This window comes from Xenopus laevis, chromosome 6S, assembly GCF_017654675.1.
Source record: "Xenopus laevis strain J_2021 chromosome 6S, Xenopus_laevis_v10.1, whole genome shotgun sequence".
Classification (NCBI taxonomy): domain Eukaryota; kingdom Metazoa; phylum Chordata; class Amphibia; order Anura; family Pipidae; genus Xenopus; species Xenopus laevis.
This window is the reverse complement of record NC_054382.1, coordinates 19647369-19768068: the sequence shown is the minus strand read 5'-3', so window position 1 is coordinate 19768068 and position 120700 is coordinate 19647369. Positions and strand designations below refer to the sequence as shown.

The window sequence follows — 120700 nt, the reverse complement described above, 5'->3', positions numbered from 1 at the left end:
GCCGCCCCTGAGCTGCAGCTTCTGCTCATCCGCTGAGCGACCCCCCGGGCACCGTATTGTCCTCCCGACCCCCCCAGCAACAGCAACGAACGGTAAGTGATCAACTGAACACGGGGTGGGGGTGGGGAGTCCGTGATCAGAGGGAGGAGGAGGGGCCTGGCTGCTGCTGCTGCACAAATACATGGGAGGGGGTGGGGAGTAAATAGAGGAGACTGGAAAGGGGGTACACACAGGTGGTTGAGGGGCTGCAGTAGGAGGCATGGGGAACACGTGAGAAAATCAACATGGCATCTTGTCTGTTTGCCCATGCGCTGCCCCTGACTGATCAATCTGTGTGTCATCTAGTTACTATTGTATGTGCGGCTTGTGTATTCTGCTACTTCATTGCTCGGCGCCTGGCTCACTGTACCCTCTCTATATACCCTCTCTATATACCCTCTCTATATACCCTCTCCCTCACTATATACCCTCTCCCTCACTATATACCCTCACCTTCTATATACCCACACTGTATATACCCTCACTATATACCCTCACTATATAGTATATATATATATATATATATATATATATATATATATATACACCCTCACTATTAACCCTCCCTCTATATACCCTCTCTATATACCCTCTCTATATACCATCTCCTCACTATATACCATCTCCCTCAGTATATACCCTCACCTTCTATATACCCACACTATATACCCTCTCTATATACCATGTCCCTCACTATATATTATATACCCTCACTATTAACCCTCCCTCTATATACCCTCTCTATATACCATGCAGTGCCTTTACTGCGCCTCTTTCTTCCAAGTTAACCCTGTGCTGCCTCCCTGACTGGGCCCCTGGATATCCCTGTACCAGCTCACCGGCCCCAACACTGTAACACTATTTATGACGCAGAGCTGCTGTGTGTTGTTATATGTCTCTTCCAACCTCCCATACAATAAGCCCGTGTTTATATAATTCCTGGGCTATAAATCCGCCCGCCAGACAGCTGGGATCATGGGGAATATAATGTGCTACGCGGGGCCTGGCTTTGTCATTCCTGCAACAGGGGGAAGAGCTGAGAATTGATTTAAAGCCTGTGTGTCTGTTTGTTGCTTGTCAGTTTGTTGCGCTGTGTAGTTGAGCAATGTGACAGCGACTCTGTGCGTCTATCTCTGTGCGTCTATCTCTGTGCGTCTAACTCTGTGCGTCTAACTCTTGCGTCTAACTCTGTGCGTCTAACTGTGCCAGTGTGTGTGTGTTGCCTGGAGTCAGTAATAACTATCCTGTTCGGCCATGAATGTGCTGAATTTGGAAACATATCTTGGGGCTGAAATGTAAAAGGGCAAACAAATAATGTATGAGTTCGCTGCTTAATAAGCCCATAACGTGCCTGGCATTGAAAAGAAATCAGGTTACTAAAATCTGTTTGTACCTAAAGGCGAACAAAAATCAAAGCTGAGAATTGTATATGTTTTGTGTATCGCTCAGTGCGATTATTCGGGCGGTGAGATCAGGAATACGCTTGTGCGAATTGAGAATAAATAGCAAATAAAAGGAATGTAGGAAGTGTCTTACTGGTTTCATACAGTCCCTGGGGCCAGGTCTTTGCCTAACAAGCGCTAATTGTACATACAAATTAGCGCCTTGTGCTGCTCAGCCCCATCTAGGCGCTAAAGTGATACATCTCATAGTCTTGCTGCTTAACCCTCTCTCATTGGCTGAATGCACAAAATCCTGACCTGTTTTCCCTGACATGTAACTCCCTCACTTGTTTGTCAGCCTCCTAACCAAATACTTGTGTGTGATCCAGTAACCGGCTCAAAGTGTCCCTTATACATACACCTCCACCTATGTGCTTGGTCTGCTCTTATCTGTTAGGATTGTGCCAGGAAATAGTTAACGTAGATGCCAGTGAGTATAATGAAGTATAATGAAGGTGAATGTGATGTGTAAAGTTAAATCAAACACCAACGAGCGATTCATTTCGCTTCCTTGAAAGGGATTGAGTTGTAATATTGAAGGGAATAAAATGGAATAAAGCGGCACATCAGAAGAGGTCAAACACGTGCAGTAGTTTTGGCTAAACGGAAACCCCCTTCTTTATTTACAGTTGTCGCATTTGTTGGGTCAGAACCTAAAGGGCCGATACGCGGGTTTCTGCTGTGAGAAGCCTTCCACTGGGTGACCAGGGAGACAGTGGAATTTTCTATATCGTCCCGTTTGTTCCTTAGGGAAATTCCAGGCTATAAGATTGGTAGGGATGATATAGAAATACAGTTTATCTCTCTTATCAATTAAGAAATGGAGGTGATTCTGCTGGACGTGATGTTTGCGAGTGCGACCATTGCTCTATTCTTGCGCCCGGTAATTGCACTTTCCTGGCACCCAGTCCAGTGTCACCGTTTCATTATATTTCCTATAATACATTGGATTGGGAACGTTGCGCACACACGGACAGTCCCTCTCCCGAATAAAGAAATCGCATTAGGGCATTTAACCAATACGCACAGAAATTCCCCCATTTGTAGAGTCACATTTATTGGCAAATGCCTAGTTCCCCGAAGGGTCCATGTTCCCTCTCGCTGCCCTGCCAAACTGTCATGTACACCCATATATATCACCCTATATATCCCCTATACACCCCTATATATCACAATATATCCCCCATATATCCCCACACACCCCATATATCACAATATATCCCCATACACCCAATATATATCACCTATACACCCCTATATATCCCCACACACCCCATATATCACAATATATCCCCCATACACCCCATATCACCTATACACCCCTATATATCCCCATACACCCCTATATATCCCATATATCCCCATACACCCCTATATATCCCATATACACCCCATATATCACAATATATCCCCATACACCCCTATATATCCCCATACACCCCATATATCACCTATACACCCCCATATACCCGTGCCCTAGAGGTTCCTGTAACATTTCACCCTGTATGTTGCGCTGAGCGCTATTCTTGCCCTGGCGCATAGCGGAGATTTAGCCCTAGACATGTCACGGAGCTGACACTTTTGCATCCGATTTATTTATTTTTCGTTCTCATCGAAGAGAAAGCAGAGCCCATGCCAACAACCTGCCGTGCGCTCCGGCGCAATTCTCGTGCAGTGAGAAGGACTCTAGTGTGAATAATGTGTAAGTGTCCGGCGGGTCCCACGCACGAGCAGCTTGTGCCGGGTGCTACAGGGTTAAGTCCCTGCGGTTTGTGAGGTCACGCGGGGGGTAAGAGAGACCGGGAGGAGGGGCTACCAGTGGGACGCCGAGCTTTCTGATTGGACGCTGCACGAAAGTGTATTGTTTGCTGCGAGTAACCGGCCGTGCTGATATTCCTGCTCCTCTTGTACCTGAGTGGGAACCTGTGTGTGCGGAGAAATGCTTGTCGCTTGTGCCGAGGCCACCTGTATGTAAGTAGGACTAGTAAATGGCGTGTGTATTTCATGTGTAATTGCTATTGGCCCTCCCCCCCGCCTGCAGTTACTATGTGTTTGCTTCCCGGGCGGCCAGTGCCTTCCCCTGTGTCTGTGCTGGATCTCCTCTCCCCGGTACAGCCGAATGCAGCCTCCCCCACGCCTGGGCCCTGTCCGTTTTCATTGCCGCTCTCTCCTAGTCAGGCCTTTGTGTCTCTCCTCCCTTATTACTTTCTCTCTCTCTCTCCTGTCTGTTCTCTCTCCCCTCCCCCTGCTGGAAGCCCCTGCATCTTGCTGCCTCTGCTCTCCCTGTCTCGTTCTTTTACCCCAGCAACCCCCCCCCCTTTAGTGGTTTTCCCAGTCGTCCCTTGGTACCCCCCCCAAGCCCTTAGTATCTCCCCCGACTATTCCTTAGTTTATTGTGTGTGTGTGTGTATATATATATATATATATATATATATATATATACACACACACATTGTCTCTCCTTTGCTTCTATTTGTTCCGATACTTCTCTAAAACCCCAGAGAATTCTGAAATCCCCTCCAGCTTTGGGGCCTGGGATAATTGCTGCCCGACGCCCAGTAAAGTTCCCGATGTCCCTCCTGCTATGAGCGGCCCTTAAATTGTACAGGGGCCTCTGTCTAATTCACCCACTGCTCGTGGTTAGATCTGCCTGGATACAAGGTGGATGAATTGATTAACCCTCCTTTTGACAAATCCTTCCTACAACATTGCACTACTAGAGAGAGAGAGAAGAGAGAGGGTTCATTCTTGGAGACCCCCGGCAGTCAGTGTAACGTCGGGTCTCCCTCTGATCTCCAGGCGGTAAGTGTAAGTGCAGGTTGCTATGGTAACCGGGGGATTGAAGCTCTGGCACCGGCACAACGCAAAGCTTTTCCTTTCACCAATAAAGAAGGAGACTTTCTCCTGGACTGGGAGCTACTGGTGATCTCTCCCTGGACCATGTCCGTCTCCTGCCTTGACTTTGACTCGCTGCCCTCGCCTTTCTTCTGTTTCAGCCCACCCCTTCCTTTTATAGTAGAATCGCCCTGCAACTTTACAGCCCCTCCCCTTCAGCCCTCCGCTAATCCGCCAGTCCCGTGGGGTGTCTGTGTCGTCCCACGGGTGGGAGTGTAGGACACATTATCTGTGCGCCCTAATAATGGTACAACTATTGCTGCTCAGCTGGAATTTCTCTGACTCTTTACTCCCACAACTGGGGCACAATCTCCATGTCATTTAGGAACAGCCGCAGATAATTGACACATAACTAGGCCTTTTCCCTTACACCAGATTATTACAATTCATGTGCAGGGGTTCCCTGATGTCTCCCTCCTGTGCTCTCCCACATGCCACTGACTGTGCCCCATTCCCCTGGTTATTGGGACCTTTGTTTCTTCCTTCCAGACACCCCCCTGCCACAGCCAAAATGCATCGGACCACCAGGATTAAAATCACTGAGCTCAACCCGCACCTCATGTGTGTTCTGTGCGGCGGATACTTCATAGATGCGACAACCATCATCGAATGTCTCCATTCCTGTAAGTATCCCCATAGATTCCTAAACGTATTCTGCTGTGATACATTGATTTGCTATAATGTGCATTTTGGAAAGTGAACCCCCAATCAGTCCTGAGATCTACTTCTAATAAAGGCTATTTCTGTGCTAATTTATCTCTGGTTCAATTAAACAGTCTGCAAAACCTGCATCGTTCGATATCTGGAGACGAGCAAGTACTGTCCGATCTGCGATGTTCAAGTGCACAAAACCAGACCCCTCCTCAACATCAGGTGTGTAAAGAGGGGCGTCCATAAAGCAGATTGTTCCTACAGGCTCGGGGACTTCTTTTTAAAGAATATTTGTGCAATAATTTCATTGTTCAGGAATTCAGTCCCTTTCCTTTTTAATATTTGTCGGGATTGATTCAATTGTTTGTTTCTGCCAAGTATGACATTTATTTCATAGTCTGCTACAAGCATATTGTTATATATTTTAAATAAATGAAAAGCATAAATCCAGTCCAAGGAAGGTGCTTTACATTACTGCTAGCTAAAATAGCTAAAATAGAGTGATCCATGGTCTATTCATTGATTAAAGCTGGTGTAGGTGAGGAGACTTCACGATGGCCCATGAAGGGTCACAGGTTACTGTCATGAAATGTTTTTTGCCATCATTAATATAGTTATAATTATGTTCTGACCACTGTTTCACACCAGACATCTTATTAGTTTAAAAGTCGGGCAAATGTTAATTACACCAACCCCAAAAGGTGCAAATCAGTCATTTTGCCACTGCTCATTGCATTCTTTATTGTCATTTAGGGCAGACAAAACCCTGCAGGATATTGTGTATAAGCTGGTCCCAGGACTTTTCAAAGGTGAGTATCACTTTACTGTCCCTGGGGGCACTAGTTGTTTAGTGAGCGTCTCCCTAAAGCGTCTGTCTCTCTTGCAGGTGAAATGAAGAGGAGAAGAGACTTTTATGCTGCTCATCCTTCTGCTGATGGTAACTCCTCATCTTGCCTTACTTACACTCAACTTACACTCAACTTACACTCAACTTACACTCAACAACGTTAAAGGGGTTGTTCACCTTCAAACACTTTTTTTTCCAGTTTAATTGGTTGCAGATGGTTCACCAGAGATAAAGACTTTTCCAATGACTTTCTATTTTCTGTTTGTGGCTGTTTTTAAATATTAAAGTTTCATTTTACACCTTCTAAAGCAGCTCTGGGGGGGTCGCCGACTCTTTAACTGTTCTAAACGGATACGTTTACTTGATACATTTGTTATCTTTAGCCCTGCTGAGCAGAATCCTATGGCTTTATTAAAAGCAACTGGTAGAATTGATCTGATGTTCAACAGATACTGCAGAGAAATGTATCGACTAAATGTTGCAACTAAATGTTGCGACTAAATGTAGCAAATTGTAACGTTCAGATGCCCTTGGCGATCACTGAGCTGCCAGACTGAGAAACTAGAGACAGGAACATTGATCTTTAAATTTAAATTTTGGGAAAACCGTAAAAAATAAAAAAAACAATTGGAAAAAAAAATCTTTGTTTTATGTTGAGCAATCTGGAAGCAACTGAACTGAAGAAAGTGTTTGGAAGGTGAACAATCCTTCATTTAATTTTTAGTATGTTATAGAATGGCCAGTTCTAAGCAACTTTTCAATCTGTCTTCATTATTTAATTTTTATAGTTTTTAAATTATTTTGCCTTTTTTTTTTTTCTCCGATTCTCTCTAGATTTCAAATGGGGGTCACTGACCCCATTGAAAAACGAATACACTATAAAGCTACAAATGTACTGTTATGGCTTCTTTTTATTACTTGTCTTTCTATTCAGGCCCTGTCCTATTCATATTCCAGTCTCTTATTCAAATCAGTGCATGATTGCTAGGGTCATTTGAGCCCTAGCAACCAGATTGCTGCAATAGCAAACTGGAGAGTTGCTGAATAAAAAGCTAAATAACTAAAAAAAAAAAAAAAAACACACACAAATAATAAAAAATTAAAACCAATTGCAAATTGTCTCAGAATATCAATCTCTACATCATACTAACTGTTAATTTAAAGGTGAACAACCCCTTTAAGTGTAATGGCAGGTCCATCTCTAGAACAGGTTCTTCTTGCCTTTTAAAAAGCAGAGCTCAGGCTAGTAAGAATTTATACAGTCCTGTAGGTTAGAATAATAGTAAGGCAGGAGGTTCCAATGAAATGTAGGTCCCACAAGAATAGTTCTGCATTGTTCAGCTCCAGTTACTTTTTTTGGGCTGTGGCTTCTGCATTATCATGGATGGAGTTGACCTTAGATGGGTGCAAGATGGGTCCCTGAAGAGCAGCTGATTCATGCCTTGCAAAGAGAGAATAGAAACCCCATTATGCCCCACTGATGTACCATCTGTCATTGGAAGACTGTGTATAATATCAGTTCCCTACATCTAAACTACTCCCAGCCTCCACTGAGAGCCCAAGGGTTGGGCATGTGGAGTCTATGGTGGAATAAATATATTGTGATGGAGCCTCACACTGAGCATTTCATTGAGGGATGCCAGCCCTTTGGGGTATGTCATGGCAACAGAGATATTATAATGAATCAGGTAACCAAGGGAATTCATATCAATTCCGTGTATTGCAGTTGCCAATGGCTCCAACGAAGACAGGGGAGAGGTCGCAGATGAAGACAAGAGGATCATCACAGATGATGAGATCATTAGCTTGTCCATCGAGTTCTTCGACCAAAATAAGTAAGATCTCGTGTCTCTTCCCCAGAGGTTATTTTTGTGGGAACACTGGGGGGTCGGGAGTCAAGTAGAGTAATATCTTTCCTCTTTGACCAGGGCCGATCGTAAGGGAAGCAAAGACAAGGATAAAGAGAAATCCAAGGACGAGGTAAAAAATACCTTCATTCCTAGTTGGGTGTCTGTCTGTTTCAATGATGCAGTGGTGGCACCCGAGTGGGTGATCAGGCTTTAGTGGTCGCCTGGTAAGTTGACTGTTAATAGAAAACAGTCGGTATGGGGGCCTTTAACTTGGAAAGATGATTTAATTCACAAGAACTGTCTCTGATTTACTAGGGGGCAATGCACAGGGTGTGTGTGTGTGTGGGGGGTGCTCTTATCAACTACACATTCTGGAGCCTGAGCAGGGAAGGGAAAACTAATGCTGGGGGAGGGGAATGTAATTCCCGCTAATGTGTACTTACTGTATACTTCCTACTTCAGTGTTATTCCCATTACTGTGTACTTCCCATACTTCCTACAACGGAGTACTTCCCATTACTGTGTACTTCCCATATTTCCTACTACCGTGTACTTCCCACTACAGTGTACTTCCCATACTTCCCATTACTGTGTACTTCCCATACTTCCTACAACGGAGTACTTCCCATTACTGTGTACTTCCCATATTTCCTACTACCGTGTACTTCCCACTACAGTGTACTTCCCATACTTCCCATTACTGTGTACTTCCCATACTTCCTACAACGGAGTACTTCCCATTACTGTGTGCTTCCCATATTTCCTACTACCGTGTACTTCCCACTACAGTGTACTTCCCATACTTCCCATTACTGTGTACTTCCCATACTTCCTACAACGGAGTACTTCCCATTACTGTGTACTTCCCATATTTCCTACTACCGTGTACTTCCCACTACAGTGTACTTCCTATACTTCCCATTACTGTGTACTTCCCATACTTCCTACAACGGAGTACTTCCCATTACTGTGTACTTCCCATATTTCCTACTACAGTGTACTTCCCATTACACTGTAATTCCCATTACTGTGTGTCCCACTGCTCACAGCTGTGTCCCCATTGCAGATCAATGACAAGCGCTACTTGCGCTGCCCCGCGGCGCTAACAATCATGCATCTAAGGAAGTTCTTGCGAAGTAAGATGGACATCCCCAGTAATTTCCAGGTAAGCAACTGGCGCGAGTGATTTCCAGGGTACAGGGTTGGTCCAGTCTCTGCTGGTGCCGGGGCAGGATTCTCCCAGCTAAACTGCTGCGCGTGTCGGCGCTAATACCTTGCCGGATATGAGGTCTTGCAGCCATCTGTAATGTACAATGAGACGCTGAGACTCTGTCTTTCCTCAGATCGATGTGATGTACGAAGAGGAGGCGCTGAAGGACTATTACACGTTAATGGACATTGCTTATATCTACACCTGGAGAAGGGTGAGTAGCTCTGCTTGAGAGCACTTGCTGTTGCCATACCGATTGCCTCTTTATAACGATTCCCTTTTCCACTCGCAGAACGGACCCCTTCCGCTGAAGTACAGAGTGAGACCGACCTGTAAACGGGTAAAGATCAACCCACACACCGACAGGATCAATCACACCAGCGGCGACATGGAAAGTGACTCTGGCAGCGACAAAGCGGGAAGCCTGGGTGTTGTCATTCCTTCCACCTCCTCTTGTATCCCCAGCCCCCCTGTGCAGTCCCCGCACCCACACTTCCCCCACATCTCCAGCACCATCAATGGAACCAGCAGCAGCTCCAGCAGCCACCAGAACCCATTCACCAACAGGGCAAGGAAAATATCCTTAAACGGAGTCTCCGCCATCTCTTCAGGATGAACAGCGCCCCCCTGGGGATGGGAGGACTGGGCACCACCTCGATCTCTCCAAACCATTGCAGTTTTATATGCTGATATGTGTGGCGTTTTGTCCAAATCGCTTTCTTTGTAGTGAAACCATATATCGCCCGGGAGTGAATCCAGAGGATTATTTGGGGGTTCCAGTTACAGTGAAAGACTCTTGAAAGTGTTATTCAAATGGCTTAACAATAGTATGGGGGGGATGTGAGAGCCGCGTTGGATGCCGGGAGGAAACTATTGGATGTGGTTTTTATGGAGGGCATTTTTGGGCCAAGGTGGATGTACAAAACAGAAGCTTCACCATTGGGTTGGCAATTTGGAATGGCCTTGTTGGATGTACAAGTTAAGCAGCTCCAGTGGATATCTTTGTTATTGAATGGATCTCACCATGTTGGATATGTTGTTTTACTTCTTTGCTTGTTGGTTTGCCCCACCCTGGGCTTGTGTTTTGGGAGGATCTAAGACCAGACACGCTGGATTAAGCCATTAGGCGTATAATGGGAATCTCTTGGGAACAGAACCACCACCAGCTCTTGTATGATTGTGTGTGGACTAATTGAAAGCGATCATCATCATCATCTTATCCCATCCAGCCGAGAGATACATAGAGACGCATCTGTGTAGCCATTTCACTGTGAATAGCGTTAGCCATTGCTGATTTCTTTCTTTTTTTTTTTGGTCCTGACACCCAAACTTATTTACTACCAGTGCACCCAGCACCCTAGTTGGCCGACCTGGAAGCAGTTTTCCCTGTACAGAATTGGTCAAGTCATGAGAATTCATTAATTCCCCCCCCCCAGTTTTACAATCTCTCTGCCTAAAGAAAAGCGGGTATTGCCGTTCATTTTAGTGACTTGTATAAATGATTCGCTTTTGTAAGAATCCGTTGGCATTCTGTGTGTTGAACAATGCCATATTGGTATATATGACGTAACAGGAGACAGTATTGTATGATATATTTATAAATACTATAATGAAAATAGTGTGTTTCACGCACTCACAAATTTCCTTCTTTTTTTAATTACTTGTTCCCCAAAACTCTCTCCGGATTGTCCGTTTGATAATACAGCTTTGAGGAGTCCCAACTGTGCCAATCAGCATCCAATCAGTGTGGTTCCCAGCAATAAAGTCCTCCTCCCTTGTGTTTGTTTGTTTTTAAAGGGACTGTTCACCTTTAAGTTAACTGTTCGTATTCTGTAGAGAGTAATATTCCATTTCCAAGATACAGGATTAAAGGGGTAGGTCACCTTTAAGTTAAAAGTATGATCCAAAATGGCCAATTCTAAGCAACTTTTAAATAGGTTGCCATTATTTATTTATTTTTATGTTTTTTAAATAATTTGTCTTTTTCTGACTCTTTCCAGCTTTCAAATGGGGGTCACTGACCCCATATTAAAAAAAACAACAACAAATGCTCTTGTTAGGCTACACATGTATTCTTATTGCTACTTTTTGTTGTTTCTCTTTCTGTTCAGGCCTCTCCTATTCAGATGCCAGTTTTTTTTTCCAAACCAATGCATGGTTGCTAAGATAATTAATTTTGACCATAGCAACCAGATTGCTGAAATTGCAAACTGAAGCTAGGCCAAATAAAATGTTAAATAATAAAAAAAAAACACAAATAGTAAAAGAAATGAATAAGGGCAATAAGTAATAAGGGCCTACCTTGTGTTTGTTTGTTTTTTAAATTGTTCACCTTTGAGTTAACTGTTGTAGAGAATGATATTCTGAGACAATTTGCAACTGGTTTTAATTTTTTCTTATTTGTAGTTTTTGATTTATTTAGCTTTTTATTCAGCAGCTTTCCTGTTTGCCATTGCAGCCATCTGGTTGCTATGGTCCAAATCACCCTAGGAACCATGCACTGATTTTAATATAGAATAGGAAAGATAAAAAGTAGCGATACCAGTACATTTTTTAGCCTTACGTTTGTTTGTTTAGATCATTTGAAAGATGGAAAGTGTCACAAGAAGGCAAATCATTGAAAAAAATTTTAGAAAATAAATAATGAAGAACAATTGAGAAGTTGCTTAGAATTGGCCATTTTCTAACATACTAGAAAAGGTGAACCACCCCCTTTAACTCTCTAGATACAGTGTAAAATCCCCATCTTACCAACCAACTGTTTGCAGTGTTTAAAAAGAAAACAACAATTCTAGTATCTGGTATAATAATAATAAACCCTCGGTTAATAAAGAGTTTTCCTTCAAGGGCCATTTCCATAATTATCTGAAAGGTTGTTGATTCGATCCCCACACAGCTATGGCAGAATTACATCTCCTAATATACCTCCGTAGGCAATTAGTCAGGGGTAGTGGGAGTTGTAGTTTAGCTCCTTGTTGCTGTGGGATCGGTCGTTTGATTAGATCGGCGCAGGGAGTTGCCAATAGACTGGCTCCAGCCTGGTGTCTACTGATCTTTACAGAGGAATTGTGTGGGTTCTGTTCGTGGCTCATCGTTTCATTGTCTCCAGTCTGCAAATGAAAGAAGCACAAATCTCTTGCTTTATCTTCTCGCTTATAGCCATTAAAACCGTTACTTTTACATATTCCTGGTATCCGTTTCATTCCTCTCCTGGGAAATCGTTCAAATCTGCTGAAAGGCCACACAGCAGCGATGTGTTCAGTGTTACAAACAAACCAGTTTTTGCAACGGTCACTGTGTTCCTGGAAATGTACAAATCACATATATGCTTAATATGGATAAAACTGGGCTGAAACGAGTTCAAAACCGATTTATTATTTACCGATTTGGCCAGTTTTGAAGTCACTGGAAAGGAAGGGGTTAATGCTCTTCTGAATTGTAGCCAAATCCCTAATCAATATTCCACTTTAAAGTGCCAGCACACATTATAGGCGATCAATCACTGTCTGTGTTATATGTCCAACACACAATAGCCCTTGTGCCTTAAAGGAGAACTAAACCCTAAAAATGTATATGGTTAAAAATGGCATATTTTATATACTGAACTTATTGCAGGAGGCTAAAGTTTCAGCTTGTCAATAGCAGCAATGATCCAGGACTTCAAACTTGTCACAGGGGGTCACCATCTTGGAAAGTGTCTGTGACACTCACATGCTCAGTGGGCTCTGAGCAGCTGTTGAGAAGCTAAGCTTAGGGCTCGTCACTAATTATCCAGCAGAAAATGAGGTTGTCCTGTAATATAAGCTGATGCTACAGGGCTGATTATTAAATTCTGATGCTAATTGCACTGGTTTCTGTGCTGCCATGTAGTAATTCTGTATTAATTACTAATCAGCCTTATATTGTGACATTTCTATTCTATGTGTACTGTATATTGTGAGTGGGTCCCTAAGCTCAGTAAGTGACAGCAGCACAGAGCATGTGCAGTGAATCAGCAGAAAAGAAGATGGGGAGCTACTGGGGCATCTTTGGAGACAGATCTTTACTGCTAAAGGGCTGTGGTTGCCTTGGCCTGGTACAGAAGCACAAAACATAATGTACAACATTTCTAGTTACTTCTTTAGTTCTGATTCCCTTGTTTCTCAGCCTAAGTGAGATTGATCATTGGCCCTTATGTATATAGCTGGCAGTTGTTTCTCATCTCATTATAAATACACACACTCACCTACTGCTCAAGGTAATAGAAGGCACCTGTTCACTTTTTTTTTTATTTCCGTGCTCAAGTTTGTGATTTAATAAATGAGATTTAATGTTTATGCAGATAATGCAATACTGACTTTGCTTTGTGCGCTTATTAGTTCAATATTGATTTGCTATTGTTTGAGGTACAGATCAAAAAAAGAGATCGAAGTTAGAAAAAAAGCCAATATCTATGGAAGGCAGATCATTTATTTGCTATGTACACACCACCCATCATTATTGAGCAGAGGATGCGACTTTTACTGCTTTTGTTGGAAGGAATACAGAGATTGATGCTGTTTCTTTGTGAAAGCTCCTGCACATCCACATTCTGGGGTTTCACTTTATAGAATTATGGCACAAACAGACCCAGACATTCAAACCCACTCACTTTCTACTCATTATTGTGTCAATTTTAGAAGTGTATTCATCAACTGGATGAAAGAGTTCGTCCATTGATAAATAAGATTATTTAATCCAATGGGAAAGAATAGAATAGAGATCGCCTGTGCCTGACAATGTTTGACTGCAGATATTTGCTACTAAAATAACATAGAAAACAGGGATTTCTCCAGCCTTTTGTAGCTTTTGCAAGATGCTGGGAGTTATGGATTCAATTTAGAGCTCAGCACAGAAAAAAACTCACCCATATCTCACCCACCAAGTCAAGTCACCCTAAAAAGTTTTCCAGAACATCTGCTGAAATGTCGCAAAAAATGTTATTTAAAAATAATAATGCATAAAATAATCGCTGCACTCTTATTGCTCCTATGTAATAATCTAGAATGTATATATTGTAGGCTGCGTATGTTTATAGTTGTTTAGCGAACAAAGAATTAGCGCAGGGTGAGCATCGCCCGCAGAGAGAGCTGAGTATATCGCGCTTCGCTTGCGCGCAGACATTTGGGGAATCCCGGTTGGATGAGGCGTTTGTATTTGGGGTTCCCTTTCCCCAGAGGATGAGCTCAGTAAGTGGCTCTGCAAACCCGGACATTCCCAGTTCTGTTTGTGTTATTTGTGGATTTGTTCCTTCCTAATCCCAGGAAACGCAGCTCCCTGCCAGGCGCTTGTAGCGATTTAACCCTTCCCCTGCTGCCCAGGCTATAAGGTTACACCGGCTGCAGCTTCCGGTTTCCGCCTGAAACGCAGAGCAAGAAAAGCAGCGGCGGATTTTCTCCACAATCCCCGCTCCCGTGTAGATTCCAGACAACTACCGGCGCTGGGCAGCGTGCTATTCTCCGCCTCACTATCCATTAGCGCCCATTCCTCTTTGAACTCCAGTTAAATACCGGATTCGCTGCCCAAGAGAGAGAGGCAGGACACATTGGAGGCTTGGCTGGAAGGGTGTCACACATGGTTTGGGGAACATGAATGAAAGCCGCAATGATTTGATACAGAAATGGTTTAGGCTGTTTACACCCCCGCCCCGTGCTGTGGTACATTCCGGTAAAGCCAAACGAGCTATAAGCAAAGCTTCTGCAGCACAAAGCTGAGGATTCCGCGCAGGTTGCGGTCTTTTCCGCAGCCATCTTGCGCCTGCGCATTGTGCTTCCCCTTTACCCGCCATGGGATGAAGAGTCTATTATCCGTTGCCTGGGAAATCTCAGCTCGGGTCCGTTCCCGGGATTTCTTTTCAGTAAAACGAGATGTGGTCGACTGTGGTCTGAGTGTCTGGGTTAACCCTATAGCAGCCATCGGGGTGGCACTGTCTTTGTGTTCATTAACCCCGTGCGTTCTGTTGCACATACACATCAACCGAATTCCTGTGCGATCTACAAGGCCAGGCGCATCCACTCCACGTGTCCTTATAATAATCCCACTCCCCCGGGGAATAAGTGACCCAGAGGCACGTGATCATCATCGAGTTGGGATTTGCGCTTTAAGGGGTGGTTCACCTTTAAATTAACTTTTAGCATGTTATAGAATGGCCAATTCCAATCAAGTTTTCATTTTTTTTTATTTTTATGTAAAAAAGTTTTTTTTAAATTTATCTGCTTTATTCTTCTGACTCTTTCCACCTTTTTACATATAGGGGGTCATTGACCCCATCTAAAAAAAAAATTCTCTGTAAGGCTACACATTGTTATTGCTACTTTTTATTCCTCATCTTTTTATTCAGGCCTCTCCTATTCATGTTCGTTTCTTTTTCTAATTAATGCATGGTTGCTAGGGTAAGTAGGACCCTAGCAACCGCCTTGCTGAAACTGCAGAGCTGCTGAATAAAAAGTTAACTCAAAAAACCCCAAATAATAAAAAAAATGAAAACCAATTGCAAATTGGCTCAGAATATCACTCTCTACTAAAAATACAAAAAATTAACCAAAAGTGAACAACCCCTGTAATGGGGAAAACATGCACAAGCGATCCATGGTTAGATTCGGTTCTGTGCCATTGTCTTTGCTTTTGTTGGATCCGGAGTTATAAACAATTAACGGTGTTTAATATGCGGAATGTCTGCAATGAGCACAATTAAAGCAGCGCTGGATATAAATGCCCTGCCCCCTGCATTATAAATAACACTAGTAACAGGTACTGCTCCACAATCACTCGCTTCACTTTCCCTCTTCTGTTCTTTACATCAGCGCCGGTTCAGGTGACCCAGAGATGCTGGTGCCGAACAGGTAAGGAGAAAAATCCGGAGGGGGAGGGGCTATACTAGAGCTACCGGGTCAAGTATCTGCCCAATTAGAAAATCGCCACAATTATAACACCATTAGTAAAAGACTGAGTCCAAATGACCCTAGCAAACATGCACTGATTTGAATAAGAGACTGGAATATAAATAGGAGAGGCCTGAAGAGAAGATGAAAAATAACAAGTAGGAATAGCAATACATTTGTAGCCTCACATAACATTTCTTTGGGATGGGTCAGTGACCCCCATTTGAAAGCTGGAACAGAAAAAAAAGCAAATAATTAAAAAAAAAACCTATTTAAAAACGATGAAGACCAAAGAATTGAATTAGCCATTCAAAGTTTACTTAAAGGCGAACCAGCCCTTTAAAATGGGGGTATCTAGAAAAAAATATTTTAAAAACTACTTTTTAAAATATGAATGTGCATTAAAAGTTACCTATAGGTCATGTTGATCTTTTTTTTTTTTTTTTTGCTGAGAGGGTTGTTTTTGTAAATTATTATTAGTTGAAGTTCCTACATCTGACAGTTTTGCCAACCTGACTGTCAGTTAGAGTTTCTAATGCTAATGGACTCCTGCTGCACAAATATGGCAACTCCCTCATACAGGAACATGGGGAAGACAGGTAATGTAAAAGCATTAGGGGGGGTAGCATGGAAGGCCAATATTAAGATAGATGTAAAAAAGTTATACTTTCAGGTGTCAGTATCTCTTTAAAGGAGAACTAAAGCTCAACTAAAGAAGTAACTAGAAATGTTTTACATTATGTTTTTGGCTTCTGTACCAGCCCAAGGCAACCACAGCCCTTTAGCAGTAAAGATCTGTGTCTCCAAAGATGCCCCAGTAGCTCCCCATCTTCTTTTCTGCTGATTCACTGCACATGCTCTGTGCTGTTGTCACTTACTGAGCTTAGGGACCCACTCACAATATACAGTACACATAGAATAGAAATGTCACAATATAAGGCTGATTAGTAATTAATACAGATAATTACTACATGGCAGCACCGAAACCAGTGCAATTAGCATCAAAATTTAATAATCAGCCCTGTAGCATCATCTTATATTACAGGACAACCTCATTTTCTGCTTGATAATTTGCAACAATAAACTTTTGCAATAAATTTAGTATATACAATGTCATTTGTAGCCACATTTATTTTTAGGGTTTAGTTCTCCTTTAACTGCGAATTTCACAAGTGCTTGGAAATGCCTTATTAGAATATACCAATTCCATATGATTAACTACTACAGGTAAAATATTCAATGTATTATGGGTTTGCTATATGTCCCTGGCTGTTGGCCTCCAGGCTTCCATTCGGAACAATTTTCTGATTTTAAATGGAAAAAACATTGTTCCATTACTTAGGGAAGTGCAGATAAGTGTGCAAATCCTGTGCATATTTACTCTGGTGAGTGGGATTAAGAAATATAAGTGTCCCAGGTGATTGCGACGTAAGGCGCTAAGAAATTGCCTAAACCCACCTAAACAGCTGCAGCTAAGGGTGCTGGGGCTTCCCCACTTCTGTATTTAGCGATAGGCGCAACGATTTCTCCCTTTCCTCTACTGATGTTGGAACACTAAACGCAGTCCCATGGGCATGTAAAGAGGCAAAATGTGAATTGTTAGGTGGGTTACAGGCCCATCGTGATGAAAAGCGAGTTCTATTTATTCATCCCTGGGAAGAGTAGCGCTTCATAACTAGTCTAAGCGCAAATATATCGTATAAAACTACAAAACGCTTTTGTTTGCACAATGAAACTCCTGTGCCCCCTGGACTCACTGTAATGACATCTCCTGCAGGATTGACACAGAAACCTAAATACAATCAGGTCCCGCTGAGCCACATTACACGCGTGTGCCCTTCCCGGATCCGACTGCTCGTTACATATAGAGCAACACACACACAGAACAATAATCGCGCAACTTTAACTTGTCTGCTTTCAGAAATTCTCAGCATTTCAGTGATTCCTCTAAATATGCTTTTCAACGACACCAACCGAACACTCATTTGAACTTCAGTCCCCGATGAACACGCTAAATAATTGCAGCAGGATTCCGACTTTTCTAGAGGAAGTGGGGAGGGGATACAGATAGCGCTGCACCAAGTAGCGCCGTGTCTCCTGAACAGAAGCCGCTGTCACAGAGAGCAATGTATGTGTCACGTGCCCAGTCCTGCTGACAACGACTCACACCGACCCCACATTCCCATCCCTTTGCTCCCCATTTTCAGCCCCCGACCCCGAATCCCACTCGCACAGACTCGAAAAATACTATTCGCCTTCTCGGTGCAGTTGTGCCCCAGTGTGTCAGTGCCAGTCAGTGTCCCATGCCAGTCTTTTCAGTAACGTTTCCCTCTCCCACCAGGAACCTCGCAGACTCGCAGCCAGTTTGCGCCGCGAGCGCAAAACACTGTGCTCGCGGCGCAAACCTGGAAACCACTGGAGTACTTTGCGGAGCCCCATGATTTCTGGGCCCATGCAAAGTAGGGACCCTAGGGAAAATGTGGTTATGTTGGTAGCCATTGAAGCAAGACTTTGCCCCATACCCCTGCTGGGGGGTCGGTGCTTGGACTCTTGTCTGCAGTTATAAGGAGCCCTGACATCCGACTGTTCAGTTAATCGGCAGGAACGAGACAGCGCTCAGGGGTCGGCGCCATAGTCTACAAATATGGGAACCTGCACTGATGTGCAAACTGGCAGCGCAAGACGACGTAGGCAATACGTTTCCTTAGCGGAGGGACAAGGCAAACAACTCTACTCTCCGCAGGGAATGGGGGAGCAATGGGAGACATGCTGCACTGCAGAGGGAAGCGCTAATGAACCAGCGCAAATGTGAAGAGGAGGGGCGGGGCGTCCACTGCATGTACAGCACAGAACACTGACACCGCACTGCATGATGGGGGAAACGACACACACTGGGACTGGGAAAGGCAACAAGAACACCCGCTGCGCAGCGTTATAAATACATTACGTTATTATTTTATAGCGGCCAATGAACCGGCAAATAGACACATAGGAGACTGCACTGGGGCTCTCCAAATGAGATTCCAAATGTACAGTATTATAAGGAGAAAAACTATCTATTGCTCGTGCAGAGAGACATTCCTGCAAGGAATACTAATTCCTGCACAGATACTTTCTACTGCTGCACCTGGAGAAACCACTGCCCGTGCGCTAAACTCTACGGTGCACAGAGCTAACACTTCATACATAGCAGCACATTCATTTGGGACATTTGTTACACAGCAAAGCCCGTACTCTGTATTAAACGTTGTTTTATAGAGAGAATCCAGTGCGTGCCCATTGTGCTACAGACAATCAATATTTCATTTACACTGACTGCTCCAAAACACAGTTACTCATAGGCCCTGTCTTATTAATATACTGTATAAACCCTGTACTAACCTTTCATGGACAGAAAGAATATACTGTATAAACCCTGTACTAACCTTTCATGCACAGAAAGAATATACTGTATAAACCCTGTACTAACCTTTCATGAACAGAAAGAATATACTGTATAAACCCTGTACTAACCTTTCATGTACAGAAAGAATATACTGTATAAACCCTGTGCTAACCTTTCATGCACAGAAAGAATATACTGTATAAACCCTGTGCTAACCTTTCATGTACAGAAAGAATATACTGTATAAACCCTGTGCTAAACTTTCATGTACAGAAAGAATATACTGTATATACCCTGTACTAACCTTTCATGTACAGAAAGAATATACTGTATAAACCCTGTGCTAACCTTTCATGCACAGAAAGAATATACTGTATAAACCTTGTACTAAACTTTCATGTACAGAAAGAATATACTGTATAAACCCTGTACTAAACTTTCATGTACAGAAAGAATATGCTGTATATACCCTGTACTAACCCTTGTATGTACAGAAAGTATATACTGTATATACCCTGTACTAACCTTTCATGTATAGAAAGTATACTCTCTGTTCCCTGTACTTCATTGTACAGTGGAAATACAGTATGGACCATTATACACGTTATAGTACAGAGATAGAAAACTGCGAGTGTCCACACTGTACTATTATTATACAGAATGGAAAAGACTGCATTTACCTTGTACTAAACTATATTGTATAGTAGGACAATACTGTGTGCACCCTGTACTAAACTATATTGCACAATGTGAAAACACTGTACCCCTTAATCAGAAATCGAAATGCAATAATGTGGTAGGCTGTTTGCGCACTGGGTGGAGACAGCAGTATTCTTTTGCGCACAGAATAGAGAATTCTCATCCCTTGCAAACCTCCTTTGCTTTAGTAGAAACACACTGACTATGGCAGCCAACCTGATTGCTCCATAGAAGGATCACTAGGAGTCATATAAATGGAATAATCCGAGAGATTACAGATCCCTGAGACTGGCTGCGCTATACACCGCCTGCAAATTGAGCAAAGGGCAAACCATTGGCAATGAATTGACGCCCACAATCCTGAAATATTGCTCCCTCGCTACAATCGATTTTAAAGCCATTCAGGGGCACGTTTATCTTTGTGAACACAGAGCTCTTTGTATCCGTTGATAAACCCCTAAACATCCAAGACAAGCGAATAAAGAGCTTGTCAGTTGCCCTTTTGGGGAGTCTATTTTTTTATTTTTTAATAAACATGCCCCTTGGTGGAAAAGGTACACAAGCTATCTCGGCAATATACGTTATTGCGATTATTTTTGAAGTGCAAAGTAGAAAGGAGATGCGCTACTAGCACTAGGGTTGCGCTGCGCCTAATGTCACCCTTGAATTTACTTCCCCAGACCCAAGAGTAATCCTATACCACTACTGTTACATCAGTAGCCCCGCGAGTGTCTGCTCCACGCTCTCTATATAACTATATAACAGGCTTTAGCGCTGCGCGTGTATTAGCACGATAGACTACAGGACGCTATGCTGTTGCGTATAACAGATCCTATGACTGCACCACTAATAAAGGTGCTTTGTCACAGACACACGTTTGTTTCGTGTTGCCTCATTTGGCCCAACACAAATTTCAAAGGAAACTGGAGACGTGTAACCGGAAAATCAATGAACACGGCGCAAAGTGATTAGCGTGGGTTACTAATTGCAGGGAGATTATTATCATGGGTGTATTTATGTCCTATTAATAAATATCTACATCCGAGGGATCAATTTCGCGCACACTGCGCCCATTCACAAGAACTGGAGCCGCTGTTGGGTCACCGACCCGCTGTTCTGCTGTACAAGTTACTGTTCCGAATCCAGTCCTGCCAGGAGTAATAAGGCTTCGCCCAGGTTTGAAGACCGACTTTCAAATTACAGTAATATAATATATATACATATTCCTATATATATATATATATATATATATATATATATATATATATATATATATATATATATATATATATATATATATATATATCAAAAATACTGTAGCCATACAGTCACTGTATTATGGAGATAATGAAGAGGAAATTCAAGTATAAATGGCCACCGGTATTCAATAGTTTTGTTACTTTTTAAATTCCTTTTCTCTTTAGTTTGGAAATGCAGTTGCTCCTTAGTCGCCAGCATTTGTCAAAAGGGACAGAGAAATAAATAATAACAATTCCTCTGCACACAAGCTTGTTTTCTGCACCTGTCCCTGTGTCTGTCAATCAGTTTGAGTTTCACCACGGGGAGAGGAAACATAGAAAAGACAAAAAAAAAAAAAAAAAACCCAAATGAATAAATAAATTGTACATTAAAAATGAAGGTATCAGTCCACAATTGCATCGATTACACGCTTTTAGGCAATTTTAATGGTTAACTTCCCCTTTAATCGAAAGGTCTCCTGTGCCTGTTCTTTCTAAATAGGGAAACTGAGATCAGCTGAAAATAAACTGTAAAACAACTATTGGCAAAGAGTGAGGACAGGGCAGGAGAAAGTGACCTCCTTTAACTAGGCCTACTCAGCACTAGCACAGGCCTGAAGCAGCACATGCAGATTAAGGGGCATGTTTACTAACATTGGAGATAAATATCTGGAGAGATTTCTGGAGATGTTGCCCATAGCAACCAATCAGATCTTTGCTTTTGTTTTCTAACTTGGCTGTGGCTGTTTAAATCTAATTGCTGATTGGTTGCCATGGGCAACATCTCCAGAAATCTCTCCAGATATTTATCTCCAATGTTAGTAAACATGCCCCTATATATTAAATAAAGTACCCCCTATTGTAAAATATAAGGATATTATAAATCATGACCATATAAAAGCATGAGGCAAAACCACATACAGTACTACAACTCTCACTCACTTAATTCTGATCCTGCCCACTCCCACACCTTGTGTCTTATTCCCTTCCCTTTAGATTGTAAGCTTTTTTGTACAGGGTCTTTCTCACCTCTTGTACCGGTATTGGTTGTGATGTATGTAACTCCATGTTTTATGTATGTAATTAATGTGATTTGGTTGTATAAACACATTTACTTTACAGTGCTGCAAAATATGCTGGCGCTATATAAATAAATGTTATTAATAATAATAATAATAATAATAATGAGGCTGAAGGCTGAGTGCTTTTATACAGGTCATGGAACTTACTTCTAATATCCTCATATTTTCCAACAAGGGGTACTTCATTTATAATAATACACAAGTTTTAGGCGTCATGTGACAAAAATGACATCACTACTCACCATTTATAACTGATGACATCACTAGTCACCGTTTATTAGGATATAATTTACAGGATATTCATGGCTCTATTACAGAATTATTATATCAAAGCCCCCAGCTGATTATTTGTTAGATGGAACCGTTGTCACAATATTGTACAGAATAAAATCGCTATATCAGGTGCATTTATGGTGCAAATCTGCACAACAGATAGTTTAGAATCAAGAAATGTAGACCCCAAGTAACCACAATTCTACACAATAGTGAATTAACTAACGTGTGTGTAAAGCACTAACACTAACAAAGTTACAAAGCACTAACATAGCTACAAAGCTACTAGGCCCAGATCCCTATACATTGGAAAACTGTTTGTTCTGACTAAGTACAGTTTATTAGTAAATTTATTTTATTTGAGAGAAAAGTGAATGAAGAGTCCAGGCCCAATCATTACCCAGGTCTGGATGTGCATGGAATCAGTTAAAAGTGTTGATCGCCTATAAATAAACTTTTTCAATTTGTAGAGACAAATCTGAAACAATTTGCAATTGGCCTTCATTTTTTTATATATTAAATTATTTAGCTTGTTTTTTGAATATCAGCAGCTATCTGGTTATATGGTTCCAGCAAGTCAGGCAGTGGATTGAAAGAGAGACAGGAATACAAATAGAGGAAGGCCTAAATATAAAGATAAGTGATAAAAAACAAAGTAACAGTAGCAATACAATTGTAGCCTCACAGAAGAATGTTTTTTTGGCTGCTGGGGTCAGTGACTCCTATTTGAAAGCTTACAAAGTAAAAGGAGAACGGCAAATAATTAAAAAAAAACTATCCAAAATTAAATAAAAAAGGGGACTAATTGAAAAGCTGCAAAGAACAGGCCTTTCTATAAGATAGGAAAAGGTGCACTACCCCTTTAATCAGCATTCTTTAAATGGTACAAATACTAGAGTTTGCTCTGTGATTGTATCTGAACACCTCTAATTTGAATTTTGTGGCATTTTAATGATAATATTGTGCATTCTCTTTGCTGTGTTATCTCATTCCCAGATCTCAGCCAGTCCTTCAGGTCTCTGTATGTCTGTGATGATCATGTCACATAGTAATATTACTAATAATAGTAGTACAACTGCACTTGGGAGGGATTCAGTAATGTCCTACTTACCATGATGGTGATACAATCCAAACTGGCTCTTCTGTACAACACACTATACAATACACTGGCAGGTTACATCTCCTGTATTCTCACTGTACATTGGAAAGGATTAATTATAGTAAAGCATGTTGATGGCTAAATAACCTATTTAACATTGAGATCAGATTGTAAGATAACCAGTAGAAACATCCTTGATAATAGGGTGCAAGCCAGAACTATATACAAGACTTCCAGGCAAAAACAATTCAAGTAAAGATCATAAACTACACATAGGGGCAAAATTATCAAAGTGGGAAATTAGAGCTCAGCACAGATAAATCGCATCCACTTAATTCTATTGATTTCTATGGGATTTTTAGAAGCGTCTTTACCAACGGGTGAACTGTACTCTAATAAATATAAGGATTAGTTCATGTAAATGAACTCTGATTAGCATCTGGGTGAGTGAATGTAGCGCAAACTAAATACTGGCAAAACAACTACCCTTACCCCTAAATGTAAAAATGTAAAAGTAGCTGAAAGCGTTTAAGCGCCCCCCAGCTCCACAAGAGCCCATGAGAGGGCCAGTGGGACCAGTGAAAGGGGCCAGTGGGACCATTGAGGGGGCCAGTGGGACCAGTGAGAGGGGCCAGTGGGACCAGTGGGACCAATGAGAGGGACCAGTGAGAGGGGCCAGTGGGACCAGTGAGAGGGGCCAGTGAGAGAACCAGTGAGACCAATGGGACCAGTGAGAGGGACCAGTGCGAGGGACCAGTGAGAGGAGCCAGTAGGACCAGTGAGAGGGGGTCAGTGAGAGGGACCAGTGAGAGGGGCCAGTGGGACCAGTGAGAGGGGCCAGTGCGAGGGACTAGTGAGAGGGGCCAGTAGGACCATTGAGAGGTGCCAGTGAGAGGGGCCAGTAGGACCAGTGAGAGGGGCCAGTGATCCGGGACCAGTGAGAGGCACTAGTGAGAGGAACCAGTAATCGGGACTAGTGAGAGGGGCCAGTGCAATTGCCGACTCACTGGAAGGTTTCCCATAAAAGCTGTATCTATAGCTTCATACAATAGATTGTACTGGAGATGGACCGGCCGCTCCTAACACTTATCATTTCCATTTGTCAGAGTGTAACCTACTAGAGGACAATGTGTAACGACTTTCCCAGCAACAACTAGACCTGCCCGCCCGGCACCGCGGACAAAAGACAATGGCCCCGCAGCCGCAGCTCCGCTCACAGCTAATTGTAACTGGGATTGGGGGGAGATACCCACAGGCTTTATAATACCAACCCCACACCCTTAGGAGCCGGTACGTACTACACATCAAGAGGATTAAACGCTGCAGCCCGCCCAGACCGCAGCGTTTTGTGCCTGATGGGAAACCCTGAGCTGCTCATGCGCACAAGTGCACCAGTCTTACAGCCGTTTCCTGCATTCGTTTTATGTCAGCAGTAATGTTATCCAGGGCATGAGCCGGGTCACGTGTGCTTAGCGCTGCGCTCCACTGTCAGTTTGGTATGATCTTATATACCCTACACTTCTTGCATCTCTCTCTCTCCCTGTCTCTCTCTCTCTCTCTCTCACCTGTATTATTGCATTTCATTTAATTTTTCTTTCTTTTCTACATATATATCTTTATTATAAGGATCTATCTATCTATCTATCTATCTATCTATCTATCTATCTATCATCTATCTATTTATCTATTTATCATCTATCTATCTATCTATCATCTATCTATCTATCTATCTATCTATCTATCTATCTATCTATCTATCTATCTATCTATCTATCTATCATCTATCTATCTATAATCAATAGATATATCTTTCCCTCTCTATATCCCTATATATCTCCATGTCTATCAATCATCTTTCTTTCTTTCTTTCTTTCTTTCTTTCTTTCTTTCTTTCTTTCTTTCTTTCTTTCTTTCTTTCTTTCTTTCTTTCTTTCTTTCTTCTCTCTTCATATCTATCTATTTATTTCTCTACCTATATATATGTCTATATATATCAGTCTATCATCTTTATTTCTATCTATATGTATCTCTCTCTATCTTTAGGTCTATCTATCTATCTATCTATCTATCTATCTATCTATCTATCTATCTATCTATCTATCTATCTATCTATAGATATCTCTTTCCCTCTCTATATCCCTATATATCTCCATATCTATCACTTTCTTTCTTTCTTTCTTTCTTTCTTTCTTTCTTTCTTTCTTTCTTTCTTTCTTTCTTTCTTTCTTTCTTTATGTCTTTCGCATGTATTGTCCCTATCTCACACACACACCACATATACTAATAATGCCCGTGCTGAATTAAATGTAAATCTGAACATTCTGTATTGCGGAATGTAGATAAGTCAGGCGCTACTCGAGCTGATAGTACTTGGGTAATGCCTGAGAAGGGCGGCTTGTGTGTATAGACCAGCGGGGAAGCTACACAAAAATATAGATTGCAATGAAGTACATAAATAAAAATAATAATATCCTGAATCCGAGTTTAGGGGATACAGGACAGAATTATAGAGCAAGGGGAACAGGCCTGTACAGCACAGGCACAAAGCTCACTCATTGTACAGAGGCGCAGTGCAGAGATGAGCGCAAAGCTTATACCGCCCAGGCCGAGTCCCGAGTAACAAGGAGCACAAGTCACTGCCACTGACAATCGGCGCACAAGGAGTTCGCTCCCCGCTTCCCTCTCACACTGCAGCTGCCCCAGGGGAAGTGATTGTTCTGCCGGAGTCTGTTCCCTCCCGAACCGCCCTCTTCCTGTCCCTCTAGTGCTACTTACTTGCCTCCCGCACCCCAGCTCCTTCCTGGGCCCTGCAAGGCTGCAACAATAACTTCAGGGTGCTTTCTACTGCTCCCCTTTAACCAGGCTGGTTGCTATGCCCTGGCCTTAGCCAAAAAGGACCCTGTTGTTATGAACCTGAAGAAAGGCCCCCAGCCAGGAAAGGGGCCCATCAAGAACAAGAATGAATGGATTCCATGAGTAGAAGAACTCTAGTACAACAGCAGCCACCCAGGCCCTCACTACTCCAGACACAAGGACTCCCCCCAATTATTTATTTGTTTCATTATGACAGTTTCATTATATATATATATATAGATAGATAGATAGATATATATATAATATATATATATATTTATATATATATAATATATATATCTATATATCTATATATCTATATATATATATATATATCTCTCTCTCTCTCTCTCTCTCTCTCTCTCTCTCTCTCTCTCTCTCTCTCTCTCTCTATATATATAATCTGTAACTGTTGTAAATTGCTTTATTGAACTGAATATACTCCCATTCGTCTGGGTGTAAATTGTTATATTAGTTGATACATTTGTTATATTTGTCTCTGCTGATCACAATCCCTGAGTTTCATGAAAGGGGTTGTTCACCTTTAAATTAGCTTTTATTATGATGTAGAGAGTGATATTCTAAGATAATTTGCAATTGGTTTTCATTTGTTATTATTTGTGGTTTTGGGGTTATTTCACTTTTTATTCAGCAGCTCTCCAGCTTGCAATTTAAGCAATCTGGTTGCTAGGGTCCAAATGATAAAACTCTTTAAAAACTAACTTTTAAAGACACTTATATTTAAAGGGGTCGTTCACCTTTGAGTTACCTTTTAGTATGATGTAGAGAGTGACATTCTGAGACAATTTACAATTGGTTTTCATTTTTCATTATTTGTAGTTTTTGAGTTATTTAGCTTTTTTGTTCAGCAAGTCTCCAGTTTGCAGTTTCCATTATCCAGTTGCTAGGATCCAAATTACCCTAGCAGCCATACATTGATTTGAATAACAAACTGGAATATTGAAAGGAGAGGCCTGAATATAAATACGATGAATAAACAAAACATTTGTAGAGAATTTGGATTTAGAAGGGATCAGCAATGCCCATTTGAAAGCTGCTAAGAGTCAGAAAAAAAGCAAATAATTCTAAAACTACTAAAAAAAATAATGAAGGCCAATTGAAAAGTTGCTTAGAATTAGCCATTATTCAATTAACTTAAATGTGAACCGGCAGCTGTTAGAATTGATACAAAAGTTACTAATATTCCACAATTACTGCAAAGAAATGTATTTATTCATTGTATCAACTAAATGTAGCAAATTGTAACAGTTCAGATCCTCCTGGATCACTGAGCTGCCAGACTGAGAAACTAACATTAAACTTCATACTTACATTTTAGGAAACGGTTATTTCTGTAGTATCTGAAAACAACTGAACTGAAGTGTGGGGATAACAGCAGGTATGTGGGTACTTAGGGTAATGGCAGAAGTCAGTTGGACCGAGTAGCAGTCTAAAGCAGGGGGAAATCTCATCACCTCTCATTCGACTGCTCGAGGACTGGGTACAACAAATGGCACTTTAATTTAATTCTATTTTAATGTCTCTGCTTTATTCAAAGCCCCAGCATGTACAAGAAGCTCTTATATCTTACTACCAAGGCAACTGACTTTACCCTTTTCTTCCCTGTTTAGCATTGGAACCTCCGTGTGCTTTGAACACATTCCTATTAATAAAACACTGAGCAGAGGAAAGGCTGGATCCGTGTATTAGTGTCGGGCCTGTAGCCTGGGAGTCTCCCCAAGGTGCCAACTAATGACTCGTACTGATGGCAAAGCCACGTGTCAGCTTTTTTATACAATTCCCGAACAAAGCAGCGTCATGTGTGTGTAACATTCTGTATTATTTCATTTACATCATAGTTCTTCCCCAAATCTTGATATTGAGACTATCTCAGGCTTGGGCCACTTTTTCTCCCATATCAGAAGGAATCACGACAAACCTGACCATTTTGCTTTAAAATGACACAGTAATGGCGTTTGTTTGCCAGCTGCCATTTATTTAACTGAAACTGTCAGTGTTTGGTGTAACTGTCCGGGTCCAGTCCTGTTCTGCTCCCTCCACCATGTCCTCTCCCTATTTACTTCCAATCTCCACATCATTGTCAGTAAGATTAAAGGAGCCTGTCCCCATTGCACAAAACGCGTAAGGCCTTTGCTGTGATGTTTTTTTTACTACATCTATTTCTGAAGTGTGATCCAGTTTGTGCCAGCCCATCCCTATTTTTCTACTTGCTACATTGCCTTTCTGAGCTGAAAGTTTGGGGTTTGTGCACCTGGATCCAGTTTGCTTGGGTAAGTTAACCCCAAAATTACTAACCAAATACATAGGCACTGAACATTTTTCTATATATGTATTCCTGAAGGGGTTGTTAACCTTTAAACTAACATTTAGTATGATATAGAGAGTGATATTCCGAGACAATTTGCAATTGGTTTTCATTTTATTATTTCTGTTTTTTGAGTTGTTTAGCTTTTTATTCAGCAGCTCTCCAGTTTGCAATGTCAGTAATCTGATTGCTAGGGTCCAAATGACCCTAGCAACCACCCACTGATGTGAATAAAAGACTGGAATATGAATAGGAGAGGCCTGAATACATAAATGATTAATAAATTGTAGCAATAACAATACATTTGTAGCCTTACAGAACATTTGTTTTTTAGATGTGGTCAGTGAACCCCCCCCCCCTCATTTGAAATCTGGAAAGAGTTAGAAGAAGGCAAATAATTAAAAAACTATAAAAACAATGAAAACCAATTGAAAAGTCGCTTAGAATTGGCCATTTTATAACATACTAAAAGTGAACTTGAAGGTGAACCACCCCTTTAACTTGGCCTTAAAATGACACAGCAATAGCGCTTGTTTCCCAGCTGCCATTTATTTAACTTAAACTGTCAGAGTGTTCGGTGTAACTTTCCGGGTCCAGTCCTGTTCTGATCCCTCCACCACGTCCTCTCCCTAGTTACTTCCAATCTCCACATCATTGTCAGTGAGATTAAATGCAAGAAAACAGACATTACAAAACAGTCGCTACAATTATGTCTCCCCCATATTTGTAAATATGATTTGTGGAGGGAAAGAAAAACATCCCATGTCCCTTTCCTCTGTCTTTAAAATACTATGATACATAATAATAATCTATTGATATTCTCTTTTCAATCACTTTTTATTTTATTTACCAGCCTCAGCTGAGCAGAGTGTAGGAGAGTAGGTACCACCCAGCGCTTTGATCCTCCCCAGCGCAATGTCGCTGCTTATTTGCACAGGATGTTAGTAGCGGCGGAGGCGCAATCATCTAATGGAGAAATATCGGAGAGGCAATAAGAATATTGCAGGCCTAAAATGCATTTCTGCCGGCCCTCGGTTATCCCCTAAGTGTACCCCGCTCTCATTGTGTTGGCCATCACGTGTCCCCTCAGCGCCCCCCTTTGCTCCTCGCAGTGGATCTGGCAGAGATGTTGCTGCTTTTCTTTGCTTCAGTCCAACCCACCGGCCCTGGCTCATTTCTCCCACTCAGACTCTGCGCTCAAGGACCAAAGATCTGCGCAACGACGCTTTATCTGCCTCTAATGTGCAGACCTACAGCTCCCGCAGCCAAAAGACCAATCTAGTAGGTTATGGGCTGACATGTAATCACATAGCTGTTTATACTGGGAATACAATCTCTATTCTGGTGCCAAATATTACTGAAACAAATCCCTTGATTTACTGTGAGAGCCGAGGGAGACAATGTACCCATCGCCCGACCCCAGTCTGCAAGGATTCTCTGAACCATAACCAGGATCATTCCTATTTCACTCCTTTGTACCATTAGCCTTCTCACCGCTTTATATTATCTGTATGGGGAATGATGATTCATGAGTGACCTAGAAACCCTATTTATTGAGTAATTAAAGCATGCAATGGACACAATGGGCATTGCTCTTACATTGTAATATTTATCTAGATGGATCAGTCCTGGATATCAACTCTCAGCTTCTAATAACTAAAAGCAATAGGATCCTTGGCAAAAAAATGCTTTATTTATTAGTTTAAAATGTGATATTATTAAGCCTGTGTCTAATTAATGTTCATTATTCAAAAAAAAAAAGTCTAATCATATTAAAATTGTAAATATGGTATTATTAAGCCTGGGTCTAAGGGGTTTCCCCTTACTTAAATGCTTAAATAACACATAATGCACATTATTCAAAAAAAGAAAAAAAAAGGCTAATAATATTAAAATGGTAAATATGGTATTATTAAGCATGTGTCTAAGGGGTTTCCCCCACTAGACTTACTTAAATGCTTAAATGACACATAATGTTCATAATTAATAAAAAAAAGTCTAATCATAGTAAAATGGTAAATATGGTATTATTAAGCCTGTGTCTAAGGGATTCCCCCCCCCCCCCCCACTGGACTTACTTAAATGCTTAAATGACACATAATGTACATTATTAATAAAAAAAAAGTCTAATCATATTAAAATGGTAAATATGGTATTATTAAGCCTGTGTCTAAGGGGTTTCCCCCACTGGACTTACTTAAATGCTTAAATGACACATAATGTACATTATTAATAAAAAATGGTAAATATGGTGTTATTAAGCCTGTGTCTAAGGGGTTTCCCCCCACTGGACTTACTTAAATGCTTAAATGACACATAATGCACATTATTAATAAAAACAAAAGTCTAATCATAGTAAAATGGTAAATATGGTATTATTAAGCCTGTGTCTAAGGGGGTTTCCCCCCACTAGACTTACTTAAATACTTAAATGACACATAATGTGTATTATTAAAAAAAAAAAGTCTAATCATATTAAAATGGTAAATATGGTATTATTAAGCCTGTGTCTAAGGGGTTCCCCCCACTGGACTTACTTAAATGCTTAAATGCCAATGTAATAATGTACATTATTAATAAAAAATGGTAAATATGGTATTATTAAGCCTGTGTCTAAGGGGTTTCCCCCCACTGGACTTACTTAAATGCTTAAATGACACATAATGCACATTATTAATAAAAACAAAAGTCTAATCATATTAAAATGGTAAATATGGTATTATTAAGCCTGTGTCTAAGGGGTTCCCCCCACTGGACTTACTTAAATGCTTAAATGCCACATAATGTACATTATTCAAAATTAAAATGGTAAATATGTTTAAATGTGACTCTTTAAAAGAGATGCTTCAGTACCAGCCCCACAAAATTTATATTCAGTCCTGATTTCCTTTTTATATGGCAAAAAGCACAGTGACTATTCTGGGGAAAATCACCAGCATTCTAACTCACTATCAATTACTCATTTAGGTTACATGATTAATTAATTGCATTGATCCATGATCTCCAATCATTTATAAGGCAGATCACAAGCTTCCCTGCTTTGATATTTTATAATTTATAAATGATACTTAGAACCAGTTTATTTCAAGACATTGTAATGTGAGTACAAACCTGGTGTCATTTAAAAAGTAAATTGTATAGTGTTCATGCAGGAATATATAACACAACTAAGCACAATATAAATATATTCATAAATAAAAATACAATCAGAAATACATTTATAAAATCCATGTAAATTCCCCCTACATTTTTACAAGGGTGGGGGGGAGAACTGATTCTATGATTTCATAGTGGAACATGAATAGGAATTTGGTATCTGAGTTTATTAAATGGACATGACTCTAGACAGAGGCCTCCTGAATCTGCCTTCATATCTCTTAAAATCACATTTAGTATTAATGTGTCCAGTAAAAAAAAACATTATTCAAGTTGGCCTATAATTATCTTAATTATCTTACAGTGAAATACTGAGTGTCAAACGTAATAAAATAATTACAAAATAAAAGCAGAATTTGGTGAAATATAAGTTCTTGCTCCAGAACAGACAGTCCCAATATAATGGAAAAAATTATCAGATTGCAGCACTGATGCTTTTAAATGTAGAGTATAATCGAAGCTCGGGAACATTACCAGTCTGAATGTGAGACATTTTCCTCTTTATTATTATTATTCTCTTTATGAGGAATTTCATTTTCATAGACAGAATGTCACATTTTCTTTAGCATTAGAGGCCTCAGACTCTGAAACTGAAATCCTTTCCAGCTACACTATTTCATAAGAAGTTGTACATACTATATTGCTGATCAAACCTTATTTCATGCTATTCATTATATGTAAAAATTAAGCATTTTCCAGCTCAGTTACTTTTTATATATTATAGTACCCCATGGCTGCATTCCATCAATCATTTCTAAATGGTTACATTTTGCTCTGTCTTCTTTCATTTTTTTAAAAATACTCTTCTCTTATAGCATAGGCCTAAAATATTTCCATTGTCAATGCCCTAAGACAAATAAATATAAATATCTATATATATCTATATCTATCTATCTATCTATCTATCTATCTATCTATCTATATATATATATATATATATTTTATATATATATATATATATATATATATATATATATATATATATATATATATATATATATATATATATCATAGGCCTAAAATATTTCCATTGTCAATGCCCTAAGACAAATATATATATATATATATATATATATATATATATATATAAAAAACAAGCATTTAGCAGCACTCGCTCAATATTGGCTTAACAAGTGATTGTTGGTGCAAAGCCTCATAGGGGAAGTTCTGTTTCCTTCCCACACAAAATATACAATGTATCCAGACAAGAAGGAGGCAGCACTCGCTTTTGAAAATTCAGTGAAAATAGTGTTTTAAAAATTTACAAAAGTTCACAAATAAGCATCATATACGACCTGATGATACAAAGAAAAAAAAAAAAAAAAAAAAAAAATATATATAATGTTCAAAGTGGACCAGCACACCGAAGTTTTCAATCAAAAGAGTTTTTTTTCAATATCACTCATGTGTCCAACGTTTCGGCCCACATTAGGGCCTTTATCAAGGGGCCGAAACGTTGGACACATGAGTGATGTTGAAATAAAACTCTTTTGATTGAAAACTTCGGTGTGCTGGTCCACTTTGAACATTGTATACGCTGATTGACCAAGCACCCACATTCGACTAACAAGGAAGGAGTGCAGGTACTTTGTGAATGCATATATATATATATATATATATATATATATATATATATATATATATAGCAGTGTTTATTTAGGAGCTGCAGATTTTGCACTGCTATTATTCCCAAAAGCTTGATGCACACAATGTATACATACAAATACAGTTTACAATACAATATTGTGACGAATAAGGAAATATGTTGGACTGATATATCCTTTAAAATAAATTGATTTTTCTCTGATCATTTATGCAATGTGTGCTATAATATTATACACACATATATATATATTTAGAGAGAGAGAGAGAATTGGGAGAGAATAGTGAATAATCAATGTGGAAGAAAACAGAGCACAGCACCCATCAGGTCTTTATAAAGTGAAAAAAGTTTATTGTCCAGGCTTGTAACTAACGATTTTTTCACTTTTTAAAGACCTAGTAAATGCTATGCTATGTTTTCTTCTACATTTTTTATTCACTAGCACCTGGGGATATGATTTTTAGTGGTATGTACTCCTTTCAGTACAGTATGTATGTATATATATATATATATCTGTGTGTGGGCACTCCAACTTGTATAAATTGGGTGCAGTATCAAAAATGAAATGCACACTGGTAGAAGCAGCCACACACTGTATTGTAAAATAGATTTCAAATATGTATATGAGGCAGGGCCCAGTTACCATTTTTTTTTGTTTTCTTGTTTTACTGCAGTAGAAATTCATGATGACAAGGATGATGATATGATCCTATGGATAAATGATCCAGTGCTGTATAAAATGCTAAACACAGACACAAATACCTGTATATTGAGCACACACACACATAGATGAAGAACTTCATGGGAATGGTATGACTAGACAGTTTAGTTACTTGGCTGAGATACTTGTCACCACTCTATGATCTGTGCATTTTGTGCTGTCTGTTTTTGTGTTGGTATTCCAGCAAATAAATGTGGCTACTTCGGTACTGAAGAAGAAAAATAATGAATAAAAAAAAAGAATAAACTATTTGGAGTGTAAATAAGACAGAGAGTGGAGAGGCTGGTGGTGGGTGAGTAATGAGGGCACTGGGATTGTACCTGGAAGAACCTGTAACAAGGTGATGATGGAGGGAGTGGAAGGAACTATGAGGAGTAGGGGGGGGGCAAATGAGGACACATATTATACACAATAATTACACACGAGTTGTTCTGTACATTTAGCACACACGTTGCTAGTTTACAGTCAGCAGGTTATAGATTGACACACACCTCGCGCTCTATTCAGGCCTCTCTCGGCACAAGCTACACCCGTGTAATGGGACGGGCCACCTTCCCCGGTATTCCCCGGCCGCACTGTGTGTTGGGAGTTGTAGTGAAAACCCTCAGTGAAATGTTTTGCTACCAAATAAATTTTATTTATTATGACGCCTCTGAAAATGCAGTGGGGCAGAAATAATGTATGTGCTGCTCCCCAGAAAGCACTGAACTACAGTTCCCAGCAGGGCAGGCTGAAGATTTCTGGCCTAACTCGGCACGTCACAGGGCTCGCTGACACTGGCAAGAAGCTGCTTCAACCTGCCCTTTGGTCACCATAGCGACCGTCACGCAACCCCTCCCTCCTGGCACCATAGCGTTGGGACGTACCATCTGTTCGGAGCAAGATGGGGGACAGAGGAATCAGGCAGGAGAACGATGTTGTCAAAACAACCAGTTCAACACGCGCCTGCAACTCCCCCATTTAATGGCGAACTTTGGTTCGTCCATTCCCGCCACTGTTGCCATGGAGACGCATACACTGTTAGGCGCAAGCTACGATGCATCCTGGATACCAACCAATACTGGGGCCCGAACGCATTTACTAGTTAGTGGCCCTCATTCGCTCCTGTACCGATACTTCTCGTCATCCGATACCGCCGGAGCCATGAGCCAGCGCCAGGTTCTTCAAGGTCATTTACTTTTTTATAAAGCTATTTTGTTTCCTTATTTCATACTGCCCATTGACTTCCATAGGAATATGTTTCCCACTGCTTTTTCTGACTGGAGCTGTGGGGTCTCCACAAGCTGCACTTTATGCATTTATTTATTTAAAGGGGTTGTTCACCTTTAAATTAACTTTTAGTATGATGTACAGAGGGACATTCTGACACAATTTGCAATTGGTTTACATTTTTATTATTTGTAGTTCGAGTCATTTAGCTTTTTATTCAGCGGTGCTCCAGTTTGCAATCTGGTTGCTAGGGTCCAAATCTCCCTAGCAACCATGCATTGATTTAAATAAGAGATAATTTCGAATAGGAGAGGGACTGAATAGAAAGATGAGTAATAAAAAGTAGCAATAACCATACATTTGTAGCGTTACAGAGCATTTGTTTTATTGATGGGGTCAGCGACACCCATTCGAAAGATCGACAGAGTCAGAAGAAGAAGGTAAATAATTTAAAGTCAATTGAAAATTTGCCATTAGACATTCTATACCATATTAAATTTAATAGAAAGGGGAACCATTCCTGCTTTTTGTACAGTAACAGGCTTTATTGAAGCAGCCGATGCCTGTGTCACATCAATTATTTCATCTTCTATGTGTAATTAGTGCTAGATTACAATAATGATCTGTGAATATTTATATATAACAGGTATGCAAGGACTCTGCGTGTGCCTCTCAATTGTGCCCCTACAGTGTGTTATTACAGCAATACTGGTGCTTTGTGGAATTTATACAAATTACACACACACACCATCTAATTAATGCAAACATTTATCATGTACTGAACTTCAAGGCCAATTTATTAATGAAAATCAAGAGAACATGCTCTGGATTGTGGGCAGAAAGGTGGCACAATTAGGGATGCACCTAATCCACTATTTGGGATTCTTCCGAATCCCCCAATCCTTGGTGAACGATTCGGCCGAATACCGATCAGAATCCTAATCTGCATATGCAAATTAGGGTCAGGAAAGGAAAAAGTGGAAAAAAATCTTCTTTTGTGACGAAAAGTCACGTGATTTCCCTACCCGCCCCTAATTTACATATGTAAATTAGGATTTGGATTTGGTTAGGCCAGGCACAAGGATTCACCCAAATCCGAATCCTGTTGAATAAGGCTGAATCCCGAACCGAATCCTGGATTTGGTGCATCCCTAGTCACAATGGTGCTAGGGCTCTAGGTTTGATTCCAGGCAGGGCACAATCTACAAGGTGTTTGTACGTCCTTCTTGTGTTTGTGTGGGGTTCCACCCATGCTCCAAATACATACAGAATTGGCTCCTTATAAAATAGTGTGTGTGAATGTGATAAGTACCTTAGATGTACATTCTACTGGTGTTACATTAGGAAATATCACTTTCCATAACCAGTGTGTGTGTGTGTGTATAATGGGCACAGGTCCGGACTGAGAATTAAAATAGGCCCTGGCATTTCAGATACACAGAGGCCCAATCAGCCCACGCAGAGGCCCAAACAGCCCCCACCAGCCCATTAAATAATGACTTTCTATGACAACTTATAGCAGCCCCTCTGGCATTTGCGAGAACCTACAGATTGCCAGTCCGGGTATGCCGCAGTGAACATAAGGGGCACATTTATCAAGGGTCGAATTTCGAATTCATGTGAGTTTTTCAAACTCCCTAGAATTCGAATGAATTCAACTTGGGCAAATTTAATAATAAAATCAAATTTTCAAAACTCGGAAGAATTTAAACGACCCAAAAACTCGAATCAAATTCGATCAAACTCGATAAAAAACTTGAATGTCAGGAAGGTTTCAAACATCTCCAAATTGATCCCTGGACCTCTCCCATTGACTTAAACAGTAATCTGCAGGTTTAAGGTGGCGAATTTTGTTTCTTAAAGGGCCAGAATATAATAAATCTCGAAATTCAAATCTTCCAGTTTGCATAATTCCCTAGTTGAATTTGACCATAAACAAAATCCTAATTTGAATTTTCAATTCGACTCTTAATAAATCTGCCCCTAAGTGTGTTGGTGAAAGAGCAATAGCGGCGTGTGACACTAAGGGGGTTATTTAACAAAGTCCGAATACCAAAAACTCGAAAAATTCAAGCTTTTTACAATAAAATCTGGAAAAAAAAATACTCAAATTTTTCGGGATTTATTAAACCCCAAGGCTGCAAAAAGTCAGAATCCGAAAATCCAGCATCTCAGACCACCCAGGGGTTGTATATAAGTCAATTGGAGAGGTCCTTATCCTATTTTGAGGTTTCTGTCGTCTGTGGTAGAATTAGCCCAAAAATCCTATTATTTCTGACTTTTCTGGCAAAAATATGAAAAATTTGATCTTTTTTTGTACGTTTTTTCCTGTTTTTTTCACAAACTGATTAATTTGTGTTTTTTTTTTTAAATTCAAATTTGCTTTTATTGAAATACAAACAAAAGTACATACATACGTACCGGGTACATCATAATTTGTGCTTTTTTAATAATAAATAAGGTAAAATGGTGGTTTCTAGTTTGGTCGGACTTTTTTTTAATTTAAACAAACTTCAGATTTTGATAAATAACCCCCTAAGTGAACATGAAGCAGGGAAATGACTTCTGGGATTCGCTGTGCAGTTAGTGTAACACATGTTCATAGGAGCGAAAGAAGCTTTCTCACTGCAGTGTCCAGTAGCTAGGGGGCACTCCTAGGATGTTATCAGTGACCTCCTATAGGCCAACCACTAGCAGAACACAGCTCCCGGCTTATTGATCTCTGTCCGCTACATCATATATCCTTCAATCAGCCTTTCTAATATACGATCAGGCCTGCTGTATGGCCATAAATACTCACATATAAGTTTGGTTTGATTTCTTCTTTTTAGAGATCTGGTCTACCTCCTGCTTCGAGGATGAAACCAGAATCTTTGCACTCTTTATGAGCAGCTACCCACCCAGGCCTGTTAGAATTACTGCTGAGAGTCAGAGCCATTAAAAAAAAAAGCTAAGGGTCTGTATGGATGCCAGCACAAATAATAATGCATAAACCGTTCCACTGAATAATCTCACTTACACTGTTATGTTAACACACACATATACAGCCAATCCACAAACATTAGGGCAACCACAGCTTCATGTTACCACAGCTGTCCACAGATATTCAGTCTCCAAGGCACACACAGCCGGTGCAGTGCATTCCACACACAGGAGGCACATTTATCAAGGGCCCAATTTCAAATTCATGTGAGTTTTTTTTTTAAAACTCCCATAAATTTAAAATTTGACCAAATTTAAAATTGAAAAATTCTCTAGCAATCATCACACAATATTTTGTGGCACAAGTGCAAATGTTATTTTTGTGGAACCTTTATATAATGTCATTGTTTGAATGTGGCCAAATCGTTTAAAGGATGCCGGTTACTTTCATTTTATGATCTTTAAAAAAAATTATTCTGTTGTGATATACGTCCTATAGCAATCCATTGTCAAAACCAAGGATCCATTATACCACTATAATCAGGCAGTAAGTACATGGATCCCTAGCCCCTATGTTTCCCGCACTCCTGGCTTGTGTTTCTTGAATGATGTATAATCGATGGATAAGCCACGGGTCACCCGCTTCCGGGCATAAAGAGTTGCTCCTGTGGACACTAGCCTCCGTGTTAATGGACCTTCCTCTAAGTGTGTTGAGCATGGAAGTTTATATTAATCTTTAAATCTTGATTTGTACGTAAACACAGGCACTGTAATATTTGGCAAATAAATGGCATTATTTAATGCAGCCTGGTGATGTAATGCTAGTTGTATAAATATGGCTTTACATTCAGGCAGGCTCACATCCCTTCATTTTCCCTGCCCCTCCTGAATACAGTAACCCTTTCCATTCCCATCCCGTTTCTGTGTTTCCCAGTATCCCTGCATTTTAAGCTTCCAATACAATTAGGTTTCAATGAAGAAGGGATCGGGATTAACATTCTAAATATTCTCCAAATTCCAAGCTCTGAGATCTGGAACATAATCACTGCAGTTGTCAGCCAATCACTTGTTGGAGATACCTGGATTTCACTTGTGGTTAATAAAGATGTTATAAAAATGGTTCATATGGTGCAATTAATACAATTAGAAAATAAACACTTGCTTTAAGGGTTGTTCACCTTCCAAATAGTTTTTTCAGTTGAGTTGTTTTCACATTGTTCACCATAACAAACGACTTGTTTCAATTACTCTCCATCTTTTATTTTTTTACCATTTTTTTCGGCTCAGTAGTCCACTACCCCCCCTCCCAGAGCTGCTTTAGAAGGTGAAAAATGAAACTTTGCACTTCAAAATGAGAAAAATGGTCACAAATAGAAAATAGAAAGTAATTGGAAAAAGTCTTTATTTCTGGTGAGATCTGAAACCAACTCAACTAAAAAAGTATTTGAAGGTGAACAACCCCTTTACTATAATTTTATTTTACTAATTCCTTTTTCTTCCTTATGGTTTGTTTTCTTTTACAGTTTTTGAGCAGTATCAGCGGGCCAGGACCCAGTTTGTCCAGACAGTTGCAGAGCTTGCTACACGACCCCAGAATATTGAAACATTGCAGAATGCAGGTAGGGTAACAATGGGATGTCCTGGATGTGGCACTTGAAAACAATCTGCTAGAATTTGCCAGTGGATTTTTTAGGAACTTTGTTTGCATTGTCTCTAATGGTATATAATGTCATAATTTTTCCCATACAAAATGTAATATTAAAGGGGAAGTTTATGTTTGTGATTTTGAGTTCATTGTTTATTACGTTTGCTTTTCTCTCTCAACCTTAAATACTTTTCAAGGTTAGATTTCAATTTCTAATGTTTCTATCAAGCCAATTGGCTATTCATAAGAGCTACATGTTAAATAAAGACATCTAAATTAAACACAAAAAATTAAAATAAATACAATACATTCAGTGCCTGAATAGAAAGACAAGTATATGATTAAAAATGACAGAGTATTTGTTTTTTAGATGGGGTCAGTGATCCTCATTTGAAAGCTGGAAAGAGACAGAAGAAAAAGGCAAATAATTTAGAAATCTGAAAGACTGAAAGTCACAAAAACAATGCAAATAAATAAAAGAATCAGAAAAACCCTTGTATTGCAAAATTATAATTAACATACAAAGATAATGCTATGATAGATCTAACAAAGGTTTTATCTTTGTGCCAGTATTTCTTTAAATTCACTGTTGTTATTGTAGGTGGATCTCAGAATAAGTTCTAGTGGGTGACTGTTCACGGCAACAATTTGTTGTGGCCGAATTATATTGTATTAGGTCTCATACTCTGTGAAAACAAATGAATAGTGTTTACGCTACACTAGGCTGAAAATAGAATTAGTGTGCACAGAGCCCTGGTCTTTGATTTTCCATAATGTAAATATTACACAGAATGCCTGTGTTACCTTTTAAATCAATTATTTTTGCCATCAGGTTTTCTTAGAATACAGAGTTATTAAGCTATTAAGTACACTCAGTCGTTGTACCTTGTACTATTCTACTACGTTTGACTTATATGCAGCATTCTGTGTGTGACTTGTATATAAAATGATTTTCTTGCAAACACAGAAGGTGCTTATTAATGCCAAATAAATCAGTTCTACAGTCAACCGTTCTGTTTTTCTTACACATTATTTACCAGCTGAGTGATCTGTAAATAAGCAATGTGACATGACAGTGAGCCATGTACTGTAATAACTGCATGCCCTTAATGCACTGGGGAGTACAATGCAAGCTTCATTATTTCCATTCTCCTTGGGGAGTCCATCCAGGTCCATGTGCCAGAATGGGAGCGTTATATGGTTGTATTCATACTGTTATAACAGCAGGGAAGCAACACATACATAATTCTGCTTGGGCTTTAGGCAGCATGAGTGTTTCATACATGATTATTTCATTTAAAAGGCTGGATTATTGTATATGCCTTTTGATGTGGAACACAAAAGGTTTCTGTTCTTGCAGTTATCATGGGTACTTCATATATCACATATCCGTCTTGGCTTAAACTCAGGGGAAAAAGCTGTACTCTGGGTCAGGATCTGAGCTTTTATGAGGAGACTGTAAAACAATCAAGTGAATTATGAAATCTTTGATATAAAATATTGTAAAATGATTTTCCTGAGTATATACACCAATTTATAGCAGAGTGCAGGTCCCTGGCTCACAGGGGAGGCCCATACACAAGTCAAGTTATAAATCAGGTAACTAACGTGCAGTCCAAGTGAGCCAAGTCATCTCAGGACATCATTCCATTTTCTGGTTATGTTCTTTATGCCTCTGCTATGGGAGAGCACACGTCCCATTCTGTACTCCTGATCCATGTAAGTACTGATGCACAAGGTCTCCAATGTAATAGAGGCCTAGAATAAGGATGAAACCATGTTAAAATGTACTTCAGTCATCTCACACATAGTTAAAGGGGAACTATCGCGAAAATAAAAATGTAATGTTAGCTTTAACATACTGAAATAAGAAACTCTTTAGCTACAATCAATTAAAAATTCTGTATGGTTTCTGAAATAATCAAGTTCATCTCCACTATTCCTCTCTCAGGATCTGTTTCTCTTCATTCTGTCTTCATGCATGAGTTGGGTGTCTGATAATCATTGACAGATCCAATATATCTTATAGTTGGGCTCCTTTTGCCTAGAAGATGTATTAGAGCTCACTCTATTAAAATACCAGACATCCTGTCTCTCTACATGCAGGATTTGTGCCTATTTTTTTAGATTTTGTTTGTACTGGAATCAGTTATTTGAGTGAGCTCTAATTTATCTGCTAGGAAAGGAAGCCCCCCTATAAAATATATTGGATCTAACTGTCAATGAATAGCTAACTGCTGCATGAAGACAGAATGAAATACAATCAATTAAAAATGCTGTACTGTTTCTGAAATAAACAAGTTTATATTCACTATTCCTCTCTCAGCATCTGTTTCATCTCATTCTGTCTTCATTCATGGATGAAGTGTCAGATGAATGATCCAATATATCTTATAGGGGGGCTCCTTTTGCCTAGAAGATGTATTAGAGCTCACTCTATTAAAATCACAAGCAATCCTGTCTCTCTACATGCAGGATTTGTGCCTATTTCTGAGCTTTCTGGAGAATGGGTTTCCTGATAACGGAACCCATACTTGTATAAACAAATACAATATAAATATATATAACTGAGCATTTAGAGTGACATAAAATAACATAATACTGTGTATAAAATATATGGTATTCTAATAAAAGGGGACCATTTGCCAATTGTTTTAAAGAAAACAAGCTCTTTTTCAGCAGGAATATCTTTTATTGCTAATACTGTATCTATCCTGTTCCTGTCCATTAATTTAGATGGGAAATGCCATATACAATATTATCCCAAACATTACATGTAGCTGAATGGTTTGTAGTGTATAAATATATCCTTGCCTACCTCTGTTAATAGTAACTTGCTCAGTAAATTGTTTATATGTAGGCAGCAATTAAGCAGAGTTTGCAAGCAACAGAGGCCTGTAATGGGAACAGTTGGTTAGAACATTAGTTTGCTTCCCTTGTAGGCCATCTCAATCGACCATGCACATTAAACCTTTTACAAGGCAAGTTAATCTATTAAACTGCAAAGAGAGGGAGAGAGATTGTTCGCTCGGGGAGGGCAGCTGTTCCTTTGAGCTATGTGGCAGTTGCTGCATCTTTCTTTGTGGCTCTGAAAAGTTAATTTTAAAAACTTTTGCAAAGTCAAGCAGGGAAGATCCTGTGAATCTAAATTATATAGAGAACAATAAATTTACCACTATTAGAAGCCTTGCTGGAAACATTGTTTGTGTCCACAACAGCCTTTTAAAATGAGCTGGAAGCATTTGATTCTTGACAAATTACAATACCATCTTCCAAAGTTGAGTTCCGAAATGGTCAGTTATTTTCTAAGTGTCAAACATTTTCAAAAGGCCGGCTTCCACTCACCTCATTTCATGAACTTGCTGGGCTTAAAGGAACAGCTCAGTGTAAATATGAAAACTGGGTAAACAGGCTGTGCAAAATAAAGAATGTTTCTAATATAGTTAGTCAAAAATGTAATGTATAAAGGCTGGAGTGACTGGATGTCTAACAAAATATAATAGAACAGTTTCTGCTTTTCACCTAGTGAGTGACTTTAAGGGGGGCCATATGGAACATAACTGTTCAGTGAATTTGCAATTGATCCTCAGCATTCAGCTCAGATTCAAATGCAACAGGTATGACCCATGTGCCCCCCCCCTCAAGTCACTGATTGGTTACTGACCATGGTAACCAATTACAAGCACTATACAGGTATGGGGCCTGTTATGCAGAATGCTCAAGAACTGGGGTTTGCTAGGTAAAGGATCTTTCTGTAATTTGGATCACCATACCTTAAAGGGGAACTATCATGAAAATGAAAATGTAATATAAGCCTCATCATACTGAAATAAGAAACTTTGTAAATATGATCAATTAAATATTCGGCATTGTTTCTGAAATAATCAGATTTAACTTCACTGTTCCTCTCTCAGCATCTGTTTCTCTTCATGCAGCAGTTGGGTGTCAGATATTCATTGACAGTTAGATCCAATATATCTTACAGGGGGGTTTCCTTTCCTAGCAGATGAATTAGAGCTCACTCAAATAACTGCCTTTTGCATAAATCCTTTCATGTAGAGAGACATGATGTCTGCTGACTTTAATAGAGTGAGCTCTAATACATCTTCTAGGTAAAAGGAGCCCCCCTAAAAGATATATTGGATCTTAAGCTGGCCATAGACTCAAAGATCCGCTCATTTGGCGACATCGCCAAACGAGCGGATCTTTCCCTGATATGCCACTAACTGCATGGCAATATCGGGGGTAATTCGATCGTTCGGCCATACGGCCGAAAGATCGAATTACGATACGCCAAGGGGCTCCGACGGGTCGGTCGGTTAAAAATCAAACCTTCCCGAACGATATCGTGGCCAGATATAGATCGGGAAGACCCGTCGGAAGCCCCCATACACGGGCAGATAAGCTGTCAAATTGGTCCAAACGACCGATATCGGCAGCTTTATCTGCCCGTGTATGGCCACCATAACTGCCAATGAATATCTAACACCCAACTCCTGATTCTGAGAGGGATAGTGAAGATAAACTTGATTATTTCAGAAATGGTACAGAATTTTTAATTGATTGTATTTAGAAAACTTTTTATTTCAGTATGCTGAAGCTAATATTAAATTTTCATTTTGGCAATAGTCCCCCTTTAATTTTACTAAAACTCATTTAAACATTAATTAAACTCAATAGGCTGGTTTTGCCTCAAATAAGGATTAATTATATCTTAGTTTGGATCAAGTACAATGTACTGTTTTATTATTACAGAGAAAAATGAAATCATTTTTAAAAATTGTAATTATTTGATTAAAATGGAGTCTATGGGAAATGGCCTTCCATTAATTCTGAGTTTTCTGGATAACATGTTTCTGGTTAATGGATTCCATACATGTATTAAAATCTGGATTTGGAGCTAGTATTTTGCAGTGCAGAGTGATGTGTCCTCATACAAAAAAAAGGCAGTTTTATTTCTTTATCTTTGCAGCAGTTAAAGCACTTTAGTGACTGGTCCAATCTCTAAGGAGCTCATCACGCAGTTATATTATGGGAAAGTGAGGGGTGAGATTTATGGTTGTATGGTAATTTTCCTGTTGCCGTGCAACTCTGCTGGAATTAAATAACCATATTTCTGCCACATTGATTCAACATTACTTAAAGTTGTAAATCTTGTACTCATTGCTTACTTATAAAACAACTGATAATTGTCTTGTTAGTTTTGTTATACTGAGGGTTCTATTACAAAGAGGAAATTGCGTATTGGGCACCATTTAAATCATTGGTGCTATGATACATTTTATTTTCTGGCAGGCTCCTCAAGTGTGTGGGCAAGGGTGTAATTTTGGCACACCACACTTTTCAAGCATTGTCCGCTGCATTTCTGTGTGGCACCAGTGTGTCACACACTAACAGGACAGTTAGCAAATAATAGTTCTTTGACACATACATTGTTTTATAATGTCAAATAATTTACTATAGCAGGGGTCCCCAACCTTTTTTACGGTGAGCCACACTCAAATGTAGAAAGAGTTGGGGAGCAACACAAGCATTAATAAAGAAAAACCTGGATTTGACAATTAAGGGCTGTGATTGGTTATTTGTGGACTGGAAGCCTACAGGAGCCTCTTTTTGGCAGTACAGCTGGTTTTTATGCAACCAAAACTTGCCTTCAAGCCTGGAAGCCGCTAGAATTGTCCTCTATGCTGTTAGTAAATCGGCAATGTCCCTGCGGATTGGGTTTCTTGTGAATTTTCACATGCGACGACCACTTTGCCCTTTAGTAAATCTGCCCCAATGACTTGCACCCAAAATTGCACTCTGCACTTCTGGTCATAATAAGCCCTTTGGTTTATATCACACCTGAGTGATTTCAGAGTAAAGCAGGAATTAGTCTGCATTTTGGCCTCCTAAGCTCAGAAAACATTTTAATTTATGCAGGAAGGTTTGTCCTTTTTTCTTTTAAGCTTCTACCATTTTAATTTCTATGGAATATATTTAATAACAGTAATCAAGTGAATATGTGTTTGAAAAGATTTTTCTATGTTAACAGCCTGATAAAAACTTGTATTTTTCTTTCCCTCTTCTGTAAGGCGTTATGTCTCTGCTACGGCCCCTTCTCTTGGACGTGGTCCCAACAATCCAGCAGACCTCTGCTTTGGCTCTCGGGAGACTTGCCAATTACAACGATGATCTGGCAGAAGCAGTTGTTAAAGGAGACATTCTCCCTCAGCTTGTGTATTCTCTGGCTGAACAGAACGTAAGCAATTACATTGCACTTTTATATTTGTTGTGCTTTTGTGTGTGGTTATATGCAAGACACATCTGTGGATTGTTGTCAATATCAGTAGATATTGAGATGGTTACCAGAAGATCATAGCGGCCTGTCATTGTCCATAAACAGCTCCATTAAGTCCTTCTTCCTGCACCAAATACACCATTGTTTTCTCTGGATGTAATACACTGAAGTTACATCTTCCAAGGCAGTGTAACATCTTACTGCTAGACCCTGATGTGATAAATAAAAGCAGACCCCATACCAGTATAGACTGGGCACCTTGTTTTTTTGTTACTGTTGGCCAGACGTTTATCACAGTTATTTATTTGCAACACATAGGGGTATATTTATCTAAAGATCACCACAGTCCTCTAGAGTGAAACTCCACCAATTTCCATTCATTTCTATGAGATTTTTAAAACCGTATTTATCAATGGGTGAACGTTTTTGATAAATATACCCCCATAGATCTCAGGAATCATAGGAGGCATAGGATAGTATTCATTTAAATGGGAATGAATAAACAGGATGGTGCACGGTAACATGTCTATAGCTGAGCTGGGATGCCTCACACGTTAAAACTACCCTCCAAAATTAGGCCACCACAGGGAATTAGCAAATGTACAGCTGTGTAGGCAGTGATCAGTTTATTAAGAGCAGTTTGTGCTCTAGCTCTCAGTTTGTGCTCTAATGTGTCTAATTAGTTTTATGTAGTAAAGTAAAAATTTGAAAGCAGAGATTTTACTAGTTGCTATAGGCAACTGCATTGGTGTAATTTAGCATGTATTGATGAGGAAAGAAGCAATGGTGTGGCCCCAAAAATATCTGAGGCTGAATTGTGCATTCCCCCACCGTGTAGGGAAATTTCCATCACTACAAAAGTGGCAGAGAATAGTCTCAACAGGTTTACCGTAGAGTTCTATGTAGTCACGTACAGCCAGTGCACTGATAGAGAAGTGTTGCTCAGCAAGAAATACTGGCAATTTCTGCAAGCAACAGAAGGGCTCTTTTTTTTGTATCTATAGCACTTTTGAAAATGACTCTCATAATGTAAGCAGTAATAAATAGTACTGTATATAGTATCTGATTTCATTCTGGGCTACAAAGGATCGTTACTGTTATTCTAACTCCCTATAGATCCTCTCAGTTATAATGGTGGCCATAGACGCAAAGATCCGCTCATTTGGCAACATCGCCAAATGAGCGGATCTTTCCCCGATATGCCATTAACGAGCATGGCTATATCGGGGGGTAATCTGATTGTTCGGCCGATTACGATGCGCAATGGACTTCGGCGGAATCGGTCGGGTCAAAATCAACCCTGACCGATTGACCAAACAACCAATCTCCGCCGGACGAAAGATGTCGGCACACGCCACACACGATCCGAAAATCGTGCGAATCCTCGATTCGTACGATAGGATCTGTGTGTCTATGGCCACCTTAAGTCTATTACAAATGAGTCCGCTGTAATAGATACAACCAATCCCAGATTCAACTTCACACAGGGCAAGCTATAGCACAGTGCTGATTGGTTGGCATCCTACAGGGCAAAAGTGCTGAGGTTTCAGCAAACATGACTACTTTCATTATTATACATTTGTTACTTCCACACAAATTAGCATCAGACAATTTAATTTTATTCCACACATTTTTGTTAAAAAAAATAAAAAAAAATAGAAAACTGAAATGTACCAAATGGATAAATCTTTATCCCCTGGATACACTTGGCGGAAGCACATTTGGCAGCAATTACAGATTGGAGTCTTTTGGGAAGAGATGCTGCCAATACTGCACACATAGATTTGTCTGTATTCTTTTCTACAAAACGGTTCCAGCCCTGGCAGGTTCCTTAGGGATCCCTGATGAACGTTCATGTCATGCCCTTCCACTGCCACCATGCTTCTCACTACCGATGATGTATGTTTTGTGATGTGTTGGCTTTGTTCCAATTCTAACACTTTGCATTCAGGCCATAAATAGAGATTTTGTCACATGGCTTCATTCATTCATTTGAATGGATCTATCCTCTTGCTAGGCGTTTTGTAAATCTCTTAGGTATGCAGCATGTGCTGACATTTTTGAGCCAATCAGCAGTGATTCTGTTGTGGACCTGGGCCTATTCCATGTGGTCTTGCGTATCAAGTTGATGTACCTGCTTCCTAGGTTAATGATATAAAATCTTGAGGACCAGAAACTAGTTAAGCCCTTATCTACGGTCCTGCAGCGGGTCGGGTACCTGCCGGTTACCCGCAAAAAAAGCGGGTACTCTGCGGGATGAGGGTAGGATTTTCGGATGCAGGTATAGATGTATGTCTGCGGGTCAGGTTGCAGGTCTAAATTTCTTACTTTATGTTGTAATGTCTATCTTTTAATCCTTTTAAAATTTCACAAAACCTTTTTCTGTCCTGCCCACTTTTGATGATGTCACTTCCGGTTTGCAGCAACATCACTTGCTGTTTAATGGTAGTCGACGGGTTGTGTATCGGGTTGCTGATAAAGCAGATGCTTGTCAGGGTTGGGTAGTGGATCAAAGTCTGTAAATATGCGGGTTGTTGTGCGGGTCGCGGGTTTGGTTCGGGTATGGGTCTTATAAATTGGTTGTGCACAGGACTCTACCATTATCAGTCATCACCAGAGCAGGGGATTGACCTGCAGTAACAGTGTCAAACATTGGAGTTGTTGTATATCACTACTATTTATGAAATAACATTTATAGGTCTCTTAACAAGTAGAGAAAGTTTCTGGAATTGCACTCAAGGATTACACTGGAGAGTTGCTCAAGACTAGTGCTGATGTCTGCCCATGTCTCTCATGTAGAGTTCAATGATCAGGGATGAAGCAGATATCTGCTTTAATACTAGTAACACTGTCTGGAGGTTCATTGCTCTCTCCCTCAGGGTCCCCATTAGATTGCTGATCTTTTTACTGACACAAACTGAGATAACTGCTCTGCATTGTGTCAGAACTGGAGCCATGACCTAGTCAAGATGGATGTTTGGTTTTGGTTGCGGAAACCTCATAGGATCTGCTTGGATGTGCTTGAAGGCATGGCCCTTGTCAGAGAATGAAGTCATGAGTCTGAACCTAGGGAGAAACTCTAGTCTGGGAGGTCAAGTGAAACATATATAATGCTGTCTCAAGCCAGTGTTTCATCATGCCTCCCAACATTTAGGAAATAGAAAGAGGGACAAAGAGTTGCCACACCCATGTTTGTGGCCACACCCCCTAATTACCATGTTCATTTTACAAAATTTGGCAGGTTATGAGAGTATGAAAATATTTCTGAGGTTTTTTTTTCCAGTTATTACAGTTTTGCTAATGAAGGTGAATTCCCATTTAAGCTGTAAGTCTAACTTCTCCCAATGGACCTCCTTATCTTATATTGTTACAATTACTTATTTGCTTATCTCAGAATTGTTATAAATGTATCTTATCTGCTGCTGTGGCTGTTCTGGGCTCTCTGCCAAAAGTCAATTAAGTTCGAAACTTTGTTTCTTTTTCTGGCTGTTCAGTGCAGAGAAAAACGGGACTTTCCAGTACAAACGAGGGACTGCGGGTTGAGCTGTCAAAAGAGGTGCAGCAGTAGATGGCTGTAAAAACCTGATTATTTATTTCTTTGTGTAAACCATTGAAATATGGACATTGCAAACAATTATCATCCTGCATTCCAGTGTATTCAGCAAAAAAATAGTCTTATTAAAGAAAGTATTGAAGCGATAATATTAAAAAAAATCTTATAGTGAGAATATCTCTGCACACATCCCTGTGGTTCCAGCTGAATGGCCCCAGCCCATGGCAATACCTTGTAAGTAGTATTTTTACTAAACCCCTTATGCCTTAAATGATTACCATATAGTCCTGTTAAACCTGTACACCTTCAGCTGTTATTGAAATACAACTCAGGCTGAGGACTGTTGAACATCAGCTGAAGGGCTGCACTGTCCTTGTTTGTATAAATAATGTGGCTCCACAAAGTCTGTTTTGCCCCTGACCCAGTTGTAACTGAACTAAATGAAGACCTGTTAAAATTATAGACCTGGAGCATAATTAGTAATTGTTGTGCCCCATATAACGTCAGGCTCCTTGCCTCAGCATGGCTACATATAATGGCACTGCATGTTATGTAGATTTTCTGTGTCTTCCCCTTCCATGGTAAGTGGATGAGGAGACGCTTGTTGTGTATAAAGAAGGAACAACTTTATTTGCTAATATTGTTCTGCCTTAGCAGTGTCATTATTTTATATAACAAGTCTGCATGCCAGGTGGTTCACCTTTGAGTTAACTTTTAGTGTGTTATAAAATGGCTAATTCTAAGCAACTTTCCAATTGGTCTTTATTTTTTCTTTTATATAAGTTTTGCATTATTTGCCTTCTTCTGACTCTTTCCAGCTTTCAAATGGGGGTCACTGACCCCATCTAAAAGCAAATGATCATTAAGGCTATGCGTTTATAGTTATTGCTATTTTTTAGTACTCATCTTTCTAGTCAAGCCTCTCCTATTCATATTCCAGACTCTCATTCAAATCAAGTGCACGGTTGCTAGGGTAATTTGGACAATTGCAACCAGATTGCTGAAATTGCAAACTAGAGAGCTGCTGAATAAAAAGCTAAAAAAAAACCACAAATAATGAAAAATGAAAACCAACTGCAAATTGTCTCAGAATATCACTCTCTACATCATACTAAAAGTTAGTTTAAACATGAACCACCCCTTTAAAGGAGAACTAAACCCTAAAAATGAATATGGCTAAAATTGCCATGCTTTGTATAGTGAACTTGCACCAGCCTAAAGTTTCAGCTTGTCGATAGCAGCAATGATCCAGGACTTCAAACTTGTCACAGGGGGTCACTATCTTGGAAAAGTGTCTGTGACACTCACATGCTCAGTGGGCTCTGAGCAGCTGTTGAGAAGCTAAGCTTAGGGGTCGTCACTAATTATCCAGCAGAAAATGAGGTTTGTCTGTAATATAAACTGATGCTACAGGGCTGATTATTAAATTCTGATGCTAATTGCACTGGTTTCCTTGCTGTTATGTATTAATTATCTGTATTAATTACTAATCGGCCTTATATTGTGACATTTCTATTCTATGTGTACTGTATATTGTGAGTGGGTCCCTAAGCTCAGTAAGTGACAGCAGCACAGAGCATGTGCAGTGAATCAGCAGAAAAGAAGATGGGGAGCTACTGGGGCATCTTTGGTGACACAGAAGGGCTGTGGTTGCCTTGGGCTGGTACAGAAGCACAAAACATAATGCACAACATTTCTAGCTACTTCTTTAGTTACGCTTTAGTTCTCCTTTAATATACTGGCCTAAAATATAAAAAAAAACAGGAAACAGTATTGGTGTGTGTGTGTATATATATATATATATATATATATATATATATATATATATATATATATATATATATATATATATATGTGTGTGTATATGTGTGTGTATATGTATGTATGTGTGTGTGTATATATATATATATATATATATATAATACACAAAAGCCATGAATATCTTGTAAATTATATCCTTATAAACGGTGAGTTCTGATGTCATTTCTGTCACATGACTCACTGAAATTTGTGTATTATAATAAATAAAGTACCCCCAGTTGCAAAATATGAGGATATTAGAAGTTCTATTCAATGTGAAGTCACATTGCAAGCAAAATGATTTTTTTGCATTTGCTATTTTATCGTGTTTTTTTTGTTTTTTTTCAAAAATTGAAGAAAAAAAATGTTTTTAGTATGGGAAAACTCCCATACTAAAAACATTTTTTTTCTTCAAAAAAAATGTTTTAATGATAAATTATGGATTCATTATGTACCCAGTTTAATTACAGTTGTAGGAAGAGTTTTTTATGGGTCCCCATCTGCAGTACGTTTTTTGTCTACTCCCACTTAATGTCCCAGCCATGCCAGGACCCCACCTGTGCACTTAGTCTGCCCCCCCAGCATATAAATCACATTAACTTCAGAAAAATTAAGGAGGTTTAAAGGTTCTCTGCTTATGAAGCCTGTTCTCTATGAGAACACCTATACTGATCAGGGTTTCCACCATAGGGCCTTCCTATATGTTTACATTTTTTCCCCATTAAAGGGGACCTGTCACCCTAAGAAATAATTTCAAATTCTTTTCTATCATGTTAGTTGAGCAAAATAAATTTTACTTACACTGTATTTATTATTTAAATTGTGTTTCCTTCTGTTTTGGAATTATACAATCACAGCAAGCAGGCAGCAGCCATTTTGTGGACACGGTTATTAAGGGAAATTGTGTATCACCCCAAAATCTTGTGTATGCGCCAGAATGGGGGACCTAATGTCCATGTGCAGTGCCCTACACAATTATAGAGCCTGAGGAGGGAAGGGGGAATGTGAGGAGAGCAGTGACATGTAGGAAGTGCTGAATGGAAAGTGAAAGTAATTGACTGCCCCTCCTCTATGCCATGGGCATAGAGGCGGGGCAGGTAATATTTGATTGACAGTTTAGATATTTAAACACCTTTATAACAGGTATGGATGTTTTAATGAAAACATTTTTTGGGGTTCCATATTTAATTTGGAAAGGACTTTCATTTTGCAGTTTTTTATGTGTAGGTGACAGGTCCACTTTAATAACATCATTTTTACCGGTCCGGCCAATAAAACACTGGACATGGCTTCTCTTACACCATTCTATAGTGCTGTGATCTTAGGTGCTGCCCATTTTTTGGAACAGTGACATAATATGAAGGCGGCGAGAACTCAAGAAAGCAAGATGGCGGCTAAAACAGCAAGCTGACGTAGTATATAAATGTATATAAACTATCTGGGACATAATTATGCATCCTTTAAATTAGATGATTTTACAGCATAGATAAATCACGAATCTTTAGTGAAAAGAATATTAAAAATATTAAGTGGATGCGCAGTTCTCACCGTATCGACTCCTAAATCTGTGCATAAATCCATTGGCCGGTAGGGAAGGTGTGTTACTGTGCTGTCTGAGGAGCTTGTTTTAGGGTTAAATGTGGAAATTGTCAGGATGATAAACTGCCCAGTGTACTGTAGCACAAACACATTTAATCTGTCTCTCAGTTCCAGAGATTCTGGACCCAGGCCAGCTTTAGCAAATAAACCTAAGTAAGTGGAAACTTTCTCAGTCATGGTTCCGAGAACTGACAGTGAACTGTGGCTGAACGCTTTACTCTCCAGTGCAGAAATCAGATTGTAAGGGGGCGGAAAGAACTGGCATGGTCGCATTGATAGCTTTAACCCCTTCATGGCAGTCCATGTCACTCAATTTAAAGGAAAGTATCCACACCTTGAGGCTCTCTGGCTGTTGCTGGACTACAACTCCCTGCACCCGATGAGAACTTTTGGCTGCTCTGGGGTGCTGAGGGTTGCAGCCCAAGAACAGCTGGAGTGCCACAGGTAGTAGATCCCTTCCCTCAGCCCCAGAGACATAATGCCTATGAATAAGTGCCTGTGGGTGCGAAACGCGTAAGGCGGAGCATCAATTGGTCTGTATGCCTACTTTTTAATATTTATGATGAATAAAAAGTGATTTTTTAACTTTGAGAATTGACTGGGAATATATTTTTTAATTTTTGATTCATGCAAATAAAGCAACATTTGAAAGGAATATTTACTAAGCCGCAGGCACGCCTCCCTATTTCTACAGCTGCAGGCGAAATTTGCATGATGCTTTGGAAAGAAGCTTTCGAGGGCACCTATAACACTGAACAGAAATGTGCTCTTGGCCTGTACTGAATTAGTGCTGAATTTCCTTCATAGTTATATATGTTTGCTTGGTGATTAGTCCAAGAGGAGCAGCAAGTCTTTTCAGTGTGATCCTTGGCCTTTCCACAAAGTAGAGTTTTGTTCTCAGAGCAGAAAAGTCTTTATGTGATGTTAGGGGAAAAAAAAATCAGCACATCAGGTTTTAATGGGATTATGGCCAGAAGTGCGTCTTTTTTAAAGTTTTCATGAGAACTGAGGCAAAATTCTAAGGAAATGTATTATCTGTCACTTATACAAGAGAAAACATACAGAAGTACAAATTAATTATTATTATACGTTATTTATACAGTTCTGACATATTACACGGCTCTTTACAGAGAGTGTTTAATCATTCACTTCAGCCCCTGGCCCAGTTTGTTACACTAAGAGGCCCATTTATCAAAGGTCGAATTTTGAATACATGTGAATTTTTTTATTAGAATGTACTCACAATTCCATTGGGAGATTATTTAAGAAAAAATTTGAATGGCTAATATTCAAACGAATGGTTCCGACCCGAAAATTCGAATCTTATTTGATTAATTCCAATTGAGTTTTTCTCAAAAAAAAACAAACCTCGAATGTCAGGAAGGCTATTAACATCTCCAAATGGCCCGACAGACCTCTGCCATTAACTTGTACATGAATTTGGCAGGTTTTAGATGGTTTATATTCAAATCAGAACTGTTTCCATGGTCGAGGTGTGATACATCTCACATTCAAATTTACATTTGAATAGGGGATTAAAGTTCGAATGTCTGAATTTTGAATCTCGAAAATTTTAATTCGAATTTACTATTCGAAACCTTGATAACTCTGCCCCTTAGTGCTAGAGCAATCCTTCATGTCTATATAGATTAAGGTTTATAAAGCTACGGGTATAGTAAGAATGGTACATTTTCCCCCTGTACAGTAATGCACAATAATAATTTATAAATGCATCAGAAATTTGCATGTTCTGCCTGTGTCTATGTGGGTTCCCTCCAGGCACTTTTTCTCCTACTTAAACATCCATGCATGTTAATTGGCTCTTGATAAAACTGACCTCAGTGTTTGTGAATGTGATAGGGACCTTAGTATGTAAGCTCCACTGGGGAAAGGACTGAAGAATCTCTTTAAAGGAACAGTAACACCAAAAAAGGAATGTTTTAAAGGAATGGCAATATAATGTACTGTTGTCCTGCACTGTCAAACGGATATATTTGCTTCAGAAATTCTACTATAGTTTATATAAACAAGCTGCTGTGTAGCCATGGGGGCAGCCATTCATACACATGATACATAGTAGATCTAACATCTAAGTTCGGAAGAATACCCTTGTATATTGCAGAGGCTAACTGTTATCTGCTGTGTAACCTGTGCCTTTTCTCCTTTTTTCCAGCTTGAATGGCAGCTTGTTTATATAAACTATTGTAGGCTTACTAGAGCAAACACACTAGTTTTACCAGTGCAGCACAACAGTACATTATATATATATATATATATATATATATATATATATATATATATATATATATATATATATATATATATATATATATATATATATATATAAACAACCAAGGGGTCGGTGCACACAGAACACAAAATGGATGCCTAGGTGCTGGAGCAATTAAACATAGTATAGAGGTAACAAGAAAAGTCCGCACACACAGGACTTGAGTGAAGAAAAAAACTAAAAAAAAATTTTCTTCACTCAAGTCCTGTGTGTGCGGACTTTTCTTGTTACCTCTATATATATATATATTTATTTATTTATATCATATATATAACAATTTAATTTTGTGGTTTTATTTTTCCTTTAAAGCCCTGTTAAGATGTGCCGATACTAAACTAGGGATGCACCGAATCCAGCATTTGATTCGGGCAGGATTCAGACAAATCCAGTGCCAGCCGAACCGAATCCGAATCCTAAATTGCATATGCAAATTAGGGACATGGAGGGAAATTGTGTGACTTTTTGTAAAAAATGGTTTCCCTTTCCCACCCCTAACTTGCATATGCAAATTAGGATTTGGTTCGGTATTCAGCCGAATCTTTAGCGAAATGTAGACATCCCTGTGTGTATTGCTTTTCCTATGCAATGTTGTGCAAAATGACAGATAGGTGTATTATTTGAATTCAATGCTACACAAGTTCCTTGGAGTAAATCCCCCTCCCTCAGTGTAATACAAGCTATTAAGCACGTTCCCTTCATATAGAGCGTATCTAACGTCAGCTTGTCAGCGGTGCAATTCTCTCACGGTCCCTTATTTCATTGAAGCTCTTAAAAAAAGTAAATAAATATCCTGCTTCATCATATGAAAATAACTTATTTGCTAGGGTTTTGCCACTTTCACGTCGACCCATCCCACAGAGAATAGGGGGCAGATTTATTAAGGGTCAAAGTAACAATTTGAATTTTCAAATTTTTGGTTTGATCAAAACTCTCGAATTGTGAATTATCCAATCTCAATTTGCGTTCTAATTCGAATTTCGAGATTTATCATACTCTGGCCCTTTAAGAACTTGAATTTGACTATTCACCACCTAAAACCTGCTGAATTACTGTATAAGTCAACGGGAAAGGTCCAGGGATCGATTTGCTGATGTTTGCATCCCTCCTGATAATCAAATTCAAGTTTTTTTAAATTCGAAACCAGTTTTTCTAATTCGAATCGAATTGGACTAGAGTTTTCGTGTCGATTCAATTTGTCTGAGCTAAGAAAATTCGATTTTATTAATAAATTTCGAATGGTCGAAATTCAAATTTATGGGAGTTTTAACCAACTCACATAAAATCGAAATTTGACCCTTGATAAATGTGCCCCTAAGGCTAGGCCTGACAATATGAATTCTTCGCATGTGGAGAATCCACTGCCCCACTGCTCCCCTTGTCTTCTGCAGGCATGGCGTAATGTGAAATGCAAAATCTCAGGTTTCGGCCAGTAGTGTGCAGAGTTGGTTCTGATGGTTCAAAAAATCAAGAATTATAACATTTTCTGATTTTAGACTTATGTATTATGCAGTGGAATGCATTTCTGTGGGTGTTCTGATGTTTGTTTACTGTATAAATAGTTGAAATGTCAAAACATTAATTCGCAATATGAAATATAAGCAGTAAAAAGCAAAATGCTGAAAATGGTCCCTAGCCAAACAAGTGTCATACCAGGCCAAACAAGTATTACCCATGTAAAATATCACTCAACCAAGGTATTTTCCACATATTATCATCTGGATCTGTCACTAATATATAATTATTTCTTCCCTGTTGTTCTTCATTCCCTTCTCTCTTTGCATTTTCTGTTACCCAATGTAATGCGTTCTTTATCCTTGTAACCTTTGTGCTGTTCCATCATTTATACTCATACTGATGACACTGAGATTTACACCACTTGATTTCTATCCCCCTCCCTACTATCAGATATCACTAACCGCCTTACAGCTATCTTTTCATGGATGACTACAAGCTGTCTTAAAATATCAACTTCAGAAAACAAAAATTCATCTGTTTCCCACTGTCATCCAACACTTTCATACTGGATTGTCTGCCTTTGATTAACAACACAGTAACATGCACCCCTGCAGAAATAATTAGGAGCATTCATTTTAACTCTATCACTGGCACAGATGAGAAGACTAATCAGTTTAAGGAAGGGTGACAGAAATATATATATATATATATAAAAAACAAGGGAAAGTTGTGCTCACCACTATTTTTTAAAACCATTAGGCAGGGGCGCAATGAGGCTGTGACCACAAAATACATATAGTCAAATACAAGAGTCCTCTGCACTCAACCCATTATCAATATATTTAAGACAGCGACATTTTGTGCATACTGCTACTAAAAAATGCCTTACCCTTTAAACAAAACAGGGATTGTTTGTCCATATATTGCAATATATTTAAGCTGGCCAACTACGTCAAAGTCATCCCATATCTGGCCAGTCCTATGCTTAATTTTCATCTGATTCATTAAGAATTCTATTGCTTCATTATACATTTTACAAAGGGACTTGGTTTTACCTGCAACTTAACTTGCTGCTTTCAAAGTAAAACTCCCAAACTTGGCTGCCCTTTTATTAGACACCAGTGGGATCACCTGACTATAGCTGGGAAGGGTGGGAGCTACAACATGGAGCTGGTCACTGCTCCTGTATAACTATAACAAACAAGGGAAAGTTGTGCTCACCACTATTTTTTAAAACCATTAGGCGGGGGTGCAATGAGGGTGTGACCACAAAATACATATAGTCAAATACAAGAGTCCTCTGCACTCAACCCATTATCAATATATTTAAGACAGCGACATTTTGTGCATACTGCTACTAAAAAATGCCTTACCCTTTAAACAAAACAGGGATTGTTTGTCCATATATTGCAATATATTTAAGCTGGCCAACTACGTCAAAGTCATCCCATATCTGGCCAGTCCTATGCTCAATTTTCATCTGTATGGCAGCCAAGTATGGGGGTTTAGTTTGAAAGCAGCAAGTAAGTTGCAGGTAAAACCTAGTCCCTTTGTAAAATGTATAATGAAGCAATAGAATTCTTAATGAATCAGATAAAATTGAGCGTTGGACTGGCCAGATATGGGATGACTTTGACGTAGTTGGCCAGCTTAAATATATTGCAATATATGGACAAACAATTCCTGTTTTGTTTAAAGGGTAAGGCATTTTTTAGTAGCAGTATGCACAAAATGTCGCTGTCTTAAATATATTGATAATGGGTTGAGTGCAGAGGACTCTTGTATTTGACTATATATATATAATAACACAAAAGCCATGAATATCTTGTAAATGATATCCTTATAAACGGTGTGTTCTGATGTCATCAGTTATAAACGGTGAGTTCTGATGTCATTTCTGTCACTGAAACTTGTGTATTATAATAAATAAAGTACCCCCAGTTGCAAAATACGAGGATATTAGAAGTTACCTCAGAGTTCCATGACCTGTATAAAAGCACTCGGCCTCGTGTTTTTATATGCTCATGAAACTCCTTGGTAACTTATAATATCCTTATATTTAAGAAGAGGGGGTACTTTATTCACTATATAATGGGCAGAGAAAGGAGGACAAAAGAAGTTACTGCTGGAACCCCAGAAATAGGCAGAAATAAGCCTCGACAATGATTGGTGGGAAAAAGAGAAAAAAGGAGGAAAGAGGAAATATGAAGAAGCAGGAGTAGAGAATAGTAGGAAACACGGGGAAATAAAAGTTGAGTGGAATAATTATAGGAAACACACAGGAGGCAGAAGAGAGATGTGGAAAAGTGGAGTGTTGTTGAAAGTGAATGGAATGGAGAGAAGGGTAAACTGTATAGAGGTGGTTGAAGGAAAAAGAGGACTTTAAACTTGTCACAGGGGGTCACCATCTTGGAAAGTGTCTGTGACACTCACATGCTCAGTGGGCTCTGAGCAGCTGTTGAGAAGCTAAGCTTAGGGGTCGTCTCAAATTATCCAGCAGAAAATAAAGTTTGTCCATAATATAAGACGATGCTACAAGTCTTCCGATGCTAATTGTGATGGTTTCTGTGCTGCCATGTAGTAATTATCTGTATTAATTGAAAATCAGCCTTATATTGTGACATTTATATTCTATGTGTACTGTATATATGTATATATATATAGTTAAAGAAACTTCATCGAAATAATCATCACTATGGGGGTTTTATATATATATATATATATATATATATATATATAGTATAGCAATAAATCCAGCAGCACTCCGATAAGTGAATCAAATGTTTATTTGTGCCACTAGCAAAGCAACGTTTCGGGCTATTCCAGCCCTTTATCAAGCCACTATATATATATATATATATATATATATATATATATATATATATATATATATATATATATATATATATCTATATCTATATATATCTATATATATATATATATATATCCATCGATATATCTATCTATCTATCTATCTATCTATCTATCTATCTATCTATCTATATATATATATATATATATATATATATATCTGGAAACAGGCGAGCACACACAGGTCTTAATTGCAAAACAAAAGGTGTTTATTAGACAAAAAACTGACGTTTCGGCTAGCACTCTAGCCTTTCTCAAAGTGAGAAGTGAGAAAGGCTAGAGTGCTAGCCGAAACGTCAGTTTTTTGTCTAATAAACACCTTTTGTTTGCAATTAAGACCTGTGTGTGCTCGCCTGTTTCCAGATATACATTACTATTTTGCTGTTAGCACCCAGGCAACAAGACTTTTTAAACGAGCTGTGCTGGCTTTTTTTGCCTCTTTATATATATATATATATATATATATATATATATATATATCTATCTATATCTATCTATATATATCTATATATATCTATCTATATATATCTATATATATATCTATATATATATATCTATATATATATATCTATATATATCTATATATATATATATATATCTATATATATCTATATATATATATCTATATATATCTATATATATATATATATATATATATATCTCTATATATATATATATAATCTATATATATCTATATATATCTATATATATCTATCTATCTATCTATATCTCTCTCTCTCTCTCTCTCTCTCTCTCTCTCTCTCTCTCTCTCTCTCTCTCTCTCTCTCTCTCTCTCTCTCTCTCTCTCTCTCTCTCTCTCTCTCTCTCTCTCTCTCTCTCTCTCTATCTATCACCCCCATAGTGATGATTATTTCGATGCAGTTTCTTTAACTTGAGGCTTGAGTTCCCTCGGCTGCTTCAAGTGTGGGCTGTGCAGTGACCTGTCATTTGGACAGAAAATCTCTCTATAACGTCAGGCTTGCAGCACTGCTGATCCTGACAACTACAAATTGAGAATGTTTAGAACATGTCCTCAGACAGTTAACTTATCTGCTTTGTAACAAGATCAGCCTTGTTTTATTCCTAGCTCCAAGTGTTTTGGATGCTGAGACAAAGAAGCAATTCAGACGAAACATGAACTTATATAATCATCTGTTGGAACGGGAGGGAAGCAGAATGTACAGAACTCGGGGTTGTTCACCTTTGAGTTAACCTTTAGTATGATGTAGAGCGTGATATTCGGAGACAATTTGCAATTGGTTTTCATTTTTTATTATTTGTTATTTTTTAATTATTTAGCTTTTTATCCAGCAGCTCTTTAGTTTGCAATTTCGGTGCAAATCACCCTAGCAACCGTACATTGATTTAATTATGAGACTGGAATATGAATAGGAGAGGCCTAAATATAAAGATAAGTAACTCTACATTTGTAGCTTTACAGAGCATTTGTTTTTAGATGGGGTCAGTGACACCCAGTGACCAGAGTCAGAAGAAAAAGGCAAATCATTAAAAAAAAACTATTAAAAATAAATAATGAAGACCAATAGAAAAGTTGCTTAGAATTGTCAATTCAATAACATATTAAACGTTAACTTAAAGATGAACCACCCCTTTAAAGGACTTACTTCTGATGATAAATATACCGTTGCTAGCAGTCATTAAGTTGCAGAAGCTTGTTATTATACTATCTTTGCTCTACCTGTACAGTGCAGGTTTAATGAATATTGTTAGCTTCCCTTAGAACTCAATAGTTATGGGTTAAGTGGGGCTCATTTATCAACACTGGGCAAATTTTACCCATGGACAGTTACCTATAGCAACCAATCAGTGATTAGCTTTTTAAAGCCAGCTGCAAGTAGAACAATGAGTGCAGCAATTTGATTGGTTGCCGTGGGTTACTGCCCATGGGTAAATTTGCCCAGTGTTGATAAATGACCCCCAGTGTGTTTATTGGATTGGCTTTATGGAAATTTTAAGAAAAATCCCACCCAGTGAAAAATAGCACTTTTTTTTAAATAACTTCATTAATTTAATCAACTTTATGTTAGCTTTTAGTACAGTGAAGAATGGTCAGTGCTAAGCAACTTTTCAGTTAGTCTTCATTATTTATTTTTCATAGTTTTACTTTAGATTATTTGCCATTTTCTTACGATTCTTTCCAGCTTTCAAATGGGGCTCACATCGAGGGGCCGATTCACCAAGGGTCGAATATCGAGGGTTAATTAACCCTCGATATTCAACTGGGAATTAAAATCCTTTAGGATTTTAGCGCAAATAGTTCGATCGAACGATCGAAGGAATAATCCTTCGATCGAACGATTAAATCCTTAGAATCGAACGATTCAAAGGAGTTTAATCCAACGATCGAAGGATTATCCTTCGACCAAAAAAACTTAGGAAAGCCTATGGGTACCTTCCCCATAGGCTAACATTGGCTTCGGTAGCTTTTAGATGGCGAACTAGGGGGTCGATGTTTTTTCTTAAAGAGACAGTACTTCGACTATCGAATGGTCGAATAGTCGAACGATTTTTAGTTTGAATCTTTCGATTCGAAGTCGTAGTCGAAGGTCGAAGTTGCCCACAAAACACTTCGAAGTTTTTTTACTTCGAATCCTTCACTCGAAGTTAGTGAATCTGCCCCTTATTGTTACTTCTACATATTATTACTCATTTTTCTATTAAAGGGGTTGTTCACCTTCCAAACTCTTTTTTCAGTTCAATTGTTTTCAGATTGTTCCCCAGAAATAAAGACTTTTTTCAATTTATTCCATTATTTATTTTTTATGTTTTTTTCCAAAATCTAAGTTTAAATTTGAATGTTCGTGTCCCGGCTGATTGATCCTGACAGCTCAGTAATTCAGGCGCAGACTCTAAACTGTAACAATTTTGCAACATTGAGTTGATCCATTTCTCAGCAGCATCTCTGGAGTATTAGCAACTATTGTATCAATTCTAACAGCTGTCTGTAATGAATCCCAGAGATTCTGCTCAGCAGGGACAAAGAAATGTATCAACTAAATGTTTCAATATAGAACAGTTTACAGGGTCGGCGACCCCCCCACCCAGATCTGCTTTAGAAGGTGAAAAATGACACTTTACACTTCAATATTAATAAAACAGTGACACATAGAAAATGGAAAGCCATAGGAAACAGTCGTTCTTTCTGATGATCCATCTGAAAACAACTAGTTGTTTGAAGGTGAACAACCCCTTTAAGGCCCTCTCATATTCAACTCAAAAAGTGAACAACCCCTTTAAGAGTTATATGTAATATTATATCATTGCTCATTGGGGGAGGAATATGGCTTAGTGACAACTTACTGGTATCTCTTTGTGGGTTCACCCATGCTAACTAGGAGCACAGCTATTTGTTCACTAGAATGAAGTGACACAAGCTTCCCTCTCTGATCTGAGCAACAAATGTTACAGTAAAACTGCTCAGAATTCCAGGGAATTGCTTGTATAGCTTACAAAAAGGGGCAGATTTATCAAAGATTGATTTGGGAATCCAGCAGGAACCTTACCCTTTCCATCTTTTATTGATTTGAACAGAATAGACTATTGATTCCATTGAACTGATATGCTTATGCAATCCATAATTCAGATTTAAAATCTGGCATTGTTCGTTATTGATCCGCTTTCCTAGATCAATGCAGTCTGATTGCACCGTTGATTGTTCCATAACTATCTTCCCCCATAGTCACTAGCAGGGAAACACTTTCTTCCAAGGAAATGTTATTCAGTATTTAAATGGGTTGTCCACCTTCAAAATAACTTTTAGTATGATGTAGAGAGTGATATTCTGAGACAATTTGCAATTGGTTTTCATTTTTTATTATTTGTGTTTTTTTTGTTATTTAGCTTTTTATTCAGAAGCTCTGCGGTTTGCAGTTTCAGCAGTCTGGTTGCTAGGGCCCACATTACCCTAGCAACCATGCACTGATTTGAACAAAATACTAAAATATGAATAGGAGAGAGTCTGAATGCAAAGATGAGTAATAAAAAGTAGCAATAACAATAAATTTGTAGCCATACAGAGCATTTGTTTTTTTAGATTGGGTCAGTTACCCCATTTTGAAAGCTGGTAGTAAAAAGAAGGCAAATAATTAAAAAAATATCAAAATGAAGACCAGTTGAAAAGTTTAGAATTAGCCATTCTATAACATAATAAATGTTAATTTAAAGGTGAAACACCCCTTTAAAATCATATAGTGAGACTAGTACATGTTACTTCTTTACTTTTTATATACTCTATGTGGTTGGATGTGTTTTTATCTGGTTATACTGAATTGTCAGCATCCCAGAGCAACATACGGGCTGAAGATATCCATTCAGAATAGAAGATGAAGCTAAAGGTCCATTGCACTCGGTAACTGATAGTTTGAGCCAATGAAACCGTAACAGCCATGTGTTGATTTATGTCATTTATGCTTATAACTGTGTACGACGCAGTTTCGGTGCCAGCTTAATGCCACTTCTATTTGCTCTTCAAAGTAAAGGATGTCTGGGGTTCAGATTTACCCTTGCATACGGAACAAGTGAATCATGTTGCCATTTGGATTACAAGTACAAGAATCAGAAAAAAAATGATTGTATTTATTAAGCTATTTTTCTCATTTTCTTCCAATGCAAGCCTTAGTAACTCTTGTTTATCCCCTCACAGCGCTTTTACAAAAAAGCAGCAGCCTTTGTGCTCCGAGCCGTTGCCAAACACTCTCCTCAGTTGGCTCAGTCAATAGTGGAGTGTGGGGCTGTGGATACGCTGGTGATTTGCCTGGAGGACTTTGACCCTGGCGTGAAGGAGGCAGCAGCTTGGGCTCTGGGTTATATTGCAAGACACAATGCAGGTAATGGTTTATAGCTCTTTCCTTATACTACAGGGCAGATTTATTAAAATTTGAGTTGGGGTCTCCTGAAGGATTTCCAGCAGCTTGAATGTTTTCACACCTCCTGCAGTATATATCTTTATTGCTAAGACTAATATGTTCAGCCCTGTTTACTAACATGTTTAGCTCTTTTACAAGGCCTACAGGATGGGAATCGGGAGAACAACCCCAAAAGAAGTCATCTTGACAAATATAAAGCTGTCTCACTGTCTTTTTGTAGATTAACGGAGAAGGAAAGCTACTGAAGCAGTTTATTGCCTATAGTGCAAGCTATAACACTATATTTAATCTGCAGAATGCTTTTCCATACCTGAGTAAATAGCTCTAGAAGCTCTTTCTCTGTTTGTTTAGGATAGCAGCTGCCATATTAGCTTGGTGTGACATCACTTCCTGCTGGAGTCTCTCCCTGCTCACTCATATCTCTGGGCTCAGATTACAGTAGGGAGGGGGGAAAAGGAAGGGGGAGTGGGAGAGAGGAGCAAACTGAGCATGCTCAAGGCCTAGCCCTGGAGGTTTAAGCTGAGAGAAGGAAGTCTGATGCAGAAGCCAATGTATACACAATAGAAGGAAAGAAATACCTTTCTTTTGACAGAGAACTCAGACCAGCATTACTTTAAAGGGCTTACTGGTGTATTTATATAGACCTTTCTGATAAAGCTTTTTCGCAAATTTCCGCCAGCGTTACTTCGTCAGTGCGAGCATTTCATATCGAATTTTCGCTAGCGTTCATTTGTGCCTATCGAAACATCACTAGCACTCTTATGCTTAGGTTAATTTGAATAGGGCGGGTATCTAAAAGTCATATGGACACCTTTAATAGTAATGTTGGTGCTTTGAAGTGACCACTTTTTCAAACACATGTCCAATGAGCCATAATAAAGACAGAAGAGATTCTCTAATGCCCTAAACGTGAGCCTACCCTTAAATCTGCCCCCATTGAGTTCATGCAATACGTAGCACTTCCCTGGATGGAGCAGTCTGTGCACAGAATGATTGGCTGTTTTGGAATCTTTAAATGGCACGGTTATATACTGTATGTGTGTTTGGATTGTACAGGCCATTTCATGTCTCTAGACAAAATGTTATACAAATAGATAGCACCCTTTAAATATATATCACTCAATCCATTTTCTAATTTGAAGCCAAACAAATATTTGCTCTTGTTCCCCCAATCTGGCTAGTTGCCCTATTCCTTTCCATAGCCATACTTTATCTCTCAGCTTGTGTGTCCCCCTCTCCTTCCCTCAGGCTGTGCTTTGAATTCCCCTTCCCCCAGCCTCTCCTTTCATTTGTTTTGCCTCTTTCTCCATCAAGCCCTTGCTCTGCTCCCCATCAGTTCCTACACCCCCTCCCTCCATCCTTCAAGCCCTTTCTTGATTAATTTCCCCCCTGTTCCCTCTTTCAGGCCCTATTCTCCCCCTTCATCCACCCGACAGAATGTTGCTGTTTTCTATATTTAACTTTTGCTGGGTCTCCAACATGTTTTATACTCATCATTATTTCCCTGGCTGGTGAAGCCCCTTCCCGGACACGTGCAGTTACAAGGCAGTAACACGTAGAATTCTAGGGTGTACAGACGTGATGAACTGCAGAAGTGGATTTCAGAGTAAAGGCTTTTCATGGATATGAACTTTACAAGAAACAGAGGGATTATGGTTAATCTCATTTGCACTCTTGCAGAAGAAAAAAAAGCTGTGGCAGAGCCGTCAGCCCATGGTATATATGGTAATCTGTGGCTTTCCAAAATTGTTGTACCACAGTTCAGAGGTCATAGAACGTGATTATATCCTTGTGTGATACAGCATTCTGCAAATCTCTAGGGGTTTTACACCTGCATGAGCTGACGCTATACCCACTCAAGCACTGGCCAGCAGCCAACTAACACTCTATATACACAAATACACTTTAATATGTCTAACGAGGGAAACATAGTCAACTGCAAAGGAAACAAGGGTTTGTTTATTGATTTTTTTCCCATTTGGATCTATTATTAGATGCCTTTTCCTGGAGCATTCTACAGACCAATCACGTCATTTATTTAATTCTATAGCACATATGCATTGAACTTCCTGGAAACCATTCATGCTTGCTCTCTGTATTCACATCATACTCCTGTCTGTAGTGTGGCGCTGGAAGGATTATTCCATGTGCCCTAATGGTTCCAAGACGTGGACTGTAATTATGCAGCCCTGCCCTTAGATGACTAATTCAGTCTTTTAATTGACTTTTAGCTGCTGCATTTGCATATCTTCTTCCTTAGCACTTCTGCAGTCTCAAACAAATGAGGCTGAGGTACCATCTTGCCTTACAGATTTCCTATGGGAGCTTTCCAAGTCTGCACAATTATGGGGCCAATGATTGTAGCTCAAAGGAATAGATTTAGGCTGTGTCAGTCTGTGTTATTATGGTATAGAAAGGCAGAGTTGATGCAGGGCCATCTGAGAGCTTGAAACAGAAGAGATTTCGGAAACTGGAACCAGGAAGTTTCAGGTTTCGATTTTATCTATAGCATTGTTTTGAGTTTTTTTTAAAATTTTTGTTTGACTGATTGTGCTTAAAGGGGAAATGCCATTGCTGTAAATATGAGGCAGAGATATGGGAGGGGACTCTGGTTGTGGAATAGCAGTTATAGTAGGGAGAGATGGTGCCTATAGTAGCAATGGGATATTAGTCTCTGGGAAGGGAGTGTGACTGTGGAATAGCAGGTATAGTAGGGAGAGATGATGCCTATAGTAACAGTGGGATAATAGTCTCTGGGAAGGGAGTGTGACTGTGGGATAGCATATATAGTAGGGAGAGATGGTGCCTATAGTAGCAGTGGGATAATAGACTCTGGGAAGGTACTGTGGCTGTGGGATAGCAGGTATAGTAGGGAGAGATGGTGCCTATAGTAACAGTGGGATAATAGTCTCTGGGAAGGGAGTGTGACTGTGGGATAGCAGGTATAGTAGGGAGAGATGGTGCCTTTAGTAACATGTGGATAATAGTCTCTGGGAAGGGAGTGTGACTGTGGGATAGCAGGTATAGTAGGGAGAGATGGTGCCTATAGTAACAGTGGGATAATAGTCTCTGGGAAGGGAGTGTGACTGTGGGATAGCAGGTATAGTAGGGAGAGATGGTGCCTATAGTAACAGTGGGATAATAGTCTCTGGGAAGGGAGTGTGGCTGTGGAATAGCAGGTATAGTAGGGAGAGATGGTGTCTATAGTAACAGTGGGATAATAGTCTCTGGGAAGGGAGTGTGGCTGTGGGATAGCAGGTATAGTAGGGAGAGATGGTGTCTATAGTAACAGTGGGATAGCAGGTATAGTAGGGAGAGATGGTGCCTATAGTAACAGTGGGATAATAGTCTCTGGGAAGGGAGTGTGACTGTAGGATAGCAGGTATAGTAGGGAGAGATGGTGTCTATAGTAACAGTGGGATAATAGTTTCTGGGAAGGGAGTGTGGCTGTGGGATAGCAGGTATAGTAGGGAGAGATGGTGTCTATAGTAACAGTGGGATAATAGTCTCTGGGAAGGGAGTGTGACTGTAGGATAGCAGGTATAGTAGGGAGAGATGGTGCCTATAGTAACAGTGGGATAATAGTCTCTGGGAAGGGAATGTTGAGTGTGACTGTGGGATAGCAGGTATAGTAGGGAGAAATGGTGTCTATAGTAACAGTGGGATAATAGTCTCTGGGAAGGGAGTGTGACTGTGGGATAACAGGTATAGTAGGGAGAGATGGTGTCTATAGTAACAGTGGGATAATAGTCTCTGGGAAGGGAGTGTGACTGTGGGATAGCAGGTATAGTAGGGAGAGATGGTGTCTATAATAACAGTGGGGATAATAGTCTCTGGGAAGGGAGTGTGACTGTGGGATAGCAGGTATAGTAGGGAGAGATGGTGTCTATAGTAACAGTGGATAATAGTCTCTGGGAAGGGAGTGTGACTGTGGGATAGCAGGTATAGTAGGGAGAGATAGTGCCTATAGTAGCAGTGGGAATAATTTTCTCAACTGATATCTCATATAATTTTTGCCCTGTACATAGATCAATAAACTGACAACTCTATCTGCTGCGGTTGAGCAGGCAGCTAATGTCTGCCCATATATGGGCAGTTTTAGTTGGATAATCCAATGTTATGTAAATAAAGAACAACCCTCTGCCCCAACTCTACAGTTTTTTTTTATTTACATAAGTGGGTTATTGTAAGCAGTGAGACGTTTGGTATATGGTGCATGTGTGGCATTTCCTACATAGCCCTGAAGCTTCAACTCTCAGTAGTAACTCAAGAACAACTAGAGGGTTATAGTCCGGGCAACTGTTATCATTCTGGGTACTTTGGGCAAATATCCTTTTTACTACACCTTAAAAACACCCTGTTTCTTTAAACTTTACAGTGGGGGTTATTTTCCCTTTGCTGTTAGCACAATAAGGGACACTTTTCATATCTGTTAATCTTAGCAAGTAAGATGCGTGGCAGGATGTTTCTGTAGGTGTCTGAGAGGTGTCTTGCACAAAGCAACTACACAAACGGATAAGAACTGCAACCGCAAGGCTGATGTGTGTCACTCATATCTTGTGGCTCACATGTGCTGCTGTGGCTTTTTGCAGATATTTATGGCGCCTGTATTTTAGACTTCAGTGACTAATAACCAAGAAAACTGTTACTCACTTATTCTAAGATTGCTAGTAGTAAGCCTGCGCTATTGAAAATCATTAACTACTTGCACTTAGGCTTTATAGGTATTTAGTGCAGTAGAAATGTCTGACACCATATATGGTCACCAATATACTGGTTAATACCATAATATTGTGGGTCCCCACATGTTTGTTTATTATCATTTAACACATATAGCTTACAACAATTTAGCTAACAAGATATAATGCACCCGTGGGGCAGATTTATTAAGGTTCGAATGGTAAATTATTTTGTGCCAAAATTCACAAATTCAAATTTAAAAGCACCAGCTCGAATGTAAATTCAAATGTAAGATTTATCACACTTGACCATGGAAACAGTTCTAATTCTAATATTCTACACCTTAAACCTGCCGAGTTAATTTACAAAAATATTGTCACAAAAGTGAATCCCAAACACAGTGTGTTCCCAGTCCAGCAATTTGTCAGGCTCTCTTCCGCCTCCAAACAAACGACAGTTTCAAAATAAATCACTGTATACCTCAAAAGTATATCTGAGGGGGAAAAAACAAAAGCATTATATAGTGTAGTATTCTTAATTAATTTGCCACCAAACAAGTTTTTAGCATCACTTAGTTCAGTGCTCCCCAAACATTGCTTTTTACTATGGTGAATAGTAAGAAATAACACATCGAACGTGATTAATTATGGGTGATGAGAGAGAATGGGGTATAATTAGTACCCACACTATAATCCGCTGTGGTTCTGGTGGTCTATTATACTAACAGACTACAGGTAATTAATGGCATGTATCAAGTATGGATATTCCGTCGCTGGTTCCAACTCTTTCTTTTTCCAGCTTTTTTCCCTGCGCTCTCCTGTGTTAAAGGGATCTTGTCATCGGAAAACATGTTTTTTTCAAAACACATCAGTTAATAGTGCTACTCCAGCAGAATTCTGCACTGAAATCCATTTCTCAAAAGAGCAAACAGATTTTTTTATATTCAATTTTGAAATCTGACATGGGGCTAGACATTTTGTCAATTTCCCAGCTTCCCCTGGTCATGTGACTTGTGCCTGCACTTTAGGAGAGAAATGCTTTCTGGCAGGCTGCTGTTTTTCCTTCTCAATGTAACTGAATGTGTCTCAGTGGGACATGGGTTTTTACTATTGAGTGTTGTTCTTAGATCTACCAGGCAGCTGTTATCTTGTGTTAGGGAGCTGCTATCTGGTTACCTTCCCATTGTTCTTTTGTTTGGCTACTGGGGGGGGAAAAGGGAGGGGGTGATATCACTCCAACTTGCAGTACAGCAGTAAAGAGTGACTGAAGTTTATCAGAGCAAAAGTCACATGACTGGGGCAGCTGGGAAACTGACAGTATGTCTAGCCCCATGTCAGATTTCAAAATTTAATATAAAAAAATCTGTTTGCTCTTTTGACAAATGGATTTCAGTGCAGAATTCTGCTGGAGCAGCACTATTAACTGATTCATTTTGGAAATTTTTTTTTTCCCATGACAGTATCCCTTTAAGTTTTAATAGGCTGAACTGCAGGTAAGCACAGGCTTAAATGCAGCCGACTCTTCTTTATGGCCATACTAATGACGATGCATGCAAACGCAGACGGAACACAGCATGCATCGTCATGAGTACGTGGCCATAAGTAAGAGTCGACTGCATTTAAGAAATGCTGTGTTTCTTTTGACAGAGGACTCAGAGCAGCATTACTTTGAGGGTTTACTGTTGTATTTATATAGACCTTTCTGATAACGCTTACTTAGTTTTAGCCTTTCCCTCTCCTTTAACATAGGGGGACATCAGCTCAAGTCCACTAACCCCCAGGGGCACTAGTTATGAATTGGTTCGAACATAACCCAGAAGCCATTGATGCTAGTGAGTTTACAGAAAAATGCTCCATTTAGGCTGTGATTTTCTTCTAGGTTTGTTAAAAAGTCAGATATTTGCCCTTTCTGGCAACTTTTCAGATCTTATATGAAAGCAGTAATTTGATAATTCCACCATTATGGGCCATTTCCAGTCCGCAGTGCATTTAATATAAGAGCTCTCCTTGAAACTCTTTGCGGTTCGCTCACCTTTGTGGCTCGAATTCCCACACCTTCGGGATTATGACATTGCTTTTTCATTTAAGCCCTATGGCGATTTTGTAAATAAACCCTTCTCTCAGGGGGAGAAAACCACAGGATATTCTTCCCTCAAAATTACTCTTTTTAATCTTTCTGCCTCTCATTCATTTTCAGCTATTACAGTTAAACACTGGGATATTCTTAGCCCCATAATCCAATATTATAGCTAACGCTAATGGGGCATAATTATCAAAGGAAGAAAACAGATTCTCCACAAAATTCTTTGAAAACCACTGACTGGAAAACGGGGTTGACTTTCAGTTATTTTAAGAATATTCTAGAGAAGTTTGTTTTATGACACGGATAACTGTGTCCCTGAGCAACACGTATGTTCTCAGCATCAGAAATTCATTTTCTCTGCGTTTTCTTCATGTTTTGTGATTAAAAACACAAACAAATCTTTTTTTTTAAAGCAGCTCTTTTTAGCTATTTTATGTTGTTTATAAGATGTGGACATAATGGAATGTATTTGTTTTCCTACATTTACCAATCAAAGCCAATCAAAACATTTCACTTTATTTCAAATATAATTTTTTTTTATAAAAGCAATGCATTTTGTATTTTGTAGTATTTTTATTTCAATTTAAATACATTTAAATATGATATATAATACACATACATTATGTTTTTTTTTTTTTAAATATGAGAGACTCCCTTTTATCCAAATATTCCAAATCATTTATTTTTCTCTGTAATAATAAAACAGTACCTTGTTTTTTATTCAAACTAAGATATAATTAATCCTTATTGGAAGCAAAAGCAGCCTATTGGGTTTATTTAATGTTTACATGATTTTCAGGTAGACTTAAAGTATGAAGATCCAAATTACAGAACAAACCTTATCTGGAAAATCCCAGATCCCGAGTATTCTGGATAAAAGGTCCCATATCTTTTCCTTTATAGAAAAATATTTATATTTTGTTATACATGTGTACAAAACTTTTTATCCAAATATCTGTTAACATTTCTGTCTTGTTTCTGGAACCTTTAGATCCCAGAACCTGGGCCAACCGTCAGCATATATTTGAATAAAAAGTTCAATGAGTATGAAATCCTTTTATTGGAAAACCCATTATCCAGAAAATTCAGAAGAAAGGCCATGTCCCATATACTTTAATCAAATAATTCTATTTTTTAGAAATGACTGCTTTATAAAACAGTAGCTGTATGTATCCATATTGGTGGCAAAACATACCTATTCATGTTTAAATGTTTTTATAGGCTTATGGTATGGTGATCCACACTACAAAATGACCCCTTATCCACAAAAAAAAACAGGTTCCAAGCATTCCAGTTAATAGATTCTATGCCTGTTATTCCCTTTTTTCTTTTTGTGGCCCTCAGTTTTGTAATCTGTGGTTCTCCTGTATACATATATATGGGGATATTTATCACTGACCACAAGGAAATTACAAAGTTCTCTGTTTATTTTTATTATTACATTCAAGAATTATTGCAAGGAAAAATACAGCTTGCAACTGACACAGGGGGTAAAAAGGCCCAATCAATAGAGCTTACAATCTAAAAGATAAAGGTGTGTGAAGTGCCTTTATTATTATGGTAGTATGGGACAGAGTAAAATTGCAATTTAAAGTTACTGCATTTGCATTTAAGGCAGAAAGATGCAGAGACTTATCCATGAAGGCATCTTCTTAAAATAGTTACATGTTTAAAGGGTACATTCCAGATCAGATTAGCAAAATGGAAACATGATGAAAAAGAGAAACTCTCCAAGCTGCCGGACTTAAACATAGCATGGGGGTACACAGTGATGCATGGAGATGTTTATAATATAAGTAATTGGCGCTGAAGTATTTATGTGCGGAACATTTATTTATGCAAGGGGAAACTTTGCTTAGCTTTGATGCTGGAAAGACCATGGAATGTATTAGGCAAACATTTTTCATTTTCGGTATATTTTTGCATTGGAGTGACATATTGTCTTAACATAAACACAGCACAGATGATTGCAAACTCCTCCTCAAATGAAAGGGCCGGCTATAAAGTAGGCGCTGAGTGTTAGCCATGCGGAAATGACAAGCCCATTGGGGAGCACAGAATAGCCAGGGCTTAAACAGCTGACATCTGCTTACTCTTTCTCCGGCAGAAAAAAAAACAAGCTATTTCAGCCTAATCTGCGCATGAAAAAAAAGGGGTCCCTCTATTGACCGGTGTTCCTTTCAGCCAATAATTGGTCCGCATGGGTTTCAGGAACTGGGAGAGCTGATTTAAAATGCAAATATCCAGACAGAAAAGTCAACTCTGCCCTCTTTCCTTTGGTGTATCTGTCATGGGTGAAAAATGGCTTGCACAAGGGTCAGTCACCCATACTTACTCTATTACCTCTCGTTGGACCTCCAGAACTGTCACAAGCTGTGGTGGATGCAGGAGCCGTTCCCTTGCTTGTCCTCTGTATCCAGGAGCCAGAAATCGCCCTGAAAAGGATTGCTGCCTCAGCCTTGAGTGATCTATCGAAGCATTCTCCTGAGCTTGCACAGACTGTTGTGGATGCGGGAGCAATAGCCCACTTAGCTCAGATGATTCTCAATCCAGATGCAAAACTCAAGGTACTTTGTGTTGCTCTCTCTTTGTACTCTCCCGGTGTAATATGGCTATATTCCCACACGTCTGTGCATGTTTTCCAACGTGAATATTTTATTTTAACCATGAAACTGCAAGGTAATCCCAAGGTCCTCAGCCTTCCCATGTAAAGTATCACTGGATATGGGTGTTAAATATCTATTATTATATTATATATCACAAACTTTGTGCTGCTTCATAGTAACATTGCACGATGAGGGAGAGCTCAACCCAATCCCAAAAATAACACTTTTTGAAAGTGCAGGGTGCTTACCCAGAATACCTTTCCCTTACATTAGGGTCAGTAGAGTAATTGCAAAAAATCCAGATGCACACCTTTTTGTTAAAGTTGTATCAAAAGTGGTTTATTAATTCCATATACATCACAAAAGGGCAACAATTCGGACCCCTCGGGCCCTTTATCAAGCTTCAGAGTAACATGTCAGTCCAGCAGTAATACAAAAAATAGCATCGTTTTTTACATCAGTAGGAAGGCTCTGCATTCTTATTGTACCGATTATAAGGGCTAACTTTAACTTATCTAATGGTACATGACCAATACCTGAGCAGTTAGTTATTTCCAATCCAACAATCATTTGTTTGTGAAAATGTAACCACCAGAGGGCACTATTTATAGGGTGATTATTAATTTATACTCATCAGAGCAGCACAAGTTTGCATCCATATGAATAAAAAATATATCTGCAAATAAATAAGGCTCCATGGGTTGTTTGAAAGGCTCCCGTTTTTTGAAACGGACATTGCTTCTTGTTCTTTCTAGTTTTAAGTATAACATCAAATAATACTTATTAGATATACACTGTACATTAGGCTTTTTTAACATAAATGAAATCAGTTCCCGTTTAGAACCCATACAGGATGAGTGCAGAACTCTCTAAAACAGGAAACTATGGACAGCCTTTTAACTGGCTGATTAAACAGTATGGCAGCTCCCACACAATAAACTTAAACATGTAGTAAAGCAACACTCCCTGAGAAGAATAACCAATGTAACCAAGTATGATTTATTGAGCAATAATAGAAAAATATAGAGAAGGATCCACATTTTATACAAAGTATAATTTCAATATAGCATTGGCCCTAATAGAAACAAAGCCCACTGACAAGACTGGGATGTTTTTGTCCATTGGGTTTTGTTCATCATTTTGACCATATAGTAAAGTTCAGTTGAGTTGGTTTCAGATAGTTCACCAGAAATAAAGTCTTTTTCCAATTACTTTCTATTTTCTATTTGTGACTGTTTTTCTAATATTGAAGTTTCATTTTTTTTCATTTTTTCATTTTTTTTGCAGACCTTCAGCTGTTGGTAGATGTTAAAAGTTGGATATTCCTGATTTACATATTTTTTAACACTTACAATGGAGCCCCCACTGAATATCAAGGGGAAAAAAAATGCAATTCACTCCAAAATATATATAAATTAATTGGGTGTCGTATTGGTCTTCTAAATATTAAAGGGCAAGTAACACCAAAACTGAAATTCGAATACATTGGAATAAAAAGTATTTGAATGTACTTTTATCCAGCGAATGTCCTTTGGATTTATAAACTATGATACCAATCTTATAAGGAATTTCTTGTTGGAAGACAGCCTCTAATACCTGTGATTATTCCCAAGCGCCAGGTGCTCTCTGCCCTAAGCCAAATTGCTAAGCATTCCGTCGACCTGGCAGAAATGGTGGTAGAAGCCGAAATCTTCCCCGTTGTCTTGACGTGTCTGAAAGACCCTGATGAATATGTCAAGAAAAATTCATCTACCCTCATCCGAGAAATCGCACGGCACACCCCCGAGGTAAGATCTGTGCAATTACTGAACTCAGCTTTCCGGATTCCCAGGGATCAGTTTAATAGGGATTCTATCAGGGCTTGGAGTTAAGAGAAAGACAAATTAAAATGATCCTTTAATCATTCTGAGAGTGAATCATCAGATGAGCTTGAAATCCTTTGTGCTCATTGCTCGCTGCTGCCGTAATCTGACTGAGCAGAAGTTCTGTGGGCTGCGGTGGTGACCCCCATGCCCCTAAGGGCTGTCGCTAAGCTGTTGTCAGACTTGATGATTCTGCCGGCTAATAGGCTAATGACGTGCCTCGGAGAGTAGATGTGTGTGAATGCGTGTCTGGGAGTGTTCTCTGATATGCAATACTATCATTGTGCTCTCCTATTGCTATTCAAGGCAGTTCTTTCTCCTATAACAATGGAAGAATGTCAGCTGTAAACATCAAAGGGGAACTATCGTGAAAAATTTAATATTACGGATGCACCGAATGCGTTATTTTGGATTCACCCGAAACCCTGAATCCTTCGTGGACGAATACCGAACCGAATCCTAATTTGCATATGCAAATTAGGGACGGGAAAGGAACATTTGGAAAAAAAATTGGTTTACTTCCTTGTTTTGTAACGAAAAGTCACGTGAAATCCTGCCCTACCCACAATTTGCATATGCAAATTAGGATTTGGTTTGGCCAAACAAAAGGATTCAGTGCATCCCTATTTAATATAAGCTTCAGCATACTGAAATAAGAAACTTTCTCAATACAATCAATTAAACATTCAGCATTGTTTCTGAAATAATCAAGTTTATCTTCACTATCAATCTCAGCATCTGTTTCTCTTCTTCTCTTCTTGCAGGAGTTGGGTGTCAGATATTAATTGACAGTTAGATCCAATATATCTTATAGGGGGGGGTTCCTTTCCTAGCAGATGTATTAGAGCTCATTCAAATAACTGACTCCAGTACAAACAAAATCTAACAAAATAACTGCCTTTTGCATAAATACCGCATGTAGAGGCACATGATTTCTGGTGATTTTAATAGAGTGAGCTCTAATACATATTCTAGGCAAAAGGTGCCCCCCTATAAGATATATTGGATCTAACTGTCAATGAATATCTGACACCCAACTCCTGCAAGAAGAGAAGAAGAGAAACAGATGCTGAGAGAGGGATAGTGAAGATAAACTTGATTATTTCAGAAACAATACAGAATTTTCGGTTGGTTATATTTAGAAAATCTCCTATTTCAGTATGACGATGGTTATATTAAATTTTCATTTTCCCGACAGTTCCCCTTTAATGATGCAGACACGGCAATCTTAGGCCTATCACCGGTATTACACAGTGCAAGGGATGCTGATGGGATACAGATCTGAAAAGCGTCACAGTTTATACCCCATTCTTTAAACTGCTGTTTTTGTTTTATTCCTGTATAACAGATCCAGTATGAGCATTGGCCTTATCTAGTACTGGATGTTCTCATATAACAATTATGTAATTCTAAACGACCTTCCCATATACAGGAGTTCAAAAATATCCATGGTTGTAAAGATGTTTGTAAATGCAATGGAAAACAATATTTGCCTATCCCTTCTGCACTGCTGATTCTGATCCTTGGAACAAAGTAAGAGAAGACAGTTCTAATCCAGCTAAACAGATCTGCTGGCTTCTAATACATTGTTTAAAAAGTCAGAACCCACACAGCAAAAAATAGAAGGGACAGGCACATGCAAGGGACACGTACATTTACAAACAAATGTGAAATCACAGAAAATGTGTAATTAATGAATATTTTCATTGAAATGTTGGTTATTATTTTAAGGTTAAAATATATTTTTCAATCACATCCCCTTTAAGTGTATGGTGCGAAAAGGATTTATATCTTATTTCCCTAGATTAAACTATATGAAAAAAAATAATGTTTTTACTAAACATTTCATAAATCGTCAGGCTGCCATGGAGCAACTCCCAGCATCCCTCTGACAGCTAAAAATGCTGGGATTAGCAGTAGCTGGAGATCCCCATCTTGAAGTCCCCTGTTCAGTGTTTCATGCGTCTGCTAAACCCATCAGCTATTATTGCTGCGCGAATGCTGATGCAGTGGCCATTGTTCTCAGCTATTCTTAGCCGCTGATAAAAACCTCAAGCAGAGACAATGGTCTGGACTCACTTCATTTTAGAACCTCGCTTCTCCTGTTTTATTTTTTAGAATTTGGAACAATTGGAATATTATTTTTTATAGAGCTATAGGCTTAAAGCAAGTACCATGAAGTGAGAAACAATTGAATGCAGCAACATTCCCCCCTTTCCAGTTTAATTCTAGCAAATTTGGGTTTGCCATGAATCCGGGCTGTCAGGCTTTTACTTTCAACTACAGGTATGGGATCCGTTATCCAGAAACCTGTTATCCCGAAAGATTCAAATTATGGAAAGGCCGTCTCCCATAGACTTCATTTTATCCAAATAATTCAAATGTATTATTAAAACAGTAGCTTGTACTTGATCCTAACTAAGATATAATTAATCCTTATTGGAAGCAAAAAATCCTATTGGGTTTACTTGATTGATTTTCTCTTAGATTTAAGATATAAAGATACAGAAAGATCTGATATTTGGAAAACACCAGGTCCCAAGCATTCTGGATAACAGATCCCATACCTGTACTACTTCTGGCTATAAGGTGGCTACACAAAAAAAGTATAGGTAGCTTATATGAACATAATTTTATTTAGGTGGATTTTTCCAAAGTTGATAGCTACCAAGCACTGCAGCCAGCAGAACCTTAATACAATCTGTCTGCATGGGGATGCTATAGGGCAATTAAGGAGACAGCATGGCGGCACAGGGTTTATCTTTGCTACCTTCAACACTGTAGCCCTGGGTTCTAGCCAGATTAGAACATAAAAGGATAATAATGTTGTTTAAGAAAATGTTGAATGCCCGCCATGTATTGGACCTGTTATCCAGAATGTTTGGGACCTGGGGTTTTCTAGAAAAAGGATGTTTCCTGCTTCATATTTTTTACTAGAAAATCATTTAAACATTAAATAAACCCAATAGGCTAATTTTGCTTGCAGGGAGGATTAATTATATTTTTGTTTGGATCAAGTACAAGCTACTGTTTTATTATTACAGAGTAAGGGAAATAATTGATGGACTTTGACTTTTTTCAACCTGATTTAACTAACTATGTAATTTTTAAAGGAGAAGGAAACCCTGTAGAAAAAAACCCATACCCCCCACCCCACGTAGACCCCTCTCCCTCCTCCCCCCAGGCTAACTGGCCCCCAGGGAAATGCCACATACTTTATACTTACCCCTTGATTCTGGCAGAGGACTTCACGGCATCCATCTTCTGGGTCCTCGGTAAGCTGCGGCATTCTCCGTCAATTTCAGCGCATGTGTAATTGTCGAAAACTGGCAAATTGCTCCAACTGCTCATGCACCGACATACCGATCTCCCAGTCAGCTTACCGAGGACCCTGACTCCTTTAAGAATTTGGATTATATGGATACAGTGGAGTCTATGGGAGACAGCCTTCCCTTAATACAGAGCTTTTTGGATGAGTTTCCGGATAACAGATCCCATTCCTGAACCATATAATGGACATAAGGAATTAATAAAAGGAACAATTCCATAAGTATTGCAGTCTTATACAGGGGCACATGCTGGTAAGTGCCCATGAGTGCTGTTGGGGGCAGCACAGAATTCTGAGTGCATGGGCCATAGAGAGACTGTGATTGCTGGGGTTCTAGGAGGTGTACGGAACCCAGTGGAGCAGTGACTGATTAGCAGTATCAATATCTGTCTATGAAAATTGTCTTGCTCCCTTTAAATGATTGAGTGAAGTAGATATTACTGTCTAAGAGTTGTGTATGGTTAGAAAAAAGGCTAGATGTGAGTTATTAAATGAAATACAGATTGGTGCTCAATTCAGCATTAGGTTACACACCAAATCTGCTGTTATTCAGTTTATTAATTTCTGCAGGTTTAATGCTTTAAATCCAGCATCACTAAGGGGCAGACTTATTAAAATGTGAGATCAGAGTTTTCCACGGTAACATTTGCCCACTTTTTATTCATTCTTATGAAGCGTATCAAATGGTGAACTGAACTTTTACCACTTGATAAATACACTTCTAAAAATCCAATAGGAATGAATAGAAAGTGGGTGAATTTTCCCGTGGTAAACCATAATCTCACATTTTGATAAATCTGCCCCTAAAATTGAGCCCAGACATCTTCGCATTAGCTGTACCAATATATGTTTTGTCTGCGAATAAAAATATTGACCAATAACTTGCTTCTTATTTTCAGCTGTCCCAGTTGATAGTGAATGCGGGAGGAGTGGCTGGGGTTATTGATTGCATTGGAAATGGCAAGGGGAATGTGAGGCTGCCTGGTATCATGATGCTGGGCTATGTGGCAGCCCATTCGGAGAACTTGGCGATGGCTGTCATTATCTCAAAGGTTAGTGCATGTTCTACTTGTAATTCATAGGAAAATAATGGCAGTTTGAATCCTAGGACATATCACAGCGCTGGAGGAAAAGTACTGTCAGATAACTATCCAAGCAGTTGGGTTGTAGCTCTAGCGATGGGTTATGCTTCTGTGAGACAGGAAGCAGTCTATTTGCTGCCAAATATTTTTATTCTTCCATTAAAGTTGGAAATCAGAAGTTATGCAAATAAGCCCTTGGCCTGCATTTCAGTGACTTATTTGTTTGACTGCACACTAGGAAATGGCTTGCAGAATATCACGGTACCTCTCAGCTTTTTTATTTTCATAAGAAAAGCAAATATAATGCTAAACAACTTTCATAAATTATACATTTCTAATGATTTTTAAAATGATTTGTGAATCTAATTGCTATTAAGCAATGCCTGTGTACTTTCTTATTCACTTCACTACTTGCCTGACTTCTGAATGTCACCTTCAACCAAAACTCCAGCTACTACAGTGCCTTGCACACTTCTATTCTCCTTCTTCTCAGATCCATGAATCAAAGAACATGCAAGGAATTCTGGGAACTGAAGTCTAGGCTGGAGCATTGCTGACTAACAATGCAATGTTTTAAAGGGTGAAGTAGTAGAAACAAGCAGTGAAGGGAATAATTAGAGACAGGCAGATTTAGTAGCAAATAGTGTTGTTCACCTTTGAGTTAACTTTTAGTATGATGTAGAGAGTGATATTCTAAGACACTTGCAATTGGTTTATATTTTGTATTATTTGTAGTTTTTCAGTTATTTAGTTTTTTATTCAGTAGCTCTCCAATTAGCAATTTCAGCAATCTGGTTGCTAGGGTCCAAATTAATTAATTTAATAAGAGACTGGAATTTGAATAGGAGAGGCCTAAACAGAAAGATTAATATTAAAATGTAGCAATAACTATACATGCATAGCCTTACTGAGTATTTGTTTTTTAGATGGGGTCATTTACTCCCAATTGAAAGCTGGGAAGAGTCAGGAGAAGAAGGCAAAAAATTCAAAAACTATAAAAAATAAACAATGAAGATCAATTGAAAAGTTGATTAGAATTGGCCATTCTATAAGATAATAAAAGTTAACTTAAAGGTGAACCACTACTTTAACAAGTTGTTAAATGTGTGGTACAGATTTTGCCTTTAGGCTCATGACACACAGGCTGCTTTTTCAGACAACTGAAAGGTGCACTAAGCTACAACGATGTCTTCCACTCACCAGAATAGGAAACATTTGGCAGCACCGATACTGACATTCTCATCCCAAACATATTGCATTGGCTGCTTTCCTACTGAAAAGAGCCATTACTTTGACTGTCCCATAAAAGTCAATAGGCTTCTTTTCAGCTGACTGAAACACACCTGGTGTGAGCCATGAGATTGTGAAGGCTTATTTGCAGCTTTGTACAGTAAAAGCATGTTTATATAGCAATTTTTATTATGTTTCTTTGTCATAAGTACTCCTCAAAAGAAAAAAGAAGAAATGTAATGCTTAGAAAAAATATAACAGACAGGCAAGACAGACTGAGCCTTAACTTGCAGTTTTTATAATAATAGAAATTCATGATTTATCTATAATGTGTGTGAGGGAGAGCTTTTTCTTAGCACAATTGTGTGGCACATTGCAGGGGGTACCACAATTAGCCATCTGCCTGTCAGAAGAAGCGGAAGATCACATAAAGGCAGCTGCTGCCTGGTCGCTGGGCCAGATTGGGAGACACACTCCAGAGCATGCACGTGCTGTTGCTGTTGCCAATGTATTGCCCAAGCTGCTTTCCCTATACATGGACACAGACAGCTCCGAGGACCTCCAAGTCAAGGTACAGCCACATTCAGCTTTCTCATGTCCTATCTTTGTTCACTGAGCACATGCCAGGAGGTAACCCTGCATTTGTTCTTTGCCATGCATACTATTTACTGGATGTTATCTTACTATCTGCAATTTTACAAGTTACTGTTCAGTGCCACTACTCTAGGCTAAATAAGACTGAAAAATATATGTATGCTGAACTCCTTTTACCTATAGCTTTTTAAAGATGATATAATCCAATAATCCGAAGTGAAAACAAGATTTTTATTTTATCCAAGGCATGATTTCCCTTAGTCCAAATAAACAAGAACCCCGTTTAAAGTCCGTTTCAGGTGTATTCCACTGTAGCTGCTGGTGCTCCAATTTATTTGTAGGCTAAAGATTTCAAAACTGATGATATCCAATAATCAGAACTGAAAACAAGATTTTTATTTTGTCCAAGGCATGATTTCCCTTAGTCAAAGTACACAAGAATCCCGATTAAAGTCTGTTTCATGTCTATTCCTCTGTACCTGTTTGTGTTCCAATTTATTTGTAGGCTAAAGATTTCAAAACTGATATTACCCAATAATCAGAACTGAAAACAAGATTTTTATTTTATCCAAGGCATGATTTCCCTTAGTCAAAGTACACAAGAATCCTGATTAAAGTCCATTTCAGGTGTATTCCCCTGTACCTGTTTGTGCTCCAATTTATTTGTAGGCTAAAGATTATTTTGTTTCAAAGCTGATATTATCCAATAATCAGAACTGAAAACAAGATTTTTATTTTATCCAAGGCATGATTTCCCTTAGTCAAAGTACATAAGAATCCTGATTAAAGTCCATTCCTGATTAAAGTCTATTCCCCTTTAGCTGCTGGTGCTCCAATTAATTTACAGGCTAAAGATTATTATGATGGGGGGTACAAGAGTAGTTATATGTAGATAACTGGTGGGAGGTCACTACATTGTCGTGGGGTTTAGGGAATCTGGAACAGGCATATATATTAGGAGCCATACAGTTATAACCACAAAACAAAAGTATTTGTAGACATGCAGATTTGATATTCTCATCAGCCGCTTGTGATTCCCAATTGCTTGCTCTGCCTGTTGAGACTATTGTGGGAAAAGGTCTGGAATAAATATCTAAAATGACACTCATCGATGCTGAAAGGAGGAATATGTTAATGAAAAGGGTTTTACATATTCCATTATCATTGTTTAACGTCAAAATTCCCCAAGTTGCCGGCAGACAGTTATGCAGGACGTGTCTGGTAGCAGAAGCTTCTCTATAAAACTGCTGCGATTGGTAGTCATGTACAGTTGTCTGTTACTTAGCAACAAAGCAGCCATTCCCCCCAAGCTGCAACTGCCTGACTACTAATAATATTTCTTTGTACTAAATATCTGAGACTTTAATACATCCTACTAGCAACCTGTAAATCTCCCAAGGTGTCTGTTATTTGTTGGGACAGATGCCCATTCACTCCTTGTGCTTTTATAATAATTTCCAAATAGTTTTTTTGTTTTTCCTGTAGCAATAATGGATGCAAAACAGGTACTCGCCTTGCTTTTCTAACTATACTAAACTTCTCACATATTCCTTTTTTTTTCTTTTCTTCTCATTTCCTCTTTACTGACTCCACTTCTCTCTTCTATAAATCATTTTCTAATTTTCTTCTCCTGTCCTTGCTCTTCTCTTCCTCTTTTATTTGCTGTATATATTGGCAATGGCTCCCTCCAGTTGATGTCCCTATAGCAGCAGATTATTCCCTATCTCTTTTGCTGGACCATTACTACATCTCTGGACTCAGGAGTAAACAGCACCCATAGTGGCTATGGACTGTCAGTTCTGTATAGGGCAGAGGCAGACTATTACACTTGAGATATTTCCTATCCATAGTAGAATATTGTCTTGTGTTGGTTCTGCATTTCTTTAAAGGATAAGTAAACCTTTAAAATAAGTGCATGTAAAACTGTTGAGGGAGCTATTCTAAGCACTTTTGTAATTTACATTCATTATGTATTTATTTTGTAATAATTCCAACATAATAAGGGATACATGTGCTGATAATAGGAATGAAATTTGTTCCAACAGCGCCACCAGCTGGTCAGTTTCTGACCAGTCTGACCACCAAGTAGCCAAGGAAGTTGTCAGAGGAGAGAGAAAGAGGCTGCTCTGATGTTCATCTTATAGGAAAGATTTGAGAGAGTTTTCTATTTTTTTCCTAAGCAGTAGAACATTAGAGCAGCCACTTTCTCTCTCTCCTGACAACTTCCTTGACTAATTAATGGTAGGGTTGCCACCTTTTCTTAAAGTTTTTACTGGCCGGTGGAGGGGGTGGGAACAAAAGGGGTGTTCCATGATACAAAAGGGGGTGGAGCCATGCGACGCAGAAGGAGGCGATGCCCAGAAGGCCGACCAAAAATTTCTAAGCAAATTGGGGGCGGGCCAAAGGCTTTTTATATTTGTATTACAAATTTACAGGCAATTACATTGCTTGTAAATTTGTAATACGGCCCCGACCTGGGCTAGTGTTTTATGGGCTAGACCGGGTGGCAACCCTACTTAATGGTCAGAATGGTCAGAAACTGACCAGCTAGTGGCACTGTTGTAACAAAATTCATTTCGATTATCAGCACATGTATCACTTATATATAATAATGAATGAATGTAAATGACAAAAGTGCTTAGAATAGCACCCTCATCAATTTTACATTCACTTATTTTAAAGGTTTACTTATCCTTTAAAGGTGTATCTGTAAACTAATTTCTATGCTTTATTTACCTACTCAAGAATATCCATGTGGCACATATTGCTATTGCTTATTTTAAAAGATGATGTAGATAGGATATTCAATAGTGTACTATGTGAATACTATGCTCATTTAATAAAAGCACAATACTCTTAATTAGTCAGTTTCAGTGTGGGTATTGGGCCTAGAGCCACAGTAGAAATACAACAATAAATGCAATGCACGCCATAGATTATAATCCCATCAATGTACAATATTAAACAGGTAGATCACCTTTAAAGTAACTTTTAGCATGCTACTGTTAAATTGTCTTCAGTGTTTTAAAAAAAGTTATTATTTTGCCTCTTTTTAGCTTTCAAATGGAATTAAACGATTCCTCTGAGAGGTTACAACTTTATTTGTATTGTTGCTTGTTATTCGTTTTCATTTTATTCCGGCCCTCTCCTGTTCATCTTCCAGTCTGTCATTCAAACCACTGCCTGGTTTCTAGGGTTTACTGGACCCCCAGCGAACAAATAGCTGCTGACATTCCAAACTGGAGAGCTGCTGAACAAAATCGTTTAAAATCCATAAAATATAACAGATTAAGACCATTGAACTACCCATTGAAGTTCAGTTGGTTATAATGTTTTTATATAGAAGTGATACAAGGATCGAGAACCAGGTTTAGTACTTGCTATGGGAATTTCTAGTTCTATTCCCAGCTCTGTCGTGCCGTTTTGAATTTACTTATATTAATGAATTAATTAGTTAAAATAATCATTTGCCACCCAATAAAGAATTCAGAAAGAGAAGACTCAGAGAAAGCAGGATATTTATGCCACTATTCTTATGAAACTATCAGGTATCAGTTGCTTATCCAGTGTAACATGAGCTCATACAGACAGGGAAGCTCGCAGATGATAACAGGCTTTTCTGTAATGTAATTACCATAAGAATATATTCTTCCTCCTGCCTCCTCCCTGCCTTTCTTTAAGCATATTTACTGCATATGGTCATTCCAACAGCTTTCCTGGCTCCTAAAATCTGAGCCTTTTCGGAAGCTGATCTCGTGGGAAGTGCTCCGGTGCGGCCCATTTGCATACAGGTTCCCAGAGGAGTCTAGCTGCTGACCTTGGAAATATTTGTACAGACAGAGTGATCACACTCCCTCGTAGGCACTTCTTTTATCAACCTATGTAAACCCGACAGCTTTGCCCATAATTAAAATCGTATTTTCTTTCCAAAACCTCTAATCATTTTACTTGACCTAAATTTAGCCTCCGCTAAGCTTCAATGGCTTCCATCAAGCAGCACTTTTCATTCTTTCTGTGTTCACGAAGATCTAGTAGTCTTTTATTCTAATACATCTAAGTGCTGTATGCAATTGTACAGGTTTCTAGGGAAAATGTTTGTCAATAACACAACACATCAAGGAGAACTGCAAGCGCTTACTAAAACCATTTCTCTAAAGGCTTTGTGTGTGGGTGGAAGGATGCAGTAAAAGGGGATAATGGTGAATAAACAGCTTTTTTGTCTTAGGCTTTTAATTTCCCCAATAGTACAACTATTTAAGCAGTGTATTGGGGTCTCGGATATGATGCTGTATTTTTTTCAGTTTCCTTAAAGGAGAACTAAACCACCCAATAATTAAACTCCTGCCCACTACCCTACATGGTCCCATCTTTCCCCCCCGCATAGGTGATTACCCCTGAAAGTGCCCTTAAAAGAGAACTAAAGCCTAACAAAAGAAGTAGCTAGAAATATTGTACATTATATTTTGGACTTCTGTACCAGCCCAAGGCAACCGCAGCCCTTTAGCAGTAAAGATCTGTGTCTCCAAAGATGCCTCTGTAGCTCCCCATCTTCTTTCCTGCTTATTCACTGCACATGCTCTGTGCTGCTGTCACTTATTGAGCTTAGGGACCCACACACAATACACTGTATATACAGAATAGAAATGTCACAATATAAGGCTGATTAGTAATTAATACAGATCATAACTACATGGCAGCACAGAAACCAGTGCAATTAGCATCAGAATTTAATAATCAGCCCTGTAGCATCATCTTATATTACAGACAAACCTAATTTTCTGCTCAATAATTTGCTACAGCCCCTAAGCTTAGCTTCTCAACAGCTGCTCAGAGCCCACTGAGCATGTGAGTGTCACGGACACTTTCCAAGATGGTAACCCTTGTGACAAGTTTGAAGTCCTGGATCATTGCTGCTATTGACAAGCTGAAACTTTAGGCTGGTGCAATAAGTTCCACATATAAAATATGGCATTTTTAGCCACATTTTTAGAGTTTAGTTCTCCTTTAAACATGTGCTTGTCCAATCTTTCCCCACCCAGAACACACCTGGATCTCATTGTGGTTTAATATCACAAGTGAATCTGGTAGTCTGCACTCATTTCCCAGTGGGAACATGCCCACCTCATTAAAGCAACCACTTTATTTGTCAAAATACTACATACTACAAGAATAGGCTGCTATAGATAGGGTTTAGTTGCATTAGGGAAGCCACAGGGGCTTGCCAGCTATTATTGTACTTATCAGGCCACATTCTTTACACCTTTACTGGCACAATATTGTTATTATTAGCAATGGATAACTTCCAACACCTGTCCATCTGCAGCCTCACTGAGCAGGCCAGGGCTGGACATTCTTCTCCATCGTTCAGAAAGCTCCCGTAATCTCCCACAAATGTCAGGGAAAGTTGATGAGTGCTGCCCTACAAGCTCAATAAGAACATCACTCCTTAGCTGTCTGACACACACAAGTTACATACACCAGATGCCTGAAATGGCCAGATCAGATGGAAACTCCTTTCCGAGAGAGCCAGTGTTTCCTCGTGTTACTTTTGTTTTATGGGCTACAGTGGAACCTCAAATTCATGTTCCTCCTGCTCCAAATGTGTTTTAAATTGAAGGAAAATGTACATTCAAGGCAGAGTTCAATTAATTCGGGATTTGTGGTACTGGGATCTATATTGCGTGAAAATGTAAACTTCAAAAATGTAATTTACAACACAAGTGCATGCAGAATAATGCATATAAAACACAAGGCAGATTTTTTCATATGCAGGGTATGGGATTTAATATATGGGATATAGGGGTTTTCATCATTAGGACCACCATACCTCAGAACTACTAAATAAATTTAAATATAAAATAAACCCAGCATGGATTCCTGCTGCTTTATTACCATAAATTACAGGAACACTTGCTTTTAACACAGCAGAGTATGTCAGCAAACAAGAAAGAGGCGGAGCTACAGGCAGGGCTGGATTTGAGTAAGTGGCGTCCCGAGGCCCGCATGGTCCCAGTGCCGGCCGCTTTTCCGCTCACCCCTGCCCCCCTGTTGCCGCTGGGTCCTAGTGCTGGCCACATCGCTCTAAGACACAGAAGCACTGGGGAGCTTAGCGTCCCCAGTGTGACTAAGGATGCGGCTGGGCGGCATGCCGCCCCTAAAATTTCACCGCCCTAGGCTCGGGCCTATGAGGCCTCGCCACAAATCCAGGCCTGGCTATAGGACAGACACATACAGAGGTACGCAGGTCTGGACTGGGATTCGAAATAGGCCCTGGCATTCCAAGTAAAAAAAGGCCCAAACAGCCCCACCAGCCCACTTAATAGACACTTTCTATGGCATCTTACAGCAGCCCATCTGGCATTTGCCAGAACCCACAGATTGCCATTCCGTACCTGGGTACTGATACTCCAAACATAGCATCCAGCATTTTAACTTAATGCTTTATTAGGTTTTATTCATCATCCATTAAATGATAACTTACAGCTCTTTCCTCCATTGCAACATAAGGTTCTTTTTTTTTACATTACACACAGTATGAGTGTGCCTTTGATGTGCATGAGATCACAGTTGAATGTTTCAGGTGTGACAGGTTACATATATCAGGACATATGGAAAAGAGGGATCATGGTACCTTTAACTGACGCTGTATAAAGGTTTATGGTAAATGACAGACGGGTATTTTTATACTCTCCAGACAGTCTGGCCAGATTGAATAAGGAGCTTTACTGCGTTGTAGATTAAAGGGTTTCAGTTCAGTATCTGGGTTTACCCAAAGGATTTTAGATTTAAGTGTTGGATTTTCCATGGAGAAAGTTAAAGTTGAGGTTTTAACAGAAGGTTTAATGGCAAGATTAGTCATGTGTATTAAATGACTGCCTAATCCTAATATCTAGCCCTGATCACCCAGACACTTCAGTAGGTTTGTTTGTGTGTATGTAACAGTATTGTGGAGATGTACTAGTGCCACTCCTTTGTACAATGCCTTTCCCAGTTCAGCTGTAGTGATTTTCAGTTCTCTGCAACTCCCGCTAGAGTAGAGTTGCCACCTGTCCGGATTTGACTCATGCAGCTAGGGTTGCCACCTGGCCGTTATTTTACCGGCCTAGCTGGTAAAACACCCCCCAAGGCCGGTCCAATTGCACGCCACAACTCCGCCCCCTTTGTAGTCACTCCCCGCCCCCTTTGACGTCACATCCCGCCTCTTTTTACCGTCCCCAGCACCGGCCGGTGCACTTTTTTTTTTGGCCGGGTCAAGACAGTCTATCCAGTTTTGCAAATATGGATAACCGGGCAGGATCTCCCTTGATTGACATGGCAATCAGGCAATTGCTGATCACCATTTCATAGCCCCACCCCCTTGACGTCTCTCGCACCACCTGCAACGTCACTGGCCCACCCCTCTGATGTCATGGCTCCGCCCCCTGCCCGGATCGAGGGCCACGTAAAGGTGGCAACCCTATGCTGGAGGATGCATTAAATGAGAATCTCTCAGGTGGGCCCCCCTGTAGGATGGAGGAAGAGTTAACCACACTGATGTCACACATATAAACAGATCTCTTAATGACTTGTGCCAGTGGTTCTTAAGAAAAAAAAAAAATATTCCCCTTTTTAAAGGGGCACCTGACACCCCTGGCCAATAAAGAACTACCATAGAAACCTTTTTTTTAATTTACCTTTATTTTTTTATTTTGCCTTTTTAATATACCTTCTCTTTATCAGAACATATATATTTAGGGTGTTATTTGGAAAAATCCGAAAATTTCTCACTATTTTCTTAAAACCACTTTGACCAAACTCCCGTGCACATTTTTACCGTATTTATCAATACATTTACTATAAAAAATCTGGTGCGGGAAAAGACTCTAGGTGTTTTTTGATGCCCGAAATTTTTCAGATTATCACCCAAAAATATATATCTTTCTATTTTGTAAGGGAACTTTCACCATTCAAGTTATAGAATATTTTGACACAGGGCAATTAATAATGCCTTTAATACAAACCCTGAGGCTATTTGCTGTGCTGTTTCACAGCTTTGTTTATACTATTTAGGCAGGATCAGTCACATAGGCCTCAACAGAATGCATGGAATGAACGTCTCATAAATCTTAGGTAATGCAATAAAAGACACGCAAGCTGTACTGGACATTTATAATCCCCAATTGCTCACTGAGTACCCAAGTGTTCTCAGAAGCCTGAGCCAGAGATGTAACATCAATATATATATTAGGCTGATTAACTAAAATAGGTGTTACATTGCACAAGTGCCATTATCCATAGATGCCAACCAGAAGCTGGTTTTGATCAGACACCTACAAGTTAAAATGAGGACAAAAATGGCCATAAGTAATGGCACTGGTGCAGTTTAGAACCTGAGATGAACTTTTTGCTTGTGAGTGTTGTTTCATGTTTTAGGGCTGAACTCCACGTGGGGGCCGGCTTGTTCCAGTCCGACGCGCTGAAATGCAATGAGACGGATGGGTCGAATATAATGTAAGTAATAGAAAGGTCTGACATTTCTATTACTTACTTTATATTCGTCGCATCTGTCTCGTCGCATTTGCGTCGGATCGGAACAAGCCACACCGTGGAGTTTAGCCCTTGGCTTTTGCCTTCTGATAAAGTTCTTTTTCCAAAATGAAAGAAAATCTAATTGTAAGCTATTTTCCAATATACACTGATTGCACATTTTCAATGGGTTTAAAGGGATACTGTCATGGGAAAAAAAAATTTTTTCAAAATGAATCAGTTAATAGTGCTGCTCCAGCAGAATTCTGCACTGGAATCCATTTCTCAAAAGAGCAAACAGATTTTTTTATATTCAATTTTGAAATCTGACATGGGGCTAGACATTTTGTCAATTTCCCAGCTGCCCCAAGTCATGTGACTTGTGCTCTGATAAACTTCAATCGCACTTTACTGCTGTACTGCAAGTTGGATTGATATCACCCCCTCCCTTTTCCTCCCCAGCAGCCAAACAAAAGAACAATGGGAAGGTAACCAGATAACAGCTCCCTAACACAAGATAACAGCTGCCTGGTAGATCTAAGAACAACACTCAATAGTAAAAACCCATGTCCCACTGAGACACATTCAGTTACATTGAGAAGGAAAAACAGCAGCCTGCCAGAAAGCATTTCTCTCCTAAAGTGCAGGCATATGACCAGGGGCAGCTGGGAGCAGCACTATTAACTGATTCATTTTGAAAAATGTTTTTTTTCCCATGACAGTATCCCTTTAAAGGTATTTGTAAATGTTATTAAAAACACTATCGGTCTGGCTGTTCCATTCTCTGCACTCCTGGCTCTGACTCCTGAAACAATGTTGCAAGCCAGCTAGATAAAAGATTTGGATGAACCCTGACTTTTGCCTTAAGAGTCAGACCCAGAGAACAGAAATTGATAAACAAACACTACTTTCAGCTGCAATTACATTTACACATAACTTTAAAATTATTGAAAAAATTTAACAAACATATATTGAAAAGTTGCTTAGAATTACATTTTCTTTCATCCAGTTTTTTTTTTTAATTCTTAAATTTAAATCATAATAATGCTCTTTATAATAATATTCTTCATATTAGAATTCAGTGCAGTTATAGTACAGGGATGGGATTTCTTCTCTGGAAATTCTTGATCCTGAAATGAGTCCATGAGCTATCAGCAATAAGGTGCCATGCTGGTACATGACAAGAATTTCTGGCCTGTTAATGTCAGCTGCACCAAGAACAATGAATGCGGCAATTTGATTGGTTGCCATGGGTTGCTGCCCATGGGCTAATTTGCCCAGTGTTGATAAATGACCCCCAGCGACTCTGTGCCCACTGCACAAGTTCCAGGCCATTCTTGTTCCAAGGTACTGTGCTATGAGTTCTTATTAAATAAATCTGTCTGTGTGCTCTCCTTTCTGAATTTTGGCAGGCAGAGGTTTCTATGAAGTAAGCAGCTGGGATTTATTTACTATGATTAAGAAAGCATTTGAAAGTGGATATCTGAAGTTTTAATACAAACATTTAAAAGTTTTTTTTTTTTCTTTTTAAACCATGAAACATTTGCTCCTTTTTTTGTTGCACAGAACAAGCGCTGATTGTCTTGAATTCACAGCCTTATTTGTAATGGGGTTATAATCTGCTGCTTGCTCACCTGATAGTTGCCACAAATAAATCAAGTGTGAATGGTAAATTGAAACCCGTTACCCTCCAGCTTCAAACTACAATTCCCAGAATTATGGAAATCCTGTAGTATATCCATTAAACATATCATCAGACACTGCCTTTGTGTCTAAGTTCTCCGCCTTCTATTCTTTGGCTTGACATCCACAGACCATTATGCACAATTTCCATTACAAAGTCTGTATATCTCCCCACATATAAACAGCTGAGTATTTGATATTAGCAAATTCAGACTTCTTTGTTGCTCCAAGCCTGAACCTGGGAATGAAATATGAAGTTTTATGTGTTATACAAACATGAGGTTTTAGTACATTGGGACAGACGCCATTAGATGAGAAAATACTGCGCTCCTTATTCAGTTTGTAGATTGTCCTGTAGAGTTAGATGCAATTCAGTGTTGCTTATCACATGAAAACTCTTTTGAAGTCTATGGTGAAAAACTGGAACTGGAAGAGGCTTTTTTTTTACCCGAATCCACTATTTTGGATTTGGCTGAACCCTTCGCAGAAGATTCGGCCAAATACCGAATCCAAATCCTATGCAAATTAAGGGTGGAAAGGGAAAAACATTTTTTACTTCCTTTTTTTGTGACAAAAAGGTCACACTTTTTCCCTCCCGCCCCTAATTTGCATATGGAAATTAGGATTTGAATTAGGTTCAGCCAGGCAGAAGGATTCGGCCGAATAGGAATCCTGCTGAAAAAGGCCGAATCCTGGATTCGGTGCATCCCTATGTTTTTTCTCCTCAAATGGAATCTCGTTTATAGGTTCACATAAAGTAACATTTTCTCATTGATTTAAATCGGGCCCCTTTTTGGAAACCAAAAAAACCCAGAAATCCTTTGGTATGTGAAATATATGGCTTCTGTGCTTATAGACGAAAAAAGGCAGAAAATAACATTGATAATAAAATTCTCCCCGCGGGATAGAAATTGTTTGTGAGCAATGCAGGGGTTACTCCATAGCAATTAGAAAACCAGCATACACTGTGTATAAAGTGTTTGTCCTTTTCGTGTATACATAATCATACCTGTTATCCTGAATGCTTGGGACCTGGGGTTTTCCAGATAATTGATCTTTCTGTAATTTGGATCTTCATACCTTTATTCTACTAAAAAAAACATTTAAACACTAAATAAACCCAATTGGCTGCTTTTGCTTCCAATAAGGATTAATTATATCAGTTTGGATCAAGTACAAGCTACTGTTTTTTTATTATTACAGAGAAAAAGGAAATTATTTTTAAAAATTTGGATTATTTGGATAAAATGGAGTCTATGTGGACGGCCTTTCCGTAATTCAGTGCTTTCTGGATAATGGGTTTCCGGATAACGGATCCCATACCTGTATATAGAGAAGTACATGGCACACAGGGTTAAATACCCCAAAGGCTACCCCTTTCAAAAATGATATATTTAGGGAGATTATTAGAGCATTTGGATTAACTGGAGTTTTTGCGGACTAAGCAAAAAAAAAAAAAAAAAAACCTCTGTGTAAATTGTAAATCTTGAGTAGGAGCTGCTCAGTGTGAACCTGAGAGATCTGGATTTACATCTCGTTTTCAAGCATGATATCATTAATGTCCTCAGGCAGCAGCTTGTTAGCTCTTTCGCACTGGAATTCAGTGTATAACACATAATTCATTGTGCTATAGAAACATATTATTAAATCAAAAGAAAGTTTGCTATATCAAGGAAAATGTTATATTATTAAAGAAATAAGATCAAACTCAATCTGCTGAGTCAGTTACTTGTGTTTCTGTAGAATTTTTGCTGCATTTTTCCCTCTCCTTTCTCATAATTTCGGTAACCCGGTTATGCACCACAGAAATAAGCCTGCAGATATTGCCAGAAAGGCCGAGTGTATTTCATCTGAATGTATTTAGTACAGAGGATGTCAGCAGGCCCACTTATTGCAAATTAGAAACACATTGGAAATACAAGATCCACATCTCCTCCTCTTTAGTGAGCTCGAGTGCAGGAGAAATATCATTATAACGAACAGGATACGCAGCTCATAAAACAATAAACACACACATATTGGAAAAGAGAGAGGGCTAGTTGACCTTTACATTAACTTTTAGGCTTAGGGCACTTGGGGCCATGCCTTGGCTTCCTTCTTTCCACATTTTCTCCACAACTGAATGCACTTTCATCCGATTATTTGTGTCTTTGTCAGTGGAGAGAGAAGCTGAGATACAGCCTCGTGTGCCCTTAAGCACCATGTAGTAGATATGCACAAACAATTTGCTGTTGGTTCTCATTTTTTTGTGGTTTTTAATTTCCCTCTCTAGTTTTAAATTTCAGCAGCTATCTGGTTGCTAGGGTCCACTGTACCCTAGTGACTTGTAGTGATTTAAATCACTGACTGGAAGATGAATAGGAAGGGGGCTAAACAGAAAGATAAGCGATATAAAGTAACTAGGGATGCACCGATTCGGTCTTTTTCAGCAGGATTCGGACGAACCAAATCTGAATATTATTTGCATATTCAAATTAGGGGCAGGGAGGGAAATCGCAAAAACAAGGAAGTAAAAAAATATGTTTTCCCCTTCCCACCCATAATTTGCATACGCACATTAGGATTCGGATTCAGTTCGATATTCGGCCGAATCTTCCAAGAATGATTGGGGGGGGCTCGGACGAATCCGAAATAGTGGATTTGATACATCCCTACAAGTAAAATTGTAGCCTCATACAATTTGGGGATCAGTGACCCCCATTTGAAAGCAGGATAGAGGCAAAAATAGGAAGGCATAGGGTTGCCACCTGTTCGTTTTTGACCCGAACAGTTTGGTTTTTGTAAGGCCTGTTCGGGTCTCAACCTTCTATTCGGTTTTCAGCCTTTTGTAAACCTGAACAATAATACATGAAAAATAAATTAAATACTAAGATACTCACCTCAACATGGCTTAGTTACTATCAAGTGCATTGCTGTATTTCAGAGCTTTCTGGATAACTGATTTCTGTATAATAGATATCATACCTGTAATTAAAGGAACTAAACCCTTAATTAAAAAAAATCCTAAACCCCTACCCTACATAGACCCCCTTACCTGCCTCCACCCCCCCCCCAGCCTAGGTGTGATTCTTGGCAAATTCCCCAAATCTATTCTTATCCCTCGGTGCAGATTCAGGGCATCAGAGTTCACGGCAGCCATTTTCTTCTCTTCGGTCTTCGTCGGGAAGTAAGTGCCGTATCGGCGCATGCGCAGTTGGAGCAGTCCTCGGGTTTTTGACAACTGTGCATGCTCCGAAATTGCCGAAGTGCCGGAACAAGAGAAGAACGTGGCGCCCGTGAACTCCGATGTCCGGAATCTGCACCAAGGGGTAAGTAAAGAGTTAAGGGTATTTACCAGGGTCTATGTAGGGTAGGGGGATAATGTTTTTTTTAATTAAAGGTTCAGTTCTCCTTTAAAGGATTAGGCTTACTCTTCAAGCAGAATATAGCTAGCGATAAGGGTTGTCATCTGTGTGGTTTTGAACTGGGCATCAACACTTTTAAAACATTGCGAAAACTGGATAGAAATGCAGCCAGTTGCATCTGAGTGATACAATAGCCTCACCCCAGTGTCATAACTCCACCGACATCATTGTACCCACCTCTGATGTCATCATGCCTGTTCCTGCATCACTGCCCCACCCCCAATGATATTTACCCTACCCCGAATGTTCGGGATTAGTCATCAGCAAAGGTTGCACTTACAGCAGGTGTGGCAAGCAATACACCTGATCTGCCTCTCTGCAATGTCCAATACATATGATTCCAGATTCTTTTCATTTGCTAAGTCAGATGCAGCCTAATTTGTATTGTGTTTGGCACAGGCAAAGAAGGCCTTGAAAAACATACTGCAGAAATGTACCCACCTGCCAGCGCTGGAGCCCTTGCTGCATGATGCACCACCGAATATTCTGAAACATGTGGTCGGACAGTTCAGCAAGGTAAGCCCATTCTTGTCCTCATCCAGGTTCTGACTATTTCAGTAGCCCAAACCCCACACTGGAATGACCAGCAGGGCCACTGGGTCAATATTTAAAGTATAACTAGGAGGGAGTAGACTGCAAAGGATGCTTGCAGACTGAGAGTTTATTAGCCAACATAAAGTAAAAGAACAACTTACTGGCTCAGGAGTTCAAAGTAAAACAAAAGTCCAAGAACAGGTACACTTTAGCCAAAAAGGAAAACAAGAATTGGGAACATCAGCACGGGAGAGAGAGAGTCCTGGAACAGGGTCAGACTGGAACACAGAACGGGTTTCCAACAAGTTTGGAGACCTATGAACTGGCAGGGAGGGAAGCCAATTCATGGTTTAAATAAGGGCCCTCTGCTGGGAGCTAATTAGGAATAGGTTGACCTGCTGGTTAATGCAGAGCAGCTGAGTATAATTAACAGCACCAAGGCTAACCACAGGGACTAAAGAACAGGGTAAGATTATACCTCTAATCTGCCTGAATAGGAAAGAGGTAAGGCAACCGGCTACAATACAAAAGGTCCCAGGTTTAAACCCAGCGGAAGGATAATTCCTTACAGGAATGAGGTGGACATGATTTTTGTTATTTGTGTGCAATTTTCCAAATGTTGTGTTCATAATGTGTCTAGTTATGTCTCTCTACTTGTGTGGATACTGCCTTGTAACCTGTTTCTTTTTTTCTGTCAAGTGTCAGTCCAAAAGTTTTTGACGTACCCCCGGTTGTGCCATCAGATGTGCCCACAACTGGAGAAATCCATATCACTGTGTTATTGCTCTTTATAGTATCTTATAAGTACAATATGGCCATTCATGTGTGTGTGACTATACAGTATACAGCCCAAGCTGTTGGCAGAAGTGTGCGTGCTTCCATTTCATTTCAGCAAACAACTCTCTTGCCTTATCAGGTGAATAGCAATATTTGTTTTGTCCCCATATTTTAGTAATTAGCATTTTCCATGTTCCCTTTACAGTATATGAAAATCATATAGTCCTTGACGATGACAGCTGCATTTTATTTTGGAAAAATATTAAGCTAATGAATCCGTTTATAGAAGTATCAAATGTAATGGGCTATGTCTTGCATTGCTGCCGAGCCCCACGCTAAACCTTCCGAATACTTTGTACTGGGTCTGGCCCTTATATAACCAAATACAAAGCAGGCCCATAAAACCACAGGTACGGGTATTTACAGTCTTTTCATGGGGCCTTTCTGTCTCCAGTTACCAGCAGATTTAGATGTAATAAGTTTATTCTGTGCTTGTTTCCACAAAGACTGCAGTGTTAGGAAGTATTCAGTTAATGGCAGTGAAACCTGGCCGTCCTCGCAGAGATTTAAATACAAAGACGCTATACACGTGCCTGTGTAATATACACAGAATGACACATATAACCTGCCCAATTCCAGACGTGTTAAAAGAGGCGCAGCACAAGGAGGTACCAGGAATATATAGGGGCCACTGGGGCCAGTTTGATGCAGCATTTCAGCATATGTGTGAAACAGGTTATGTTGCCCCCTAGCATTTTGGATGGGCTGTTAAAAATGTTTCTGTAGCTCCAGGTTGTTCTTGAAATACACATAATTATTATTACTATACACTTAGGGGCAGATTTATCAAAGGTCGAGATGAATTTTTGATTTAAAAAAAATTCTAATTTCAAGCTATTTTTTGTGTACTTCGACTAGGGAATAGTCCAAATTCGATTAGAATTTGAATATCGAAATTTATCATGTACAGTCTCATTAAAAATTCGACTTCGACCATTCGCCATCTAAAACCTGCCAAATTGCAGTTTTAACCTATGGGGGACCTCTTAGAACTCTTTTGGAGTCAATTGGTGGACTTTGAAAAACGTTGATTCGAATTCGATCGATTGCGCTATTACTTTGATTCGTATGATTCAAATTCAGCCGAAAACTGACATATTCGGCCAAAAAAAACCTTTGACTTAATTTCAGTTGGGCTTTTTGAATTCGAATTTTGAAGTTTTTTAATATTCGAAATTCGACCCTTGATAAATATGCCCCTTACTTGCATATGCGTCTTCTCAGCTCATAAGGCTAAATTGCAGTTAATTGTCAGCCTTAGTGGCCTAATTTCATGGGTAATATGAAATATTGGAAGTTTTTACAGAATGATAACATAATAGTTAATATGGTTTCTAAAAATCATCATTTTCATCAGCCAGGAAAAACAATGCAAAGGGCCACAATGATTTACATTCCCGTGGGCATTAACTGTCAGTTGGGTTGTTGCTGCCCGTCAGGTCCCTGTAGAAGATATATGCTCCACCCCTTCCTGTCTCAAGTCACGCCTCCCAGCACAAACCTTCAGCACCATACATTTATCTTAGCACCAGGGGGGCACTACAGTAGGCAATTGCTCTATCTTGCATAGACCTGGACTTATACAGTAAGATTCTATAATACTTAAGGATGCACCGAATCCAGGATTCGGTTTGGGATTCGGCCAAGATTCGACCTTTTTCAGCAGGATTCGGATTTTGCCAAATCCTTCTGCCCGGCCGAACCGAATCCGAACCCTTATTTGCATATGCAAATTAAGGACGGGGAGGGAAACCGCATGACTTTTTGTCACAAAACAGGAAGTAAAAATTTTTTTCCCCTTCCCACCCCTAATTTGCATATGTAAATTCAGATTTGGTTCGGTATTCTGCCTAATCTTTCATGAAGGATTCGGTGGTCGGCTGAATCCAAAATAGTGGATTTGGTGCATTCCTAATAATACTAGCAGAGATTGCATTAAAGGGATTCTGTCGTTTTTATTTCTAAATTACACAGTTTACACTGAAAATAATTCCCTCTACAATATAAAATTTCATTCCTGAACCAGCAAGTGTATTTTTTTAGTTGTAATATTGGTGTGTAGGTGCATCTCAGGTCATTTTGCCTGGTCATGTGCTTTCAGAAAGAGCCAGCACTTTAGGATGGAACTGCTTTCTGGCAGGCTGTTGTTTCTCCTACTCAATGTAACTGAATGTGTATCAGTGGGACCTGGATTTTACTACTGAGTGCTGTTCTTATATCTACTAGGGAGCTGCTATATTGTTACCTTCCCATTGTTCTGTTGTTAGGCTGCTGGGGGGAAAGGGAGGGGTGTGATATCACTCCAAATTGCAGTACAGCAGTAAAGAGTACTAAAGTTTATCAGAGCACAAATCACATGACTGGGGGCAGCTGGGAAACTGACAATATGGCTAGCCCCATGTCAGGTTTCAAAATTAAATATAAAAAAAAAAATTGTTTGCTCCTTTGAGAAACGGATTTCGGTTCAGTCTTTCCTGCATTTGTTGAGAAATTATTGGCATCTATTTCATACCATCACTTATTGCTATAAAAATATAAACAAATTGCCTGTTCCTTGTCAAGGCTATTTAGTGTGATAAAAACCTTGGGTCCAAATTGTAAAAAAATAGGGAACAAAGCAAAAAAAGACAGGGGAGGGTGGAGAAGAACACGCACATATGTACAATATACTGCAAATATCCTCCCCAGGGCAAATACCCTCTCTGTCCTACCTTAAAGCAGTTGTAGATAATCTGCCTGTATGTATAACTGTTATAGTTAAATTGGACTGTGTTGCTTTCCCTGCAAATAATGCAGTTTATAAATAGGCAGGGTGCATGATGGGTTGGTGGCGTGTGCTGGTTTAACCATATGTCATGAAAAAAAGGTTATTATTACTCACCATAATCGCTCCATTAAATCCCCGGTGTTGGATGCTCATCTGTTGATGCTTAATAAGTGCTGGAGTTTAAGTGCCTCTCCCTTGACTTCTAAATAAAAAGGCTCATTGTTCTTTCACTTGCTAAACAAAATCAGTTTGGCTCCTAATGGGACCCATGCTCTGTGCTTTATGATCATATGCATTTCCAGCTTTCTTTATATCCTGCGTATTATACACTTTTCTCCTGTGCATTATTATTACACAATCAGATTTTAATATCTGGAGCTGAGTTTTGTGCCTGTTCATCCCACACATCTCAGAGGGCAAAGCTTTTTATCTGCTCGGTCAGCAGGTAAGTGAAAACTCTGGGACAGAACGCTTCCCTTAAAGAGATCTCTGCTTCCATTCTTTAATGAGGCGCTGAGAGTTCTGAACTGGGAATAATTGTAGGGCTGCTCTTATGCACACTCCACACAAGTGGAATGCCGCCCTGGGGCCGTGCAAGCCATGAAATCATTTCTTTAATAAAGAGGGATGGGATATTAAAGGGGTCTTTTTGTCTAGTATAAACCACAGCTGCAGAGATTGCTTTAAATAGAACTCCATTGGCTCCGATCCAATTTGGATGGGAGAGTGCATTGCTTTATGAGATACAGACATGCATCAGCGTTTTGGGTGGAATGGAAATTCTCTTTTCTGGTATGTTATCTCCGCATGCCAAACCTCCACAGGCTAGTAAGGGGGGGGTGCAAGTGGTATCCCTAATTAATGTAGCTCAACCTGGGATTCTGCCTGTGTCATATCTCTGTACCATAATGTACTCACAAACACACACTCGGCAGAAAGCAAAGACAAAAAATATATATATATATATATATATATATATATATATATATATATATATATATATATATATATACTGTATACTATAGTGATTTGTGGTTTCTAAAAAGCACATGTCGATGACAATCTGCAACCAGGAACACTAATTAATCCCAGGGTTTGGGAAGAATAATGGGGGCAGCACATGTGAGATATGACATGTCTCTTGTGTTGCTGTATTTAATAATAGCAAAACATTGTCACAGATTCACACAGGATAGTCGCACTGCTGCTGTCACTTGCACTACAACAAAAAGCCTGCTTTGATTTTTCTTACACTACAAGTCCCCCTATATGTGACCAATATGATATCTCCCCACTGAGACGGACACACTGACCTTTCTGCTTACTCAGAAAAAAAGCTGTATCAGGCCTGTAGCCTATAATTCCTACACTGCAAATTTTTGGCAACACTAATGACTTACTAAAGTCTTCAAAATTATATGGCCAAGTAATAATAATATTAAGTTATGGTATGATAAACATCAAATTACAAGTATGGACCTATTATCCATAATTCTCTGGACCTGGGGCTTTCCGGATAATGGATCTTTTTGTAATTTGGATATTCATACCTTAAATCTACAAGAAAATAATGTAAACATCATTAAACCCAATAGGCTGGTTTTGCTTCCAATAAGGATTAATTATATCTTAGTTTGGATAAAGCACGAGGTACTGTTTTATTATTACAGAGAAAAAGAAAATAATTTTTAAAAATCTGGGTTATTTGGATAAAATTGAGTCCATGGGAGACGGCCTTTCCATAATTCAGAGCTTTCTGGATAATGGGTTTTATTATTATTATTATTATTATTATATAGTTTGCATTTCCAAATTGATTATTATTTCACCTCTGAAAACAGCGCATCTCTACGTGCCATTACATGTCTATTACCAACACCTTCAGCACCCAGGCAGCAGTATAGACCAAGTGGCAGATCATTTCACTAATCATGTGCCCAAATATTACTGCTATGGGATTCCTGATCACACTGTGCTGGGGGGGCCTCATTTGGACACAGGCCGCACTTTGGACATGCCTGAGATATATATATATATATATATATATATATATATATATATATATATATATATATATATATCCTCTAAATGAGCTAATGGGGGAGGGATGACTGAATATTTGGGGGGCACATCTAAAGTAAAATCAAAAAAAAAATCGAAATCAATTTTCTTCATTAAGCCAAGAAAGTCTTGAGTGAGGAAAGGGCGAGGCTGTTCCCAAGTCCAGAGCCCAATGTATAGGGACCCTGTTTTCTCAGATTTAAGTACAAACAGATTGGTCTGTGATGGTCTAAATAAGATTTTGAAGAGCAATAAAAGTCAGACAGATTTAGTGATAGGAGCAGCTGTAAAAGGCCAGCGAAAGATAGGGAGATAAGTTACTCTAAGGTCATAAAGCTCTAATTGAGGCATTAAGCAATCAGCAGGGCTGTGGGAACATGCAAACTTCCAGTCCATCACACAAAGTCCAGAGGGTGTTTTTCCCCCCCAGCCATAAGCAAAAAAGGGTTAACCAAAGCCCTGCTGTGAAAGTTCTCTAGAGTGCAGCATTCTCTCTTAGGGCTCTTACTGATGAGCGGTTGAAGCTGTGCTCCCCTGCGTTCCGTTTTTCTGCATTCAGCCACAGGGGAGCGCAGGAATAGACGCATTTAGCTTTTTTCAATGGGACTGTACTCATACAGGCGCGTGTAGGCGCTGAACGCAGGTTGAGATGCAACATGCTGCATTTTTCCTGCGTTCGGTGCCTACACGTGCCTGTGTGAGTACAGCCCCATTGAAAAAAGCTAAATGCGTCTATTCCTGCGCTCCCCTGCGGCTGAATGCAGAAAAACGGAACGCAGGGGAGCGCAGCTTCAAACGCTCGTCAATAAGAGCCCTTAGTTAGGAGAATCAATGGCATATGCACTAAGGGTTTGGGGTAGAGTTGTGCAAACAGGTTCCCACTTCTAAGCAGACAGAGGTTTCCTAAGCACAAAGCCTAAATTACCAATTTAAAATGAAGAAATCTGCTGCCCTCTTGCTGTACTTCTGTCTGCACCGGGCCAGGGTTTTCTGCCGTTAGTTTGTAAGAAGCACAAATATTTGCACAGGACACACTCCTGTTCCAGGGATATTAAATCTGAGGTTCTGCAGCTGTTGGAGAGAACAACTCCCATGAGCGTCAGTCAATATAGAAGATTATATGGGGATCAGCTGGAGGACATTGATTAGGTGAGTGTGTTGCACCATACAGGGACATCACTAGTTGTAACTTTCACACTTCCCCAGGACTCATGTCCTATTGACCTCCCGGGAATTTGTCAAACAACATTTCAACTCAATGTGAACTCCAGTCAGTTAATCAAGTATAGATTTGTCTAAACACCTATGTCGTTTTTCTCACTGTACAGAGAAAACACTAAATGACAAACATATAACACATAAAAACAACAAGCAACCTGTAAAATATAACTCATAACTTACTAAAACCATCAGTTATAACTGGTGCTGAGCGATATCACTTGTATCACATGATTCAGAGAAAGTTCAAGTGTTAAAAAGAAAAAACAATCTCCTTCTTTATAATACTAGAAGTTATGGTGGAGTTCCATGGCCTTTATTATTATTGCACTCGGCCGTGACTTTGTGTTTGTATTGTCATCTAACTCTCCATTCACTTCTAACAGCCACATATTCTACAATTCTCATCTATCTGACATCTGATATGCTGTATGTGCCCAAGACAAGTGCAGTGATGAGCCACATATTGGCAGTGTGAATATAATATGTTTGAGGGGATGGATAAAGATTATTTTTCATTTTAGACATTCTTAGAACCAAAACACTGCAGCAATGTACAGTAGAAGGATACACACATCAGACAGATTTCATACAAATACAATATAAAATGAGGAGGAGATGTCAGCATGAATTTTGACCAGATATTGGTCAGGCAGGCCCAGTGCCGCCATTAGAAATCACAGGGCCCCGTACAACAATATTTTCGGAGCCCCGCCCACCCTGGCACCCAAGCCCCGTCCACTCCACATCACAGTTAAAAGACCACACAGACATCAGCGCTAAAAAAGTATCACCCCCCCACATAAGTTATAAAAAGCTATTGATGGTCTGGGCCCCCTTATAAAAAAAACATTGGTGCCAGGGCCCCCCATAAAAGTTTTTTTTAAAAACTTTGGTGCCAGGGCCCCCCTTACAAGTAAGTATTGGGGCCCCAAAAAATATTTAAAAAAAAAAAAAACATTGGTGGCAGGGGCCTATAGAATATTAAAATAATACATTGGTGGGCAGGGGATTAAAAAAAAACACACAAATTGGTGTTCAGTAGAACTCATGGCTTCAGGACTTCAACTTCGCCTCCTTTCGTGACTTTGGGTCTTTTCGCCGGTTCAGGACTTCAATTTCGGCTATTTTCATGATTTCGGGTCTTTTCACGGTTTCGAGACTTCGGCTTCGGTTATTTTCGTGGCTTTGGGTCTTTTCCCTGCTTCGGGAGTTCGGCTTTTTGGCACTTCCACATTTTCGGCTGGCCATAGGCTTCAGCGCTTGCAAGGGGGGCCCAGCAGTGCTGCAATTTTGAAAGAGCCATAGGAGTGCATAGGACTTCTTCAATCTTCTGTTACTTACATCATATTCTGAGTGGAAAAAGCATCAAAGTTCAAAAAATGCTGGTGTCTTTTCCTTTTTACAGAGTGATAGCCTGCAAAATGTTTTTGGGTAACCGGTTTCCCCCATACATTTTCTAACATATGGAACATTAACTATAAAGTGGGCTCATGTGTAGGGCAATATATAAACTTTAATGTCTTTATTAAGGTTCCCTGGACATGTGTAATTAACAGTGGAAATGTAATGTATAACAAAAAGACGTCCATTCAACTTTAAATTTCCCGCAGGTTGCAGGGCTCTAGAGCAAGACCTCTAGCGAATTTGCGCCAGGCAGAAATTAATGCTAGCGCATCTTTGCTTTGAATTGTTCAGATTGCCTAAGTAACGCTAGTTAAAAGTCACCAGTGTTCGGAGCCCACAACTAAACTCCGCCTTTAAATGAATTAGTGTTGTCTGAGCGAATTTTCACCTGGCGAAATGTAGGGATTGGTGCGAAGCGGTCGCTGGCTACTTTTCGCCGGTTAGTGAATCTGCCCCTTAGGGGTATATTTATCAAAAAGTGAAGTTAGAGATCACCACAGAATGCTAGAGTGAAATGCCGCCTCGCTCCATTCATTTCTACAGGATTTTTAAAGGCGTAATTATCAAAGGATGACTTTCACCCTTCTTTAAATACTCCTTTAAAAATCCCATAGAAATGAATGGAGAGTGGCGATATTTCACTCTAGGGGACTGTGGTGATCTCCAACTTCACTCTTTGATAAATATACCCCCAAGACAAGAGCTTATTGGATGGCTGCAGCTGCCTATTGGGCTGTTGGGGCTTTAAAAAAAAAAAAAAAAAAGATTTCTACTACTGTAGTGAGGTTTTAACCCTTGAGTGATCAAATTCACACGTGTGCTGCTGTCTGCCAGGGTTCACCTTTTGGTCCCTAAAACAACACTATATATCATGTATACAATTGTAAAATCAATACATATTGTTCATTTTTTTTGTATCTAATTTAATATATTGTTGCTGTGGCCCCTCAGCCTATCATTTTTCTTCTGGCGCAACCAAATGACTCTCTCAGTAAGGGAGTGCAGCCAACTCAGCCCAGCTGCTTGTCACTGACATCTAGAATGAGTTTTTGCACCAAGGAATATTGTGTCAGGGTCACAGAACATATGAATAAAATATATAAGGAAAAACTAAAAAGGATTAATTTGTGAGACACATACAGTATATGAATCACCCAGTCCTTTCCTCCTTTGTGACAGAATGTTTTTCATTAGTATTAGGGATATTGCAGCATATTAATGATATATAGTATTCTCTCCGTTTATGAGGTTAGTTAAGCCCCAGCCATTTGCCTTATAAATAAGTGGCCATACTCCAGGAGTTAGGGATTCTAAGATTTCACTGCTGACCGAGTGTCTCACCAGTTGGGAGATTTATCCCTGCTATTTCCCACTGTATGCTTGAGGCTTGGAGATGCTCACAGCACTGCCCTGGGAAAGCCATTTTTAAAGCATCAATTGATAGGCTGCATGGACACATGCCATTCTTTCCAGGAACATTCTGGGTCTGGTACATATTATAAAAGCTCATTATATAACCTCATGAGTTTCCTGTGCTTGGTTTTTGTCGCTCTTCGAAGTGTAGCACTGTGTGTTCTGTTTTTTAGTATGAAAGCTTTTCTTACCATTGTAAATAAAATAAGAAAACTGACCAACCTGACCAGAAAAAGCTAATCTTACATTTGTCTCATGTAAAGGCAAAAAAATACAATCCCATTTTTACTTTCTTTAATGAAAAAGAAACCTTTCTCCAATATACTTTAATTAAAAAATGTGTACTGTTTTTATAAGAAACCTGACTATATGCAGTGAAATTCTCCCTTCATTTACGGCTGTGGATAGGAATTGTCAGATGGTCCCTAACTGCTGAGCAGGGAAACAATCATACTTATGAACAGCAGGGGGAGCCCCCGCCTTACTTACCAGCCATGCAGAACTCAAGCAGCTTTGTTTGTTTCCCTGTAGAGCAGTCGGCGACTGTGTAGAGATTTGTATTGGATTTTATTTTTGCCTTTACATCCCCTTTACTGTTTCCAACTCCAGCTGCAGGGACAAAGATCATGGAGCCAGATTTAAACAATGGGATTCTATTTTGAGGATTATTTTGCTGCAGCCACTGATTCTGCAAAGTTGAAGAAAGTTTGTGTTAAACAATACAAAAACTATAAAATCCACATTAGATTACATGACAAAACGGGGACCCAGTGCAGTCTGTCTATTCTCATTATTAATCAGACTTGCTGTATCGGCTTCTGGCAGATATTATTTGACTTGTGCTGTTTTGATAATTTATGACGATCCCTAAGCAGCCCAGACCACAGTGAGCATGTGCACAGTCTTGGTCTTGCAAAGATGTTTAACAAAGTTACAAGATGGTGACCCCCTGTAGCCAACATTGAAAGCATAAATCATTCGTTAGATTTTTTGATTATAATGGAGTCTATGGGAGGCAGCCTTTCCATAATTCAGAGCTTTCTGTATAATAGGTTTCCGGATAACAGATCCCATACCTGTATATAAAATATATCTTTATTTTACCCTATTTGCACCATATTCTGGTAAATATATCAGGCCTCCAGAATTCTGTGTATAGTGATGCGTGTGATTAGCGTTGTTTTTTGTGGGTCATTTATAACTCAAGCCACGGTCTGACTCAGTAAAATGAATGGAGCTGATTTAGTGAAGTGTGTAAGTGCACCGGGGTGTATTATTCACTGGATCTGAAGGAATTCACCTCGGCTGAACTGTTCTACTGAGGTGCATAATTCCCCACAAAAAGGTGATTTATTTCATGGTGTGAATGGAGGCAAGAGAATAATTCACATACAATAGGATTTTCTCTTTTTATTAGGCCCACCCCACGTGTTTTACAAAGCATACCCAAGATTTGAGTATCACCCAAAAAAACAAATGCTCTGTAAGTTGTTAAGTTGTTATTGCTACTTTTTATTACTCTTCTTTGTAATCATTCCGTCTCCTATTCATATTCCAGTCTCTTTTTCAAATCGGTGCATGGTTGCTAGGGTAATTTGACCCTAGCAACCAGACTGCAGAAACTGCAAACCGGAGAGCTGCTGAATAAAAAGCTAAATAACTCAAAAACCACAAAAACTAAAAAAATGAAAACCAATTGTCTTGGATTATTACTCTCTACATCATACTAAAAGTAAATTTAAAGGCAAACAACCCCTTTAAATAGACTGGATTTGCTTGTCTTACAGCAAAATACTAAAATATACATTTATGCCCAAGGGGGAGGCCATTAGATAATGTTGGGATCATGGTGGATTGAGGATTATCAGTCTTGATGAAAAATTGGTGTTGGCCACTTGAAACTGAAGAGGAGTCTTAGCTTGGGGGCCATTTGCAATAAGGAAAGTGCAGCTTGGGGTTGGGATAGGGTTTTCAACGTACAACTCCCTGCTACCCCTCATGAATACAGTGCAGAAGGGAAAGCATCCACCTATGGGTGCTAAGGGCAGGGTACAAAGTGTAAAGAACACGGATGCTTGTGCCTGTTTTTTGCATTTTCCCCCTTTCCCGGCTGTTCATGTATGGGCTTATAATAATTCATACATACACTAAGGGGCAGATTTACTTATGGTCGAATATCGAGGGTTAATTAAGCCTCGATATTCGACTGCCGAATGTAAATCCTTCGAATATCGGAGTCAAAGCGATTGCCTCACTAGGAAACTTCAGGCGACTTCGGAAAACTAAGCACTCCGAGTGCCATCATCGCCGGCGGGAGGCAGTTCGGGAGATTAGTCGCCCCAAGAAGAGGAGATTTGCCGCCGGGCAACTAATCTCCCCGAATCTGAGTGTGTGCCCTGACCCTAAGGAGGTTATTTATTAAACTCCAAAAACCTGAAAAAAAATTTTGCTATAAAATTAGAATTTTTAATAGAAAAAAAAAAAAAAAAAATTCTGGATTTATTATACCCCGAGGATGGAAAAAGTCAGAATGGGAGAAGTCCCGAAGATTTCTTGATCTGCGCTGGGTTTTGTGCAATAACCCAAAGATTTTGTGGTTTTTGGGCAAAAAACAGAAATCTTTTTATGGCACATTTACTTTATGGCATGTTGTAAAGTCTTCTCTGAAATGTGTATGGATAATGCCCCTGCCAGTGTAACAAATGACACAAGGGAAAGGGATGAGCTGTAAGTGTTGAACATTAAAGAGCATATTTTATGCTAGCAGGGTACAAATCTACAAATGAAGTACAGAGAAATCTTCATTTTACATTCCTTATTTTAAGTTCCACCAATATAAACTCACCGTTTATAACTGATGACATCAGAACTCACCGTTTATAAGGATATCATTTACAAGATATTCATGACTTTTGTGTATTATAAATATATAATCTATACATGATTATTCCATATCACATGCAGTCTGGCCTATTACTGAAGCCCTAGCCCTGGAGGTTTGAGCTGAAAACAGGAAGTCTGATACAGAAGCCCATGTGTACACAATAAAAGGAAAGAAATTGTGTTTCTTTTGACAGAGGACTCAGAGCAGCATTACTTTGAGGGTTTACTGGTGTATTTATATAGACCGTTCTGATAAAGCTTACTTAATTTTAGCCTTTCCTTCTCCTTTATTAAATCTACAAAATTAGTATTTTTCCCCTCAAAAAATTGACCTTTTTCCCCTTAAAAACTGGACCAGAAAAATTTGAGGCTTAATAAATAGTCCCCTAAGTGTCTGCTCCCCTATTATTGAGCCTCTGTATTTCATGTTACCATTTACACTGGAGAGAAATGACATACCTCCCAACTGTCCCTTTTTCGGAGGGACAGTCCCTCTTTTTACAGCTCAACCTGCAGTCCCTCATTTGTACTGGAAAGTCCCTATTTTCTCTGCATTGAACAGCCAGAAAAAGAAACAAAGTTTCTCACTTAATTGGCTTTCAGCAGAGAGCCCAGAACAGCTAACTGTGCTAACAGGTGCAAATAAGATACTTTGTAACAATTTTGAGACACAAAAAAACAGTTTAGATAAGGAGAAGTATTTTCAAACTTTCATAACCTGCCAAGTTTTGTAAAATGAACAGGGTAATTAGGGGGTGTGGCCACAGAAAGGGGCGAGGTCAAAACATTTTCCTGTTCTACGTGTGAAAAACATTTTTGTCCCTCTTTTTACTTCCAAAATGTTGGGAGGTATGAAATTAGATTCAGGACTGGATCATCCAGTCCTGACTTTGCTGGGTGACTGCTGGATTTCCGCAGGCCTCTGTCATGTACATTCACTGAATTCCTCAGCCTGTGACTTGGGAATAAGTTGCTCCAATGTGACTTTGTTGCCTGCTGATAAATAAAGGCCGGAGGGCACAGCCTTCTATTTCTAACAAGGCTTTCCAAGGCTGGAAGTTATTTAATGCTTAAAAGCCAGCGATTAAACATTAGCACAGCTAATTCATTTGGCAAGTTAAGGATTCCTATGTTGAATCAATTGATCAATCAATATATATCATCTTATATGTTTCTACTAACCCTAAAATAAAGATGAAAGTTATCAGAGGTCATGATTTTAGCAGGAAACCCTAAAGGGGACTAATAGGCCCAAGAGCTCTCTGTGCTTTTCTGCAGAGTTTGGAAGGAGGGGATGTGATTAAAGTGGTTGGGTGAGAATAAAACCAAAGATGCACAGAATTCTTATTTTTTTGAATGACTTTTCCACATAAACGTGGCTGAGTACTAAATCTGCGCAATAATGTTTGAGAAAAATCTACAAAACCGCAATAAAACCTGTTGCCCCAAACTTCAAAGTTACGCAGTGTTAGGGCAGAGACACACGTGGAGATTCGGGGAGATTAGTCGCTTGGCGACAAATCACCTCTTCTTTGAGCGACTATTCTCCCCGAACTGCCTTCCCGCTGGCTAGAATCTAAATCGCCGGTGGGGAAGGAACTCGGAGCGCTTCATGTGAGGCAACTTCAGGCGACTTCGGAAAATGAAGTGCTCCGAGTGCCATCCCCAGGCCCGGATTTGTGGCGAGGCCACATCGGCCCGGGCCTAGGGCGGCACATTTTTGGGAGCAGCATGCTGCCCAGCCACCTGTGCTCCCCAGTGCTTCGGCGCTCGCACGCTGGCGCTTTTGCGGTCCTGCCCAGCGAATCCGGCACTGGCCATCCCGCCGGTGATTTAGATTGTGAAAATATCAAAGTAATAAGGAGCACACCCTTAAACTTAAATGTGAGGTGCTAATGCATAGGAGACTCCCCATAAGGGTCTCCATAACTAACATATCAATAACCAAGAAGGGATTGCACACTCAATTTACAAAAAAAAAAAAAGTTTATCACATCAAAAAAAGGGCGATTACATAAATTGCAAAAAAACAAAACAATAATTTTTTGCAATTTATGTAATCCTCCTTTTTTGATGTATTAAACGTTATTTAATTTATTGTAATTTATTATTTATTTTTTTGTAAATTGAGTGTGCAATCCCTTCTTGGTTATTGGTGATTTTGATTCTAGCCGGCAGGAAGGCAGTTTGGGCAGTCGCCCGAAGAAGAGGCGATTTGTCAGCGGGTGACTAAATCTCCCCGAATCTCCACTTGTGTCTCTGCCCTTAAGGGTATGTCTGAGTTCTACTGACTCCTACATGTGAGTTAGGGCTGCTAGCGAATATGATACATGGTTTAATAATTCCATTTCTCCCCAGGTCCTGCCACATGACAGCAAAGCAAGGCGACTGTTTGTCACAAGTGGGGGGCTGAAAAAAATTCAAGAGATAGTGTCAGACACAGGCTCACCCCTCCAGGAATACATCAACACCATCAACAACTGCTTTCCTGAAGAGATAGTCAGGTAAGCACAGCTGTTTAACACTATACGCCTGCATATACACTATACGCCTGCATATACACTATAAACCTGCACATACACTATAAACCTGCATATACACTATAAACCTGCATATACACTATACGCCTGCATATACACTATACGCCTGCATATACACTATAAACCTGCATATACACTATAAACCTGCATATACACTATACACCTGCATATACACTATACGCCTGCATATACACTATACGCCTGCATATACACTATACACCTGCATATACACTATAAACCTGCATATACACTATACACCTGCATATACACTATACGCCTGCATATACACTATATGCCTGCATATACACTATAAACCTGCATATACACTATACGCCTGCATATACACTATAAACCTGCATATACACTATACGCCTGCATATACACTATACGCCTGCATATACACTATACACCTGCATATACACTATACGCCTGCATATACACTATACGCCTACATATACACTATACGCCTACATATACACTATACGCCTGCATATACACTATAAACCTGCATATACACTATACACCTGCATATACACTATACACCTGCATATACACTATACCCCTGCATATACACTATATGCCTGCATATACACTATACACCTGCATATACACTATACCCCTGCATATACACTATATGCCTGCATATATACTATACACATAAGAAGTCATCAAGTGGAAACCACACTCACAGGTCTTTTCAAGAAAATGTATATTGTTTAATAAAGAGTGCGGTTTTTCCGTGAACTGCACCCAGGCACCTATTACTGAATTATTCGTGAGTGCCGATAGCTTTTATTCTATACAGTATACACATACATGTTGCCAGCAATGGACTTTCCTCAAATGAGAAAAGAAATTACAGTAGCATCAAATATCAGTGTAGAAAATGTAAGGGAACTTCATTTCTTTAACCACTTAAAATGGAAATTTCAGATTTTTAAAACTCTTCCAGAAGCTGGTGGCAGTTGCACTTTAGTGCCAGTTGCAGCTCATGCCAATGCACCGAGGGCATCTAAGGTTATAGAGACTGGCTCCAGTTTCCTTAAAGGAGAAGTAAAGATTCACTAAATAAATAGGCTAGAAATGTTGCACAATATGTTTTGGGCCTGTGTACCAGCCCAAGGCAACCACAGTCCTTTAGCAGTAAAGATCTGTGTCTCCAAAGATGCCCCAGTAGCTCCCCATCTTCTTTTCTGCTGATTCACTGCACATGCTCTGTGCTGCTGTCACTTACTGAGCTTAGGGACCCACTCACAATATACAGTACACATAGAATAGAAATGTCACAATATAAGGCTGATTAGTAATTAATACAGATAATTACTACATGGCTGCACAGACAATTAGCATCAGAATTTATAATCAGCCCTGTAGCATCAGCTTATATTACAGACCAACCTCATTTTCTGCTGGATAATTAGTGACGACCCCTAAGCTTAGCTTCTCAACAGCTGCTCAGAGCCCACTGAGCATGTGAGTGTCACAGACACTTTCCAAGATGGTGACCCCCTGTGACAAGTTTGAAGTCCTGGATCATTGCTGCTATTGACAAGCTGAAACTTTAGGCTGGTGCAATAAATTCAGTATATAAAATATGACATTTTTAGCCTCATACATTTTTAGGGTTTAGTTCTCCTTTAATGCACAGCCCTAGATGCACCTCCTGTTCTGCATAACTATACACAGCCCATATTGCTGTGCTCTGGGGAGCTGCACTGCCCGCCAGTTTTGTGTATTGTAGTATGACAGCCGCTTATCAAATCAGAACCAACAGTGAATATTTCATGTTTAGTTGGGATGTGGGTACAAATATATCAATATTTCTGTGCTGCAGGGCTGGGACTGAGCAGAATTGTGTAGTAGTGAATATGCACTCACATGGGCGCTTCGTTTGAATCACTCTGTCTCTCTACAATAAGGAGTTAATTTTTCTAGCCTTCCAGCAGCAAATGTGGGAATAGCACTGAATTCTCTTAAGGGGCAGTAATGAGATACTTTCCTTGTGTTTCATTCTGCTGTCACTTCATATGATGTTCTAATGGGCAGAAGGAAATAATAAATACAGGCAGTAGGGGAAATCAGCATCAGGGAAAACCAGCAGTGCAGGAGTATAAAGAGTCCGTTCCCGTTGGAGCACCATGGGGTTCTTCTGTAGAAGGTCAGATTTAACCGCAAGCTGAATATGAGGCAAGATTTGGTTGCTCAGAACAGTGACCCTAGTTACCAAACAGTGGATTCAACCCCAAACTAGCAGCACACAAATACTGCAGCACAATGTTTTTAGTTGGTATGCACTGAATCCAGGGTTCGGTCTATATTAGCAGGATTTGCCCAAATCCTTTTGCCCGCCTGAACCGAATCCTAATTTGCATATGCAAATTAGCTGCGGGGAGGGAAATCACATGACTTTTTGTCACAAAACAAGGTAAGTAAAAAATGTTTTACCCCTTCCCACCCCTAATATGCATATGCAAATTAGGATTCAGTTCCGTATTCTGCCGAATCTTTCGCAAAGGATTCGGGGGGTCGGGTCGGTGCATCCCTAGTTTTTAGCACCATGTTGTGTTTGATTCTCGTTTCTGTAATTAAAAGATATTTTCTCTTTTTTCCCCCTTAGATACTATTCTCCCGGATATTCCCAGTCACTTCTGGAGAGGGTGGACCATTACCAGCCGGTTATTTAACTCAATTCCCTATTTATATCATTATTATTGCTCTTTTGCTTTGCTCTTAATAAAGAAACATTTTCCTAATGTCCATTCCCTCTGGATATTGTGCTGCTCTTCTTCAATGTTTGTTCACATCAAATCCACATTTTTTGTCCAAAAATGGCCAAGATATTGGCCAATATATAATGTAATGATTCTGATAAAATGTTCAATGAAATTGCAGCTAATGAAGAAGCACCTGCCTTTCCTTCTTACGTGGAGAAGATTTTGTGTTTCTCAGTCAACTTCAAAAGCTCTTGTCCATTATTAGGTTCTACTTCCATTCAAAGTGATTGGGCCTCTCAGGCCTGGCTTGTTTTATTGTGTCTTAGAGCAGCACTATCCAGATCAGGAGTCGGACTCTTTACTCTATAAAGGGATTAACTTTTAGTATGATGTAGACCAGTGATCCCCAACCAGTGGCTCGTGAGCAACATGTTGCTCTCCGACCCCTTGAATGTTGCTCTCCATGGCCTAAAAGCAGGTGCTTATTTTTTAATTACTGGCTTGGAGGCAAGTTTTGGCTGCATAAAAACAGGTGTACTGCCAAAATAAGCCTCCTGTAGGCTGACAGTCCATATAGGGGCTACCAAATGGCCAATCACAGCCCTTATTCAGCACCCCAGGAATATTTTTCATGCGTTGCTCCCCAATTCCTTAAAATCTGACTGTTGCTCCCGGGCAAACAAGGTTGGGGACCCCTGATGTAGAGAGTGATATTCTGAGACAATTTGCAATTGGTTTTCACTTTTTATTATTTAAGGTTTTTGAGTTATTACCTTAGAAACCATGTATTGTTTCAATAAGAGACTGGAATATGAATAGGAGAGGGACTGAATAGAAAGTTGAGTAATGAAAAGTAGCAATAACAATTAACAATACATTTGTAGCCTTAAAGAATATTTGTTTTTTAGGTGGGGTCAGCGACGCCCATTTTAAAGCTGGAAAGAGTCAGGGTAAATAATCATAAAACTACTAAAATAAATAATGAAAACCATTTGAAAAGTTGCTTAAAATTGGCCATTCTATAACATACTAAAAGTTACCTTAAAGGTGAACCATCCCTTTAAGTGGGAGCAGGGCTGATAGAAGTAGCAAGTGGCTTATTACACAGACATGATCACTAAAAGTTCTGGCACTGTATTGAGCAGATCTCATATATAATATCTGTGCCTGTTATTAATGTTTCACTTTACCAAGTAGTGAACTGCAATGGATCCACTGGCCTCATGTCTGTAACAACCAACCCTCAGCTTTACTTTATTCCCGTAATGACCCGGCTATCTGACCACACTAGAATGCTTCTGCAATAAAACACTTAAAGGGATATTGTCATGGGATATTGCATCAGTTAATAGTGCCAGCAGAATTCTGCACTGAAATACATTTATCAAAAGAGTAAAAAGATTTTTTTATATTCAATTTTGAAATCTAACATGGAGCTAGACATATTGTCAGTTTCCCAGCTGCCCCCAGTCATGTGACTTGTGCTCTAATAAACTTCAGTCACTCTTTACTGCTGTACTGCAAGTTGGAGTGATATCACCCCCTCGCTTTCCCCCCCCCCAGCAGCCAAACAACAGAACAATGGGAAGGTAACCAGATAACAGCTCCCTAACACAAGATAACAGCTGCCTGGTAGATCTAACACTCAATAGTAAAATCCAGGTCCCACTGAGACACATTCAGTTACATTGAGTAGGAGAAACAACAGCCTGCCAGAAAGCATTTCTCTCCTAAAGTGCTGGCTCTTTCTGAAATCACATGACCAGGCAAAATGACCTGAGATGCACCTACACACCAATATTACAACTAAAAAAATACACTTGATGGTTCAGGAATGACATTTTATATTGTAGAGTGAATTATTTGTGAATTATATTGTAAAGAAATAAAAACGACATCATAAAAATCATGACAGAATCCCTTTAATAATGTTGTTATTTTAACCAGCATCCGCCATAGGTCTGCTTATATCAATATCCTAGTGATTTCCAACTGTTTTTATATAGTAGGCCTAGTATACACTATACTGCAGGTATGGATCCGTTATCTGAATACCTGTTACCCAATTACAGAAAGGCCATCTCCCATAGACTGTATTTTATCCAAATAATCCAAATTTAGAAAAATGATTTCCTTTTTTCTGTAATAATAAAACGGCCCTTGTACTTGAGCCAAACTAAGATAAAACACCTATTGGAAGCAAAGCCAGTCTAGATCCAAATTATTATTGATTATTATTGTTATTATTTATACTAATTGGATATTGAAGATACAAATGAAAAATCCAGTAATGTTTCCCAGCGACAGGAGAGTGGTGGGCGCATAGTGATCATATCAGCAGCCACATTACACACAGACTTCACATGCTTCAGGCACACGTGTTGGGATCCTCTGCCCCTGGAAAGGACATCACACTAATCCGTTATGCCTTCAGAAAACAATAAATAATGTGCATGACGCCAGTTTTAGAGTAAGACCAGGAGCAACATTTCCCCGGGCTCCTAGCATTAGATGGGGGATTATAGGAAATACATGAAAGAAGGGATAAAAGTACAGAGAACATAATCTATTGAGGAACAATCGTTAGATTATTTCGGAGATGTCTGTCCTGTAGCTTAGAGGCATAAATATAGAGGAAGCAGACCCTGTTACTGCAGGTATAGGGGCCCCATGAGACCCAAATAATGAGCAATCGTCGGAAAAGCAGGACAACCTCTGGATATGTTGGGGGCCCTAAAATGAATTTGCTGTGGGGCCCAGTAAAATCTAGATTACACGACTGCTGCAGCCCTTCAGCCACTGTTGAAATGCAACTCCCAGCCACAGATGCAGCTGGAGGATGCTGGGAGCTGTAGCTTAAAGGAGAACTAAAGCATAACTAAAGAAGTACCAGTGCCTGTTTTGTGCTTCTGTAGCAGCCCCAGGCAACCACGGCCCTTTAGCAGTAAAGATCTGTGTCTCCAAAGATGCCCCATTAGCTCCTTATCTTCTTTTCTGCTGATTCACTGCACATGCTCTGTGCTGCTGTCACTTACTGAGCTTAGGGACCCACTCACAATATACAGTACACATAGAATAGAAATGTCACAATATAAGGCTGATTAGTAATTAATACAGATAATGACTACATGGCAGCACAGAAACCAGTGCAATTAGCATCAGAATTTAATAATCAGCCCTGTAGCATCATCTTATATTACAGACTAACCTCATTTTCTGATTGATAATTTGTGTCAACCCCTAAGCTTAGCTTCTCAACAGCTGCTCAGAGCCCACTGAGCATGTGAGTGTCACAGACACTTTCCAAGATGGTGACCCCCTGTGACAAGTTTGAAGTCCTGGATCATTGCTGCTATTGACAAGCTGAAACTTTAGGCTGGTGCAATAAGTTCAGTATAGAAAATATGGCATTTTTAGCCCTATTCATTTATAGAGTTTAGTTCTCCTTTAACAAAGCTGAGGGGTTTCCAGATTGGACAATGTAATTCCAGCCAACCACCCACCTACCTGCCAACCCACCCAAGATAGAGTGTTAGTGCTTGTGGTGAAACCCCCTTTTAGCCTCCTGTTTCTACTGCAAACTTAGTTAAAGGGGTTGTTCACCTTTGAGTTAACTTTTAGTATGGTGTAGAGAGTGATAATTTGTAATTGGTTTCGATTTTTTATTATTTGTGTTTTTTGAGTTATTTAGCTTTTTTTTCAGCAGCTCCCCAGTTTGCAGTTTCAGCAGTCTGGTTGCTAGGGTCCAAATTACCATAGCAACCATGCATTAATTTGAATGAAGCTAGCCACAGATATGCAGATTTTAGCCTCTTATCGTACGAACGATCGTGCGACCTTTGTCCCGACCTGCCACTAACCATTCAGATTAAATAAAGTAGTTAAAGAACAAATCAGACGATGTTCTGGCCATGACAGCAATCTAATGAAAGTTATGTCTGACAAATAGTAGTGACAGTCACCCATTGATATTGTCAGATGGGCAATAAATGCAGAGAAATTATCATTAGCCAAATCGAACCAACGACTGATCGTTGTGGTACAAAAAATGTAACGATGAAGATCGTACGAAACTATTTTTCATGAGACTTTATCTTTTCGTCTTTTGCTTAACAGACTGGAATATGAATAGGAGAGACTTGAATAGAACAACAAGTAATAAAAATTACCAATAGCAATAAATCTGTAGAGCATTTGTTTTTTAACTGACAGCTAAAAAACAAAGCTGGAAAGAGTCAGAAGAAGAGTCATGTAGAGAGACACGATGTTTGGTGACTTTAATAGAGTGAGCTCTAATACATCTTCTAGGAAAGGAAGCCCCCCTATAAGATATATTGGATCTAACTGTCAATGAATATCTGACACCCAACTGCTGCATGAAGACAGAATGAAGAGAAACAGATGCTGAGAGAGGAATAGTGAACACAAACTTGATTATTTCAGAAACTATGCAGAATTTTTCATTATTTATATTTAGAAAGGTTCTTATTTCAGTATGCTGACGCTTAATTTCTACCATAGTTCCCCTTTAAAAACAAAGCAAAAAACTGCTTTCTAGATGTAAATTGGGGGAAAGGAAGGGGGAATGATATATAGGGGAGGCACATGTGAGATAAAGGAGAAGGCTCTGGAGCAGGTGGGGGCAGCCTCATGGGAATGGACGGGCTGCTTGATTCATTGATGAAGTCTCCCAGTAGACTAGATAGAGGCACATTAATAAGAGAACAGAGAGAGGCCTGCAATAGGCACAGCACTCGCCTCAATATAAAAGGCAGCCGAGGATAAAATAGAGAGTGAGGTTTCAGCGCAGATAGGAAAGGGCAGGAAGGTGCTTATCTGCTGGTCATTTCTAATAAAGCGGAGCCTTCCTACTCTAAAGCACCGACTTCTCCTTCTTCCTTTATTTGTATTTGGTTTTGTTCTCAGCGGGGGATTGAACCTTTGTCTTTGCATCTGGTTTGAAATGCTCCTCTCATCCAGAATTACATTTCCCATCCTAGGGAAGATGAAGCTCCAGGCTCCCCTGCGCTATGGCCGGCTTCTGACATGCTGATTATGGGAAGCAGAGAGGAAGATGAGGAAAGGCAGAGATGTGTATATACACTATATACATTTATAACAATGCAGTGGAGCTTTAATGCTTTCCAGATAAGGGGCTTCCCGGGTGCTGTGTGTCTGTATAATGTACAGGGATGCCCAGGGCTAGATTGAAGGAAAACCTAAGTCTCATGCGTTCCTACCCCCGTGCATTCATTTATTAGCAGCTAGTCCCGTGCAGTGTCGGACTGGCCCACTGGGATACCAGGAAAACTCTCGGCAGGCCCAGGTGTCAGTGGGACCTCTTATTTATGTAATGGTCATTCTCTATTTCTGTATGGGAACAAAAAGGCTGAATAGGTAAAATAATAGATGATAGAAAATATAGAAAAGAGACTTGAGAATAAAGAGGTTGAGTGAGTAGAGGAAGAGGAGAAACAGTTTGGAGAATGGACCCATAGTCTAAGGTTTTCTGGTGGGCCCCTGGCATCCCAGTCCGACGCTGGTCCTGTGCCATGTCATACTCAGCGGCTGTAGGCGACAGCTCCAACAAGGTTAGCAGGGGATGCTGGGAGCTGTAGTTCTGGGCAGCACTACATCTAATGGATGTGTATTTTTATAGGACACTGTCCCTGTCTGTTATCTGTATGTAGTATTTTTTTAGCACTTTGGGGACCATTCCAAATACCCATTCCAGGGTATTTAGTGGTTTGTTGTTGCTGAACTACAACTAGTTCAACTCTGCTTGTGGTGGTGCAACATCTGGAGAGAGCCTAACTTGCTCATGCCTGATCTGAGTTACATTTCATCAGAAGTGGAATAGTTGCAGCATTTGCATCTGACAGTCGTGTCGCATCAGATCACCATGCGACACCATCCGACTTTATATTACTTACCTTGTTCCTGTCGCATCCGACTTGACGCGCGCGTTGTGTCACCCAGCATCGGATCCGACGGAAACGCATCGAAGTCGGCCGTGTAGTCCTACCCAAAAGGGCAATTCATCTTCATTAGCAAAACTTTAATAAAACATAAAAACCACAGAAAGGTGTTCAAACTTTCATAACCTGCCAAATTTTGTAAAACGAACATGGTTATTAGGGGGTGCAGCCACATAAATGGTTGTTGCCTTTTCTTTTTGTCCCTTTTTCTATTTCCAAAATGTTGGGAGGTAAGTAATGTCCTGATCATACAGACACCAAACAGGAAAAAATCCATATCCACCTGTTTCATTTCTTCTAAACTTGCCTTACTGGCCAGTGAATCTCATAGGGGCCCATTTACTTAGCTCGAGTGAAGGAATCGAAGTAAAACTTTGAATCTCAAAGTATTTTTTTGGGTACTTCGACCATCGAATAGGCTACTACGACCTTTGACTAAAAATCGTTCAACTATTCGATAGTCGAAGTACTGTCTCTTTAAAAAAAACTTCGACTACCTACTTCGGTAGTTTAA

The 120700-nt window shown here is 39.4% G+C and overlaps 2 protein-coding genes across 3 annotated transcripts in view; both read left to right on the top strand.

The window, feature by feature from the left end:
• bmi1.S (BMI1 proto-oncogene, polycomb ring finger S homeolog) overlaps positions 1 to 10899 on the top strand; it is an 11337-nt gene extending 438 nt beyond the window's left edge. The window contains exons 1-10 of one of the 2 annotated variants that reach the window (XM_041567092.1): positions 1 to 92; positions 4866 to 4999; positions 5153 to 5249; positions 5781 to 5836; positions 5914 to 5964; positions 7601 to 7709; positions 7803 to 7854; positions 8791 to 8889; positions 9068 to 9148; positions 9227 to 10899. The exon at positions 1 to 92 is cut by the window's left edge and continues 438 nt beyond it. In XM_041567092.1, coding sequence (XP_041423026.1) covers positions 4888 to 4999; positions 5153 to 5249; positions 5781 to 5836; positions 5914 to 5964; positions 7601 to 7709; positions 7803 to 7854; positions 8791 to 8889; positions 9068 to 9148; positions 9227 to 9550 — 981 coding nt within the window. In that variant the 5' untranslated portion in view covers positions 1 to 92; positions 4866 to 4887 and the 3' untranslated portion in view covers positions 9551 to 10899. 2 annotated transcript variants of the gene reach the window in all.
• Positions 10900 to 35130: 24231 nt separating this feature from the next.
• On the top strand, positions 35131 to 114251 carry spag6.S (sperm associated antigen 6 S homeolog). The gene is made up of 11 exons (XM_018269101.2): positions 35131 to 35436; positions 39923 to 40018; positions 46119 to 46285; positions 64556 to 64739; positions 73902 to 74107; positions 75760 to 75933; positions 80236 to 80388; positions 82028 to 82219; positions 96234 to 96350; positions 111313 to 111458; positions 114112 to 114251. Exons 1-11 carry the CDS (start codon positions 35232 to 35234, stop codon positions 114176 to 114178), a joined length of 1707 nt encoding a protein of 568 aa, XP_018124590.2. The 5' UTR covers positions 35131 to 35231; the 3' UTR covers positions 114179 to 114251.
• Positions 114252 to 120700: the final 6449 nt, after the last annotated feature.

Excerpts from the sequence above, each read along its gene's own strand:
- spag6.S (XM_018269101.2), top strand. The coding sequence starts at position 35,232 with ATGGCGAACTTTGGTTCGTCCATTCCCGCCACTGTTGCCATGGAGACG. Across the intron at positions 74,108-75,759 it reads ATCCAGATGCAAAACTCAAG|CGCCAGGTGCTCTCTGCCCT; the intron begins GTACTTTGTGTT and ends ATTATTCCCAAG. Across the intron at positions 80,389-82,027 it reads TGGCTGTCATTATCTCAAAG|GGGGTACCACAATTAGCCAT; the intron begins GTTAGTGCATGT and ends GGCACATTGCAG.